This window comes from Pholcus phalangioides, unplaced genomic scaffold, assembly GCF_987345545.1.
Source record: "Pholcus phalangioides strain wild (caught in Gottingen) unplaced genomic scaffold, Ppha-v1.0 ptg000009l_1, whole genome shotgun sequence".
Taxonomy (NCBI): Eukaryota; Metazoa; Arthropoda; class Arachnida; order Araneae; family Pholcidae; genus Pholcus; species Pholcus phalangioides.
The window spans coordinates 30,741,843-30,886,021 of NW_028301602.1; the positions used below are offsets into that span (position 1 = coordinate 30,741,843).

Here is a 144,179-nt window from a genome sequence, read left to right on the forward strand (position 1 = left end):
GAAGACATTCGTCTTAAACTGTATGGTCTACTAAATCTTATTTATCCACAAAGTGGATCAACTCTTCTATACTAAATCTTATTCTGCATGGAATCTCGCAATCATCGCAATTGCATCTTTGTTGCCAACTGCACGACCATCCTTTAAAGAGGGAATTTTTTCACTTATATGAACTTACATTTTATCCATTTTTTCGTCCATTTTTACCTTAAAAGGATTAATATTTTGTCGTCAACAGTACATTAAGAAAAATAAAATTACATAATTAAAATGAAATTTCTGAGGGAATTTTTGTCCGCAGGCGTTTTAATGATATTTAGTTTCGGATATTATTTACTTTATACTGATTTTTAATTAACTTCAACTAAAGTTTTTCGAAAAAGAGTCATTACTCATAAGAGTAAATACTTATGAAATTCTTGCATACTTGAAACATGGAAGCCAGAGTTTATTGAATCGTGTTTTTCCTTTTAATTAAAAAAGTCTCATCATGTTCTTAGTAAAAGATGAAAAATGTATTTTTCTATAAAAGTTTCGGGTTTTTGAAATACATCACATATACCGACAAATTTGTGCGAGTTTCCCAAAGACAGGATATCACTTCGAGTAGTTTTTTTTACTAATTCAAGTCATACTAAATTGCGTTATGAAATTCGTTTTCTGTGGATCTATTACAAAATTGTTAAAATGAAACTTCTAGATTTCATGTGAATTCCGAACATTTTCATGTAGGTTGCGTGAAGAAGTGAAGGGGAAAAAAATGAGGAGGAAAAATTCAGAGTTCACTTCAGTTCTTCAAGTTCTAAAAAAAGCTAATCCGAGTCATCTCGATTTATCACATTTTTTCATTATTTTTTTACCTGCCCTCGTCAGATACTTTCCCGACACAGGTGTACAACAGAAACGGCGACATGACCGGAGAAAAAATTGGTACTGCAGGGACTCGCCCGTCGAGGGTTTATCGCACCAACCACTCGATGAGTATAGAAAACAAGCCTGCCGTTCGGAATCGACAATAAATTGTAGGTCCCGGTCTAATTAGCCACCCGTGTGCAGAAAATGACGGTGGTGCGACAAAAATGATCAAATAATCTCGCCAAATTATTTCTAATTTAAGAGCGAAAACGACAAAACCTGCATCAACTCAGTTGAAATATTCTAGGTATAGGCTAAACATTGTTATTTTTTCATTAAGTTATTATTATTTTATTTTATGATTACGCATTGCAAACCATGTGTAACATTGGCGTGATTTTCAATCTATATTGGAGTAATTTTGAATTCAATTTTAAATTGCTTCGAAATAATATTGTTTCCTCTGGGAAACACAAAACACTGCTCTAAAGAAGATGCTGGGACAGGTCCTTGAAACCGGGACATCAGGTCATCCTTAGGAGAGTATGGATCTAAACATCATGTTGAAAAAATAGGACAAGAACTTAGCATGTTTTATTTTCACAATTGCTGCGAGTTTTAATTAATTAATAGCTTTAATTGAAATAATAAGTAATTATAATTACGGAAAGTTTCATGCACCATGGGACAAAAACAAATATAAAGAAACTAATGATTTGCTATGGATGGAGAACGGGAAAAATGGACGTTGTAGTGTCATTATTATTATTTTGTGATTATTATTTATTCCACTCATTCATCTACACACACGAACACTTAAATACTCCCTATTCGAATATGTGGCCCACACGTAAAAACAAACACTATAAGGTCATTAATTACTCGAGCATTATTATTTATTATGTTTCAGAGAGGCTGAAAATTGTTGTATTTTTTTAATATTTTGCAATTGACAATTCACACCTACATACACAATTTCCTCAGCATATGATGTAAACCCACGCGTAAACACGCCACATAATCATTAACATAACACAATAACATAATTATAATATAACATAATAATAATCATAAACATAAACACGCATCATCATCATTTATTATTTTTATATGATATTCAAGGAAAGTGATGAAAAATATCATTTTTATTTCATTCTAACATATTCCCCCAAGTCACAATGTCTTTGTTTCCTCATCATCCTGTATGTAAATCCCACCTGATAACACCTCCCACTCAGTGCCGTCTTAACGCATGGGCCCACCCAGGCACTGCCCGGGGCCTCACAAAAATGAGATCCAGTTGAAATTTTCTAGGATTTACCAGGTAGGGCCTCCGAAAAACCACTTGGCCCAGGGGCCCGTGATACTCTTAAGACGGCCCTGCTCCCACGCTAATTAAAACCTTAATTAGTGCCGGGTATTGTATATAACCACGTGCGAAAATGAAATCCCTCATTTGACCCACTTAGCTCTGTTCGTCGACGCTGCGATTAGTCTCGTTCGACGGGACATAAATTGCTGGATGTAAATTCATTCAAAATTTCGGGCATTTCGAACCAGAATTTCAGCTGGAATTCAAATTTCAATGTAAATTCCGGATCTTAGCGGGATCATGTTCGACACGCTTTTTTTTTTCTCCGCTTGCTCTCCCTTTCCCCAGTCCCCCCCCCACATCTTCCCCTAAGGGGTGAGCCACCTTTTTTCGCGCGGTTTCTTCGAGAGGGCATGACGGGGCCCCTTCGCCTCCGATCGGAAGGCCGGAAAGTTGAAGGTCCGGAGAAAAGTTGACGAAAACGGGGCTTATTTTGCTCTGAAAGACGTTTGAAGTAGGACAGGGTTGGACTCCTCAAGCTGCGTGGCCCCCCTCGCCACCTACTCCCCCGTAAAGCGCGTGTCCCACGATTCTTGGTCGGCGACGCAGGGTAAGATAATTAAAGTAAAAGAGATAATAAAAAGTCTTTGTTGGACATAAAACCGCAAAAACCACAGCCGGCGTGAAGGAAATCCCGTTCTTGCATATAACCCGGCTGTGGTTTTTGCGGTTTTATGTCCAACACAAAAAAAAAAGACAGACTTTTTATTATCTTTTACTTCAATTATCTTATCCTGCGTCGCGGACCAAGAATCGTGGGACACGCGCTTAAGGCTACGGACACTCGGGCGTGAAGCTTGAGAGGGAACAAACTGCAGAAAAATAGACAATAGAGAATTAATTGTACATGGACCGGTCACACGCAACACGCGTTCCCCACACAATAGGCGCGTTCTCAAGGTCGCACGCACAAAAACGCAACTGGTTCCAATTTTTCCCGTGTTTTTCGTCAGTCGGAGTGGACACACGAGAATTTTATCACGCTACGGTTCTGTTTTTTTTATCCCCTCCATTTTTCTTCCATTTCCCACTAATGGAGCATTTGAATAGCGAGTTGATTATTATAAGTAGAGCCCGGATTATACCCAAATGCATATTCACATATACTGACGTATGTACATATATTTTGGCCTTTTTTAGTATTAATACATATAAATGCATAAAATAAGAGAATTTTCAGATTTTTTTTTTTTTCGGAGGTAGGATTTAATGAATTAATAGAGATGTAGCAATACTGTACAAAAATATCAACCGTTTTATTGTGTCGTATTTTCCTGCGTATAATCCACAGGATTTAAAAAAATAATAATAATAACTTATACCTTGCGTTTCAATGATCAATCCATTGATAAGCTAGTTAATGAAATATATTTACGTAACAATAGCCCTATTTATAGTTCAATCAAAACCTTCAAATTCAGACTCGTGAGAATACTCATTAGTAGAGCCCGGATTATATGCACTAAAACGTGGCGAAAAATGCTATAAAAATACGGAAATATGCACTTAAAAAATGCCAAGATAGGCATTAAAACCCAACATATGCACTAAAATATCTTGGAAAACTCGCCGAAAAATTCCGAAATACAGTATGTACCAAAATGAGAAAATACCCATAAAAAAGCTGCTCAGTAACAAAATACCAATAACGAAATAATTTCGACGCTATTTCTAAAAAAAATTGAACATTTATGACATCTCTAGAAAAAACGTTACAATAAAATATTTTGGAAAATTACTGTATCACGAGCATCTCTATTGATTCACTAAATCCCACCTCCGAAAAAAAAAGATGTTATGAAAATATTATGAGAGAGAAATATTTACTTGAAACATTATTTTTAAAAAAAAGTGGTTGAGCTTAAACAAACCTTTAAAAATATGCACTTATTATGAAAATTCTTTGATTTTATGCATTTATACGCATTAATGTTAAAAATTCCAAAATATGCAAATGTATATGCATTTGCATATAATCCGGGCCAGGGTATGTGATAATTTTTTTTTCTTTTTAAATCAATAAAATCGGGTGCTTTTTATTAAAATTAACTGACTGCTTATTAATTAAAGCAAATAAAATGAATTAATTAATTATAAAAAATTAATTAAATAAATAAATTAAAACAAACTAATTATAAATGGCCATAATTATCAGAAAAAATACGCCATCGCGTCGGTGACCCCGAATCATAGGAATCGATATAGGGATATGTAAGGATCGATATATATAGGGGCCGGTGAAAGCTCGAATTTCTGACATTGACCGGGTCAACTGGGCTGGTCTCCTCCAGAAGGGGTAGCGTCTGCCTGTCGTAATAATGTCGTAATGGTCATAAGGCACTCATGACAGACAACCAATTAGGAGCTGGCACTGTGATGTCACAGAACTTGCGTTCGTGTCCGAAATATGCTCTCGTGTGACCAGGGGGTAAAAGCTGCTCGAAAACAGGTTTGCGTCCAGTGGGAAAACCTTCCCGTGTGTCCGTAGCCCAAGTTCCTTTTAATCCACGAGTCCACAATTAAAGAAAAGCTCTCCTCCCTCAACCGTCCGGAAGGAAATTGCGAATGCTGGTATCGCCATGTGTCAGCGACACGGCCGCGGTCTTGCTGCCTGTCAAGATGCCGGAGGCCCTGTTTCCAGATATCACCAGTGAACGACCTAAAAATCGGCACCTCACCAACGAGCGACCTCTGTCAGCCATCACCTTGGGTCTGCCCGTACAGCACCAGTGAGTGGCCCAGTACTTCGACTTCCCTGCACAATATTCAAAACACCTGAGAAAGAATTATGGTCATCTTTCCATCGAAACATCAGCATGGGTCAGCGACAGGTGCCGTGTTCATTCTGCCTGTGCAGGTATCGAGCTCCAGCTTCCAGATGTCACCAGTGAACGACCAAAAAATCGGTACCTCACCAACGAGCGACCCCAGCCAGCTACCACCTTCTGTCCGTACAGCACCGGTGAGTGACACCAGCCATCTGTCTTCCTGGACGATTCACACCCTCCAGTAAATGAGCTGTCTTCATCCTCCGAGGGACAGTTCGGGTAACGTAAATCAAATTTACCTATCTATGGGATACCCCTTTTTTTTGTTTACTCCACCACTTAAGTCTTTTGTTGATAACAAAAGACTGGTTCCTTGTTTTCGGAGAACTAACTTTGATGTTTTGAGAAGAAGGTTAGCGGAAGTTTTCAAAGACCGGTTGGAATCAGTAGGGGTGGTAAGTCAATGGGAAGAATTTAGTACGAAGCTGTCCTCTGTTTTGCACGACGTCATACCCTTTGTTCGAAAAAAGCGTGTTTGTACATCACACCCTCTATGGTTCACGGATAGCGTACGGAACCTTTATCTTGAAAAGAAAAGAGCATTCAGAGAGTATAAAAGTGGATGTGGTGACCTATCATTGTTTACTGATAAAAGAAGACTGTTGAAGAAAGCGATAAGGGATAGTAAAAAGGATGTTGAATCTAGGTTGGCAGATAACATTGGCTCTGACCCAAAATCATTTTTTCGATACGTCAATAATAGATGTAAGGGGACAGTTGGCCCCCTCTCGATAGGAGGCTCTAAGGTAGAGAGCAATGTAGGCATGTGTAGTGCTTTCAATGACTTTTTCGCGTCGGTTTTTAATGGAGATAATGATATTCGATATACGGGTGTTGCATGGGGTAATAAAACCCTCAACGATATTCAAGTAGAAGACGTGGAGGTCCTAAATCTTCTAAGAAATGTATGTGCAAGCAAAGCACCAGGACCAGATGATATCTATCCCAGGGTTCTCAGGGAAGGTGCTAATGAATTGTTGGGGCCAGTCGCACAGATATACAGGAGTAGTGTTGCTGAGGGTATCGTCCCGAGAGATTGAAAACTTCCGTTGTTCCGATATTTAAGAAGGGTAGTAGAGAAGTGGTGTCTAATTATCGTCCAGTGAGTTTGACGAGTTCCCTCTCGAAAATTTTGGAAATTATCATCAAAAGGCAGTTTGTGAAGTGGATAGACGAGAATAATGTATTGTCGGATAATCAGCATGGGTTCAGGAAGGGGAAGTCATGTGTAACTAACCTCCTTTGCTTCTATGATTACGTGACTAAGGCTTTGGGTAAGAGCAAAAATGTCGACGTTGTTTACCTTGATTTCCAGAAGGCATTCGATCGGGTCCAACATGGCAAACTCTTGAAGCGTTTACACGAGATTGGAATAGGGGGCAACTTGCTGAATTGGATAGAATCGTGGTTAAGAGATAGGTCGCAACGAGTTATGGTGAACGGGGAATTCTCTGGTTGGACAGACGTCACAAGTGGAGTTCCTCAGGGAAGTGTCCTTGGCCCCATACTTTTTTCACTTTTTATCGATGGAATTACTAGCAAATTCGCAGATGATGTGAAGCTAATGGGGGTAATCGGGAATGAAAGCGATAGGGAGTTGCTCCAGACCAACTTAAACAAGATTTCAGCATGGGCAAATGAATGGAGCATGACGTTTAGCGTAGATAAGTGCATGGTCGTTCATTTTGGTTCGAACAACCCACGGTTCTCTTACGAGTTGAATGGTGTCACTATCCCGGATGCAACTAGAGTCACCGATTTGGGAATTCTCATTGACGAGCGACTTAGGATTTCTGAACATTGTTCAGCGGTGGTCAAAGAAGCGAATAGAATGCTTGGTCTCATTTTGAAAAAGGTCTCTTCGCGTTCTCCTAAAGTCATTCTTCCGCTTTTTCGAGGCTTAGTTCGCCTGGACTGGAGTATGCGGTGAGGTTTTGGAGACCATACCTACAGAGGGACATAGACTTGATTGAAGGGGTGCAGAGAAGAGCTACGCGTGTCCTTATTGGCACACAGGGCTTGAGTTATGAAGAGAGACTTCATTTTTTGAATATGTTTACATTGGATGAACGCAGGTGTCGAGGAGATATGATCGAAGTGTTCAAAATTTTCAATGGAATGGATAGGATGGACCATGAACTTTTAGTACACCGCCAATCAACTGCTTTTACAAGGGGACACCAGTATTGATTGGTGAGGGACAATGCAAGGTTATGGTGTCGCAGGGAATTTTTCTCTAATAGGGTTGTTAATAAATGGAATAGCTTACCCCCGGAGGAAGTAAATTGTAACACAATTGACACGTTTAAAAAGAAATACGATAAACATGTTGGGGTAAATCGAGAAGCTATCCATTCTTAGAATAAGACAACCATAAGTATTCTTTATGGGCATTGTATAATATTTTATCATGTGTATATATTGTTTATAATTTGTGTTAATTGCATTTTTAATGGGGTTGCTGTATTTTTGAAACATATGACATCCATATTTTTATGGGCATCTTTTTATCAGCCACCTCGTTGGGCATTTTGCCTGTTGTGGCGTTGTATTTGTATATTTGTATAACGATAATGCCTGAAAAACCCTGAACCTTCGCGCAGGGATGCCGCCGTTCGTTCTATGGCCCCGTATATGACAATTAATACCTCATTGTAATATTCTCAGTTCTATAGGGGCTCCTAGAACCAATGCTTTCATTTTGTAATTAAATACTTAATGTTTGAAATGTTGTCTTGCTTGATTCACTGCATCTTGTCATTTGTTGAGATGGTGTTTCTTTTCAATTTTTGTTAATGATAATATTTCAGAAACTGTAAAAGAACCTGGGTGGCTATACACCCCCCCCCCCCATCTAAGTTCTTAAATTTGCAATGGTGAAATTAATCAATACCCTCTAAAAAGAAATTAATCTAAATAAACTACATAACAATTTTTAGTTTAAATAGTCCATATCAAAAATCATATTAAAATTGCTGGAAAAATTCAATTTTTGAAAAATCATAAAATTTTTTGTAAACATATTAAGAAAAAAAAAAGTACCGTAGCACTCGTTGTTTTCCAGTCAATTCCTAAAAATGATAGTTTTTACGGAAATTTATACGAAAACCACTGAAAAAACATTTGAACAAAGCGTTGCCATCTAGACAAATCCAATAATGAGGACATTTGTGAAAAAAAAAAAAAAATCTGTTTTTTTCTGAAAATGTCAAATTTTCGGCTTTCATTATTCCCTTGATTGTGTGTGACATGGAAAATAAATCCCTATCTCCCCGACAAACAGGCCAACATCTAGGCCGTTTTTTTAACAGTATCTGGAAAATGATAGTCTGACCCCCACGTGACCTCCTAGAAGACACGAAACGCAGAACCTTTCGCATGAAAGAAAGCTTCCATCTCAATCAACGACACGTGCTAGCCTTAAAATCCCTACCCTCATGGAGCAATCGGATAGGCAAACTGTCTTGAGACTTGTCAACACTTTCTTTAAGTTTATGTCTTGGAATTATCCTTTTAAAAGCTCACAGGCCTCTTACCTCCCGGTTTTTAGCTTTTCTTCCTTTTTTTTTCATATATACGTAAACATCGGACAAAAGAACGTTTAAATACCGTTTTTCGCCCCCGAATCGATTAAATCTGTCTTCGTTTAACGCGTAAACAGTTTACGTTTCCTGCAGACGGAGAAGAGATTCAGCTGATTAGGGCAGTCTAGCGTTGGCATCGTATCCTGGAGTCAGGGTGCCCGTCACTGGGAACTTGCGAAAAGGTGATTCAGACCAATGTACTGACAAATAACGTAGACCGTGAGTTTTGCTGGGACTTTTTTTCCCCCTTGGCTATATGTTCAAAGATGGTTGCTTGCCATTATCTTATCCATGAGCGTGTGTGTGCATTGCTTGTATCATTTGTCCAGATGGTGTACCAGACATCGCCGTTCTAAATTGTTCTTATTCAAGATAATTTAAAAAATTAGAGAGATAATTTTTACAAGAATTCGCTTCATCACCTCATTTTAATATGTAAAAAAAATGAATTACTAAAAATAATTATTTGCAGGGTTACTATTTGAACAACAGTAAGGAGTATTAAAAACATTTAATGACTTGAAATATTTTTAAAAAAATTAATCACAGAAATTAAAAAATTGAAGGAATGAAAATATCAAAAAATTTAGGGAATAAAATCATCAAAAAATTTTATGAACTAAAGATATAAAAAAAACTTGATGATTATACACAGTCGAATCCCGTTATAACGAACACCAAGAGACCGGAGAAATCACTTTGTTACAATGAAATTTCATTACAAAGGAATTCCAGGTTTTTTTTGCATTGTTCCTGTATAAACTTATCTGGGGGATTAGAAAAGTGGTCGTTAAAACGAGATTTTCGCTATAACGGTATTCGTTAAAATGGGATTCGACTGTATACGCAAAAGTGCAAAAAAACTTAAGTGGCTAAAAATATAGAAAAAATAATGTAACAAAACACTTAAAATTGGAGCTATAGCTGTAGAAAAATTAACTGACTAGAAATATAAAAAAAAACTTATGACTGAAAATATCAAAAAATTTGAGGAATAAAATCATCAAAGAATTTTTAAAGTAACGAAAAAAAACTTAATTGACAAAGTGTAAAAAAAAAAACTTGATTGACTGAAAATATAGAAAAGTATCTGACTAGAAATATAAAAACTAATGAGACTGAAAATATAAAAAAATAATTGATGAATAAAATATTTTGAAAGAATTAATTACTAAAATATTAAAAAGAATTAATGACTAAACACACCCAAAAAATTTAAGACTAAAAATATCGAAAAAATTGAGTACTAAAAATGTGAAAAAATATTGAGGGCTGAAAATCTAAAAAAAATTTAAGGACTATAAATATGAAAAAAATTACAATCCTTAATTACTATTATTATTTTTTTGTAGGATCTAAATTAGACTTTTCTATCAAGAACTTTCAAATGAAAATATAGTCTTATCTTCGTATCATGAAGTCACCTCGTTCTATCAGAAATATTGTTATGGGGTAAAAATTCGTTACCGATGAATTATTTTCAATATATAGTAAACTGTAACGAAAGCTGCACTCTATTCGGAATGATCTAAAGCAGTGGTTCTCAACCGGGGGCCATATGCCCCCCCCCCCCCAGTGGTTCTGGGATACTCCAAGGGGGCCACGGAAGAAAATGGAGAAAGGGGGCCATGACAGGTGGTTTGGAGGGCTGCAGAGAGCAGAGAAGAAAAATTAAGGTATGAAGAAATAAAGCTTTTATATTAGTGACCAAAACCACCCATAAAATCAGGGCCGTCTAACTCACCCGGACTCCTCATGGACTCACCCGGGCCCCACCGCCTACATTTTGCAACAAGTTCCCCAGGATGCGTTTTTTAGCAGGTCCCCGGCTAGATTTTTCACACAGACCCCTTCTCTATATTAAATTTATAGTATTCCCACTCTCTAGTGAGGGGTCATGCCCGGGAGTCTCGTGTCCATAAATGACCTCACTTTATGATATTTTGTATAGTACAGTTAATTTTGAAAATAAGAAGGAAATATATAGGCTGTCCCAGCTAAGTATGGGACTACCATAGCATCACTTTCCCTGGGGGGGAGAGGGGGGTTTCATGATGTTCAGACGGTCCTGATAAAACTCGGACTAGCGGGGAGATCAATAAATTTTTTGCCAGTGGTCTGTGGAGGCCAATTTTCCACGATCTTTAGGGGATCGTGGAAAATCGATCTTTTAGGATTTTAATTGTTGGTTCTTTTTTTATCGAAATTTAACTCCAACAACATGCAACTTTTCGAAAATGATCAAAATTTTCCCATATTTTGTGCCATAAAATTTTTTTAAATAATTTTAATAAAAAATCCTCGTGTTAAAGTGTGTAACACTACAGTGTTGAAACACACAAAGTCTCATGATATTTGAATGAGCGGTGTTCGAAAACATGTTCCTTATCTAACAATAAACGCAGTTTTGAGAAAAACGCATTTTAATGAAAAACATTAGCATGTGTAATTGGAAAATGTGTTTTTTGGAAAATTTGCGTGCACCAACCCCCTTAACACAACAGCCATCAGAGATGTAGTATATTTCCTTCTTTTTCCTCATTATAACAGCATCAATCTACGTTTTTTTCCCCCCGACATTTTCATTTCGTTTTTCAGATTGTTTTTGCCAACCCTTCTAATCGGTCACGGAGCTCGTCAGGGCATTTCTATGTCCTTTTCTTCGTGGTTCGACTGTACATGTTCAGTTTTTTTCTGTTATATTACTCAATGTTCTCACCTGTATCAATAATCATACATGTTCTATAATGCACTGTAATATTTTCATGTACAGAAAAATAAGTTGAAAATTAATTTAAAATTAAAAAAATATTCTGTATTTGATATATTGAACTTCAAATATTTCCTTATTATATTTTATTCCATAAATTACGATTTTTTTTTAAACAGAAATTTAAGAAAAAACTTGAAAGAAAAATGTTAGAGAACATTTTTTTCCAATCACTTTAAAGACAATGTTTTTATTCTGATTTTTTTTTGTAAAGGGGAAAAAAATTTGAAAGTATAAACTTTTCTAGCGTGAAGATGATCTACGACTTAATTTTGATCGATTAACACTAACTCTATACTGATAAACTAAGAATAATAAAGCATTTTTTCTTATGTCTCAAAAATGAGATCTATTCTTATAAAAACGGAAATATCGCTACATATATATACATACAGGGTGTCCTGTAAGTGCTGATGCGGCCTTTATCTCATCAACCGTCCATCGTAGAGCTATGATTCCAACTTAAAAAATGCTCAAAAGACGTTCAAAAACTACCCTGTACCAGTTTTGGGAGTGAAAATGAGCACTGTCACAAGTTTTGCACGATATATAATAATAAATAAAACATTCCATGTTTCTAAGTACAATATTCACCAAGATATTTGGATTAAAAAATTGGAGAAAAGTTATGAAAGAACAGAAAAAAATGAACGTACAACGTTCCTTTCCCTTAATTTATGCTGTCATTCCCACGTTTTCTCTGGATTTAATTCAAATATCTCAGAGAATATTGCATTCAGAAACATGGGACACATTTTGTTGGCCTCAGGAGAGACAAGGCAACAACTTTCTAGTTGGAGTTAGAGAGCAGGAGGGCAGTATAAAAATTTAGTTTTTTTTTACTTTTTTACATGCTGTATTTTCACTCTCAAAACTGGTACAGGGTAATTTTTTAACATTTTTTGAGCATTTTTCATATTGGAACTGCACCTCGGTTGATGCGATAAAGACCGCATTAGCACCTACAGAACACCTTGAATACGCATCAGAAATCAGTAATCATTTTACGAAGAATGTGCAAGTGTATCATGGATAATATTTCACACAATTCCACTACTTTAAAAGAAAATTGATTTGCTTGTGTGTGTGATAATGTTAAATATAAAAGAGACTCGATACCAGGAATTTATTTTCTGCCCATGATTTATCGGGATATTATCAGGCCCGTCATTTAGGGGGCGGGGGCCCCTGGCTTTTGAAAATACACTACAAACACAACGCCACAACTGGCAAAATGCCCAACGAGGTGGCTGAAAGGAATATACAAATATATATATATATATGCGTACCTTTAGTACATGCTCTTTGCCCCCCACCCCCCGGAAATAGTTGAAATGACGGTCCTGGATATTATGATCAAACAGGAAAGTGTTTCATGTGGTTTTCAATACAAAAAACATTACAACTGCGTTACTTTGATATGTGAAACAAAAGAATATGCCAAAGAATAAAGACTCGATACAATTAACTAACTCACAATTGAAACGATTGATTTTGTATGCGAAAAAAAATGATGGTGGATGTGAAATCGCACTGAAACAGTACAGTATGCAAAAAAATAAATTAGTACTGGAAATACGAGAATATATGAACCCATGCAAAAGCTGATGTACATGCTGAAAGTTGAGCATAATTTGCAAGTTGTATACAGGGTGTTCTGTTAATGGACCGACAAACACAGAGGGTTGTGTTGTTAGTAGCCATCAAGAGGAACAAAAATTGCAATGGAACATGGTGTCAAAAACCACGTTGAGAGGGTGAAAATCGCGAAAAACGCATGCAGGCTCTGAGTCCAGAGAAGACGAAAGGTGGATGTCAGTAGATTGCTGAATGCGTTCGTGGGTTCACTTACCATGTCTGACGTAAGCAGCGTCCCTTACGTCAACGAGGGATCTCATTGCGCGGATTCTCGTCGCTGCGACAGACATCAAAAGCATAATACCTGGAATCTTCGAGCGTGCCCGGGAATCGTTCTTACGTGTTGTAGACTGTGCAATGACGTCAGCGGCCGACACCTCCACACAACAACTCTTGTAATAATTAATAAAATAAATATTTTTTGTAGTTATTGTTGTACTTTTTGTCGTTCCAGCGTGACGTCGAAACCTACATGCGTTTTTCATGATTTTCACCCTTTCAACGTGGTTTGCGACACCATGTTCCATTGCAATTTTCGTTCCTCTCTTGATGCCTACTAACCTAACAACCCTCTGAGTTTGTCGGTCCATTAAACAAGGAGTGCGGGGAGGGCTCTATTTTAGGGTGCGTAGACGTCTATAGAACCCTCTGACAATATATATTGATATTCAAATATAAGATTCACTTATACAAACTCAGGAGCCACAACAGGCAAATTGACCAACGAGGTAGGTGAAAATTATATCATTACTTATTATTATTTTATAACAGGAAAGATTATAACAGTTTTTATAAGAAACGTCTCTGTTTCTTATAAAACCAAGTTTAAATAAAATTTTCAATACACAAAGGCATTTTGAATAATTGTTTTTATAGACTTGAATAAATATTTAGTAAAGAAAGATTTTACTTGATAAATGTATGATCGTTGTATAAAAAAGCAATTAGGTTCTTAAAATCTCAGCTTCGGATCAGAGCCTTTGGGGATTTAAGCACTAGGGGAAGGGAATTATTAATAACGTTATTTAATTCCTTTATCGAGAAAAGCTAAAACAAGAGACTGTCAATAATCCGACGGAAAATTAATTGCGCTGTCATTGAAATTTCAATATTAATTTTTACATGAGTTTGACATCCGTATTGATTCGGAAGGAAATTATTCAACATTTAATACATTTAAAAGCCTTCACTGTTAGTACATAATTTGTTTATTATGGTTATTAGTTACAGTTTAGAGTTTTTCATTTCGAAATTTTTCTAGATCATTATTAAAAAACAAAGGTTGTATGCAGTTAACTGCTCGTTATAACGAACCCACGTCATAGCGACCACTCCATTACAACGACTGGTCGGATGTATCCCAAATGTTTTCATGTAAGGACTCCTATATGTTTTCTTTTCAATATAACGATTCCCAATATAGCGTCCGTTTCCCATGGAGCGATGGAGGGGGGGGGGGGAGGTCGTTAAGACACGCGTAGACTGTACTATGCGGCACGATTTTGTCCTTGATTTAGCAGACGATTTTTGTCTTTGGTGAAAAGACTGAACATTTTAAAGATAGTTTTAAAGACTCAAAGTTTAAAGCATAATTTTATGCTTTAAACTTGGCTTTTGCGATTAAAAGAGCGAATATTTTGTATACATATAATCTTGGGGGGGGGGGGGAATACCTGAAAAGCAGGACTATGATTTCTAAGGCAATATAGAATATATATATAAATAAATAAATAAATAAATATATATATATGAGTTTTTTCCCCGAATTGCCACTTATTTAGTTATTTACTTCAAAAATCATGCATACCCAGTTGTGACCATATTTCATTGATACTATAGCGGGACATGCGGCCAATCGTTGATAATCAATGATCAAAAAGGCCAAATTGCTGAAACAAAAAAAAAACTGATTTAAGAGCCAAAACTGTGGATATATATATATATAATTAAATGCTATAATTTCAGAATTACGGCTTCTCTTTATTCGGCATTGTGTCACTATGCGTGTTTATATATCACTATTGTTATATTAAAATTTTTCACAAAATACGCTTAACACTGCTCATTTCACATGACTGATTTTCAAAAAGTATTAACGCCATCATTATACATACAAATTGGTCACATTAAATAGTTTGTGCTTGTCCTAGATAAAAAAAAATCAGCGGTATTAAGCCACCCCTAAAACAAATTCCCTACGTTTTTTGTGAGTGAATGTGTCGGAATTACACTATAAAATTTTGATAAAAGATCTTTTATAAAACTTGAAAAAAACAGCAACAAATAAGCCTGTTGCTCCCATTTGCTCCAATGTAATAGATGCGCTAATTGGTAGAATTTTTCAAGCTTTATAAAATAACTTTTATCAAACTTTTATCAAAGCATTATAAAATAACTTTTATCAAACTTTTATCAAAGCATTATAAAATAACTTTTATCAAACTTTTATCAAAGCATTATAAAAGAACTTTTCTTTTTGGCCAGGGCTACATTTTATTGTGTAGCCCTGGCCAAAGATAAAGAAGCTTGGAATATATCTGTTTGATGCTTAAATTGTTCTTGTTATTTACGTGTCCCCCCTCCCCATGCTTAATGTGTTAACCGCTGGACCAAAAATCTCACCTCTGGAGCTGTGGGAAGACAAAAATCTACACAAAAATAGAAAATAGAAAGCCCAAAATGCCTTTCCAAGTGACGCAGTGTGTCAATTCTGTGTCCAAGTGACACTCCCCACAGCTCATCTAGAAAATTTCAAAGAAAGCATGTGTGCTTTGGTCGATATTACACCACAAAAGTTTTATTTAACTTCTTTTATAAAACATGACGAATGAAACCAATAAATATATATGTCCCATTTGCTCGAATGTGACCAAGTTTTATAAAACGTTTATAGCGTAATCGCTCCCTTACCTGAAAGAGCCCCTACACCAGAGGATTATTCTAGACTTGGAGTATCTATGTATATAATGGAGAACATCGGAAATATGGCACTCAGTTTTGGGAGCGAAAACGGGAAGATGAATTATATACCCACTAACGGCCACGAGGACCCAGCACTTCGTCCTTCCCATGCAGGTAGTTCCCCGGGGTGGTTGGCTTGCCAGGAGCTCGAGCTATGGGTCACGACCGGGTGTTTTAATGTTTAATCCAATAACGGGCAGGAGCTCGAGCTATGTGTCAAGCCGGTCGTTTTAATCCACTAACGGCCAGGAGCTCGAGCAATGGATCACGACCCAAACTCGATTCGCAGGGACTTGGTCGTACAAATTCAGTTACAGTTAGGGATTCTAGGGTCACACCTAAAACTTTATTAGCAGGGCTTCCAAGATGGGTCGTACAAAACCACTTAAAGCCAGCGATTCTCGAGCCATGAGTCAAGACACAAAGTTGACTCCCAGGAGCTTCCAAGACGGGTCGTATAAATATTCTCACAGTCCTGTTATAAATGCACTTATTGAATCACTTTTTTCACTAATTTCGAAAACAAACATTTTCCATGAGGGCGAAGTTTTTTGTTGTTGCTGATTTTAGGTCGCAGCGGAAATAGGTTAAGAACCCCTGCCTTACATCAAAAGTAAAGCTTGAGGGTGAATAATCATCTTTTTTTTTTTCATGATTATTCAGGAAAAGCAAACGCAGAAATAACAAATTTTATCAAAGGAAGAAGAAAAAGGGTTTTTTTTTTTTTTTGGTTTGTTACATAGCGTAATCGATAAGGGACCATTCAAGTATTACGTCAGCATCGATAGGGTGGGAGGGTGTTTCGGGTTTGCACATTTTTAATGGCAAAGGGGAGGGGGTTTGAATGATGCTTACGTCATCAGCCACCCTTTATAAAAAAATATGAAATGTTTTTAATGCCATCTTAGTCGGTGGGTCAAAAACGAGAAAAAACTTTCGCTAGTTTGTGTGGGTACCTGAACTAACATTCTCCCTATTGAAAAGTCCTCTACAGGACCACTTTAGCGATCTCCAAATGTTTCGCGTATCCTTCTAGTGATCGGGAAATGTGTCGCTGGCCACTTAAGTGCTCTATAAATGCATCGCGCGCCGTTAAAGTGCCCTGAAACTGTGCCACGCGTAACTCGAATGATCCGTAGTTATGCCGCGGATCAGTTAAGTAATCTGGGAATGTGCCGCGGGTAACTTGAGTGATTTAGAACTGCACTGGGGGCCGCTTAAGTGCTCTAAAACGGTGCCACATGTCACTTAAGGGATCTCTAAATGTGTCATCGACCGCTTAAGTGTTCTGGGACTGTGCCACTGGTAACTTAAGTCTGTAAATGTACCTCTTAGTTTAGTTTCACAAAATTAAGTTTGAGTTGGCTGGCCGTATCAGATTACTCTTGAGGGCCACATTTGGTCTGCGGGTCATGGGTTTAGCATACATGTCTTAGAGGGAAGATCGCAATGAATTTTTTAAAAGGAAGTTTTGAGTTATTAGCCTTCAAATAGCACTGAAATTAACATAAATTAATTATAATAAGATATAAAGGTATTTTCTTCCGAAAAAATTTAGTTTTCTTTAAATATATTTTGCATCAAAAAATAATTTTTTGATCCTATGCGCCGCCCCCCCCCCATCCGCGTACGTCTCTGATCCTACCAATATGTGTTGGGGGCAGAGTTGACGAAATTTTACTGACAAAACGGGGAGATTATCGTGAAAAAATCCAATCACTTTTAGTCTTTTGGAATTTACTTTTATAAATATTTAATATTCGGTAAACAAATTCCGTATGACTGTAATGTTGGTTTCTCAAATCTCCCGTTCCGTTCGCAGCCGAGTGTTCATCAAGTAATGGACCGAGGAACAGCAAGATCAACACGATGTAACAACTAGCATCTGGAAAACGTCGCCAACGTTGGCACGATATTTTAACACAGGGAATCGCCGAAAATCTCCTGTGACTCCCACACAATATAATATCTTTTAAAAAGCGAAAAGTCGCGCTGAAATCATCTTCAATACAGTTTGTGTGTATGGTAACGTCAAAGCGGAAATAATATTCAAACTCGTGAAAGTTTTTCCTTTGATGCAATTTTCATGCTGTGTGGATTTCCCTCGCAATGTTCTCCGCAAAAATGGATTAATTCTCTTTTGAAATTATTAACCTTCGAAGTGAAGTGCCGTAAATTTTGAATATTGGAATATTCCAAACTTGATTGATATTTATATATATATGTATCTGGAACAAAAATAATAATGGAGGTTCACTTTCAGTTACTTTTTTGCATTGTGATATCTTGTGCTGGAGTATATGGTCAAGGTAAGAATGTTATTGGATATATTTAACATTGGGGGCTGTAAAATAACACGAAACATTTAGAAATCTTGAAATCTAGTAATGAATGAATAGTTAGTTTCAAAATATAAATTTGCTGAACGTTGAATATATTACTCTCACATGATAAATATTACAATATATATGGGAAAAATCGTATTTTTCGTGTATACTGTATTAACAAATGCTTCTTTCTCTACATATATGTGATAAATATTGGAGAATATTGTGACGGTTTTTCAGATATTTTAATTTATACATATATATCATTATCATACATTCCATTTTATTTTTGTGATAATTTTTATCCGGTTTTCCTCTAGAAATATATTTTATCAACATTTGAATTTTCCACTCATATACCCATGAATACATGTTGTATCTTACCCTACATTCCTTCTTCCATGCGTTTCGAATTCAAATAGTTATAGTGATGGTTAATTTATTGTATATGATTGCAATTATGAAATTCTCCATTGCTAGATGGTATTCGTGAGAAGTTTCTGAATACAGAAGAACCTCCCCTAACGGACACTCACCGTTAACCAACACTTTTCTGATCCCCGGTCCCGTGGAATAGGGCTTTAATGTATTTCAATCCCCGTTAACGGGAATTGAAATACATTAAAATGTACTCTTGATAGAGGACTGTAAAATCAGGCAATTTTTTTTCAATCTCTAATTTATTCATTTTTGAAATGATCATAAACAAAGAATTAATCATTAATAACTAGGATTATGTTTAATCCCAAGCTCGTGAGTAAATATGATAAATCGTATTGATAAATATAGTAAATACATAATAAATCGTATTGATAAATATAGTAAATACATGATAAATCGTATTGATAAATATAGAAAATACATGATAAATCGTATTTTTTTTTTTTGATACATATAGTGAATATGATAAATCGTCAATAAATTACTTAATTAACTGACCATAACTATGGTCCAGGATGACGAATTCGAATGGCATTGTTGGTTTTGTTTGCTGATATGTGTGAAGAAAGCCAAGCCAACATTACAAGGCTGATGATGTTGGATGTTGTTAAGAATATTTTTTACACTTATTTTAATTTAATTTTATTGTAAAGTACGTGTAGTGTACATATAATGTACGGGTAAAAATCATTAATTGATTTGAAGAGAAGAGAGGCTATAAGTTTTTCTATATTTATCAGACATCCCAACCTTATTTGTGAATTATGCATTATCATCGGTAAAAGTGTTAAATATAGTGAAATTTTAATGAACTTTCTTCACACATTGAGACAACTGGTGATTATGCATAACTACCGGTGTATCAATTTCAGATTGAGAAACAAATGCATTTTAACATTAAAATTAGGGCTGGTTCGATTAATCGGATCGGTTAATCGATAAATTGTTAATCACCGTTAAAAATTTTAGTTGAGGTAATAGACTTGATCAATTCGATTAAAGTTTGCAGAAAAAGTTTATAATTTAGATTGGTTTATTTGACGAAACGAATTTTTGATGTCTTAAATTATGTTTCTATTCATAACTTTTTTCCCACACACAACACTTACACTCATACACTTTTTCACCTCACATACAACACAAACTTCCCTTAGCCAAAATTTCCAAATAGAGATCCCAGCTTGTACGGAGCCGTACCCTTTACAGAAAGAACAATGACACATTTATCAGACTCCGTTACCTCCTACAATGTCCCATTTCAGTCAGTCAGACATAACATTTTAGCTGAGTGACCATATTCAAAAATATTTGAATAAATGCATTAATCAAGCTTTTCGGCATTGGGGAATACAAGTATATTTAATGAAAATTGGTGATACAGAACTTCCTGTTTCAAATTGAGTTTGAGGGATGATTCAGAAGACGAGACCCAAGTTTATTGTCTCCACTGTGAAAACAACAGTTTTCGTGTACTACGTATACATTTTTGACATCCATATTTTTGCATACTTTTCTTTTGGAGCCAGTTCGTTGGGCAGTTTACCTGCTGTGGTCTTTGCATTTGTATTTGGGAAGCATCAACAAGTACTATCCGGCTAGAGTTTCTAGGAAAACAAGCAAAACTGGAGATTGAAACAAGCTTAAAATATATAGGAACCAATTATGACCTAAGCCAAATGTAGTATAAATGTGAAAGTCGTATAAACGAGATTCCGCTGTATATTATACCTCCCCATTAGAGGACAATCCCCGTTAACGGGCAAAATATTTGGTCCCATGTTTGTCCGTTATCGAGAGGTTCTACTCTACAGTATTCAGTTATTCTTTTTATGAATTCTCATATTTTGCATTGAGATCGAAGTCCAATTTTTTTTATATCCAGATATTTTATTGTTATATCAATAAAAAAAATATGGGAAAGACGAAAAACAAAGATTTAAGAAAGAGTCAAGTGGAAAATATGCCCCTTGTAGGTAAATGCTAATAAAATAAGTAAGAGCAACAAAATATAATGAACGGATAAAATACATCATACTGTACAACAGAGAAGCGCGATTTATATAAAAATTCAGATATTGCATTAAATACAATTTCTAACGTTTTTTTTGTTGAGAAGAAAAGATCAGCAACACGCAAAATTTAAATAAATCCAACTATTAAGTTATTTAGAAATTACATTAGCAATACAGAAACTTTGAAACAAATTAGGTGTACTATCAACTGATGTTATGTAGTTTGATACGTTTTTAGTGTGCGTTCAACACATCTACTAAGCCATTCGGAGAAATAGTGAAATTGACTGAATCCAAAGGGTGAGTTTTTAAGTTTTCTATGAGAAGCTTCTCATTTGCTATCACAATACAGCCGTAAAACATCCCCAAAATCATTTCTCAATTTAATAACTATGGGCGGAGATACGGGGGGCATTACCCCCCCCCCCCCCCAGCGTCAAAGGTGACAGCCAGTCTAATGTATTTATATGTGTCTAATAAAATGAAGTCGACTAGTCGAATGTATATGTGTATATATAAATTGACATCATCATCTCCCCCCCCCCAGCAATAATGACCGTGCTCTCCCCCAGACTTCCAAGTCTATCTCCACCTATGTGTGTAACTGTGCTTTTAACGCTGTATCAATATTTTTAATATATTCCCGTCTCTCTCTCTCTCTCTATGTATATATTTTCAATTTGAATAGCTACTAGAGTAATGGTTTCCAAACTTTATGGCTCAATGTAAACTTTTTTACAATCAATTTCTATGGTGGAGCCTATTTAGTTTCTTATTGTTTATTTGTTTACTAAATTTTCTGGTGTTTTCTATTCTTGAAGTGTCCATAAAGCCTCTGGGAAATGTAAATGAACCCCCAGAAAGTATCTGCAGATCACAGATTGGGAATCCCGAGATAGAGGATACTCCAATTTTCTCAGATAGGCTGTATCATATAAACTTTCAAATTATAAATTACATGGGAATGAAATAATTGATAAAAAACCATGTGAAAAATTAATTAAAAGAAAATTTTATAAATTAAATGCTCACATATTCGTGTTTGAACACTGATGGCCGGTTGTTTTTATCCGATGTCTGGACCAAGAATTTTAATGGGCTCCCCTCCCCCGCTCCCCTGGAAGGGCTGTCTAAAGATCATCATAGGCCCTCCAGCCATTTGATTTTTCTGATGGCTTCCTCGGTAAATTTACATGTGCTCACTCTCAAAAATTTCAACCATATCTGAATTTTTGCGTGACACCCCTCTCTTCTCTTGAGGCTCCCTGGACCATGCCCGGTAGGGCCCACGCGTTAAGACGGCACTCTTAAGCGGCAACACCCCGGGTCATGATGTTTGGGAAGAACCCTAGGTCAGGACTTCTAAAAAATTAACGTCAATTTTTAGAATCCTGGTCCGGACCCCTATCCGCCTTATGTTGTAGGGGGACCCTGAATGTATCGATAGATTTTTAGTAAATACGAGAAATTTACTTTTCGTCGAGTATAATAAATTACAAAAATCGTACACACTAACTTCGATCTTCTCGCGTGGTATGAACTTTCTTCTGAATTTTACTGTTTATCAATACTTTTTCCACAAAAAGGTATTTCGAAGAGGAGGAACCATTTATATGATTTCATGTTAATAAAGTGAGAGCGTTCAAATATCTGTGCATTAGGATGTAAATTATGAGCATTCCGGAATTGAAGCATGATTCTGAATTGCTCCAGGAAACACGCAGACACAAAATCCACTCCAATTAGTGCGCATTATATGAGTACATACTCATAGCATATGCACAAATTAGCCGGCATGGATCCCATTACTCATATTGTCACATTTACTATTTGCGAACTAATTATTATTAGTAAGAAGCATTCTCGAAGTGATGGATAGTATGTAGTTCCGCTGATCACATGATCGATCACGTAAACACCTGATATCACGGATCCTGCAACATTATAGTCTTGTTTTGCTCGTGACAAAACGTCTCACCTGATAGCTGGACAATTACTGTGTGAATTGAAAAGCTAATAAGTGAAATGACTAGTGCACGTATTCCCTAACGAGAATGATATATGACGTATATTCACTGTGATTGGAAAAGCTTACGTCATAAACATAGTAAAGTGCGTATTAACGAGAACTGCTTATAAAACAAGAATCAAGTTGCAACTAATGTTTTGCAAGTGATTGTGAAATAGCTAATGTTAAAGGTGCAAAATATATTCGATAAATCGGGTTTAAAATTAGGAAACATTCCATATAACGTCAATATAATTCTTAAAAGTATCTTTCTCTTCAAGAATTGAAGATGATGACTCTTATCATGACACATGCTGCTAGTAAAAATTACACTAGGGTACTTCAAACGAAGAATGGACGTAGAAAAATGTCTTATTATTTACGTTTTTTTACTATTTTTGGGCTTCCCCACTATATACATGTGGTATGTGATGTTTTTTCATTAGACTTTTGTCTCTCCCAGTGACTGAGAGATCACCAGCACTTGCAGTTTAACCCTTAAATGCTCATCTTTTAGATCTGATGATTGTTTTCATAGTTGAGGACATGTAAAGCCCTGAAAAAAATCATTAAAAAGAACTATCTCAATTTGTATCAGTTATACAAGGCATTAAAGAAGCCGGACATAGCCTCAAAAATCATCCATAAAATAAATGTAATGAAGTAAAATTACATTCGAAAATATAACTAGCTTCTTTGTGATCCAAACTATATTAAGAAAAAAAATCGGGTTGCAAATTTCAGGGTGAAAACACCGGCTTGTGTGGTGCTGTTATCTAGTGTTGATAAAGAAGGTTCAAAGTAATCCTCTAAACTAATTTTCATTTTATTTATCGCTCATTTTCAATGTTTGAAAAAGGAATTTTTTGGTGTGCCCAGACTAGATACACGGAGTCGGAGAAAGGGTTAAGGGTTGAAGTCATTTCCAAATGACTGGGAAATTTGTGATTAAAAAACTACGATTATCGGGAAAATGCTGACGATTCCATGTAGTTATGAAAGTGAGCAGCACTATGATAACTGATACTTTTAATTGTTCAGTTGCACAACTATGACAATGCGAATTTCTCGGCAAAAATATCTTAGAGAATCAACTCATGTGACTCCAAAAATCAATTTCATGTCTAAAGTTCTGTTCATTCAATAGTATATCAGAAAGAAACAATCTGAAAGCCGTTTTAATGCATATTAAAGTAACATCTTTCTACTATTCTATAACCTGACTAAAAATGAAAATTCGCCTATAACGAGAAGTCCGTTATAACGAAAATTTTTTCTAGTGTTCGTAAACTGTCGTGATAACGGACTTTTATTGTAATTAACCAAGTCAAGACCCATTCATTAATTTTTGAATTCTCATACTATAAAATTAAATGTTTTCATTGACCAGCTACTACGGAAATTTAATTAGACTTCAGTTACAAAATTGTATTAAAACTATATAAATAATTCGTAAAATGCATGTTAGTTATCGTATTTTGAAATTATATCGAATTCATTGCACTCAACTATGTAGAATAAAATGTGTATATTTTTGGTTGAGTATTTGCGAATGGTGCATTTTTTTTATCATTCGCGCGTGTCCATCTAGTATCAGTGGCGTAGAGTCTTTGAATACTCCACTGATGTGAGAATAGATTTGCCTCCATTCATTTGAGGAATGTATCCGCATCCCGAATATAGGATTCCGATAAAGAATAACAGAAAGGAAACACCGAGAGCTCTGTTTGCTTCATCAGTTTATTTGTGCTCTCTCCTATGTGCCTTTTTTTTCGCTTTATCTTATACAGAAAATGCATTATACTTTTCTGCTTTAGTCCATTTCTTGTCCATCATAATATCGATCCATGTTCAATCCCTGATCTTCTCAGCGTAGAAAACATTACTTGAGTTTTTGTTTGGTCTCCGGGTGAATTAATGATATGAAAAATGCCAGAAGAATCTTTTCTCGTGTACAGGCAATATGGTTTGATTATTTATTGAATATGACAATTCCTCCTTTTAATGTCAACAGTAATTTTTTTTTGTTGGGGAGGTAAATGTATTAGCCCTCCATAGTTCTGTGTATATTTGGATGTATGTTACGTAAATGTGATTAATCAGGTTATTATGCATAATCACCAACCATTATAGTAAGTTTGATAAATTTCCCCACTTTTGCCGGTGATTATACATAATACACAAACGTCGTTGGTAAATATGACGAATCTCGTACTAAATTCAGAAACTTTACCAGTTATAATGCATAATAATCATTTCGTATTAGTAAATATGATAAATCGGCCCCATTGCAGTGATAAGATTTGTAATTTAGATGATCTTATTTGCGAACCAGAGTCTGAACCGGGTATAATGAACTTTGATTGTTCCAAACACCACCGAAATAACTCCTATAATCTACTCCTGTTAGGAGAATTCTGAAATCGGACCACGCAAAACAAACAAATATTAAAACAATTTTTACTTACACCGATATAATGAACTCTTATACAACAAATTTTGCAATTTTATCCTAACGTAAGAACTTCCTTTTAACAAATTGTTTGATTACATTATTTTCTCCAAGTTTGATTGCACCCCGATGTGAATTTTTGAGCCTTCCCCCCCCCCCCCATCTACTTTAAGATAATCGAAATTTCCTGTTTTTCACAATATTCAAATGAAATTTCTGTGTGCTCCACATAGAGTTGGCAAAGAAATTATACAAAGTCAAAACTATCGTGCATGCGTAGTTAAAATTTATTTGTTTTAAATACTCAAATCTCAAGGAACATTTGTTTTCAGTTCGGATTTCAATGTAATGTGCTTTTCATAAGCAATAAAATATACCACTACACCGTACCTGCACCTCGTAAACATTCCTCCAGAGAACTTCTAGCTAAGTCGCGTCTGTCGGAAAGTCTTGTGCGTCCGTAGTATATGAGGCCCGAGCGAATTCACGATGTCAGAGTCCCTTGTTACAGTGTTCCGCTGGTTATGTAAAATTTCGTTGAAAGCTCCTCATGTAAAAATCCAAAAATATGTGAAAGAAATTGAAATTTTTAAAAGAAACGTCTGTATCTTGGTTAGTAGGCGTGGCAGTTTTTACAAATACAGTCGGCTCCACTTTTAATCGGATATCAACAATTTCAGCACAAAATATCCGATTATGCGGTAAAATTGCCATTTCACAACGTTAGTACAGTTTGTATATTGAAACTGATGAAGTATCAATATCAATAATTCTTTTCGAATAAATAGAACAAAGAAATAAAATGAAAATTACATTCAATTACGATGATCGCACAATACCTAAGATCTTTACTTTTCATTACGAAAGTTAGCGTCCTCTATTGGATGAACGGAGAACAAAAATAAAATAATTAAATGTCCGTATTAAAGACAACTAGGCCAGCAACTACTCTCAAATGCATTTATCTTAACTTAATAACATATTTACTATTAATTCCAAATGTTTCATTCAGTAAAAACATCATGTGTAATGTGGTTGATGTATAGTAACAGTTGACATGTGAAGCGTAATGTTCGATTAAGCTGGGAAAAGTCGTTGATATTATGATATGAATCGGGGAACTTTAACATTGTCTTAATGCGAGAAATTTTGATATGCCGGAGGATCCGTTATCCGCTTTCTGAATAAGCGGGGCTGACTGTGTCTGGACTATGTATAAAAACATCAAATATAATAATGATAAAACATAAAAAATAATAAATTTCATAGCCAGTAAATACAAGTATTGCGTGAACGTTTAACATATAATTTGCAGTTCTGTGATCAAAAATATCATTATTTAATATTTCCTATTGATCGTCTAAATGACATTTGTGACTGCGTATTCATTGTTACAATGGATAGCTAAAATATTTCTTTACAATTTATTTACAAAGTATTTCTATCTCTCTTTAAAAAAAAACCCCTAAATAATGTATAAAATATAGATTCATATTGAAAGAATCTTTGTTTCCAACATTCATTTCGATACTCCTAAATAATACCAAATAATAATCTCGTCGGTAAGTACAATAACGGTATGTTTAATGTAAACATCCAATAAGGAAAGTAACAAATAAGCTCAAGATAATCCAAAAGCTCACAAAACGATTGTGTACATGAGAAAGTTCATTATTAATCTTTTTCCTAATGAATCCTATCCGTGAACCTATAGCAGATGTTCTAGTTAGAAAACACGAGAGCTAGACACTACTCAAACAGTGCAAGTAAATTATTTCTCCTCAGAAAATACGGATAATTTCGAAACGAAATCGGAATTTCTTTTATATTTCCATAGTAGAAAATTTAAACCCGAATAAATCGCGACAATAAACTGGAGAAAATGGTAAAACAATAGCAATATACATGCAAATTTACACGCATTCATAACAGAACATTCCTTATTATAAAAAGCAATGATTCGCAGGAAATTTCTGGAATTTTTGAACAAAATTTACCTTTTAAAAATACGAATTTAATACAAAAGGTATACGGAATGTTTTACCAAAAAACTCCCGAAAAGAAAGAAACTTTTACGGTTTATTTTGAAATTTGAGTAGGAAAAATGCTCAGCAAAGAGAGTAAGTAGAATTGTTTTGTGGTATTGGAACAATACAGAAATTATTATTAGGGAAAATACAAGAATTATTATTAGGGAAAATACAAGAATTATTATTAGGGAAAATACAAAACATAAAATTTTTATACGGCCTCTATTAAAAAAAATTCAAACACTGAAATTTAAGCATTTCTCTTTTGTACCGAAAAAATATATTATCCCGTAACAATCCAACGGAAGCTAAACATACAGGGTGATTCCATAATTCCCCTTTCTGCATTCTACTGCCAAACTAGAAGCAAACTTTCAATTACAAATATTATCCAAATATATTGGATGTGTTGCGCTCACAGATACGGCATTCATATTGCACAAGGCGTTATATAGTTATTAAAATATAAATGTTGACTCTCCTGAGGCCAATGAAACAAACATTCCACGATTCTGAGTGCAATATTCGTTGAGATATAAATTGGATGATTTGAATTGAAATGTGGGACAAAAGGTGGGGGGAAAAAACGGACTTATGGCTGCTGTGGCGGTTGAATGGTCAGAGTTAGTGAGCCCCGCATCGCGAAGGCTCAGGTTCGAACCTACACCTTTTCCATATTGGCAGCCGGCTTAAATTGGTTTTTTGTGGTTACCAACTTAAAGGCACGAATGCGAGCCGAACTGCCGGTTAAACATTCTTGCCACAGAGCGTAACATTCCTACAGGGTACAAACATTCAATCACTACACTTCATCACAATTTGAAATATAGATGGCAGCACAAAAAACTCACACACGACATCATACAGGGTGGGGGGCAAAAAGTCCGTAGCAACTTTAAAAATGAATAAAAACCGGAAAAATAACCGACATAAAAAACGGTTTGCAGGGTTAGCATCGTTAGGTCACGGGAAATTTTTTAAGACAGGAAAAAAAACACAAAAAAACTGTCAATAGGTGCTGCTGGTACGAGTGACTTCGGTGGAAACATGCCAATGAGACGGTTATAAGAACTTGCGCTCCTAATCCACAATCAGTTCACCGTTGTAATTCGTGTATCTGAACAGGGATGCTGAATGCCGTTGCTGGATTCGTGACTCGCCTGCAATGTGTTATCCCCTGTGGTGGTGGTGGTGGTGGTCATGTGGAACACGTACTGCTGTCATAACGATTTGGAGGTATTATTTTCGTTATTTGCGTACATTTTCTTTGACTTGTGTACGTAAGCACCACCTATCGGCTGTTTTTGCGTTATTTTCCCCTATAAAAACATCCCCGTGACTTTAGCGATGCTAACCCTGCAAACCGTTTTTTATTTCGGTTATTTTAACGGATTTTATGAATTTTTAAAGTTTCTACGGACTTTTTGCCCACCCTGTTGAATATTCTATTATTCTGTTACTTCTTTTGCATGTTAGATTTTTTTTTATTATTATTATTTTCTCATTAATGCATTATGTAACATTTTAGTGAATTGTACATAAGTGATTTCATTTTTGTATCCATTAGAATACTTGTATTTATCACATAATACGCATTTTCTGACTATTGATTTTGCTGATCAACTCTATTGCATGGAGTAGCGTTTTGATGAAGTATGCATAGAAGATCTTTGTATGTTGTAGTAATCTGATGGTAGCATTTATCGGACTGTATATGTTTGTGTTTTTTTCTTTAAATTAACTTACAGGCACTTCACATCTACACAAACATGCACAAACTTGTCTATAACCCCCTTCATAGCTAGCAAATGCAGTCTGTAAGTCACCAGGCTAGGTCTTCCGGGCTAGGCAGCGACGAGAAAATTTAAATTCTGTCTGTGTTTTTGTTCTCTGTAGAGTCAATAGGAAGAGGGGGGGGGGGGCTAACATTTTTCAATGGAAGTGAAATCTCAAAAAATCAAATGCCGTATCATCATAAAATATCTTGAAATTAGAAAAATGATCGCGAAAAGAAAGGATTTCTCTTAGTGAAACTAATTGAAAATTTTGGTATAAAGTTTGGTAAAACTTTGATGCAATAGAAAGAAACCCCTCCTTCACGTGCATCGTGTACGCCTTTCAATCCCGTATATACGGGACGTCCGACATTCATAGCCCTACCATAGCCCTACTTATTGTGGCACCTCTGCGTAGAAGCAGTGTGATAACATTTTCGTAATGCACTGCAAGTTTGCAATTTTATATTGTAATGTCCCTTGAGAAAGAGGTTCTAAAATGTTCCGGTTTTTATTAATGGATTCCGCGTTTTGTCTTAGTTTTAAATTAGGAAATTCCAGGATGTGTCCCGGTTTCTCTGATACCTCATCTGATCACCCTACCCAAAGATCAACGCCAGTGAAATGCACCAGTGGGGAATTATGGAATCACCCCTCTCTGTATATTTGAAAAAAAAAATGTTTTGAACATAGCGGCTGTTTGGAATAGCTCTAAAAATGTTTCTTATGCGTTATTTTATCGCTTATGTCATCTTATCCCTATAGTATATTATATGTACTCCTCTATTCTACATGATATTGTACGTATAAAATATCTGCAGCCACAGCACTTGCACGAAACATTAACTTTAGTGGGTTGAGTACCCACGATCTCTGAACTCCAGTGTACACAAATCCCATTCGCACACAAGTATTTTTCATCATTCTGAAATATATATGTATAGTATTTATTTTTCCTTTTTACAAAATATAACTCGCTAGTGTCATCCGTACTTTATCTTGTTGATACATTACCGTAGAAAATGAATTGTTGTTTTCCAAGGGGTCGTTGATTTTGCTTCTGCTTCTTTCTTTTTGTGTGTTGTTCTTTTGTTTGCAGCTGGCGTTGTTTTTCTTTGGAGGTTGCGCCTCATCTTTTGTATCTTGGACAAATGCCATTTTGAGAGGTTCAAAAACTCTGGTAATTTGTTTGTTGTGAAAGAGCTATATAATGACGATAATAATGATAATAATAATAATGGAAGGAGATCGGTATTCATCTGCACAGATCGGTTTTATGAGGATATTATACGTGCCAAATACGCTGATATTTCGTGTGAATTGACACGCGTGTGTGAAAATGCGAGAAAAAGTTTTTACGACATTGTGAAATTTAAATTGAGAGATTATTCGCGCAAATATAATTCTGAGAATATTTTCACTATATGAGGAAGGATTAATTAATATTCCGAATAATCATTTTATACCGATATCATCTCTCTTAATGTTTTTTTATTAGATAAACTGTGATTATTTTCGGAAGCTGGTCAATTGCCACAAATTATTTATTCATCCAATTTACATAAGAAATGCGATGTGTTATTATTTTTCGTGAAAATAATTTTTCAATTATATAAGCTTCGAATAGAATTTATATAATGTTACTTAAAAACTTATTATGATTTACAATTTCTTATTGAACATGTCCAGAGAGAAAATTGGTAGTTACATTCAAGTGCTATTTTATAATGACTGAGAGTTCTTGAGTACGTATTTGAATTTACTCCAATGTTTTTTTCAAAATACTCGCTAAATAAACCTGAGTTTCGAAATAGTAAATTTAAAATTTTAATAATTAAGTAGGATCTCCCAAATCGGGATTTCTCGGGATCTAGGTGATACCGAATCGTGGGGTCTTCCGCATTATGGATCAACTTTTGTTTGTTTCCTCAAGTTATCATATTTAAACAGTAATATACCCATTTGAGCTCTTTAATTAAAATTTTCCTTTGAAAAAAAATCAAGAAAGCAATAAATATAAATACGTATAGTAACAGATAACGCAATTGAAACCATAATTTCTAATTTACATACAGTAACTAATTACGTTGTTTGTAATTATTTCTCGGAGAGATAAAATATATATATATATATTTATTTATTTATCTCTGAAGATCTTGAATGTGTTAGATTTATCCGATTCCATGTGTTTTCCACGTATTACTCGTACCGGTGTTCCGCGTTCCAACTTGTTTTCGAAAAGCTTAACTTTCTCGTGTATTAGACAGAAGCATCATGTGTTTCCAGATGCAGCTTATATCTGTCACATCAATTGACGTTTTCGACATGCTCGGAAATTCACCTAGATATTAATTACAAGGAAAAAAAAAAACAAAAAAACGAGCGTTTGACAAAACGCCAGTTTTTAAAACACGAAGGAGTCAACTTTATAGAACCGAATGAAATGAAGAGGTTTTTTTTTTTGATTAAAGCTGACTTTCTGACTTATCACATTCATTGAGACACATCACTGTTTCCCAGAAGCCCGAAAACCGCAGTGAACACCGTCAATAAGTGATTATAGAAAGACTGATGCACATTGAAAAAAAACCACACACACACACACACAAAATTTATTTAAAGAAAGGCATCAAAAGTCCCCGATTGAAAAAAAAAATTATCCGATGTGACAGGATTACGGATCCCTCGGGATTATGGATGTCTGCATTTGGGATAGATCTTAATATATACAGTAAAACCTCGGTAAGTCATGTTATCGAAAAATTGTGACGACTTAAGCGAAGAGCCAGCAGGTTCAATGTGTAATATTGTGAAAATCGCATGAATTTTAAGTAATATAGCATTTATTAAAATATGAGTTAGAATTGCAATATTACGAAAATTTATACATTTCAAAAGAAAAGAATTGACATTTTTACTTTTTTTAGAGCTCTTATTACTTAACTTATTGGGTTAAAATATACTGGGTACACTTTTATTTATACTGGCAATTTTTAATTTAGACGAATCAGAGCAACTGTTACAATAGTTAGCTTTCCTTCACAACAGAACTATTGCACATTAATTTTACATATACATGAAATTTAATTTCAGTGTTTTAAATCTTTATCGGTAGTCCATCATGGAACAACTACAAGGTAATCTTGGTAAAATTTACCAAGGTAATCTTTCACATACTAACTACAAGGCAATCTCGAACACAGAGTCCACTTTGAGGGACTTATGGAGGGCCCGGGGGTAGGGAAAAGCACACATTAGAAGACGTCAACTTTGGAAAAGCCCTAAATATAACAATAATATAAGCTATAATTCCCCATGAAGGAATCGGGTCTAGTTCGAACAGTCCCAAACCTTAGTCGGCAAAAATGAACTTCCTCAGCGAAACTTTCTTTACTTGAACTGTTCCGTTTTGGTGCATAAGGCTTTTATGGTGACTTTTAAGCACATGACAATGCTGTTATTTTTTTAAAGGAATCCATAGAAGTTATCTGTTCTCAAACTTTTTCATGGTAACGAGTTGACCGAAATTAGCGACGAGTAAACGAGGGTTTAATAAAATTGCTGTCTATGAAAGCTGGACAGGCTTGAAGAAAAACGACGACTTAACGAGCTTTTACTGTAACTGTGATAAACTGATTATTATACATAATCGGTTATTACACGTACAGTGAAACTCCTCTAAGACGGCCACTCGGCGTTCCGCAAAAATACGGGTTGTATGACAGGAAAAGCACATATAAACGGGGGGGGGGGGGGACGGTGTCAAAATAACGGTTTCCGATGTTACAAAAAAAATTGGTCTGCTCAATTTACTTACAATGCCCACAAAACAGATACATATAGAGTGAAAGTTCGCTACAACGATACTCGATATAACGATAAATCCCTCTACAACGGGTTTTTTTTCAAATATTGTTTGGAACAGCCTGTAATGTTAAACTTCTCTCGATACAACGATACCTGTATCATAAAGCCCTCTATAACAATATTTTTTAAGAGGAATTTGAAAAAAATTGCTACATCTTTCACTATTTTTATTCATTTTTTGCTCGGATTATCCTTTAGTATATTTTTTTAACTCATGTCACGTGTTTCAGTTTTTCCGAGGACGTCTAATCATAATATCGGTGACGGGCATCAACTAATCACCGGAAGGGTTCGGTATTGCTACTTTTTGTGCAATATACCGTAATGTATTGCAATAAACCGCTTTGCAGGAGCAATACACATCTAACTGAATTTCTTTTATCAGCTAATCAATTAAAATATTTTGCAGCGAATAAATACTCAAAAGCGCATTTTTTTTTTGTGATACTGAAAACGCCAATTTAGAAAAGTTGCCAACAACAGCATAAATTTGATTTCAAGTGATGATAATTTTCAATTTTGACTGTCGATTTAAAGATAATTCCTCTACGAAAATATTTTTTCTGGGTCCGGTATGGTTATGTATATCGAAGTTTCACTGTATTATATCCAGAACTTGAGATATTAGATCATGTGATTACAATTCCTTAATCTGTATTATCCGGGATCTGTTCTTTCTTTATATAACAAGTACTATACATGCTCTTTCATTACATTTCTTTTACTCCCTCACTGTTATTCTACTGAATCCCTGAAGAAAGTATCCTCAAAGTCAAAATTTCCACATCCTTTAACACTATTCAGTACAGATCATAGACTATATTTGTCTGGTTTACCCTGTCACCCCGGGAGAAAAATTTTGAACTGTCTTACCAGCTAGTAGCAACCGTAGAGCATTAGCCTTTGTCATCTCCATTTACAAATGTTTTCAACCTGATAGTATCACACATGAACAGAAAATCCGATTGATCCGAGAAGGTATTTATGCTGATGTATATAAAGATTATAAGGTTATATAAAAAGAACTACCAGCTCTGAATGCACTAGGAAGAAAAAAAAAACTTTTTAAAACTCTTATCTACAAGGAAGTGGCCACTGACCGCATACAGAGGTGGTCGCGGAATGGGGGATTTTTGTATTATGTCTATGGAGCCTATTGTCCGTTCCGAGAAAAACTGGCCGCGAAGGGGGCGGGAATAGGGGTGGCCGCCTAGGGGAGTTTCACTGTATTTACCAATCGTCCTGGTAAGTTTGATAAATTTATTGCTTTCCCCGGCGAATATGAATAATGCCCAAGTTTCGTTGGTAAATTTAATAAATTCTTGAAATTTAGCACCTTTATATCTGTGATTACCTTTAATACCCTGGTATAATTGGTGGATGTGATAAATATTAATAAAATTCCAAATGAGTCTAATATGTGTGATGGATATAGTTGAACGCCGATATAATTATAAAAATTTTTTTGATCGTAACCCGATATAATGTTACAATGCATGTATGAATTATCATGTATAGTATATAATACAGTACGATTTTTCATGTTTACCAACGACGCTACGTTTGGGTATTATGTATGATCGCAGGGAAAAACGATAATATTTTTAGTACTTATTAAATTTGCCAACGCCACTTGGGTACTATGCATAATCACCAGTAAAAATGATTAATTTAAGGAAATTTATGAAACCAAAATGCTCGGCAGTTATGTATAACAACCGGTTTATTATGTAAAATAACGGGATTTATCAGCTTTACCGTAACAGTTATATTCAACTGCTATTCTACGATACCTGAGATTTCTTGGGTACATATTTCGATTTACGAGTGTCTTCCAGGACTTTCTTTCAAACCGAGTTGGCACAACTGGATGTCTATCACAACGGGCAACTTACTAGTATTAAACCACACATAAACCTCGCTTATATTCCACTTAGGAACTTCTAACGAATTGATGCATGTTGGAATGTGAGTGTACAAGTGAACCTAACGTGAATTTTGTTTCTTAAGTATGCTTATTACGCGTTCAAACACGGGCAATTTGCTATCGAATGAATCGTGCCCTAAATGTGTGTTTGTGTGCCTGGTGTATGTTGTGTACTGTTTGCGTATCTGGTATTGTGCGTGCATTTTTAGTGTTGTCATCTATTTATACAACTATGAGTGAAGTGTAATGATTGAATATTTGAACTGTTGTAGGTTTACATTTCTAGGACTCAAATTTTGATAGTCGGTGCAACGATGGTACTGAAAATAGTCGACGTTCGTAACGAAAACCGCTACCCGCCATATTCTTCGGAAAACGTACGTTGTATTGGGAGAGCGTTATTAAAACAAATATCTTCTTAAATGAAATTCATTATTTTTGAACGGGAATTTTTTTAAAATAATGGAGGCTTAAATAATTTGAAATTATACAGTGAAAATGTACACCAGGTTGAAAAATATCAATAAAATTGCAATAATTAATTACATGGAAGAGTCCTATGTATCGAATTCTTCAATATAAAGGGTAAACGTGAAACACAATTTTGACAAACAAAAAACTAATTTTGCACATTTTTTTTGCAAATTGAGCCGAAAGTAGAATTGAGTTCGGACGTTGCATTGGATTGAATGGCAGTGCCGGATAAATCTATTGCCCGACAAGCCTGGGACATGTAAAAATTTAGACTGGGAATGCATTTTTTTAAGATAGCATGCCCAAATGCGGACATATGAAAAAAAAAAAAAAACACGAGAAAAATGGAAAATGTTCATATTTTTTAATTTCTTCATCCACGAGGATGCAAGCGTTGCTACAAACGTGCGTGAAATTTCACAGAAATGTTTTCTTTGGTAGCCATGATGCAATTGTGTTTTCAAAGTATTGTTGACGAAAGACGTCACTCTCCCTTGGTAATACGACAGTTACAGGAAAGTGGCTAAGTGACGAGATATCGGTGTTTCAGGAAAAAGGAAAATTCATCTCTGTCATGTCATTTGCGAGCTATGTATTAGTTGAATGTTGCCCCCGTCCATTGCACGGAGCCAATCAGCATATACATACGCTCCAAGCAGAGGAAATTCTGTCTTCATAGCTTAGTTGGCACAGTACTCGTCCGGCAAACGCGAGACTAGGGGCCGTGTCCCCGTGAGGGCAGAGATGAATTTTCCTTTCCTGAAACATCGATATCTGCTCACTTAGCCAGTTTCCTGTATCTGTCAAAGTATAGTTCTATATTTTCACGACATTTTTTATTTAGCATTAATTTATTTCCGTTTATTTATAAGGATGTATGAAACGATGTACACAGCAGAAGAAAAAACAGACTTATTAGTTTGCACAAAAACATATTTTCCAAAAAAAAAACATAAGTCGACGGTCTAGTTCAAAACGGCAAAAACTCAAATGGCATTTTTGAGTTAGGGGCCGTTCAAGTATTACGTCATCATCGATGGGGGGAGGGGGTTTCCGAGTTGCTGACTTTTGATGACAAGGGGGGAGGGGGGGTTTGGATAATGCTTACGTCATCAACCACCCTTTATGAAAGCATGAGTTGCGATGCAGAGCTGATGACGAAATTTTGCTGACAAGGGGGTGGGGGGTCAAATATGGCTAAAATTTTTCTTACGTAATACTTGAACGGCCCCTTATGCACACGATGAGAACGGCGAAAAATGCGTCTACATATCCCTCCGACAACTCCCAACTCTTCTTACACACTCCCTAGTTAATCTACACTGAAGTGCCAAAAGGCGTGGGTTACCTTTTAATATTGCTGCAATTCTCCGGGTAAAAGGAGGTCCCACACGATATTAAGATGTATCGCATGCGTTTTGGCACTTCAGCACTGAAGTCATAATATCGCGTGGAACCTCGTTTTACCCGGCGGAGTGAGGAATCCCATGACTTTTGGCGCTTCAGTGTACTGTATTTAATCCCACTAAATCCCATACAAAGTGAATCTTTAATGCGCAGGTATCTCAAAGCAGGGAATTTTGAGTTTCCGTTTAACCATGCCGTGTCGATGTTATATGGCCCTATTCAATAATGGCCTAATCAATCGCAAAATTTTTCTCCCTTTTGGACACTTAACACAATATAATAATATTGTGTTAAGTGTCCAAAAGTGAGAAAAATTTTGCGATTGATTCCAAAATTTCATACAGTATTAAATGCCGAATTTCTCTCCTACACAAAAATAACGAAGAAATATTGATCACAAAAATATGGTGATACTGCTGCCACCTATTGAATTAAAACTAAACTATGTGACATAATACTTTTTTCCGGTTTGAAACCAAATTGATTATGCTGCATATATTATTAACTTTTGTGCTGCATTCCACCTGGTCCACCCACTACCATGCAATCCATAAGTGAATTCAATTACTGATTTTTCATTACCGTACCATATATTATGAACTTCCCTCTCACGTGCATTTCGCGAATTCTGTCCGTCTTTTTGTTAAAATCAGTAATTCCCAACGTGGGCGTTAATGCTCCCTTGGGGGCGGTAGAAGCTTCGGGTAATACATAGGATCCTATGGGTAGATTGTGTTGGGTAGCGATGGGAGAAAAAAATTTCTGAAGAAACGGGCGAGGGGACAAAAAAGGTTGAGAAACTGGTTCAAATGTTTACCTTTCGTTATCGAAATTTCAAGTTGGAATTTTTAATGTTGGTATTATTCTAATGGAGCTCCCATTTTTTTTTTTTTTGTTCTAAATATCTTTCTTTCGTTAAAAGTGTCATGAACCTAATTCAATCTTTGATTGATGTGACTCATTGTGTCTAGATGTTTGCTTCATCCTATTTGATTAATGATAAATAATTTTTTTTTCATTAAGATGACCCTAGGTGTATGTGTGTGTATTTCAAACCCCTCCCTTCACGCCCTTCCCCCGAACTTGAATTAATGAACTCTAAATTTAATTGATAATTTAACTTGGTGTAATTCAAATAACCATGTAACAACGGAAATTTTTGTGTCAATAATGGAGCCTTCAAACCATCTACATAGACTTTCGGATTGACAACGATAACTTAAAAAGGAAATGGGAGTCCGCTTCAAACTTTGGCTTCAGAATATGCAAAACGAAAAAAAAAAAAGATAACATAAACCAAAGCCCTGACAACAAATGATATAGGTCCGTTCTGTACTTCGTGGAAGTAATAACACACAAAACACCCGAATGATAACATTATCCCTGGTTCTAATAAATGGCGTCTAATGTCTCAGAAGGGGGGGGGGCATGGGCTTTGACAAGACTTTATAGCATTTGATATTATTGAAATTTAATATAAAGGTAAAATCACCAAAAATTGGGTTCGAAAACTTTTTGCAGATGGTCTATATTGAGTCACGCATGAAATGCATGTTGACTTGAATGGCAGCTTATAAAAGTAAATATGAGAATATTGTTCGTGAAATTTTCGATCGGAAACATACTACAGGGTGTTTCAAAAAGAATCACCCGATTGGAAATGCGTATATTACAATAAATATTGAACATAGACATTTAATGACATGGATGTCGCTCTCCACTTGTTAATACAAGATATACGGAAGACTGGATGTTGTGAAGATATTTATTATTTCAGATGTTTATTTTTTAAGGAAGGAAAAAACTCATCTCTACCTCTACCGGGAGTCGAACCCGGGTCCCTCGATTGCCGGACGAGTGCTCTGACCACTAAGCTACAGAGGAGATAGAGATTATTTCCTTCCTTAAAAAATAAACATCTGAAATAATAACTATCTTCACAACATCCAGTCTTCCGTATATCTTGTATTAACAAGTGGAGAGCGACATTCATGTCATATATATAGCCCTCTGGTGGCTCGTCGTCCATGAGCTATTAGCTGATCGGTTTCACCGTCCATTGCACGGTTCCGTTCGGCATATATACGCTCTAGCGAAGGGAAATCTCTATCTCCTCTGTAGCTTAGTGGTCAGAGCACTCGTCCGGCAATCGAGGGACCCGGGTTCGACTCCCGGTAGAGGCAGAGATGAGTTTTTTCCTTCCTTAAAAAATAAACATCTGAAATAATAAATATCTTCACAACATCCAGTCTTCCGTATATCTTGTATAGACATTTAAGATTACGTTTATATTACATGGTTAATCATATTAAGTTTTTTTACAAACCAAATCAAAAGTGCTCAATATGTCCACCTTGGGATGCACAGCATATGTCTATGCGGTAGTCAAATTCGTCCCAAACTTTTGCGAGCATGTTTGCATCCACTGCGAGTGGATTTCTGTAAACTACGTGCGAAACTCTGTCGAATGCGCTCCACATTTTCGTCTAAAATGAGGGGCGGCCAAGGAATTTCCCTTTACACAGACAACCCGTGTGTCGGAATTGTTTTTACCATCGCCCAATGCTCTGAGCGGTAGGAAGTTCAACACCAGGGTATTGTCGACGAAAAGCACGATGAACAGATGTTGTTAGGGACTCACACTTCGCGAAGCTTATAGCACAAAACGATTTCTGTTGTGCAGTCGCCATCTTGACAAACACTAGAGTGGCGGCAAGGAAGAGCGTTAGCGCTACCTGTCGGCAACTGCTCAAAACTCAAGATTTCCCTCTTTCTATCTATATGTTATTCGATCAAAACGGATTAAAAGCTGAATAGTTATGATTTTTTTAAATCGGATGATTCTTTTTGAAACACCCTGTATTTCCGTGGAAAAATAACGTGAAGATTGAGTTTTGTAGTATTGACACGCATCTTAGTTTATTCTTAGAGATTGAAACAGGAAATTCTTCACACTAGGTGATGATCATCTTCAGCATCTTCTCTTACGTCTTTCATCTCAGGAAAAATTAAACCACGTTTGTTTTTTTCTGTTCTTATGTTAACCCAAATGCTGACATCTTTTTCCATTCGATGTTTGCGTCACGTAATCGGAAATGTACGTTCCATTGATTTCCTAGTGAAAGTCTTCTGGCCGAGGAACTCTGAATGTGGTCAGTTGAAAGAAACTGACCTTGAAGTGAAGAGAGGGACTTTTTTTTTTACCTTACACATGCCTTCACTGTGGGGAAGTAATTGCAAGCGCTAGTCGTACATAGATCATAGCGGCTGTTACGGCCCGATGAAACCGAACACAGAAATTTTTGTCAAAATAAAGTAAATGAGCCTTCTGATCTCCTACATAGTCTTTTAGATTGATGACTATAATCTATATGAAAAAAATGAGTCAGGTTCAATATTATCTTCAGAATATGCAAAAAGAAAAATAAACTTTCTACATAAACCGAAGTCCTGATAACTACAGTATAAACGAATTTTTCGCCCATCATATGATATAGGCCCATTCGTACTTAATGAAGATGATAACAATATACCGGAATGAAAACATTTCTCTCGATTCTAATAAGTGGCGTCTTCTGTATCAGAAACGGAAGGGGGAACCTTCAACAAGATTTTATGGTATTTGATATTATTGATATTTAATAGATCGCGGAAAAAAATAAAATCACAAAAAATTGAGTTTGCAGATGGGGTACATTCAGTCACGCATAAAATGCATGTTGAGTTGAATGGCAGCTTATAAAAGTAAATACGAGAAAATATTGTTCGTGAAATTTCCCATCAAAAATATATTATTTCTATGGAGAAATAACGTGAAGATGGAGTCTTGTAGTGTTGACACGCATCTTAGTTTATTCTTAGAGATTGAAAGAGAAAATTCTTCACACTAGGTGATGATGATCATCTTCAGCATCTTCTCTTACGTCTTTCTATCTCAGGTAAAAAGAAATCATGTTTTGTTTTGTTTTTTCTCCTATATATATACCTAAATGCTAACATCTTTTTCTATTCGATGTCTGCGTCACGTAATCGGAAATGTTTCTGATATACGGCATCTTTCGAAAGACGTGCTGCTTCTCCTAAAACTTATAGGGATTTTTTTCCCCTTATTTTTATATATTTTCCCTTTTTTATATCCCTGTTGCATTGGGGGGAGGGGGGGAATAGAAATATGAAAAAGATAAAAGCAATAGAAATTTTTTAGGGTGGAAAATGTATGAGCAATATGGTTGATTTTCACGTACCTATGAGACTTTCGAATACATGTTTCTTTGTAAATGCATTTTTGTACTGAGATATTTTGGGAAAATAGGAACAGGTATATGTATTGTGGGATAGCCTTATTCGTAGAATTTTAGTGGATATTATTTTTTGGGTGCACTCATTTTTGAATATCGATATCGTAGCTGTGTTGTTATGGGTTCAGTTGTGTCTATGGTGTTTTGTTTCTTTTTTTATAATGAATTCGTGGGTGGTTCGTGGATATGATCAATACTGATGATTATTTATTCATTTATCTCATGCGTATTTATTAATGTCACATTTGATAAATAATCTACATTATCACAGAGCTGGTTATAACACTTATGTAATGTGAATGTTTTTCTTTTAATTACATCTACTTTTGGTGATGATATTACTCACAACTAGATCGTGAGGGTTGCTGTCATGGTCCCGGATTCGAACCCAAGGGAGGATATAGATAAGGTATTTATCCTAACGAGCTTGAGGCGACCATCCACAGACAGCATCTTCATTTCCAACTCAGCAATATAGCGATATGGCCATAGTTGGTGTTTGGTGAGGTAGAAGTCTATGTGGGCCGAGCCAAAATGATTGTCTTGTTCAAGGTATTTCAAAATTCGCGGACATCATAGTTTATGACATTATCTTTAAAGTTTAAAACAACTTTGAGTTTACTATTAGGGCTGATGCGATTCATCGATTAATTGGTTCGGTTATTATATCAATTGTTAATCGAAGTTAAAAAGTTTAATTCAGTTAATCCGACTCGATCAATCGAATTGAAATTCGATTTTATTTTAAAATTCATGATTTATTTTGATTTTTTTTACGAAATCGATTGGATGTCTTTAAATTATATCCCTAGATGTAACATTTCAGAAAAGTGACCATATTTAAAAAATATTTGAATCGATATCTTGATAAAACTTTTTGACATGGGGTGGAAATAGAAGTCGATTCAACGAAAACTGTTGATGACTTCGGTTTTAAACAGGTTCAGTTTGATGTGTTTTAGAAGACACAACACAAAAGTTTGTTGTTCCCAATGCCAACAGCAGTTTTCGTGTTCGGGAAACATCAGTAACCCCCTGTATCATTTGGAACAGCTTCTAGTGGAAAAAGTAACATTATAATGATCGAAAGTAGTTTCGAAATCAGTTACTTATCGCCTAAAATAGCTGATTTTCTAAACGCAACAACAACGCTCTAGTGAAGAAATTCCACGATTTGACGTTACTTCAAGAGCGTGCAGCCATAATTTGTTAATCAATTTCAATATGTGTTTGCATATAACGAATAGGTTTAATCGAATTTTAATCAGTCGACCAGAACGATTAATGAGTCGATTAATCGATAAAAAATTTTCGATTGACCAGTTAACAATTTTAATTGATTCCCAGCTCTATTTACTGTAGATGTTGAAAATATTGACCTTCTTCACGGACACATACACACATTTATTTTACCCGATTATTCGTGACTTCACAAAGTCTGCGAGTCTGAATTACATTGATGACATTATTCTTGAGTTGATCAATCATAAGTGGATTACCGTAGTATGCTATATTTTTCGGTATTGGTTCCCCTATAAAACCTTATATTGTTCATGAACAACCCTTACATGATAAGAAAAAAATTGTGTTTGGTGCACAATATCACGTAGTCGGATTGTGCGGCCTATTTTTTTTATTTTTTTCTGTTCCGCTGTTGATGCTAGAGTCTACAGAGAGAATGTTACTCAATTAATTTCACTGATGAACAGGGATGAATGACACTCCTGGTTTCAACAGGATAGTGGTATACGTCAACACGGACCGGCAAAAAATAAATAGATTGGCTGTAGGAATAATTTGCAGACCGGGTGGAAGATAATAAATTAAAGTGAGAATTTGCGGACTCGCAAAAAATAAATAAGAAAAATAATTTGGTAACCGAGAGAAGAGACATATAAATTAGACGAATGTTTCGCAGTCCGGCAAATAATGAATATAGGTGAAATAATTTCCAGAAAAAAATAAATAGATTGGAGAGATATAATGTATGGACGGCGAAAGATAAATAGGAGAAACAATTTGCTGTCCACACAGAAGAAGATAAATAAGTTGCGGAAATAATTTGTATGCCGGCGAAAAATACGTGGGGTAATTTGCACCCGTATAAAAAAAGTAAATAGATGGGGAAAATAACTTGCAGACCCAGCTGGCGGCAAGAACAGAAGAATATAAACAAATTTAGAGACGGTATTTACTTTTAAAATCTGAAATTATGTTGCAGTTGCACAGATTGAGCGAAACATTTCCCGGACCGGCACCGGTCCTGGGACAAGCGGTTGAAGGAGCCTATGATGCGGAGCTAGCCATTCCTGTGCCCTGTGTAAGAATTTGAATTTAGGCCCTTGCTGTGTGCGGGTGCATCTGTTGCACCTGTATTCCTCATCATATTTGAATGGTATTTCTTTCTCAATTGTAAGCGTATAATGATGACGAAACTCAGACTAATTAATCCATTGTGTAATTGATAATTTAAAAAAAAATATTTTCTGGCTTTAATTAGAATTAAAGTGACCTACCAAAAAATTTACATAATAATTATTCCATTTTTTCATAATGTAGTAGTGAATGGGTTAAAAATCTAAATGAAAACATTCTTAACCTTTTATAAGGATTTCTCACCGTTCTTTGGCGTATTTTCATATTTACATATAATATGCCTAGAGATAAAAGTACACTTCAAATCCGAAGCACAACTACAATTGATTTATCCTTTTTCGCCTTTAACCAAATTACATTAATTAATTTCAATTTTTTTCAGTGAAACAAATAATTCAGCCAACAATTAAACATAAGACAAATAACAGGATGTCGCTACAGAAAAATAAATTAGAAATTTCATCAAACACATCGTCCTGAAAACGCAATTCAATATAAGCTCGAAATTTACTTTTGATACTTAAGGAAAGAATAACGAGAAAAAAACCTTACAAGCGCAAAAATGCATTTTTATCTAAGAAATTCCTCTTCAATTAATTTATAGAATTGAATACGCAAGAAAAATTACATTGTATTCAATGGAATATAAATCCAAAAACCTCATCTCATACACACCGGAATTCTTATTCAAGAACTAACGGAGGAAACTTCAGAGTGCGTTATTGTTGTTATTGTTTGATATATAAGAAGTATAAGTGCTTTATTTCTTTGTAAGACTAATCTCCTGTAATCGCTTTATTTCCTCGCCATGAGGCATCGTGGGAAAAAAAGAAACGGAAAAGATATAAATTCCGTTCTCCTTTCGATATTTATGTGTTTTTCCTAATTTCTTGTTTCTCTCTCTCTACCTCCGGAGCATTTCTTAAGTAAATCCCCAGCTTTTGCGGTTGAATTGTTTCTTTTGTTTTCTCAGTGAGATTACATTCCGGTAAAGTAAATGTAGTATTTATTTTTAACCATAGAAATCGATTGAAATGTGTTATATATGAAGATACTTCATAGTTGGAAAGGAAATTGATATCAATCTTTTATATAACCGGATATTTGATCTTACAAAAATGGTGGGAGTATTTTTTTTTGTCGATGAGGGAGAATTTGTTTCAGTGCAACGTATTTAATGTTTTTATGGGGTTTTTTTTTCACGATACCGATTGATTTGAAATATAAATTAAAAGCAGAAGGACGGTGGAACATTCGATTGTATAAAGCAACACATTTCATTGAACCTTGTCTACTCATCCTGCAATTTTTTGGCTCCAGTGAAGACAAAAGTGCTATGGGATACCGCAAATGATATTTCGACTTGGATATTGTAAATGAAATAGTATATCGGATTTCCCCGTATTTTGTGCAATAGGGACGTTCAAGTATTACGTCAGCAACTTTTTTGCGAGTTTTGATGCCCTCTCCCCCCTTGTCAACAAAAGTCAGCAGCAAAACTCTGACCCCTTTCTTGTCGGAAAAAGTTCGTCATCTCGGCCCCCCTAGCTCCTTCACATATTAGTGGGATCAGAAACTACACACGGGGAGGGGGACATGCCACCCCAGACAATCAAAAAAATCATTTTTTTAATGCAAACAAATATTTAAAAAAAATCGAAATTTAGGAATAAACTTTGTGTTATTATAATCAATATCTGTCGATTCCAATGCTATTCGAATTCTAAGAACTCAAAATTTCGGAATTTTCAAGAAATTCATTGTGACCCACCCTCTAAGCTTCCGGACTCACGATGCGAGGATCCGGGTTCGAACCCCACAGTGGTGGTCGGCTGAAGTTGGTATTCTGTGGTTCCCAACTTCAAGGCGCAAATGCGAGCCGATCTCCCCGTTAAAAAGTCTCGCCACAGAGAGCAACAGGCCTACAACGTTAGAAATATTCAATCATTGCACTTCACTCACAATTTGAAGTATAGATGGCAGCACTGAAATATCATACACAACACTAGCTACTCACTCAGACTGTTAGGTGCACTCACTTTATTCCAGACTCTGCCACGAAGCTGGGCTGGAAGAGATCTCGGCAACGGGATAAGTCCGGTGGCAGAGACCCTGGCGTTCATTCATACCCTCTAAGCTATATAATGATAAATCCTTGGCCCGTGGACCAAATGTGGCCCGGGGGGGGGGTTATCTATGTGGCCTGCCCCCTCAAACCTAATTTTGTAAAAATGAACTAAGCGGCACAGTTACGCAAGTTGGCCTGTGGCACATTCACAGATCATTTAAGTGACCCGCGACACAGTTCCAGAACACTTAAGCGATCCGTAGCACATTAAGAAATCCCTTGAGTGACAGTTGGCACAGTTTTAGAGTACTTAAGTGACCCCCCAGTGCGGATCTACATCACTAAAGTTACCCCTGGCACATTCTCGGATAACTTAAGTGATCCGCGGCATAATTACGGATCACTTGAATGATATGTGGTACAGTTCAAGAGTGCTTAAAACCCAAACCAGCACCTCTTAGAGATAGAAGGCCTCTGCAGTCTACTTGTGACGTCAGTAAGTAGTCCACTCTCCCTTAGAATATGGATATGGAGCTCAACTTTCTCTTTTATACTTTGTCACTTAGTTCAGTAAAATTATCGAACTCTTATATTGCAAAACTCTGAAGACAAACTCACGCCCATAACACGCAAACAAAAACACGTTTCTACTACTATTTCTTTATTCTTCAAATATGCTTTTTAGGTGTCGATTTTTCCCCTGAGTTGATTTTACCAACTCTCTTTCTGAGGTTGGTTTTTCATAAATTTTAACACTTATGCGCCTGAATGACAGAATCTTCTTTCCAACACAGAATAATGTTTAAGCCAATCGCTCACTCATTCCTGATTAGACAAACAGATGGCACCATGAAATCGAATAATATAAAAACAATAGTTATGCAAATTCATAACATCACTCTTTCCGGGTATGGGGGTCTATAGTAGATTGCTATCTTGTGATATAGACTGGAGTTGTGTGAGAGTTATTACTACTACTTAACAGCATATACATCTCGTAAACATTCCTCCGTGTAATTTCTAACGAACTGGTCCACGCTGGAAAGCGTGCTCTGAGTGATGTGGTCTTATAACCTGCATTTATGTTGTAAAAGCTATGCTTGTTTCATATCATACTGGTGCTGTCATCGGTCTTGCATATTTTGGAACGAGAATGACAAATTAATGGATTTGAATGCCTGAATTTACGCGTTACTGAAAGAGACGTTGAATAATTAGATTGGAAAATCTTATCTCGATAGCCGAAATCTGTCTCTCTAGATTGGAAAATCTTTAAATCTCGATAAGCCAGATTATACTTATACTTATTATAAGGGGGAAAAGATGTCGACCAGTTTAAACCCATTTGAATAAATAAATAACTACGTATATCCCAAGAGCAGAAATGTAAGCATTATAATTAAGTACGTATCATGTCGATTCCTGTACGTCACCATTACTTTCGATCTGAAAGAATTCATTTTCTTAGAAGTCTTGCCATATGTTCCCTTATAAACAAATTTTCCTATAAATATTTATGGTTTTGGGAATTCTCTATTTTTTTCTTTCCTGATTTCAGTTTTCGTTCCACGTGTTCGTGCCCCGCTACATAATTTTCCATTTCTTTGCACTTTTCAGAAAATATTACGTATTTCTTTTTCTTAAAATTCAACAACAACAATATTTCTTCAAAAAAAAATTTTTTTTTCGTTTCTTCTGAAGTCAATTATAGTTTGCAAATGTGAAGGAGGACACATCAGAAAAATGTAAAATAATATTTTTTGAAATGTATTGTATGTAGAAAAATAAGCGGTGCCAGCAAAAATATGCTCTAAAATATTCTTTAGTTCCGGGGCGGCTTAAGCGAGGGTGCAAGGGGTGCGGCGCAAACGGGGGGGGGGAGGATGTTATAAGAGCGATAGCGTAGACTTTAGTTAAGACATCAAAATTTAACACAGTAAAAGTTCATATGACATCACGCTTTTGAGTCATACCCTGACAAAGGAAACGTTGAGAAAATAGACAGGGCCTTTGACTGTAATACCTGAAACAAGAATTTAATCTACCGGGTCGGCTCGAGACAAAATCTGTACCCGTGCGGGACTCATTTTTTTGCGCCTCCTACCTATTTCCCCCCATAACCCTCCTACATCCTCCGTCAGGGCCTCTAGGCTGGAATCTTTCGCGAGACCTAAACCCAAATTTTCCATGGGGGCCCTTTCTACAGAAAAAAAAAGAAAAATTAGAAGGATTTAGTCCCGGGACACCAAGCGAGATCCCTGTCAGTCCTTCTCCCTTGGGCGTCATGTATCCACTTCACGACTAATCCAAACAATTCGTAACAAAAAACTCTCTTGTCACCCTTTCATCTCGGATTTTGTGCCCCTCCAGAGCAGACAGAAAAAATTTTCTTTTATTTTTTTCGGTCAATGGAACTTTTTTTTTATCTATTAACCTCAGATTTAGCTCACCTCGTGAACAGCGCCCTGTGCGGCCACAATGGGTCACATGGCCAAACGACGCCCCTGTACTCTATCACAAGGTGCAAGTGCGCATTTTGGTTCCCTCGCCCAGAATTTGTTCCCGAATAGTCAAAAACGAAAGCTAAGAAAAAATTCGGCTTCTCACTTCTCGTCCCTGGAGTAACAAAAACACCTTTGAAAAAAAATTTCTCATAGAAATAACATAATCTTTACAGGATAAGTGATGATGCCTCACAAAAGTAAGTGCTGTTTCAAAGGATTAAGTTTTGTGGTATTATTATGAATGGTAAAATAGTTCTGGAACAGAACAAAACCAGAAAAATCTACTTCAAAAACGGGAATGTATGGTCACTAGCAGTTTGAACGGTAAACTGACGTGTGAGGGTCGCCATTAGGGGCGGCATATGAGGCTTCTCACCCGGGCGACAGGTAAGCTCTAGCGGCCCCTGCTTTAGATTTAAAAACAAATATTGTCTGAACAAGGAATAAGTCCGCGAACAACAAAATAAATGGATAAAGTAATTTCACTGATTAAATCAATGAAAAAAAAGACTCAATTTTTATTTTATTTCTCCTAACAGATATCTGGATTTAATCGCTTCCAAGCTCTCGTGAGCGGAAATCAATTACTCGGCATTTTATCGATATTAAAGTGGCTCGATGGTTTTGTTCGGCAGATATCAATTTCCGATAGTACGATACGTAATGATACGATTTAAAGACGAGTGCGATTCGTGGAAGTAGAAGATTAATATCGTTCGATGGCTTAATACTGGTTCTGAGGTCAAGGATTGATCTCTAGGTCAAGATGAAGCTATTGGCAATCATTTATTAATTTTGTGTATTATTGGAATTTACTAAAATATGTTTCAAAATAATATTACAAAATTATTAATAATATTACAAAATTATTAATAATATTACAATTATAATATTAGAATATAGCAATTCAAAGTAATAGAATTATCACGAAAAAAATGAATGATCACATGATAAAATATAATACATTGCCCATAAAAGTTGTGGTTGTCCTCGTAATTATGGGTAGCTTCTCAATTTATCCTCATATTTGAGGATGAATAAATTTCAGCCTTGAGTCCGGCTGAGTATAAGCAAAGGGAACGGAAAATAACTAAAAAAAAAGATTCAATTGATTCACAACCCTGTGAGAGAAAATTTCCATTCTGCATCACGACCTGCACTCTGTACTAATAAATATCCATGTTCCCTTATCGAAGCACTCGATTGATGGCGTATTAACCCTTACAGCGGCAATGACGAGATATCTCGTCTGACTTGATCCGCTTTGTTTTCTGGGATCAGCTACTGCTTTGAAGTTGTTTTTACAGTCAAACATGTTTCCTTTCCCTCCTTCGAAATTTCGACTTGTCAACTGTCAGTGGGCGGAGTCACTTTTTGTTCAAAGTCTGACAGCAGAAGGCGAGAGAGAGAGAATTTCTTACTTTCTGTTCGAGGTAGATTATGCATATGGCATAAATTACAGAAACGATAGATGCCCTTCTTCTTGTTTATTATTATTTTCGGTGAAAGAGAGGGAAGCGTTCATTAGCTCCTAAAAGTCTCTCTTCGGAAAAAATCGATTTTTCTATCACTTTGAGCTGATATTTTTTGGTAATGTTTCCCATGTGAATATGGCTCATTTTAATATGTCCTTCATCTCCATCAAAGTTTTTACGCACAGTTTTGAACGAATCTGTACATCTGTAAATTGAAGGAAAAAATGTAGTCTTCAAATATTTTTACATTAGTACAAGTGCCTTCAATGGGAAAAAAATTATAGTTATCAACTAAATTACTAAATACAATTTTTAAATTTGGCAAAAAATAGTTGATTCGCTTAAAAGCAAATAATTATCACGTATATAATTGTTTTGCGTGTTTCTCTCTTTATGAATAACCGGATGACTACCATGAAAAATATTACGAAAACGTGTTCTTTGTTCTAACTCTGACTGTGTAAACAAAAGGAAGTTCCAGAATTTTTCCTCTACTATAGGTCATTGATTCTGAAGAGAACACGAAGCACTTTGTGATTTATTTATTGTTTTGTGTTTTCGGGAACGATTATCGTCACGTACACGTGTTATATAAAACAAAAAAAAACAAAAAAATAACCAGAAAGAGGTTCTGAAGTATCACTTGAGAGCGTTCATAATCATATCGCATCATTTTATTACACCAAGAAGTAATTTGAGGATTTATTTATCGCTGGTGAGTGTTGAAAAATCATTGGGAGAGTTGAATGAAAAATATGATGCGGGATCTTCTGGCGATAATTACTAGAACCCAGGTTATATCCACTGAAAAAGTGGGAAGATATGCACTTAAAAATATAAAAATATGCATTTCAAAATGCCAAAATATGCACTTAAAAATGTAAAAATATGCTTTTAAAACCCAAAATATGCACTTAATAATGTAAAAATATGCATTAAAACCCCATAATATACAAAAGTACCGAAAATATTTACTAAAAATCCTAAAAAATTAAAATTGCGAAATATGCATCAAAAATGAGAAAATATGCATAAAAAAATCACCATGCAAAAAAAGAGCAGATATGCTTTTAAAATGCATGTTCATTTACAAAAAAATACCCCACGTATGCATATGCTGCACATGTAAATGGCTTATAAATATTTTTATTCTCTCTATCTCTCAGCCATTTTTTATTTCTAATTCTTTGTAACTACTCGGTAACGAAATACCAGAAAAAAGAATTTCAACACTATTTCTATAACAATCTTTTGGCATTTTTCTAGAAATAGCCTTACAATGAAACGGTTGATATTTTAGGAAATACGGTATTATAAACATCTCTATAATTCACTAAATCCTACACTCGGAGAAAAATATCAATGTTATGAAAATATTTATTTTAAAAATTATATTAAAAATTGGTTGAGTTTAAAAATAATTCTTCAATAAACTTATTATAAAACTCTTTCATTTTATACATTTATATGCATTAATTCTATAAAAGGCCAAAATATGCAAATGCATATGTTATGTATATGCAAATGCCTGATGCAGGGCTTCGTTAATTGCACTATTCAGGACAAAATCCAAAAGCATTTTTGCATCGTATTCAGTTCTTGGACTGAACTAGAAAGTTTTCGTAAAAGATACTTTCCAGAGAATCACACAAATCTCAAACTGACTATGAGTCAACTACGCGGAAATGAAATCATGTCACAAGTAATGACAGGAAAAATTTAAAAATTTTAGATAGAAAAATAGAATAGAATGTATATATATATATATATATATATACACTGCTCAAAACAATTAGGGGAGCAAGCAAAAAAGTGAAGAAAACAGTGCGCGACAGCCACGTATTGGCATACAATGGATAGTACACGCGTATCAATGCGCAATACAGAAAAAAGACGTAAAAAAATTTGGAATTAAGCTTTAATTCTTTGAAAATATGGAAAAAACATGAAAAGATGATTTAGGGCAACAATTTGGTTACATGTAAACGATAAAAAAAAGTACTGTTTAGACATGATACATGAGTTGTAATAGGGCGTGTGGTCTCCTCGAACAGCTAAGACTGCTGCACACCTGTTTGCCATGGATGCGATGAGGTTATCGATCAGGCTTTGGGGAATACTGTTCCACTCCTCAAAAAGTGCAATCTGCAAGTCTCGGACAGTAACAGGCGGCCTTGGTCGCGCAGCAATGCGTGGTCCGAGCATGTGGCTGGCCATTCCATACGCTGTATTGTTTCAGCTTCAAGCATGTTCTCCACCAGACGAGCTCTATGCGGTCGGGCATTATCATCCTGGAAAACAAAGGAATCTCCAATGGCTCCAGCGTAAGGGATGACATGAGGTCGCAGTATCTCGTCTGCATACCTTCGGGCCGTCAAAGTGCCATTCCGAATGATATGCAGGTCCGTACGTCCGCCTATGCTGATTCCACCCCATACCATCCAACCAGCTCGTCTGTATTGTGACCTTTCATGAACGAATGCGGGGTTATTTCGAGTGCCCCTGTCCCTCCATACCAGTACACGTCGGGTGTCACACTCCATACTGAATCGGGACTCGTCTGTAAACAGCACTTGGCTCCAATCATGTTGCTCCCGATCTCGATGTTCAACAGCCCATCTTCTTCGGGCCGCACGGTGGCGTGGGGTCAACGGAATGCAGACCATTGGCCTACGTGCATAGAGCCCTTCCTCATGAAGCTAAGTACGTACTGTTTGGCTGGACACCCTTCGTCCTGTTGCCAAGAGCAACCGTCTTTGCAGCTGCGTAGCATTCTCTGTTCTGTTTCGACGGGCTGTTAACCATATATACCGGCCATCAGTTGCTGTAGTGGCGCGTGGCCGACCTTGCCCTGGTCGACGTCTAACATTTCCTGTTTCTTGGAATCGATTCCACAGCCTTGCAACAACACTTCTGGCGACTCCAACAGCGTCCGCGACACTACGTTGTGTTTGCCTGGATTCCAGTCTGCCTATAACACGCCATGCCATGGATTCCGGTAAATCACGTTGTTGAGACATCCTCAAGTCACCTTGTCTCAAAAAACAATACTGCGCAATCGAATTTCACAGTTACGGCAGTAAAACAGACGTTTCTGCAACATCCCTATTTCTGCCCTTATCTCCTTTTTCTGGTTTTTGACGTCATGAACTTTGATTTGCATATGAAGTTTTATTCTTCCGTTTCCTGCTAGGCTTTAAATTATGGGTGATTCATTTTATGTTACTTATCGGTATACATCTTTGCGTAATTTTGTTAAAACCATGTGCTCCCCTAATTGTTTTGAGCAGTGTATATATAGAATTTTAATAGAAAAATTCTTGCCAAAAAAAAAAATATATTCTTCACTGTGTAATACATTTCCAAGATAAATTTGAATATTTTTATTCATCTCTTGGCAAGCACTAAAATATACTGAGGCGGAAATTTTAGACACGTTATATTAAGCCAGTGTTTCCCAAAGTAGCGAATATCGCCCGTGAGGGCGATCGAAAGATCCGGGTGGGGCGGGGGGTGTTGGTAGAAGCTCAGAGTTTTGTAGAGGATCCTACGGGTTGACTACTTGAGTTGGGGGGGGGGCGATGAGAAGAAGAAAGTTTTGAAGAGGGGGGGGGCCCATTTGAACGAAAAGTTTGGGAAACAAGGTATTAAGCAAATGAAGTAGGACGCCCTGAATTCTATTACATGAAAAAAAAAGGTATATTGCCAATATTATAAAAAATGCAGCATACTGTTGCACTTCAATGTATTTATATGATTTATATAAATATGAATATATGGGAAATGTTATTTATTGTTTGCCAACTTACTCTTCTGTCACTGTGGAAAATATATATCTCGTCTAAGCATGGTACTTCCCTACAAAATGCAAGGGTAAAAAATCGATTTTGTTTTTCCTGATACGTGTACCTTTAAGCCATTATGCTGGTAATAGTTATAGAAATTTCATAAACAGTTTTTACACATGTAAAAAATCGAATGTTTAGTTGTTAGAACCATTAATGCCGTAACGTGACCTTCATTTGAAAAATATAAGAAACTCGTGTTTCTTGAGAGCAACACGGCTGAATAAAGGGTTTAAAAAAATTTTGAATTTACATACAATTTCTATTTCATTACCTACGACCGTTTTAATCGTGAAATGTTTTCTCAAGCTTGTGACAGCTATTTAATTATATTAAAAATCAATGATCATATCATTATGAAGCAAAATCTATATTCAAATAAAATACCCTTAACCTCCCTTCAATGCCTATGTTGCCCCCCACATGCCAGATTCACGAATAAGCCAATTTCCACTTTTTGCGTTTATAAGCTGGTTGGATCCCTTATTTTGTTATCTAAAGCCTCGTTTACATGTACAATATTGCCGTAGCAGTGGGAGTTCTGGCACCCGCTTGGCAACTTTTTTCTCTCGTAAGGGACAGTGGAGTAACGAAAGAGGAGAAAAAATATTTGCACCCTCTTCTATATGGATTTTTTTACGGTGCATACTCCCTTTCTCATAATCCTCTACGATTATTTCCTTTTGCGGAGTGAAGAAAACTGGATTTTTCATTTCCCATGTAAACGGTCTTTTGATGGAAACACGTATGTCTAACCGCTATTGAAACGCTTATTATCAAAAATTTTAGGTAAATGACACTAATAGAGTGGCATGGGTAGAGTAAACATCCTAACGTCCTTTCCCATGCTTTGAAAACTGGAAATGTAAGATGGACGACCCTTGTCCAAAAATCTGTTGGTATAAAATACATACATTTTTTAGATTAGGAGTCATTCAAGTATTACGTCATTATCGATGGGGGGGGTTTCCGATTTGCTGACTTTTGATGACAAGGGGGGAGGGGGGGTGGGTAATGCTTACGTCATCGACCACCCTTTATGAAAATATGAGTTAGGATTCAGAGGGGCAGAGCTGATGACGAAATTTTGCTGTCAAGAGGGGGGAGGGGGGTGAGCGTTGTGCTGACTTTTGCTGACAAGGGAGGGGGGGGTCAAAAATGGCTACAAATTTGCTTGCGTAATACTTGAACGGCCTCTTATGAAATTAAAATCATTCTGTGTGTGTGTGGGTGAGTGAAAAAAATAAGCTGAATTCTTGGTAATAGATATTAAATAAGTTTTGGATCGACATGTTATAATCCAATAAAAATTTTAGTGAATGATGAGAATTTTTTTTCTTTGAGGAAAATCAAGTAATTTTCATTTCAGATCGATGGTATTGGTATCAGCAGGCTAAGAGTCAGCTCATGAGGAATTTGAGAGACGACCGAAACTATAACGTGGCCAAGAACCTCATTCTTTTCGTCGGAGATGGAATGGGTTTGACGACTGTGACCACGGCCAGGATACTCGGTGGTCAAAGAAAAGGCCACACGGGTGAAGAGAACGAGCTTGCTTTCGAAAAATTCCAGCATGTCGCTTTGGCGAAAGTAAATTTTCAAATTTAATTCGATTAATTTTACATTAAGCAAAAAACTCTATTTTTTTTTCAGAATTGAGCAAAATATAAAATTTTCAAGCAAAATAGAAAATTTATTCGTGTATCGGAATATCCAATTAGTACTCGATTTGATATAATGGTAAGAAAAAAAAGCAAGTGTATTAAATTTTCATTGGATGTATTTAGCGTCCGAAAAATATTTTATAAATAAAATTTTGAATCTTCGAAGGAAAAACTTCAAAAGATATCTCTTCATAAAATTCAGTTCTGGAGGCTTATATCTCTCAAACCATCATATGTATATCTTTCCCAAGGAAATGAGCAATTTTCCTACGTACCAGTCATTCAGTTGCGTAAGTAATGCATCGATAGGTCGTAAGATAACGTCGCCCAATTAAGAAGGTGGTTCAGACGTCTTTTAAAAACTTATACATGTACATTATCTATCTGAAACGTTTTAATGGAAATACTTGAATCAACGAATCCACTAAGGGTTTGATCAAAAAAAAAAAAAAATTCTCGAAAGATTCGTGACTTCAACAAACGATGTAGTTTTGGTCAATTATTTAGTTCCTGACATGGCCAATAAGAATTTAAATGCGTTTCATATAATAAATCTGAGAAAAATATATGTATATTACTATGTATAAGATATTGCATAAATTTTTAAATAGATGTGTAGACCCAAAATTGCAAAAAGGAACCACGGCTAAACGCGTTTCAGAACTATATGAAGTTCCTTCATCAGTAGCAAAGGAACAATAGTGAAAATACTCCGTATAGCGGGAGTTACTCGCTGTTGTAGACAAATTCAGAGTCGAATTCAAAATTAACCGGCAACAAGAGCAAAGGAGGAGGCGGAAAGAAAAGAAAAATGGCGGAGCCAATTCACGAACGAGATCGTGATGCTGATGGAGAAAAAATAATTAATGTAGGAAAAAGGCTTTCGTAAACATTCGTGTAAATTAGAACCAAATTTCAAAGTTTTCGGCCCCCACCCCGGCCGACGCGAAGTATAGTTTCAACCCCCCTATGCCCCGCCCGCACGAGCGGTGAACACCCTCAAGAACAACGCAACGGCGGGCAAAAAGCTACCCACCCACGCCCTCTCCCCGCCGGGACCGGTCTGCGGAGCCAGACCCACCTTTGGCCTAAGCCGTTCGCAAGGGATCCGGAGAATGCCTGGGCCCCCAATCCCATGACTTCCAAAATGGGAAACCAAGCACTGCTGATCATCCCATCCTCCCCCTCCCCTTTGACGAATCAGTCCCTACACTCCCGAATCCCGATCGTCCCTCCAAAATTACGTGGAAAACATCTCATGTCGTCGGACAGCACCCGGGCGCTCGAGAGGAGAACCCTGCGATCCTCGGCCAGGGCAGTCTCCACCATGGCTGAACCGCCAACCGTACCCATTCGACAATTTCGCCCGTGCTCGACCAATCCGATCGACATCCATCCCTCTGCAATACCCACGTACACCCCTCCACAACTGCACGGAACATGGCAAACCCCGGCCGTTTCCAGTCTGTCCCGTCGATCCCCAGCCGACCCGAGGCACTCACCTTGGCTCCTGGTTAGCTCGAAGATGGCCTTGATGCGAAACCCCTCTCCCCAGGTGCCATCCAACTCCGTCCGCAACTTGAGAAATGCAAGGGAGAAACGCCCCTCCGGTCGCTGGCTCCTCCACCTCCCGCGAAGCGTCCCCCTGGATGCATGGCTCTCACCACATCCCCGCAGAGCATCCATCGGCCCGGAAGGTCCCAATCAGGTGCAAACCCTCCCCATCAAAACGTTCCGGCTCACAGATTCCCCCCAGAGCCCCGACCACAAATTGCCCCAGGGCAGGATGGCGACCAGACTCCCGACGCAGGCATCCGTTCGTGTACCGCATGGCCCAGTCAATTACACCTCCTCGCGACCAGAGCACCCAAAAATGGAAGGGTTCTCGCCCTTCTTTCGGTAATAACGTTTCGGACACAGATTGAAAATAAGGTTCTGGACCGCTCCTCTACGACTAAAATTTGAACTAAATGTTTCTCTTCACCGAAAAAGAAAATCCCCTTCGTGAAAATAAATTTTCGTTAACACCCCATTCAAATATACAAATTCCTTTGATTTTTATGAATTTTCAAACAATTTAAGAATTTACGAGACACCCTGTGTATGAATATAGTGCCATACTTTCTTATAGACATACAACACCGATAGCCAAGTTGGTGATTCTGGGGCATGCGCAACTGCTCTCATGTGTGGCGTGAAAGGAAGATTCGAAACGGTTGGATTGGACGACAGCGGAAGGTTCAACAACTGTCAGAGCAGCTTCGAATCTAGAATCCCTTCATTGGCTGATTGGGCTCAGGCTGAAGGTGAGTACGTGTATATAATATATGGTTGTTTCAAAGAGAATTATCCGATTTAAAATGCTTATATTACGAAAAATATTGAACATAGACACTTTAGATTAATTTTATATTACAAGGCTAATCATTTCTTTTTGCAAACCAAATTAAAGGTGCTCAATATGTCCACCTTGGGAGACAGGGCATGTGTGTCTATACGGTAGTCAAATTCGTCCCAAACTTTTGCGAGCATGTTTGCACCCACTGCTTCCACGGCTGCTGTTATGCGTATCTTCAGTTCGGCTAATGTAGCTGGAAGAGGAGGCACATATACTTAGTCGTTTAAAAATCCCCCACGAGAAGAAATCGCACACTGTGAGGTCAAGCGATCTTGGAGGCCAGTGATTTAACTGAATCGTTAGGTCCCGTACGGCCGATCCATCGTTTAGGAATGCGATTGTTCAAAAATTCTCGAACGTCTAAGCTCCAGTGTGGTGGTGCTCCGTCCTGCTGGAAAATTAAGTCATCCGAATAGGTTTCTAACTTTAGGAAAAGCCAATCTTGACAAACACTGAAGTGGCGGCCGAAGAAAAAGCGTTAGCGCTACCTGTCGGCAACTGCGTGAAACTCGAGATTTTCCTCTTTCTTTCTATACATTATTCGTTCAAAACGAATTAAAAGCTGAGTAGTTATGACTTTTTTAAATCGGATGATTCTTTTTGGAACACCCTGTGCAGTGCGAGTACAGATTATACAGGATGTAAAGTCATGTCATTATGCATGCATCCTTAATCATTTGAACCGTTGATGATAGAAACATATTTTAAGTTAATTTACTGAAATACCAAATTTTATTTTTCACGCATCATGACAGTAAATATTGCGAAATTAATATAAATTAAAATTATAAGCGTTAAATTTGTGAAATGAGGTGTATTTGGTTTAATTTAATTTATCAGTGAAAATAACTCTATTAAAAAAAAATCCTGTTTTTAAATTTAAGAGCATTATTTTAGGTGTATTTTCACTCTTCAAAAAAATTTGCAGGAGCAAAATCGAATTTTGATGTCTTTAATCACGCATCTAGATGCGTTTTGGCGGACGCTAGAGGGTACTAAAAATTTAATTGTCTTATATATGTCTTATATTATGAACCACTAGGATACTCAAGCTTCTACAAACACTGAAACCCAGCTATAACGATATTCGATATAACGATAAATCCCTCTGCAACGATATTTTTTTTCTCAAATTTTGTTTGGAATTGTCTAAAATCTAACTCCCCTCACAAATCACCTTCAATATATTTTGAAATTCCTTTCACCAGTTTTTGTCCTCAATAGGACGAAAAATAATATCAATATTTCGCATCACCTGATCACGGAAAGTGTTAATGAAACTGCCAGTGTTACTTCTTTCGATGTAAAAAGTATTGTACCATAAATTAATTTACTGGATAAAACAACTAACAATTACATTTATCCAACTAAACCATCAAAACTATATATGCTGCGAATAAATTACTTATATAAGGGTGGGCCAAATGAAAACATAACAGTTGTTATAATTTGGCTTATTTTTGTATGAGTGTGGCGAAACTTTGTGTAGAGTTAGAGCTGGTGGTAAGGAAGGCACCCTCTTCTTCGGTATAGGCATGCTCTATGTAGTCGCGCGGAATCATGTGATATGTACTGGCGGTCGGCAGGGCACGTAGTATCGCTTAACACGCAATCGGTTTTTTTCCATCCGTGTGTGTGGAATATTTGTATGCGAGTAAAGAAGAGCAACGTGGTGTAATTTTTTTTTTTTAATGGCAGAAGGAGTTGAGGTCCCCGGAGTGCATCGGCGAGTGGAGGTAGTGTACGGTGAACATGCACTGCCACTTGCTCGTATGCAGGGCTGGCACAAGCGTTTCCGCGAAGGACGGGAATTTGAGAATTATGATACACGACCTTTTCGAAGTCATCTTATCATCACGGTCACTTTTTGAAAGAAGTCGACCAGATAACACTAGTCTACAAAGTTTCTCTGACTTTTTGGGTGTTGGATCTAGATTTGACCTTAAAAATGGAATCAAGTCTAGTTTTCTTTTTTTTGTTATATGGTATTTAATTTTGAATACAAAAATTTCACGTTTATGCTATATATACGTGTGAAATTATACTAGAAATCATGTTTCTATTTTTTGCCATCTAAATGGGGAATGGCAACACTGATTTTATCTCTAATTGCAACCGGATTCTCCGCTTTTTTTTTAAATTTAAAGAGAAACACGCTCTGTACGTTTATGTACAACCCTTTGGTAAAAAAATGGAGGCAAAAGTCGCAGGTAAGTCTCAAATTCCACATTTTTTTTTCTTGTCACATGAAGCTAATCCAATACAACTGCTATATATAGACATGTATTACACGTTGGGGGGTCATTAAAGTATTACGTCACCATCGAGGGGAGGAGGGGGTTTGGCTTTGCTGACTTTTGATGACAAGGCGGGAGGGGGTTTGAAGGTTGCTTACGTCATCGACCACCCCTTTTTCAAGATATGAAATAATCTAAGCTGCTGACGAAATTTTGCTAACGGGGGAGTCAGTGTTTTGCTGACTTTTTCTGACGGGGGGGGGGGGGGTCAAAAATGGCTGAAAATCTGCTTACGTAATACTTGAATGGCCCTTGGCGATTAAAAAAATGGATTCGGCTCCTGCCGGGCCGTCTTGGACATCGAGCTTTGGCCAGGAATCTCATGTTATGAAAAGTTAAAAATTGTTTACCAGTGTAATCAACCCAAACAGACGATGCACAATAAGGGAACATCAGCAAGGCGGTAGGAGCGCCTTTCGGTTCCGTTCATGCTCATCATTACCGAGGAACCCGACTACAGGAAAGTGAGTGCACAGTGGAAACGTTTGTGCTAGTAACGAATAAAACCACATTTCCTTTCTTAACTCGAAAACATTCCGCAACCGCAGATGAAGGAATAGCCGATTGCCTGTTGTGCGATACTGTCGGCTGTCCACCAGCACATATCACGTGATTCCGAGCGTTCACATAGGACTAGTCAATTCCGCAGTAGGACGTGCCTTCCTTACCGCTCTACCTCTACTACTAAAGTTTCGCGACACTCATACAAAAGTAAACAAAATTATGGCAACTGTTCCGTTTTCATTTGATCCATCGTCATACGTAAATGCATTTTATAGTGACATTAACAACGCCAATGTGCAGAAGATATGATGAAAACAGCATAAATTTGGCGGCACCTGATGATACGTGTAATGCTACCTCTCGATATAACGGTGAACCTCTCTAGAACGATATTTGCTCTTGGTCCGTAGAGTATCGTTATACCGAAATTTTTCTGTAACATATTTTTTGAAATAATGAATTTTCTGCTTGCATATGCATTCTATCAAAAATTCAACGAATTTCTTGATGGAACGAAATCAATTCGTTGTATGATTATTAGAAATACATATATAAAAGTCAATGTGAAGATTGAATATACGTATACCTGATCGTTATAATAGTGTGTGTGTGTGTACTCTATTCTTAAAAGGTAAATCTTCGGGGCTGGTGACGACGACGAGAGTGACCCACGCGACGCCTGCAGCCATGTTCGGTCATTCAGCGAGCCGATATTGGGAAAGTGATGACAAGATTCCCGATGACGGACGTCAATTGTGCAAAGATCTCGCCAGACAGCTCATCGAAAACGATCCCGGAAGGAACATGAACGTTAGTTCAACTAATTTGAGTAAATTTATTGGCATTATCACGTGATCTTTCTTTAAAACACTTTTTCAGTTTAAATCGTGCCAATGTGAATATAGAAGGCTGGATATCGATCAATAATCAAACCTTTTCTAAGACAACAAATCTAGATTTACTTCAAATCGATCGAGTTTGCTTCATGCTGCAGGGCGTCCCGTAAAGTCGTTAATATTGTAGTTCGAAAATTCATAAAAGCTGAAGCAATTGGTATTCTCGAATGCACTGCTGTGGTGGTCGAGGGGTCATAGTAAACGACTCACATTGCGAAGTCCCGAGTTTCGAACGCCACAGCGGTGGTCGGGTACATATTCGAACATGAAACTTCCCTCGTAATTTGTAATATAGATGGCAACACTTACAATGCATACAAAACTATAAACGCTGTTAGGTATACACACACACACTTCCGGTACAACTCAGAAGGTGGTAAATTGCCCATGGCGATAGATCCAAGTTATGCTTGGTTTGAGAGAATGAAAGTATTCAAACCCGGTTTGCGAAAAAGTTATTTTCACGAAGAGAGGGGGGGGGGGGGAATTTATTTTGAATCAATTTTTATTCAATCATACTAATGTCCCATGGTATTGTACATTCGTGCAAGATGTTTTTAATGCATTTTTTTTTTGAAAATCTTAAAAAAAGAAGTAGTATAGTGATATGCAAAATATTTTACACTGGCATAGGCAGTGTTAAAGAGTAGAATCAAATATATGTGTAAAAAATTAAAATAAATCAATGGTTAAATGTTATTTTTAATGATATTTCTACTAGAAAGTATAGTTTTTCACCGTGTTAAAAGGTACGTTGCCCCTTAACTCATCATAAATTCAACGACGCATTTTACAAGTACAAAAACAAACTGAAGGGTGCGGTAGCCCTGTCGATAAGATACTCACCTAAAGTACCAAAGGATGTTTAAAGGTGTCGGGAGTTCGATACCCGGTTCGTTCTTGCCAGAATACTTTCTTGACACAGGGGTAGAACAAAAACGGCGACATGACCGCAAAAAAAATTGCTTCCCCGCTTCCCATCTCAAGGCGATATCGAAGCGTTCCCGAAAGTTGGGTGCATCCGGCATTTTATTAAATGAGTTAGCTGAAATACTGCAACCCAATATAAAAGAAATTCCATATATCTGGAAAATTATTATTGATATACTGTATATAGTAAAAGATTATGGTTGTCTTACTCTAGTAATGTATAGCTTCTTGATTGCTCCCAATATGTTTATCGCACTTCTTTTTAAACGTATCAATTGTGTTAGAATTCACGACCCCCGGAGGTAAGCTATTTCATTTATTAAAACTCCGATTAGAGAAAAAACTCCCTGCGACACAGCACCCTGAAATACCGTGGAATTATCCCTTATTGAACGATGCTGGCGTCCCCCTTGTTGAAGCAGATGATTGACGGTTCATTAATAACTCGTGGGAAAATCCTCAACTTCTTTTGGCACATTAAAGAAGCAAAATGATGGGAGAAGATATAATGTGGAATTCCTTGGAAAATTACAAATATACTTTGTGCACACCCGAAGAATAGTTGGTGCTAAAACAGGTTTTTTTTTAACATTACCATCCCCATATGGAAGATTCGTTCACTGAAAAGTTTTGGCGCCAAGAGAGGGGTTGGCGTTATAGCGGTGTTCAACTGTATATTCTTTATATTTCGTTGTGAAGAAATTTGTATATTAAGTTATATAAAAACGAAATAAAAAAAAAAAACTGAAACTCACCTATCCACTTTACTAACTTTAACACAAACCCAAACTGTAAAAGTGTCTGTAATCCTGCTTTTTTTTTATTGCTTAAAAATTGCTAGACAGCAAACTTTACAGCATTTTTAAGTGTTCGTTTTTCTCGGTATAACACAGTACTTCTACAACAAAGACAACTTTAAGGTTTTTTTTAGAGTTTTTCGATGATATGTTAAGGCACTTGTCATATAAATCGGTTTTTATTCGTACCGGTTTTCGCATGTCGATTATTGGGTTCCGTTCACAATCCCGACAGACGAAATCCCGACAGGTCAAAATCCCGACAGGGTCGAAATCCCGACAAGTCAAAATCCCGACACGGTCAGAATCCCGACACTGTCGAATTTAAAAATTCAATTTCGCCGTATAAGCCGCACTTCGCGATTTCTGTCGGGATTTAAATTTCTCGCGGCGAGGAGCGTTGGGGCGACGATGAGAATGATAAATTGCGATCAAATAAATTTTCAAATTTCAATTTAAAAACCGGGACGTCTGGCCACCCTTTATAAAACTAGCAAAAAACTTGTGTTTTGCACTGGATGATCATTTAAGAGGTACGCAGTACATTTACAGATAACTAAAATGACCCGAAGCACATTTACAGATCACTTAAATGAGTCAAAGCACATTTACAGATCACTTGAATGACGCAGAGAACATTTACAGATCAGTGATTGACCATATCAGTGACAGAGTAACTGAATGTACGAGTAATCTAAGTGATAGTGATTGAATAATTTACCGTATGAGTGACCAAGTGAGTGATTGAGTGCATGAGTGGAAGACTGATTGACCATATGAGTGGCGAAAGGATTGACCATATGAGTGCCGAAAGGATTGACCATATGAGTGGCGAAAGGATTGACCATATGAGTGGAAGACTGATTGACCATATCTGTGGCGAAACGATTGACCATATGAGTGGCGAAACGATTGACCGTATGAGTGACCGAGTGACTGACCATATGAGTGATCAAGTAAATGAGTGAGTGGTTGACGGTATGAGTGACCGAGTGACTGACCATGTGAGTGATCAAGTAAATGAGTGAGTGGTTGACGGTATGAGTGACCAAGTAAGTGATCAAGCGAATGACCAAGTGATTGACCGTATGAGTGAACAAGTAAGTAAATGAGAGCGAGTGAGTGATGACATATTTACAGATCACGTGAGTGACCTGGACAAAGTTCCAGAACACTTAGAATACAATTACAAGAAATATTACTCAAATTCCGTCCCGAAATATTATCAAATTTGGAATCCGATTTCACAGAGATGTTGGTATTACTCGAATCCCCCCCCCCCAAACTACATTCATTTAGGGTGTGGGTCATAATCCCGACAGACGAAATCCCGACAAGTCACAATCCCGACAGACGAAATCCCGACAGGTCAAAATCCCGACAGGGTCGAAATCCCGACAAGTCAAAATCCCGACACGGTCAGAATCCCGACAGGTCAAAATCCCGACAAGTCGCAATCCCGACAGGGTCAAATTCCCGACACGGTCAAAATCCCGACACGGTCAAAATCCCGACACGGTCGAATTTAAAAATTCAATTCCGCCGTATAAGCCGCACTTCGCGATTTCTGTCGGGATTTGAATTTCTCGCGGTGAGGGGCGTGGGGGCGCCGGTCAGAATGATGAATTGCGATCAAATAAAATTTTTAAATTTTAATTTTGCCGTATAAGCCGCACTTCGCGATTTCTGTCGGGATTTGACTTTCTCGCGATTAAGGGCGTTGGGGCGACGATGAGAATGATGAATTGCGATCAAATAAAATTTCCAAATTTTAATTTCGCCGTATAAGCCGCACTTCGCGATTTCTGTCGGGATTTCCGTTTGTCGCTGCAAGTGGTTTGTGGCGCATACCATGATCAATGGAGATCAATAATTTGGAAATTCATTTACTTTTCCAACTTGGCGAAAAGCAAAGGATTCAGGGTTGCCTTTTCTGGCATTTATCGATTTTTCTATCCTCCACAAATACTGCTATTCCTTATTATTTTCTTTGAGAATTTTTCGAAATTCTTTCTCGCTCAAGTTTCAAATAGACTTGAAATGTCAAATTATATTGCACAAAGTTAGACCGTATCATGAAGATCTTAATTTAAAATTGTCAAGGTTTTAGAAAGCAATGTAATAGTAGAGAAATATTTTTATTCATATGTATAAAATTACATGTCTTGACAGCTTAATTCACTGATTCATCGCCGAGCCGCAACCACTGAAGGTCAGGCCCGTATCTAGAAATTCCCTTCCTTGGGGGGGGGGGGTGGACAAGGTGGTCAAATAATATATTTGGCCATGTTTTACCTTATTTCAATCATTTTCTCTCATTTCGAAGGGACCGGATCCCCAATTCTCCCCTTCTCACTACGAAGCTATAAACATAAAATTCTGTCAGTAGTTTTATTTTATACTGTTGAGACTCCCAAAAAAATTTCTTAAAATTCTATCTCCAAGTTGGTCTTAAGGCTTTGAAGAGAGTATGCAAATTGTGTGGTAGTGTAGTTGCATACAGGGTGTCCTTTAAGAGTTAGTACGGCCATACGGCCATTGTCTTCTCAACCATCCGTGGTAGAGATGATTTCAGTTTGAAAAAATGCTCAAAAGGCGTTCAAAAATTACCCTGTACCAGTTTTGAGAGTGAAAACACAGTGTGTAACAAAATAAAATAATATAAATTTTTAAAACTTCTAATTATAAAGTGACTGCACCGTATCTCCTGAGACCAACAAAAAAAATCGAAGTTGACAAGTACAATGTTCGCTGAGATATTTGAATTCAAAATTCGAAGGAAAGATGGAAAGGACAGCATAAATTTGGGGAAGGAGCGTTGTCGATTAGTTTTTGCTGTCTTTTCATAACTTTTCTCCAGTTTTCGAATTCAAATTTCTTAGCGAATATTGCACTGAGAAACATGCAATTTTTCTGTTGGCATCAGGAGAGACAATGCAACAACTTTCAAATTGGAAGTTAAAGGACAGGAAATCGAAGAAAAATTTAGATTTTTTTTGTTTTGAGCCACACACACTGTATTTTCCGAGGATGATATCACTTTCCGCTATCCATACGAAGGTTTCAATGGTTGGCTGATGCGAGATGAAGTTAGGAAGGAAAAATTCAGCTGTGCTCTTGCTAGGAATCAAACCCACGTTCTCGAGCTTTCTGGATGAGCCCACTAGACTACAAAGGCAAAGAATATCAATTTTTCCTTGGAACTTGTATGCGATGAACGGTCGGACCTAACTCAGGCCTCTGGAATCACGAAGTGCGGCTAATACGGCGAAATTAAAATTTGAAAATTTATTTGATCGCAATTTATCATTCTCATCGGCGCCCCCACGCCCCTCACCGCGAGAAATTCAAATCCCGAAGCGCGGCTTATACGGCAAAATTAAAATTTGAAAAATTTATTTGATCGCAATTTATCATTCTCATCGTCACCTTAACGCCCCTTGCCGCAAGAAATTCAAATCCCGACAGAAATCGCGAAGTGCGGCTTATACGGCAAAATTAAAATTTGAAAATTTTATTTGATCGCAATTCATCATTCTCATCGTCGCCCCAACGCCCTTAATCGCGAGAAAGTCAAATCCCGACAGAAATCGCGAAGTGCGGCTTATACGGCGGAATTGAATTTTTAAATTCGACCGTGTCGGGATTTTGACCGTGTCGGGAATTTGACCCTGTCGGGATTTCGACTTGTCGGGATTTTGACCCTGTCGGGATTTCGACTTGTCGGGATTTTGACCCTGTCGGGATTCTGACCGTGTCGGGATTTTGACTTGTCGGGATTTCGACCCTGTCGGGATTTCGTCTGTCGGGATTATGACCCACACCCTCGATTATTATGCATACTCACCAATCGTCTTGGTAAGTGTGATAAATTCATCACTTTTATACCGGCGAATATGCATAATATCCATGCATCGTGTGTAAATTTGATAAAAACTTGAAAGTTTATCGCCTTTATCTGTGATTATGCATAATACCCTAGTCCCTTAGTGTAATTGGTGAATTTTATAAATATGAAAAAAAAATTCCGAATGGGTGAACTATGTGTGATGAATATAGTATGAATACCCCGATATAATGATAACTAATTTTACGATCGCACCCAGATCCCGTGCAGAATAATCATGTACTGTGTACCAAAAGAGCGATTTATCATGTTTACCACCACCGTGACGCTTGGGTACCATGCATAATCACCGGTAAAAGTTATAATTCTTTTAGTACTCATTTAATTTGCTAGCGACGCTTGGGTAATAGCATACTCGCCGGTAAATTATTTATTATTTTAGGGAACTTATTGCTTTGAATCTATCAAATTATCAAAATGCTCTGCATTTGTGCATAATAACCGTTATTTATCACATATACTAACCGGTCTGTGAAGAATGGAGAATACCGTTTTCCAAATAACCATCATTTTAACATACGCTAGCATGTTAACAGCCGTCGGTGAATACGGCCGATATCGTGACAAATACATTAGCTGGATATTCATTCCTTCTATACGATTCTATGTAGGAACTTCGACCAATGAGAAGTCCATGACACATTGCAGAAAAATCGCTAGATATAGGAATTATCTTTCGTAGTATGGAGAGTAAACAGCATGTAAATATCGTTCAAAGTCAAGTTTATGTAGGAAACTTCGTTAAATGGAAACTCGACTGTACGTACTGAGCACATTCCAAGATTGAATCATTATTAAGTTGGTTGCATGTCCCTCCACCAAAAAAATTCTTGCAGTAAAATCGGCCCTCAAATTCCCAGATAATTAACCTGGTAAAAACAACCTCTAGATTTACTCGTATATGCGTTCATTTTACGATAAAGACTTTTTTCCCATTATATATAAGATAAAAACCATTATTAATGAAACATACACGAAGCAATCATCATTTCTAGTACATACTGAAGTTAATAAAAGTTATCCAATCAAGTTAATCAGTTCATAAAAACTCATGATCTCCAGAGCTATAATCATAATAGCTCTAATAAAATGCATGCTATATCCCTAAATGAAGTGCAGGATATATATATATTTCCCCTTTATCTCTATAGTTGAGGTTGATACGACTAATAACAGCGTTTGATAGCTCAATTACGTAACTATTTGCTTTTACATGAAGTATATTGTATATTACATGGGTATTTCGCTGGAAATTCGTACCGTGAAAGACGCGAATTTATGCCAAGCGCCCTTTGAAAGTTCGAGAGGAAACATTTCCTCAGTGGAAATATATTAGTAACTTCAAGCTGTATGTTAGGAATAAATCTTTGGAAATTTATGCGGTTTTTTGTAAATTGTGTGTACGAGGAGGTCGTTTTTCGTGCTGGAAATCGCCATTTTTAATAGCCAACATCCGTTACTTTTCTTCTCGCGATAACATTGCTAGCTCAGATGATAAAATCCGAGCAAATCCTACGCGTGTAATAGATCTTCCTTGGAAATCTCTTGGAAGCCGTTGGATAATTACTGGCTTTCCTCCCTCCCTCCTACCGATAATCCCTGGAATCCATCAAGAGACCAACATCGTCTCAAATGAGATCTCTTCGTCAGCTCCCGAAATTCCAGGATTTACTTTGAATTATTTAAATGAGCTTCACAGTCGTATTGTTCAAGTTCTTGTCTACACAAGCAGCTGCAGTTAAATCTCAATCCATCCTCTGTCTTCATGAATGTTTCATTATTTTAGATCCAGAAAATAAGCAACTCAAGCAGCTTCTTTGATATACTAAACGTTTATTCATCAACCCGTTGCTCGGGAGTACAGCAGTGCTCGGTGAAGCATTCAAGAGTGCTTGTGCACGATTCCGATGACGACTTCGTTTATCGTTCCATTCAAGGCTTTAACAAACTGCTGACTTGAGCACGTGTCAATTTTGACATATGTATGCTCTTATGATGGTGATTATGATGAGCATAAGTTGACAAACATACTCATAACATGATCCTCTATCCGATCATATGAACATGGAGCGTAAATCATCACGCGTATTCAGGGATGAGTATCAGGTGAGTATCCTTCAAGTCCTGCTGTAGAAGGCTCAGAATGATTCGAATGCATAAATTTTTGTATAAATGGTACCAGAGAGTGTAGTATGCTCTTATGGTGGTAAGTTAGGCAGGAATCAAGGACGGTCAAATTTTTAGATTCTAGCACCGTTTGTAGCCAGTAGGTAAAGAACATTGTCTCATCATTCGGGAGCACCGCTTATGACCAATTATGTCAAAAGAAGAAGGATAGTATCTCTATATAGAAAGTCTGATACATGCTTAATGTTAAGCCAACAACAGAGTATAAATACCTGAATGTGTCTGTCGCCGGGCACTGTAGCCCAGGCCGATAAGATGCTCGCTTAAAGTACCAAAGGATGTTTAGTGGGTTTAGTGGTGTCGTGAGCTCGATACGTGTAATCGGCAATAAATTGTAGATCCCGGTCTAATTAGTCCTCGTGTGCAGAAAATGACCATGGTGCGACAAAATGACTGAATTCCTGTCGCTTCAGACCTTGCCAGTACGAAATTCGGTGACAACTATCGAAAACTCTCTTGGATACTTAAGTTAGCATAGAAGTGCTCTCGCGAGCACCTGATTAATGTCTGACATAGATGTCACTCACGCCTCAAAAAATGTCGAAGACCCCCCCCCCCCCCCTGCTATCCACAACAGGGATACCACAGATGGTAACCCTGTTGTGTTCTGCTTTTTACCAATCACTTGTGTCTGTAACTATTGAGCAATATTTATGATTGGACTGATATTTTTGTGACGAGAAAAATTGGTGTTCCCTTTCGCATAATCACTGAATTGAGTTCATTCGTCATTTTTATCGATATAGGGGTGCGTAGGAAAGTTCCTTTATCCTAGAATAGCTGGCGCGAACCGCTCATCCTATAAGCATACTTCCAATTAGAAAGAAAATCCCAAATAAAACGTGCCGACCTCAGATCCGTCATTCATATTGCAAGGGGTTGGTTGCATAGTTATTAAAAAACTATCTTTTTTTATTTGGTCTTAAAACCCAATTAGAAAGTTAGTTAACCCCCTTGTAATATTAATGACCTGAGGTTTAAAAGTTATTTTTACTTTTTACGCAACTGCGATTCCAGCACAAAATATCCGATTATGCTGGGAACAATTAAGTTGTTATTTTACAACGTTAGTATAGCTAGTACATTGATAACTTTATAAAGGATCAATATTAATAAAAATTCTCGAATATCAAGAAATAGAAATTGTTTTCTCGAATATCCAAAAAAAGCAATTCGATTAACGGGGAAAAAGTTAAAATTATCATATTAAGCGGGGAACCTTAACATCGTCTCTACGGAAGAAATTTTTTAGTCCGTAAATACGCTTAATCCGTTTAAGCGTGGTATCCGTTTTCCGATTAAACGGAACTGATTGTATGCTTCTAGGATCAACGGTTCGTTGGATATTCCATGATAAAGTGACTTCCCTACGCACCCTGTATACAGTCAATGCAAAAAACTGAGTAGAGACAAAAAAGATTTAAATTTTTAATGCGTTTTTTGAAACAATTTTTTTTTTCAAAAGTAAAGCGGATAATTTTTTCAATTACTAAAACGTGTTACGTCTTGTGATTCAAAGGTTATACTTGGAGGAGGGCGGAGGCACTTCTTGCCAAAGAAAGCGTTCGATTCGCACATATCCAATGACCTCGGACGACGAGAGGACGGTCGCAACTTGATTGAAGAATGGCAGTACGACAAAAAAATGCGAGATCTCGATTACCAATACGTTTGGAAGAAGAAAGATTTTGATTACGTGGATCCTGCGAAAACCGATTACTTACTAGGTGAGTTGAGATACTATGAAATACTACTCGGTCATATGCGGCATTAAAGAACATTTATTACCGGTCTGAGAACACTTTACTTGATAGTATTTTTACTCCGTTTTTTCTTTTTACCTCTGAGTGTATAGACCGATCTCTTTATCGAGAGACCGCCTGTACCTCTCTGTCTCTGGATGTGCAGCCAATCTCTTAGAGAGATGGGCTTCTCGGGGAGCAAGAGAGATCCCTTAGTCAATTAGCAATGAATAACGATTTCGAACTCTGTACAACCAAAACTCTCACGGGGTGCACGAAAATCGAATGATTTGTTTCGTTTCTGGTCCACATGTATCATCTTACGATGGGGTAGACGGTGGACTCTCTTGGGAGACAGAATTAAGCCCAGTATCCTGAAAAGGAAGGTGAGTCAGTTGACTTAGGAAGAAAGTTAGATCTTAGAATTTATCTATTCAGTGAAATTCTGCTTAATGATACAAACTGTGGAGATCAGCTCCAGCGAATCGGATGGCTACTTTTTTGGCCAATAAGCTTCAAGTCTCTACCCGGTTGAAAAATTCAACAGAATTTATCAGAAACTTGAAAATATAATTTGGGACTGAAATCTCTTCAATAACAATTCCACCAATAGAAAGATAAGGAGTCATAGATACCGTAAGTTCGATTATTTTTGAGATTGTGTCTAAGGCCGGGATTACACTTTAAAAGTTTGATAAAATCCCTCTAATAAAACTTAAAAAATCCAACCAATAAAACTCATAGGTTACATTCGAGCAAATGCAACCGATAGGCTTATTGGTTGAATTTTCCATGTTTTATAAAAGGACTTTTATAAAGCTTGAAAAATGCAACCAATACGATTATTGGTTACATTCGAACAAATGCATTCGATAACGTTATTGTTTGGTTTTGTGAAGTCTTATGAAACAACTATTATTAAACTTTTATAGTGCAATCCCGACCTTAAAGATCATTATGTAATTTTCAGGATTATTCAATTATGGTCATATGGCATACGAGGTAGACAGAGATCCGGGACCAGATGGTGAACCTTCCCTAGCGGAAATGACGAAGAAAGCGATTGAAATATTACGGAAAAATCCGAGAGGATATTTCCTAATGGTTGAAGGTATAATTCTTCTTAATTCATTATACAGGGTGGGTCGTAAAATCACTTTATCTTGGAATAACTGGTGAACCGTTGATTCTAGAAGTATACTCCCAATTAGTAAATGTGCCCAAATAAAGTGTAAACCTCAGATTCTTCATTCCTATTGCAAAAGGTTGTAAAATTATTGGAATTAAAAAAATCTTTATTTCGCCAACCTGTGCTAAAAACCCAATAAGAATGAAAAAAATGTTGTCCTGTGTCTCTCTTGAGGCCAACAAAGAAATTCCATGTTTTTAAGTGCAATATTTCGTTTAGATATTTGAATTCAAAAATCACTGAGAGAGAAAATTAAGGAAAGAACCATATACACACACACACTAACGGACAAGTGCATTCCACGCTTCGTGTGCTGTTCTTTTCTCTCATTCTCAGTAATTTTCGAATTCAAAAATATCTAAGCGAATATTGCACTTAAAAACATGGAAATTTTGTTTGCCGGGCTAAAGAGTGACTGGGCAAAGTCTTGCCCTTATTGGGGGTTTTTTGGGATAGGGTGACTGAGTAAAAAGGTGTTATATATATATTTTTAAAGTTTGATACTATACAACCCTTTTGCAATATGAATGAAGATCTATACGTTATTTGAATGCTCTATTCTAATTAAATGTATGCTTCTAGGATCAATGGTTCCCGAGTTATTTCAGGATAAAGGAACTTTCCTATGCGCTCTGTATATCAAGATAGCGTTACATGTATTTATTATGTAGCGTTGATATTGATGTGATATCGATTTCAATAGGAGGTCGGATCGACCATTCTCATCATTTCAACAACGCACACAGAGCTCTGGTGGACACGTTGGCTCTCGAAGAAGCTGTCGGCGTCGCTCTCGAGATGACAAGGCCCGAAGATACTTTGATCGTTGTCACTTCTGACCACTCCCATGTTTTCTCGTTTGGCGGTTATCCTAAGAGAGGAAATCCAATTTTAGGTAAGTCCTTAATTATAAAATGATATACTGTACATTTGAATGGTGTCATATAACTCTTGAATATATGCAATGTTTTTACTATCTCTATTTTCATTTTTTAGGTCTTGATAATAAGCCTTCAGATGTAGACAATATGCCATACACAACGCTGCTATACGCTAATGGGCCGGGAAACCTCAATTTGCCTACAGGGAGGGAGAATCTAACCGGCTTGAATACAGGTATGCAAAATATTATAATGTAAACAGAACTGTGATTCTAAAGACAAAAAATATTCGACTTAACTTTTGCAAGATTGATATAGCCGGTATTGTCACGACCATTACGATCTTTCCATATTTGTATTCCAGTGATTGCGAGATATCTCGCCTTGTTAAAACCCTCCTATTTCAGCAATGATGAGCTCAAATAGTTTCATTGCTGGCTTCATCTCCCAGTTTTCTCCTCTATTTTTCCCAATCTGTCAATCAACATCTAGTTGAGCGGAGTAATCTATTTTTTCTTCTTCTAATAACAGAAGGAGAGCGACAAACAGGAACAAAAAGATAACTTTACTTTCCCCTTCTTTTGGAGAAGAACAGGAATATGCGTAGAGTATAAATAATAGAAAAAATTAAGACTATTTCTCTCCCCTCTTTGGCTTTATTATTATTTTTCTGAGTTGGGGGGTGGAAGCACTATATCAAATGTGTACAAAATCTAAAGAAAGTCTTTCTCTTGAAAGGCATTTTGCAGGATTTTTTATTATTTCCAATGCGGCCATTATAACGCGGACCAGTGAAATTTTTAAAGCCACTTAAAAACTAATTCAATAGGCATTTAAGCCTATTGAATTAGTTGATTTTGGGTTGGATTAATTGTTGCTGAAATTTGACCATTTTTAAGCGGCTTTATAAATTTCACTGATCAAGACAATTAGAGAATAATTTTCATATCAAACAAAAATAAATGTGTCACTCGAAACGTTACTACTCATCCACCTCCTGCCCAAGGGCTTTTTTTGTGATATGGGATATAATTTTACATTTTATACATTTCACAATAATTTTATTATCAAAGAAAGATTAAGCATTAAGGGACAACTATTCTTAACACATGGATACAGTTCACACCACTACCAGACCAACCGTGACCCCGCTTTGTCCCCCCCCCCTAAGGGATATAATCTACTTCACCAAACACCAACTCTGACCATATCGCTATTTACTGCCATTAATGAGATGGGTTTGAAATGAAGGCGCCGTCTATTTTCTTTCAAACCGATCACAACTCAGGTCTATCACCATCTATGGGCGATTTACTACCTAGTGAGTTGTGCCGGAAGGGTAACTGTGTGCGTACCTAACAGTCTGAGTGCGTATGTAGCGCTGTTTGATTTTTCAGTTCTGAACGCAGCCTCAAGTTCGTTAGGGAAAATATCTTATTCATATCCTTCCTCGGGTTCGAACCCAGGACCGCGACAGCAACTTTCATTGTGATAGACGAGCATTTTACCACCACACCACTCGGGAGCCAGGGATATAAGCTGGTCCGTTTCAGGAAACGTGTTTCACAGTGAAAAAATCCAACGACACCACAGAGTGACGTTATCAAGAACTCCACTTAAAGATATTTTCTATTCGGGGATGCTTATTGGCGAAATATGATCACATGGTGGCTCTTCTAGGAACCCGACTTGGCGTAACAGAGAAACATTTCGTTGTGACTACAGTCACACCCGGGAAAACAAAACAGTTTGATATAGAGGTCTTCAAAAGGCTTTCGTCGAAGCATAGCCACCCTTAGGGGTTTGCGATTCGTTGATTCTAGAATTTTCATCTCAATTCTGGAATTAGTTCTCTCATCAATTCTAAATTTCAGTAAATTATGGAATTATTTTTCTCATAAATTCATTTTTATCAATTCTGGAATTTTTTTTTCATCGATTTCGAATTTCAATGAATTCTGGAATTAATTCGGAATTTTTATCAATTCTGGGATTTTTTTCTTGCGTGAGTTCGGAATTTTCATTGGTGAGTAGATTTTTTTCAGCATTCCTGAATTTAAAAAAAATTCTTTCCGCAGACAGTCCTGCAACACGGTACTAACATAGCATGAACATTCAGGCATTTACCATCTTTTTTCAAAATATGGAACACAGATGGCAGCACTTGCAAGTACACGAAACAAGCTAAAAGCGAACAACATACATATGATAGGGCCATGCACATAAATACGCTCATACAACAGGTTCCGGAGTGTGCCGATTCGCTAGACGTTCCGCGGAGGAATGTGTGTGAGGTACATGTTCTGTTTAGTAGTGGTAGCATTCCTGCATTCTCTGTTATAATGCATAAATACTTGGGAGATGCCCAATTGTCCTACTACACAAAATATATAAAATCGAGGTTAAGGAGCCCAGGAAACATTTTCCCACAGGGCCCCGCGTCTGATAAGGCGACCTTGCGCCAAAGATAAGAAGTCAAGACACGCCGTGGAAAAAGGGCCAGAGAAAAGAAAAGCGAGTTTATGATTCAGTAGGGTGACCATACGTCCCATATTTCCCAGGAAGGTCCCGGCTTTTTCTGTTTTTTTGACTGTCTGGGTTTTTTTTAACCCAGGCAGAATAATGATTTTTAATCACTTTTGGGCAAAAATGTGCCGGTTTTTCACGTATTTTCAACAAAGCTAACTTGACTTTACGTTACAATAATTACGATTGCAAATATTTCATATTTGTCAAGTTTTTTTTCGATTCATTGCAATTTGAAGAGACGCTTCATTTCCCGCGATTTGCGACTTATCTGCAATTTTGACACGAGTTGACAAATTTGCTTACTTTTGGCATCATTTTTGGCGATAATTGGCATTGTCCCGTATTTCGAAGTCCAATTTCCCGTATTTTTCACGAGTAAATATGGTCAGTCCATGATTCAGTACAAAGGAAATAAAAATACTTGTAGGCGGGTGTAGACTTCCACGAGGCAAGTATTTCCCGGAGAGAGCAAAACTATCATGTGGTTGATTCTAAAATTAAAATGAAATATTAAAAAAATATCAGCAGAAAGAGGAAAATATATATAGGTGATACAGTTCCAAATCCTGTAAAATTATAATTACAAAAACTAAGGAATTACAATTTTTAGACCATTTGAAAAAAGAAAAATTTCTTTCAATTTTCTACCCCTTTCTATTTTACTGAAAAAAAATTTTTTAGGTGAAATTTCATTGAGATATATCATGATTGGAATTATTTTTACTACTTTTTATGTGCTAAAATTACCGTCTCAAAGGAAATGCACAAGTAGTTGCAAAAAAATAGCAAAAAATTTAAATTATGGATGTCTCGTCAGATTTTTTTTTTGTCTTCGTGATTGGAAAAGAAAAAATTGCTATTTGATTTTTTTTTTTAATTTACGGAAGTCTATTTTTATTTTTTTGTAAAAAATTTCAATATTTTACTTTAAATTCACCGTAGAATTAACGGTAAAATTTTTTACTTCTTTCGAAAACGCTTCATAAAACACCCTGTATCAGCGATAAAGCAACATGATGGAAACCTTATGCTAATCTAGAAATCAGCCTTAATTTCTTAGTCTATCCCTATACTTCTTTAGATCTATCGAATAAGAGCGTGAAATTAATAAATTACATTTTTTTATAGCCATCATTAAGTATTATATACTTACGAAAAATATTCGATTAATCGATTAAAATTATTTGATTAACTATTTAAAAATTTTAATCGATTCACAGCCCTAATATTAACTAGTTCATTACAAGAAGAAAATTTGAGTGTTTCAGTACCAATCCAGTAAAATGATAATTACAGTGAAATATAAAATCATAATTTTTATACCGTCCCTATGAAAAATTTCTCTTGATTTTCGCCCCTTTTGATTGAACTGAAAAAAACAATCTCTTAAATTTTAGGTGAAAATTTTCTTAGATATAAATGAAATTCTCTATTTTTGCCACTTTTTACGTGATAAAATTACCAAGTCTCAAAGGAAATGTACAAATAGTTGCAAAAAATAGCGAAAAATTTAATTATCGATACCTCGAAAAATTCTTTTTTGCTTTCGGGATACGAAAAATAAGTGAAAGATTTGACATTAGATTTTTTTTTAACATACAGAAGTCTATTTCTCTTCTTTTGGTAAAATTTTTCAATATTTTATTTCAAATTCAGAATTAACCGTAAAATATTTAACCCCCCCCTTTCCCGTGGATCTCTCTTTACGGTTTTACTTCTTTGGAAAACGCTTCATAAAACACCCTGTATAAGCGATGAAGAAACATGATGGCAGCCTAATGCCGATGTACAAATCATTGCAACCTTCCACACACGCAGCACTTATTGCTAAATTGTTCGGCATTGAATAGCTGCTATTACTACACTTGAATCGGCTACTTGAACGTATATATTCTTTAAAAAAAAAACAGAATGATGTACGTTATCAGCGTTTTTTTTCCCATACCGCGCTTTAAAGCGTATCTTAAATCACGATGATAATACACATCCGCTACAAATTAAAAATTTAGCAAAGAAAATAAATAATTAATGATATAATTATTGTGTTTAAGAATCGCTCATCTTCACGATATTTATTTATTTATTTTTTCTCTTCTTGTTTGTGATACCATAATAACTAGTCAATTATGAAAGAGAGGATTATGTTCGAAAAATATGTAGTAATTTGGTGTAGATCCAAAAGAGAGCGAAAAAAATGGATATAATTGCTGGTTATGAACGGACATTTACGAGAAATACCTCAAATTATCACCGATGCGAAACATCAGAGAGAATTTATTTTTAATAATATAACATTTAAGTTATTATCTAGCAGCAATCGCAATGAAAAAAGTGAAATTTTAAATAAAATAGAGACCTAGAGATTATGATGCATCATACTTTTATATCTTTCCAGAATATTCTTAAAAAAATGGGTTTTTTCTTTAAAATAACAGAAATGATATGTATGAACATTCACAAAATTTCGACAAACGTTTGTTTTTCGTTCTACATATAAAACCATTTAAAGTTAATTCTTAAGCTCTTAATGCTTGTAGTATATAATGCTTTTTCAACATTTTTGTTATCTTTGATCTTATTCTCGATGGAATAAGAGATTTTTCCCCCAATATCTTTCGGATAAAAGAAAAAATTCCGGTAAAAACTTCTTGTTTTTAATCTCAGTTCTTTGTATAACAACAAAAATATCGCGAGATAAGCTCTGATAATTTTATTTGTTTCTTCTTTTAGATCTTTAAGCTCTTTAATTTGAAAAAAAGTATATATATTTGAGAAGATTTATTCTGGACTAAATTTATATTTCATTTGTTTCGATGAATGAACAAAAAAGCTAGCGTTGTATTATTTTCGATGTTACTTGTTTGATATACAGTGATTTTATACAAAATATTCTGTTTTATGCATTAATATGGTATCTGTTTGGAACGTTATGATTTTTAAAATGCATCCTTTGTGTTGCACAGGTTTAGAAATAAATACTTTTCAAAATTTTTTTGAGTTTTGTTAACTGATTTTTATATTATTTTCAGTGCTGATACAAAAAATAAAATCCATTTTTTTTCTATCACGTACGGTTTTCTCACAAAACGATTTCATATAGTGATGGAAATTACTCAAAACCGAAATATTTTTGATATTTTTATTTTATCCACTTCATACAAATACATACTTTACATTCATATCCTAACATCTGTCATTATAATGATAAGGATTAAAACCAATCTTAAATTACTGAAATATACCTATATCAATGATATAATATAGTTGTATTTATTTTTAACGCACAGTTTCAGTTCGATTTGTTAGCTGGTTATGATATTACCACTGGAATTTTATTTTACTTTATCTCAAAAATTGGAGCCTATCTGAGAAAACCAGATTCGGAATCACAGACCCACAAATTCATTTAAAATCACTGGAATATCTTCGGTGCGGTAAAATCAATGTTGAAAAATTCATGATTTTCATAGCACTCTTTTAAATGAACTGAATGCCTAGCAGGCATACTTATTTTCATTATGTGATAGCACTGGTTCCAGACATTTTTTGACGAACAATAATTATTATTGTTATTTAAAATCTATAAACATGTTTAATAAGTTTATAAAAATAATATTACGTTGTCTTAAATATAGAAAATCTGGCACGCCCCTTAAAAGTCCTGTATATTTGTGGCTCGGAGACAGGAGCAGTATTCTTAGGTGTCACATACTAATACGTTAGCAAAAATCGGCATTTTTAGAGATTTTTGAAACCCCAGCCTTACTTATCCATTTTTGAATACAGTATGGCAACAGTATTATCGTTTTTTATAGCCAATCGTTGTTCCCTATATAGCTTTAAAAAACAGATTAGACTTTACTTTGAACAGAAAACTTGTTTTGCCGCCTCAAGATGGATGACAATGGACCTGCGCACTTTCCTCGAGGTGCCTTCGTATTTTCTCACTTATGGTTTTGCTATACGTTTCACTCTATATATTATTTGGCTCGATCTACATGCTAATCTTATGAGATACCAAAATAGCGCCGAAGTCGCCAGATGAAAAGGTTTTGCTGCTTATTCTCAATTCATTCGATATCTCAGAGATGTATAGTGGATTGAGCCTGTTCCTTCAATATTCAATTAAGTTAAAGCGTTAAAAGCAGTTAAAGCGTTTCGTAAGAAATCGTTCTAAGACAAAATCGCATAAAACGAAATAAATAATTTTCACCCTGAACGTGAGCAATTGGTCGTTCCATCGGAAAGTATGAAATTTGATTATGCAAACAATTTTTGTTTTTTGAATTTTCGTCTTAAATGAGATTGGACTGTATTTTTAGCAGCTATAAAAACTTCGTGATAATGTATCTGAGTTCATTCTCAATTTTTGAATGCAATCGAACCCTGCTATAGCGCCCCTGATGTAGCGTCAACCCCGCTCAACGTCGGAAATTTTCGGTGAACAAATTTTCCATTTTTAAGGATTATATACGTGTTCAGCGCGATTCGATATAACGCCAATCTTTTAAGTTTGATCATTATGAAATGTTTTTTTTTACTTTACAGAGGATAAGAACTACATGCAGCAGAGTGCTGTCCCGAGGAGGTGGGACACCCACGGCGGAGAAGACGTTCCCGTTTACGCACACGGACCCATGGCCCATCTCTTCAGGGGTGTCCTCGAACAGACCTACATCCCTCACGCGATGGCCTACGCGGCTTGCATCGGACCACAGAGAGACGATTGTGAAAGGCGGCGGCACGCGCGTATTCAGAAGCAAGTGGTCGGGTGCCCTTCAGCATTAGTCGGATCCACTTCTACGCCGCAGGCAACGTGGACGCTAGTGACTATAGCGTTAGTGACGGCCATTATCACGTGATCAATAAATTCGAACTTGTAGTGGGTTGTGCAGAATAGCGCTGAAACTCTTAAACCAGCAAGTTTGCCTTATGGACAGATTATATACATATATATTATACAGTGTATACTGACGTGGAGAAAAACAAACAAAAAAAAATTGGTATGTGATAGTCATATCTATTCGTCTTCGAAACATGGATTCTGTAGCTGAACATATCTGTCGGAATATTATCGTCAGACCGACACTTCGGATGTGTTTACGACTGAAAACAGAATTGTTTTTTCCTTGGAAAACCTTACAGAGGAAACATGCAAGTACAAGATGTCCCGATATGGATTTCGTTGGATTTGTGCAGATTCCAATAGAGCAGCGTTTCTCAACCTATGGCCCGCGTCTCCACGACGATGGTATAGGTGGTCCGCAGGCAGATTTCATTCCAACTGAATGAAAAATTATTCAGTTGTTGTAATTGAAACTAGTTATATCCATCTGTGTGTGGGTTGAGATAAAAATCATACCCATCATACTAAGTCATCATTTACTTCATTGGGAAAAACGCAGGAAATTGCGGTCCTAGATACGGGATATTCAAAATACACGATTTACGACAAATGTGATAAATACTGCTAAAATTATGTAGGTATGAAAGTTGGAGGGGGGGGGGGAGAATGAAGAGCTGCTGCAAACCTCGTACCCCACAAATAACTTCTCAAAAAAAACATTCAAAAGACTGGGGGGGGGGCATATTTATTTAGAAAAATACATGGGGCTGGAATCTTAAATACGGTAATATACAAGACAAAACGTTGCCAAAGTCAGAAAAATCATCAATTGTGGAAATTCCTGGAAAATTACCGACGGAAGGCATGGCTATATATACGCGTGTTATTCTTTCCTTCGTGAATGTAAGAGGGAAACGAAGGGCTACTGGAAACTGCAGTGAAGTAAAATGTCGTGTACGGAAAAACCATTGAACTTGACTAAAATGCGAGATGAATATTTATATTTATAGCCGTTATTATCATAATACAATCTATATATAAGTTAGGAAAACTCTACATTCACTATTTTAGTCAACATTACTATTCAAACAGCCGTCGTTGAAAAAACGGGACAATTTTATAAAAACAAAAATCACAACCAAAAATACATCGAGTTGATTCAGACATTTTACTGGTCCCTGGGTTCAAAAAGGTTGAGAAACGTTGCAATAGAGTATCTCGAAGTGAAAATTATATACGTTCATCATATGTAACATCAATGGTGGAGTCCCTGAATATAGCGCCATAATTCAGTTATGACTATGATAATTTATAGAGTACAAACCAGGGGACGACGGACATCTTGGGAGTCTTTGGAGAAGCAGGGGGAAGGGAGGAATTAATCACATGCTGAGTACTATTATTTTAGGTATCAGTGCCCATCATCTTATTGGCAAAGGATGTTCTTGGCCCTCGTCTTATTGGTCTAAAGGGTAGTTTAGACAAAAAAGGTTAAGAATCCCTGTTATAGACTATAACGCTATATATCAGAGATTCCTTCCCTCACATGTTACATATAAAATGCTTACCGTTACCTCGATGTTCTCTATCGGGATCAGCAGGAATCTAACGCTCCGTACCCATGGGGGCACTGCATTTTAATATGTAATCTTGGTTTAACTATGAATTATTGCAGCTTTATTACAGTTTAAACATGAAGTAATGTTATAACAATGCATCAATTTGTTATTTTTTTTTTCCTTTCGCATTGCGCGAATTATCGCCAGATATATCATAAGACGTTAGAAAAACATATACTATGTATTTTGAGGTTATATATGCATGTTCTGAAATGATTTTTCATATATGTTTTCACCTGAAAAAATCAATGTTCTGAAGAATATTTACCATTCAAATTCCGAACTAATGTACAGGTGATCATGTTTCACAAAACTAAAGCCTGACACACTTTATTTATTGAATATATCAATGAAAATTTCTACACACAATAATTTCCTGTGTTTTCGAGGCATTTTCTTCATTATGATTCGGGTTTTTTCTAAAATGAGTTTCTCAAGGCAATGAGGGCTGTTGTCGTTGATAGAATAGGGCAACTGAGACACCTCCTGATGGTGACAAACATTAGCGTTGGGGGGAAACGTTGAAAAGAAAATGAAGGAAATGGGCTGTCGCCGTTGCGACGACAGCCCATTTCTTCAAGAAACTATATTTCAACATTGTTTCACATCGACGAATGATAGAATTGTGATAGAAGGTTGTTAGACGACTGGTGTCTCCCAGTGTCCTGTGAAAAAATTTTCGGGACACCCGTATTTTGATTTTTTTGGGGAATATAACCCTAGAACTTACCACTACCAACACAAATTTGTCCTCGGCTGTTCTAAGTTATTTTATTTGCCGTCAGAGGCAAGTAGAGAACAATCTCTAGCCTCTAGCACACACAATATTCCAGTACTAAATATTATGGAATGTCCAGTTATTTCAATGGCATCATCTTTTGCCAGACAGAGCAAGTAACTTTCTATGAGCATTGGGGTACGCAAAAGGGAGGGAGGTTGGGGTTCTAACCCCCCCCCCCCCGAGCAAAAATTATAGTGTTATTTTGCATGAAAAAAGGTAAACCCCCCCCCTCAGAAGGAAAACAAATCTGAAACCCCCCTGAAAAAATTCTGCGTACGCCTATGTCTATGAGTATGATTGCAAATATGATGAGCACTCATGAGTATGACTGTTAGTAGGGGCTGATCATGAAGAGAAAACAACAGTCCCACATTTTAATTTTAGGAGATCATGCAACGCTTTCTTTCAAGCCGAGAACGATTCCGGTCTGTCACCATAAGCAATTTACTACAAAATGATTAGTGCCCCGGAAGTGTGCATGTATATCACTAATAGTCTGAATACGTATATATCGTGTTAAGCGTGGATTTTGTGCTGTCGTCTATTTTTTAAACTATGAGGGAAGTACAACGATTGAAGATTTGTACAGTGGTAGGCAGACCCACACAAAACCAACTTAAGCTGACCACCCACTGTACTGCCGGTGGGGTTCGAACCCGGGTCCTCATGGCGTGAGTCCGTCACCATGACCACACGATCGAACAATAGCAAGTCTAATCACTTAATAATAATCTTGCAACCCTAATTATTACACATGAATACAATCGCTCAGACTCGTTAGACAAATTCAACCTATCATTTTAACACTTTGGCTGCGGAAATGGTCCCAGATATACCTCTGTCTCAGCGAAAAGTTGTTCTTTTTTCAGTTTCATTTTGTGAAAAACATTGCAATCAAACTCAAACGTTCCACAAGTACAAGCAAATCTGTCAGAGAATAAGAAAATAATGGAGGGACGAACTTGAACATATATTTGTACACGCCATCTATACTTCATTTTAATAATTTCATCCGTAAAAGAACAAATCATCGGAGGATGATTAAGCAGTCTACTACGCTTATCATCTATAGACGATGGGATTAGTTTAAGGGTTGAAAATAAGTCAACACAATCTGGAATCCATAGCTTCCATCTGGATACTTGAACACAATTTGAAAATCAACAACCTATTACAATATAAGTAATAGTTATTAACAATATTTACCAAAGTCAATATTCCTAATCTAAATGATTCACGTGCTGGGGGATGGATACGAGGGAAGAGAACATCAGGAAACCGATGTAATGTTCAGTATAGCAAACGGAGCCCATCAGAGCGTTGGCAAATCCATCGATATCTAGTAATGATAGGAAACGGGAATTAACGGCGAAAAAGGAAATGATTCCATCTCTCTCACTTTCTCCATCTCCTTCCAACAGGAAATGTTGCTCCCTATTGCAAACTCGTATATGCTAAGGTAAGCATCGCTGTCCATCTAAGCCGACTTACCAAAAACTGGCGAATCCCTCCGAGATTACTTCCGATTCCCTGCACTTAGCCCCACTCAGGACGGCCCTGAGTCGATAAATATCTTCGAACAAGTGTCATTACCTGAGTACAGATATATATGTCTACTGTTTCCTTCTTAGTAGGTGTTAATTCTTCAGACATTAACGAAAACTGTTCAATTTCCTTGGCATTTTGAAAATCGTGATTTTTTGCAAAACGCACTAAATTCATTTTTTAAACAAATGTGTGTAACAGAGGCTTAGAGAGAATCGGCATTTTAAGGGAAAACACAAAAAAGGAGGTAAGGCACACACGCAAGGATATTTCTACACAAGAGAAATTTTGTATTACTACCCTTCAAAAAGCATATAAATTAAAAGAAAATACATTTAAAAACATTTGTTTAACGAAAAGCATTTTAAATGAAAATAACATATAAAGGTATTTTAACTCGAAATTTAATTTTTTTAGCAAAAATAGTCAACATTTTTTTTATCGTTGTGGGGGAGAAAGCATAAGCCCCCCCCCCCCATTGCACATGCCTTTAGTGCATGAAAGGGACTGATCAAATCTCATGGAAATTTATCAGCTTACATCTCTGTACAAAACGTTCCTAAACTCATAATTATTGAACACATTTTTTTTTTTTTGGTTGTGTTATTTGTTGCGCCATCTATCAATAATTGGAGACGCTAGATAGTATGGAATATCAAAGTACCCGAATATTTGCATCGTATTGTTGGCATTCCGTGATAACTTATAGCCGTTTACTCTTGAGCTTTTTTGTCTAGTTACTTCTTTGGTACTAGCACAGACGGAAAAAGTGCCAGCAAATGGCTTCAAAACAGTGAATTTTGTAAGGAAAACGTGTTTCTAAGCTTTATTATGGTACTCATCTGCCAGTCTACATGATACCGGTCAGGTCATACACCTCAGGCTTGTATTCAGCTCTTATGCTGATTTGCTGTCAAATATTTTATTCTTAGTTCTCCTGTTTAACCCAATTTCAGATTGGTTCACGTTATAGCAGATCTCAACTTGTTTTGAGTCTAAAATTTTCCATCAGCTACACATGTTGGTCATTCCTAGACATGGCCATGCATAGGCTGCATTATTTTTACTGGTCAAATCATTGCCTGCGTTGCATTGCAAGTTTTCTTTACCACCATCAAGATTTTGACGAGGCAAACAATCTCAAGACGTATATACGGATATAACTCATCAAAGAATGCAAATAACCCAACGAAAAAAAAAAATCATGGACTTAGATTACATAGCATCTGGTGACAGTTAAATAGATGGCGCAGCCATTATAAGACCAAAAAAATATGTCCGGGAATTTTATGTACAGATGCTACCCCTTGATTAAGTAAGTCATTTAAGTTCACACCCGAGTCAGGAAAATAATATATACGTCGAAGTTATATATATCAAAGCTATATATTCAAATGTTAAGCTTCAGATTTAGATGTTTATAATTATATATAAATAACATTTATATTACTACAATATTCATAATTGTGAGATGTAATTATCAAACGAGACCACACGATGCTCATTATGATGATACGAAAGACATTTTATACGAAAAAAATTATGTATTTGAATAAGAAGCGATCAGAATTGTAATTTCATACTGAAGTAATTCGAAGATTAAAACGTCGCATGTATTTGACATTTCTTTTTTGTAAATATCTAGTAAAATAAATGATGTTTTGTGACTCATGTATTCAGTAGCTCTCAGTTTCTCCTTTCTGTTGAATCGATTTGCTTACGGGTGTCAATATCAAACATGCGTGCCATTTCTCTCTATAATCGTTTTACGTGTATTGGGACAGTCATGCGATCGATCAAATTATGACTCGAAATCCAAGCTGATTCCATAGAAGCCTTGATGATATGCCAAATAAGATCACAGTTTTCAATGGTCGGTATTTCGAGACGTTCTACTAATTGGATGAGGTGGAAATCAGGACGTGGAGTCAGCAGCTCTCGTAGCTGTCGCCGCGGTAGTCATTTATCATGAATAGATGGAATTCTAGCTATTTAGGGGTGGTACTCTCATAGAAACTAATCAGTTCAATGGAACAGCTCAGCTCGGATGAAACATGATTCTAGGTTCAAATTAAAGTTTGAAATTCTAACTTGATATTTTTATTAATTTAGGTAATTTCATAATTAATAAACTGGGTTTGCGGGCATTAATTATATCCATTAGATTCTCACTAGAAATATATATTTTTTTGCAAAATCCATTGAGGATTTTCCCAAATTCTTTTTAACGATCTGAAAGATAGATGGAAACACCTCACCATAACAAAGAAAAACGTTTATACGTCAGTGTTTACCAAGTTAACACATTCCAGTACGTTTCATTATCAGTCAGACGTTCCTCAGATGTTTACGATAAACATGGGGAGTGTGGTAATAGTAGCAACGTGTTTTTTAGACTTATATCTTAATTGTTTTTTCATTGTTATGAACAAGAATTTTGTCGCAATGCAACACAAAACATGACGTTGAGAAAAAAGTTGGAAAAGTGACCTTTGACCCAAAACTTCTTGAGACACCATTCAGAAACGTGACGCTGAGACACCACTCAAAAAGTAGATACTAAGACTACTCAAGAACGACTTGAAGGCGCAACTAAAAATCACATAACATTAAAAATGAAAAACTTGACGCTATAATCAAAGTTTCATAATCAAAAATGTAATTTAAAAAAAGCAACTTGACGTTAAGACACTACTCAAACATTGAGGTCTAATTGAAAAATATGACGTGAAAAGTAAAAACTTCAAAACTTTAGAACATAAAATTCAAATTTTAAAAAACCCCCAAAAACTAAAACAAAACTCAAAACCTAGTAATACAGTATAATAAGGAATTATAGTGTAAACGTATACAAGAAAAAACACTTTGAACGCGATTTTCTCAGCATGCAAATTCTGAGCTCACCCGCAAGACTAAAAAAAAACTACTGCTCCGAAAATTCTGAAATTTTGTAGAAATGTTTATTCGTGTTAGTAAAATGAACCTCGAACTTGAATATCAGACGTTTCGTTAGAATTTCATGAATTTTTAAAGTTTGAGAAAATATATAAATTTCAAAAATCTAAATTCAACATTTTTTAAAAAATACTTTCCACCAGTCAAATGCTAAATCCGAGGTTCATTTTACTAACGCATGTTAAATAAACATTTCTGCAAAATTTCAGAATTTTCGGAGCAGTAGTTTTTTTTTAGTCTTGCGGGTGAGCTCAGAAACTGCATTCTAAGAAAATCGCGTTCAAAGTGTTTTTTCTTGTATACGTTTTTACACTATAATTCCTTATTTCTTTCTTATATTATGAAAGAACAAATTAATTGATTGACACGAAATTTTTAGTATTTTATTTGCGATTGAATCAAGTATTTTTTGAAGTCATTTTTGAAAATTCGACTTCGGGGGTCGTGACACCCCTTAAAACTCGAAAATCTCGAGAACAATGTAGCTTGCCAAATCTAAAATCTTGTCATTAAGATCAATAGTCAGTTGAAACTGTGGATTGGTTACGATCTCCAACGTTCGAGAAAGCTTTGGGGTGTCTCCAACGTCGAAGCCAAACCAACGATGACTGCAATTCACCACATAAAACAGAAACAATATTGAAGTAGCAATTAACACCTCCACGTGCAAGCATTTTACAACATATTTGGATGATCTCTATTTGACGAATCGGTGATAAATCTGGTAACCTTGTGTTAAAACCTAATCGCACGTTAGAAAAAGGAAGCATGGGGTAATAAAAAACAATTAGAAGAAAAGGAAAGGTAAAATAAATAGAAAAAGAAAAACAGTGTAATAAATAAGTAGATAATACGGTATAACACTGTATATATATATATTTTTAGCTCTCACCCTACGTGTTCTCTTTCGCTCTTACAGGCATTTCGTAGAAAGATACATTATATGTAGGAAAAAATCATTAACAGGGGAATAGAAAAAAAAAGGAGTAAAAAAAAAACAACCTCGGTTCATGATAGCGAGGAAAGAAAACACGGAGAACTTGATTGAATTTATTTCACTAGCGTTTGGACGAAATATTTCGTCCGTGATCGTAAAGGGATTAATAAGAAATACACACTGATGACCAGTTTTTGGTAGAGTAATCTACCGAAAGAAAAAATTCAATTAGGGTCCATGCAAAAATTTCACATAGACCATATACGCTGTGTGTACAATCTCTTTCTTATGATAACACACTTCAAAGTCAAGCGATAATCCAAGTAGCAGAGTCATCAAAAAATAACTAAATAAATAAATTGATACAAGACACGCTTTTTGTACGTGCCCAAATACTCTACAATATATTTTTTGTTGCAAAACATCTCCCCCCGCCCCACCCCATGCTCTCATTCAAAGGAGGGCGGGAGGATGATTAATGTGAGAATATACGCGTTTTGAAAACTACATATTTTATATTTGAAGATTCGGGACACGTGAACCCGGATTTAGCTGTGGCACTTTTCCACGAATGTGTGTGTGTAGCCAGGATTCTTTCCTTTCTTTTCGATAGCAGTCATCTTCAAAGAGAAAAGAGCATTGGTTCGAGAGAACAAGAAAAGAAGAAGATAAGTTTTTAATAAAACGAGACAGTTCATCGGTTGGAGGGTGGATGAATGAAGTTAAGTTCGTACAAGCGAAGCTTAACTTTTCATCCACAGAGAATAGATGGGAAGCGTTTTTGTTCTCTCTCTTCCCGGGCACGAAGCCTCAAGAAAGGCACCCTCTCGTCTACAAATTGTTTAAAATTAGTAACGCTAAGAAGAAAGCCTGTCTGTGTCTGCATCTTTCTTTAATAACTGGAACAGAGAATATCAGAAATGTCTATTTTAAAACACATCTCCCACCTAGCATCTGAAATCCGCAATGTTCTCATTCATAGATATATTACATTTCCCTTTATTATATTGTTCCGGCTCTTAATTAAACCCACCTGGGAGATCGTAATCAGAAACCTAGCCATGATTATCTCTATATTTCAAGGGAGTTCTGATGAGAAAGATGGTATTAAAGTCATGAATAGTGTCTTGTGTGTTTGTTATTTATGGACTTATGGAATATTGAGGGAACGGATCACAGAAATGTTTGATGAAAGAACGAATTCCTCAAGTTTTTGACGTGGGGGAGAGAGACCTTGGCACATTATATATTCTTAAAACTTTTTTTTTCCAGTCAATTTTTACCGTAAAATTTCACTAAATTTGTTTTTGGTAACACTGTATACTGTAGGAAACATCATATATAAATTTTATAAACTATCCTTCTTTCTTACTGTAATCATGAAATATTGGATTGATTTTGGAAAAGCAAAAATGTTCGAAGGTATAACAAGGGGTCTTGTATCTTGAAGCATGCACTGTTGTACCTCGAAACGGGGTAAAATTACAAAGACAAAGAATGAAAATATTTCCGGAAAAATAGTATATAGCGAGTATTTTTTTAAATATAAATCATATACAGGGAAAAAAAGTATCAAAATAATTGCACGAATATGGTTATTGCTACGTATACACAAAATTGACAATAATGGGTGTAGGAAGATATTTATATAAATGAAATGCACATAAAATTATTCTACATTATGCTTGTTAGAAAGAAAAATGGAATATTTTACATCCTTAGTTCGGTTAGAGAGTTGCCTTGGTACTAGATGATCGAAGCAGAGATACAACATCCGTGAAGTCAACATTTGCTATATCTGGCATTGATGAACAATAAAGTATTTTCACACCTCTGTCAATGTCATGAAAAAAGAGCTGAAACCACTTTCTACACCACCACTACACCTCGCGGTCTTCTACTGTATTTGGTATCAGGGTTATAGGTGAAAATTGTTTAAGCTATTACATTTGAGGCACCAACAAATAAAGATGATGCATCGAGTGACATGTTATTTGAGTATACCAGGGATTTCCTGGGGGTACACCCAGGGCTAAATTCCCGCTTCTACAACATGAGCACAAGTGTCAAAATTCGACAGATTCGAGCTTTGATTGAAAAAAAATATACAGGGTGCACATAGGTAACAGGGCATGTTGTACTTCATTGGCGAACCGTTGATCCTAGAGGCATACTTCCAATTAGAAAAAGTATCCAAATAACTCATACTTCATTCATGTTGCTAGGGGTTGTATAGTTATTAAAATAAAAAAGTTAGCTTCTTATAAGGGCATCCTATGCTCAAGAATCCAATTACAAATTTTTCTTGTCTCCCCTGATGTCAACAAAAAAAATTCATGTTCTTATGTGCAATAAAAAACCACAGCGTTAAATGCGGGTTAACAGGTTTAACGTTGCTTTTTTTGAACCGGTGTTTTTATTTAGCGCTCTTTTAACCAACTTTCTCTCGTTTTTCGAATTAAAATATCTCAGTGAAGTATTTCACTTGGAAACGTGAATTTTTTTGGCAACAGGAGAGATAGAGCAAAAACTTTTTAATTGAGCTTTTGAACACAGGGTGTCCGTATAAAAGGTTGAAATTTTTGTTATAATTTTTATAACTATTCAACTCGGTCGTGTACAATATGAATGACATATATCTGAGTATCACACGTTATTTGGATAACTTTCCAATTAGAAGTATACCTACCTACAGGATCAACGATTCGCCAGTAAAGCACCATACGCGCCCTGTTAACTATGCACCCTGTATACTGCAGAGCCATAGTTTGATTTCAACTTTTTCAACTTGAAGCTCGTTGTAGCTAGTTTAAGTATGGATGCGTAAAATATTTGACTGCATAATAAAAGACTGTAAATACTGGGCTAGGTGCACCCACGATGTATGGTAATAGCCATAGGATATAAAATTCGGTTATATAAGCCACGGAACTAGAATAATGGATCGCATTGAAATTATATATATAGACTCATAAGAACATCAATCCATGTGACTCATATAAAACGATTATTATTTTTCTATTTTGCAAAAACGAGACACCATCCAGCCACGAAAGAACGCGTTCTCAGCAATATCAATAGGAGGTATCTATCCTTTTTCCTCTTACACGAGAGTAGCATTATATGTATAGAAGGAGAGAGAGAGAGAGCGAAGATTCTATGGGTGAAGCCATTGAAGACGCAATCTTCCATAAAATGAGAGCTAAAAATCTCGTCCGCAGAAGAAAAAGTTATAGAGATTGAGTGAGAAAAGGATGCAAAGGGATAGAAGAGAGTGAGATAGAGATTCAACGGGTTTCGCCAATGGGTGACAATAAGTCCCAATTTTTCACGCTGGTTTGGAAAGGCGTCACAAATAACAGAAAAAAAGAGAGAACGGGGAAAAAAAAATTCTGGAAAAGAGGAATGTCTCGTTTATCATTCTCTGGAAATATAAAAAAAAAGTAAAAAGAAATGGTCTCGTTTCCTGCAGTCATGTGTATGTGTGGCTGTCTGAATGTGGCAAATGGCTATAACGGAATCTTTCTGTAAAAGCCAATGAGGGATTAGATATCTTGACAGAATCGAGAGAAGAATATATATATATACTGGAATTTTTTGGGTTTTCATCGCTGTAAATGGTACCTATTTCGATACACACCCCTATATCCATCTGTTAAATGTCATAGACTATTACAGTTACTTCTTTTTTTACCCCCCAAAACCGTTCTTTTTTCCTCCAATTCTATATTTTTCTACGATTTATTTACAGTCACTCGATACAAATAGCGAGACAAATTGTATCGAAAAAGGTTTGTAATTTGTTGAAATAATATTTTATGTATGATACTTTTTATAGTTGACTCGGAAGAAGAGAAGAAACATCTCTCCGATGAGTTCACCAATCTCTTTGATATTATTTTGTATTATTTTGGTACTAAATATTAATGGAGTTGAGTTTCAAAACTTAAATATCTCAGAAGATATTTAAATTGAATTCATGGAATTTTTTTGTCTCATAAAAATCCAGATCGAGAACATCCTCAATAGACGATAATATTGTGAAAAACTCTACGAACGATAAATTTTCTATATTCTAATGTATATACAAATTAAATAAAATTCCAAACACTAAGGACTTGATGAAAAATATTATTTATAGCTATGAACACATGTGATACATATACAGTAAAACCTCCCCTTCCAGCCACCTCGAAACAACGGCCACATTTTGTTGGAATCTAACGCGTCCCATAGCCTTAAAATTGCTGGTAACCTCCGAACAACGGCCACTTTGGATATGGAATCGGGGAAAAAAAAATACGCATATCGATATGAGGAAATTTTAGCTATAAGCTCAAAATTAAAACTCCCTTGAAAATCAGCATAATAAAATTAAGCTTATTTTCAAGGGAGTTTCCATCCGGCCCCCGAACTCTATAGGGGGATTAACGTAAGGTTATTTCCCCCCCCCCCCCCGAATACCAATACAGTAAAAAGGGCCACTTATGTGATTTATAAATGTGATGCGGGTCACTGAAGTGATCTGAGAATGTGCCGTTTTAGTTCATTCTTACAATATTAGGTTTGAGATCGCCGGCCACATCAGATGATTCCGAGGACCACATTTTGCCCAAGCGTCATGGGTTGAGCATGTATGATCTAGTTCAGTGGTTCTCAACCTGGTTCCACATGGCCCTCTTGCGGTCCTGGGATATTCTAGGGGACCACGGGAGAAAATCAGAAGAACGACAGGTGGTGAAGGGAGTCAGAGAGCTGTGAAGAGAAAAGCTTTAAAAGTGAAACATGGTTGAAGAATATTACTACTTTCGGAATCCATCAGATCCGTCCATAGAACCAGGGGCATCTTAACCCTTGGGTCTATGTGGGCATAACCCGAGTCTTCATGTCTATAATGGAGAGAGGGGACTGCACTATATGGGATCTGGTACTATGGTTTTCGTATGTAAGTTGTTGCTACCAGCTAAGTATGGAGGGCCGCCAGAAAATGGATTTTCGAAAAAATCCATATATATGTCACAGAGGATAGGCGAGAGTGGGTTGCCCATGGCAAGACCCTCTGTTTGGCGGTAACAAAACTTTTTCGAAACAAAACTTTTGGAAACCCACCACTTCAAACTTTGGATCAGGTATGTTGATGACACATTCACTTTAGTTGATGAGACTGATGTTAATGTCACTGAGTTATTCAATTTTATGAATTCTATTGACCCACATATTGAATTCACCTATGAAATGGAAAAAAATAATATGCTGCCTTTTCTCGACGTGCTCATTAAAAAGACAGACACTGAATTTCATACATCTGTGTACCGTAAGCCATTCGCTATCTCCATGCCACCTCATGCAAAATCCTTTCATCCTCCCAATCAGAAACTTTCGGCATTTTCTTCTTTTGTTCATCGAGCACTAAAACTTTGCAGTGATTCAGCCTCCCTCCAGAATGAACTCAATATCCTTCGTGACATCGCTTCTAATCGGGGTTTTTCACCTTTTATCATCGACAAGGTCCTCAGAAAAATGACCCAGACATGCACCACGAACCTGCTCCCAGCTGACTCAAAACAGTTTTCTAATACAAATACAAATACAACGCCACAACAGGCAAATTGCCCAACGAGGTGGCTGACTTAAGAACATCATGGATCCCCGAGCCCCTACCTACTACTGCTACACCACACATGCACCCCCCCCCCCCGCGGAACGCCCCAACGACTCGGTACATGCGGGAATGTGCGTGTACGTGTAGTGCAACCTGACGTAAAGTTTGTTTCTGTGTAATGCTTGTTATGTGTAGTGCTGTCATCTGCCCCCAGTTTTACTAACTATGAGTGAAGTGTTATGGTTGAATGATTTACCGTTGTAGGACTGTTGCTCTCTGTGGCGAGACTTTTTAACGGGGAGATCGGCTCGCATTTGCGCCTTGAAGTTGGGAACCACAGAAAACCAACTTCAGCCGACCACCACTGTGGGGTTCGAACGCGGATCCTCGCATCACGAGTCCGGCACTATACCACTCGACCACCACAGCGGCGTAATAACTAATACCGTTGTTCTTCCATTCGTTTCTTCAAGTTTCATGATCTCTTCTATCTTCAAGAAATTTGACTTCCATATAATATTCCAGCCAACAAATATACTCACCTTTTCCCATCTGAAAGATCCTATCTCACCCTCCAAAGAATCTGGTATCTACTTCATCCCATGCAAGAATTGTGAAAATGGATATATTGGCCAAACTAGAAGAAATCTAAATATTCGAGTTCTCGAACACCGAAAGCATGTTGAGAAGGGACGGACGGATAATTCGGCTATTGCCCAACACTGTTGGCAACGTTCACATTATTTTGATTTTGATAAAGCGTTTGTTTTTAAAAAAGCAACACACAATTCTGAATTGAATTTTCTCGAGGGATACTTCATCAGAACATGCCAGAACTTCCTCGTTAACGATGGAAGAAACACACCACCTATTTCGTCAGCTTGGACAGGCTTTATTAACCTCAGTCGTGAAAAAACTTTCAACACTTTACAACAGATGGCTCCCCAATTCGCATCCAAAGACCACTCGGACGCAGCAAATACAAAGGCGAACTCTTCGGACGACCAGACGTAAACATCACTCTTCCACGACTCATTCGTGTGAATTCTCACCACGAAGTCCTGATGACGGCTCTCCATTGAAGAGCCGAAACGCGTCGACCATTCGACCAATTAAATTTATTTGTCTTAAAAACGTGGCAATTTTTGTATAAAAAGAAAAATATTTGCTCTTATTGTCTATAATTCATGAAAAAATATAATAAATTACAAAATAAAATTTGAAAAATGTTATGCTCTCATAGAACTTGCGTTCGTTGAGTGGCTAATAAACACCTCGCGTTTCCTCCGACCCAAAGAAATACCCGGTGAAAAGTCTCATAATCCCTTTCGGAAATGTTTCTATGTATTATTTTCCTTTCCTGCGATATTTTCCACTAGCGAACAATAACGGAATAAAAGACTTTCTTTTTTAAACTAGTTCACGTATCTTTCGCGTGAACTAACAACATTGAGCACTAAAGGGTTTTTCCTGCCCCCTCTCAAACATGTCATACAGTCGCGACGTGGTTTTTTTTTTTGGACTTTTTCCTTCGATATGATCTGTATGGAGAGGAAGAGGAATTCTTGTCAGTCAAGGATGCCAAGACCAGAGATTCAACCAAAAGGTCGCACGTTGAATTCCCGATCGTTTTCTCCTCCGCCAGTTTTTATATTCCCAGACACTCGAACGACCATCGACAACACACGGGAATAGAATTTCAAACAGCCTTGGAATTTATGTCCTATGCGACCGACTTGACTTTTGCTCGAAGGACTTTTTTCTTTTCGGTCATTTATATTTCTTTGGTCGACGTGATGGTGGCCTTCAGAAAAATTAATATGTGCTTATTTTTTTGTATTGATGGTTATAGATGTGATGTTATTGTTTGATGATATGTAGTATGATGTTAGTGTTTTGCGACATCAGCAGATTGGCAACGACGAAAAACGAGAGCTCGGAAATGCACACGGTGTTCGGTTTGATTGTTGAGATTCCGTTCTGGCGACCATTGTGGTCGGTTCCATTTCTCTATGGCTAAGGTGTTAATAAAGGTGCAGAATAAAGAACTATTTATGCTCTTGTGTGAATATGAATGCACCTTCAGTCTGACCTGCATAAATGTCTAGAGAGATATTTCAATTGACTTTCACAGATTTCTTGGACATCAATTGCATCACAAATAGTTGCAGGCAAACTTGGTTGCAATTGCTTGGTTGAGCTCGGCTCTAACGTCAATAATTTACGGTCTGAGACGATTTCAATAGATAATAATGTTAATCAACTTTGTTTATAATGTCGTCAAAACGTAACGACATCATATAAAACCACAGTTTTACTTCAGTTTATACGGCATTTTCCCTAAAAATGCCCAGAACTAGAGCTAATAAAAACCGTTCAAGTATTACGTCAGCAAAGTTTTAGCTATTTTGACGCCCCCGGTCGGCAAAAGTCAGCGAAACTCTGACACTCCTCCCTTGTCAGCAAATTTTCAACAGTTCTGCCCCCCCCCCTACCTCCTATCGCATATTGGAGGGATCAGAGACGTACGCGCAAGACGCGTGCCCCCCCCCCCCCGACCCCACAATCAAAAAAATATTTTTTAATGCAAAAATATTTTTTCTAAATTTAAATTTTGAAAGAAAATATCTTTATATGTTATTAGCTGTTACCCGCGGCTTCGCTTGGCGATGATTCCTTCCAATAACATTTGAATCCCTCATGATCCCCTTGGGCGTTGCATTTCCAGAAATCCCGTCTTCGCGAGTCTGTATATTATAAAATATATCTGGCTAATCTGTGGTGGTGTTAATTATTGAGCATTGCTTGAAGAATGACAATCAAAAGTTGAATAATATTACTATTTTGTTCTTCAGGGATGCCCATGCTGCCTAGAACTGGTGTCAAAGTGTTCACCAAGTTATCCATAGGCAAAGCATTATTTACATGATTCACTGGACGAACTCCAATTTTGGGTTTTGGTGTTAATGTTCCTATTTCTTCTTCAATTATATACGTGTAACCATATATCTCCGTATTGTCAATAATTAGAGACGGTTTCAACAGTTGAATCTCAACTACGTTGGTAAATTCATCTTGCACATTTTCGGTCTCTGCTAGTTGCATCTGATGTTCGTAAATTTCTCGGATGGCCGTTATATTTCCTTCCCACATCACTATTTTGGAATTTAGTACGTTTGATTATTTCGGCTTCACAGTTGAGTCTTTAGTTTGTATAATAATTCATGCTTGGAGAGCTGTACTTTTTCTCTGCCCAGTATATGTAGTCCTTCTTTAACTTTCTCAACTGGTGTATCTTGTTCATTGTCGTAGGCATTATTAGTTTTACAGGCTGTAATGGGCTGAGATGAAATTACTTGTGTAGTCGTAGTTACTCTGTCGGTAGAAGGTCCGAATGTAAGTATATCCGTGAAATTTTCTTCAGTGTCTACGTTAAAAGCTGGAAAGTCCCGTAAGTCCGGAGGGACCTTCGGAAGAAATGTCCTTCGGTAGAGGTCGTTACGGACAACGAGTAAATGTGCCCGTGTGGGGACCACCACACAGTATGCACTTAATTTTCGCTTTGTTACCTTTGTCCTTGCAAACTCTAGCACTATTTCCTAGAGAGCAGATTGCACATGTTGGGGAGTGATAACAGTAATCGGACGAATGTCCAAAGGAGACAGTTCCGGCATTGCAGCGGGGATCTATTCCCCTTGTAGCGCTGAATATCTATTGGAGATCACCAATGTCAACAATATTTGCTATTTCCTTACAACGAATGGGTACCTGGATGAGAAAGAGTGGAAGTATTGTTCCTGTCATATAACTTTTCATATTACAAATTTTGATATCCTCGGACCCTTTTTTTCCAGATCTTGAGTGATTTCATCAATATTGACATTAGCTGATAGGCCACGGATGACAAATTTTAAAGTCCTTTCCGACTCAAGTTGATAGGTGTGGTACTCCATATCCTATTAAGAAATTTAGTTGTAGTACGATGGTCGTTTACTGTAAAAAAACTTTTATATTTACAAGTAATATATTTGTGTTGCTGAGTTTCGATATAGGAACGAATTCAAACAGTTGTCTTATTTTCTCATAACTTGACATACAATCATCTTCCCCCCCCCCTATCTAGTAAGTACTATTGGAGATCATTACATCTCCGTTGATAGATGAGTCACTTTCATAACTTAGGATATTATTAACTCCAGATTAGATGATATAAAAATTTTAATATTTATATACCATTTATTTTCAAATAAAATTGAACTGTTAAATTACCTCAGTCTAATGAATATTTAATATTAAAATAAATAAATATGGAGAGTTTTGTGAGTTCATCACTATGTATTTGTGAAAAACTCTCCAGAAATAAGACAAACAAAAAATCTCTTCTGAATTAATAGATGGCGATTGTGCTTGGTACATTTTTTTTTTTTTTTTGCTCTATTCAAGAAAATCCCAGCTCAATCTTGAATCGGTATTAAACTGATATAAATTGATTTATTTATAAAGAGATAGCAATCGGGAAAATGGATGTGTTGAAATGTCAGAAGTTGGTAAATTTTTTGCCAAGACTGAAATTAATACAATCGACAAAAAATCATCAGGTGGTTCCGAAGCCGTCGGAAATATTCTTCATCGGTAAATGATAACGTGTTCAATGAATAACCATCACGATTGGTACTATAAACAGCGTTAATTATCACATCATTATCGAAATCAAGGAGACACCAAAGTAAATTCTAATGGTATATTTTTATTGAAATGCGGGGTGTATTTCAAAAAGGATTCTCTAACTTTAAAATATGAACACACAATTGGTACGTTTGATGGACAGGCCTGGAATTATAAATACACCGAACTGCAAAATTAATCACAATTTTAAGTATTACACGGCAGCACGGTCGTTTAATTCCATTGCGTCTACGGTTACCATCCATAACCCTTTTTGGTGTCATTTCAAGCGTCCTCCGATGTTTCGTCCTTTGGTCCCCCTTTTTCAGGTTACCGGAATCTTTGCCTTTTTTCTTCTATAAGGTTTTTTTTTTGCTCTCCGAAACATAATGACATGAGTGTTTGCGTGTGTTTTTTTCCACACTTTTCTACACGGTTTGACCAACGCCCTCAAAATTCCTAGACAAATCTAAAAGCCTCCAATCAGGGCAGATGCTGTTCTAACCATGGCCTAGCTTACCACAAGATAACATGAAAAACGAGATAACAGAAAAGCAATGTTGCCCGAGTGGTGTGGTGGTAAGATGCTCGACTACCACCGTGAAGGTTGCTGTCACGGTCCAGGTTCGAACCCGATGGAGGATATAGATGAGATAATTTCCCTAACGAACTTGAGGCGACCACCGCATAGACCGCGTCTTCGCTTCCGACTCATCTCATTAATGTGAATAAATAGCGATATAGCCAGAGTTTGGTGAAGTAGTCGAAAAAGCAGCTATAGGAAACCGCCATTAACTTCTTTATTTCATTCAGAAATAAAGAAATTTTGATGCAAACAACACACACACACACTCAATGCTGATTTCTCTGGCAAAAACAACACTCTCTTAAGATTAAGAAAAAAAAACTTCTGGAGGGTGCAGAAAAAAAGAAAACCCTCTCCTTACTTCAGGACAAGTAATGAAACTGACCAGAAGCTGGGCACAATTCATTAAAAAGGAGATGGATCTCCGTTTAATGAATTTTTGTTTTTGCTCCAAGTCATAATATCTCTGCTAGACATATGTCAAAATGTCGAGATGTTTCAAGTTGAGGACTATTGTATAGCTTTTTGGCCGTCATCATACTACTCCCCCGTTTCCTCCTGGTCTGAGATTCTGAAGGGGAAAAAAAACCAATGTACGGTAACATTAAATAAGCTCAATTATGCATAACCACCAATAATTTCGGCAAGTTTGATACCTTTCTCTACATTTGTCACTTTTACCTTTTACCGGTAATTATTTATGCATAATTCCCGATCGAAGTAGGTAATTATAAAGTATTATTATAAATATATGAATATATGTAATTTTTGCCATAATTACCATAATATAATTTATAATATGAAAACGCTGTGTATGTGTATTCACTTCAGTAAATATTAAGAATCGTTGAAGAAATGGGACAAATGTATAAAAAAAAATCGGAACAACGAAAATAATTGCAGGAATGTCTCGTAATACGGGACACAAATGGTCCGTCGAATTCAGACATTTCACTGGTCCATGTTTTCAGAAAGGTTGAGGAAACACTGTCTTATACCAGCCATGATCCCAATACACTATACATTTAACTGGCAGAGCGATGATTAACGTTTTATCTACGGCACCCCGATATACGAGTGAAGGCTCAAGGTAACGGCAGACGTATTTCCGACTATACAAATATTGCACTGATTAATAAAAATGAGAATAATAAAAAAAATGAGTAAGTAAAAGAGAACAATGGACTCTTTCCTTTCAAAAATATCGGCATTTATTATTATATTAAACGTCGGGATCAATACTATTCTCCTATTATTGTCATTATTCCTTTTCGAGACAGCAGTTTTTTTTTTTTTTGGGGGGGGGGGAATAACTTGATTTTTCGAATCATTTACGATAAAATTTCAAAACTGTACAGTAATTTGTTTTCGTTTCTACGACAAATAAAAAAGTCAAAGACGTGATCGAAATTTTCTATAGAATTCTTCATTTTTTCAAATAAACGAATTTTATGAAAGGATTTGAAAATCTTGCTTTAGAGAGTCTTGCTTTTTCCCTGTAATAAAAATAATTGAGCTGAAATTAAAAATTTTACACCGATAAATACTGAGGATAACTCTGTAAAATATGTTATTACTTCATTATCTTTTATCGGTATTCTGATCAGGGGGAAATACGCAACTAACGAAAAAATTGGAATTGAATGACCTAATGGGGTTGTTACCGGGATTTTCTTCAATTCAAATACAATGCACGCAGCTTAATGCGATCGTCATTCGGGGTTTCTGATGACAATAAATTGATAACTATATCCGAAAAATCCTGGCTGTGAGTATGTGCAATCACCATATGTTTCGTTCAGTCGAATGGGACGTATGGGAACAGAACAGCTCCGTTCTTCCATTTTGCATAATTGGTTTTAAAATGTTAAATCCTGCATTTTGTTTTTCGTTTGCCGTAAAACAGCATTTTTTTTCCTCTTTAAGCAATTTTTTTTTGTGTTTGGAAATTGTGAGAAGTTATGGACGAGATGCCTAATGCAGGGGTGCACAACCTCTGGTCCACGGACCAGATGTGGTCCACCAAGCGGTTCCACCGGCCTGCGAAAGGTGTTCCGGTAGAAAAGTATCAATGCACACAACACGGTCATCAATGACTAGGCTGACGAAATGCCCTTCACAAAAATACAGGAAATCGATATTCATACAAGATATAGTCCGTTATCGGCAAAAAATTATCAAATGCAAGAAAAGTTGTCAATTACAGCCAAGAAAAATTGCGAAAGGCAAGTATTTCACCCGATTATAATTAATTATAATATAGTCATAATTATATCATAATATAATTCATAACTCAAGAAAACAATACTAATGCTTGATTTCAAAAACTCAAGTAAGCCTCATTGAAAATAATAATGGAGAAAATAAAAATTGGAAACTCATTGGAAATAATCATTAAAAAAAATGAAGATTTTATAAGAATGTTGGGAAAGCCAAAATTACGGGAATGCACGGTAAAATACGGGTCATATGGTTACCCTATTTATATAGAAACGCCGCATATCTGACCCGGGGGCTATAAATAAAATGGGCACCCCTGACCTTATAGGCGTTCCCAGATGTTTCTCTGGGAGGCGGTGGGAAGGGTTTAAATTTTTTATTTTTCTGAAAGGGTAGAATTACATCTTTGTTCCTGATAAATAACACTATAATCTAGGCTTTGGGATACTTTTGTTTCCACCTTAAACATGCCTTCACTTTCGGAAAGAGATTTCGTACGAAGCGTTTTTTTTTTGCACGTACATCAAGGGTACTCAGTGAGCACCCTAGCGCTGATCCTTTAGGAGAGTGCAGGCCAATTCATTGTTTTGAAAACGTGTCGCGGGCCACTTCAGTGATGTGGAACAGTAGGTGATGTGGAACACAGGTCACTTACATGATTTGTAAAAGCAAAAAAAATGATTTTTAAATTATCTTGAAATGTGCCATAGACCGCTTAAAAGATATGGAACTATTGCGCAAGTAATATAGCTGATCTGCAACTGTGCCGCGAGTGACATAAGTGATCTGTAAATATGTCACGGATTACAAATAAATGTGTCGCCAGCTGCAATTATCTGTAACTGTATCGCGGATAACTCATGTGACCTGTGAATATGCCGCTGGTCTCTTAATTTATGTGGAACTATGTGGAACTACACTGTGGATCACTCAAGTCATCTATAAATGTGCCGCTTAGTTTATTTTCACAAAATAATGTTTGAGGTCACGGGCCACACAAGTGAATCCGAGGGCCACATTTGCCCCGTTGGCCATGGGTTGAGCTTTTATGACATACATGGATCATAGTGTCTATTACGGCCCTATTGTGAGCTAACTGGATGTGGAAATTTTTGTCAATAAGGGATGGCCCAGCCGTAAGGTAGCATGCTTATGTCCCCGTAAAGAACAGAGCGGGGGCCATGTTTGGTGTCAATGAGGGAAATTTCTGACCTCCTAAATAGTCTAACAGATTGATGACCTTAAATTTATAAGGGGGGGGGGGATTAGTCCGGTTCAACCTTAGCTTCAAAATATGCAAAAAAAAAAACTGTGCGGAAAAAAATAACAATAAACCGAAGTCCCGATAAGTATAAGCCAATTTTTTCCCACGTTATGATATTAATCCGTTCCGTACTTAAAGAAAGTGATAGCATCCGTGATTTTAATAAGTGGCATCCACTGTGGATATTTATTAATCAAATTATCACGTTATAATCCAGTTCAACTTGGGTGTTCTGAATTCTCCTAAATTGAATAAAATTATTGTTAAAATACTTATTTAGAAATTATTTACTGCAACGTTTTGTATACTTATGTGATTTAATTTCATCGTTAATCTTTTTGGACTATAAATTTTCAACTTTTTCTTTTGAATAATGTAGAAAATATATTGCGGAATAGGTTTCTTGTGGCTTGTAGGCATTATAATTACAGGGGGAATTTCCAACGCGATGAATACTTGTCACCTGTTATTGACACATGCATTAATGCCTTTGGAAAAACTGGAATTCCCCCTTTTACGCTGTCAACGGAGTATAAAAATTGTTTTATCTCTAAATATATATAATTTTTTTTCACAGATTCCTTTAGAAAATTTTTCCAACATTCAAGTTGCTCGCCATGATGGTGGATAAGAAATAATAATAAAAAAAACAATGGTTCTCTCTCAGTAAGTAACGGGACCCGATATTATATAAGTATACGAGTTTTCGATATATTAATATCTCTATAAATCCTGTATAATTTTATTTATGTTTTCATTTACCCATCCTATTAAAGTCATACATTGATCTTATGGAAGACTGTTCCATATTCTTGCCACACGGCATCTATATCCGTGGAAAAAGCAATCCCTTCTAGCCGTTGGTATTCTTATTTGGAAGCGATGCCTACGTAGGTTAACTCGCCTGTCTATGATCTCAAAGAAAGGCTCTCTCGATGGTAGATAAACAATTTGGTGGACTAGTTTGTAGCACATCTTCAGATCTGCAGCGATTCTACGCCGTTCCAGTGAGTGCAAACCCAGAAATTGAAGTCTCTGACAATAAGATAGACCGCTCATGCCAGGTATTCGTTTAGTAAACGACCTCTGTGGCTTTTCGAGGAGCTGTATGTCCTTGATTTTGTAAGGGCTCCATACTTGCGAACAGAACTCCAGAGTCGAGTGAACGTACACACATTGCAAAGGTGCATTCAATGATATTACTCTGATTTCAATACCACTTCCCGTCTGGGCACCAGGCCTGCTGCCCTAATTCGTGACAAATAGTTTCTCGCTATGTCTCGAGAAGTTCGCTACGAAAATAGACGACGTTGATATTGTTTGTTAGCTATTCCAAAGAAAAAGCAGGTGATAATCAGCTATGACGCAAATCATTTTCAAAAAACATATTCACGTCAAAACTTGCGGCCGTGTCTATGAAAAACAGCCTACTCCAATTGTTTTTCTACGTAAAATATTTTGCAGCACACAATTATTAGTTGTATTATTTTCTCTCATGATAATTATATTGATGAAAATTCAGTCAGTCGATTGATTCTCTAGCAGAAATGAACAAAAATATAAAATAAAAAAAAATCCAAAAAAAATCTCTCTTCACAGGGTGATTCAAATTGTTTGCCCATAGGACTATCTCTGCAATCGTTGTCTTTAGAAGTGTATTTGCAGTTTTAAAACGATTTCAATTGGCACGACAGTTCTTAAAATGCGGTATCTGCTCCCAAAAGTCATTTTCGAAAAAAATTAGTATTTTTAAATATCAAGTTGTTAAAGAGGAAATATCACTATGTGTTAGCAACTTATTGGTTAATATTTGCTTGGAAATTTCATTTTCGATTGTTAATTATAAGAATGCTCCCATCATCCACAGATGATGAGCGAAGTAGCCTGCTCAATCAATCATCCTGTGATAATCTGATTTTTTTTTTCTTTTTAACATGAAATTCTTAAAACGACGTATAGATGGCGTACGCATATACATTCTTGTTTTGTTTTTTTCATTATTATTATTTTGGTACTTTCTACCAGACCAGACCAGAATAGAATTTAGAGCCGATTCCCATCCTTTTAGGGACGACTGTCGGCTTACGGACTGGCCAATACTTTCTAACAGATTTGTTTGTACTATATATGATAGGTGAATGTTGATGAGTAATGGTTCCTGTTCCTGCCAACCATGGGTAAGATATTTTCTTTAAAGAGCTTGAGGCGGCCACCGATAGATAGCGCCTTCATTTCCAACCCATCTCATTAAGGGCAGTAAATTGCAATGTAGTGATATGGCCTAAGTAGTGTTTGGTGAAGTAGATTCTCTGTATCACACTTTTTTTTTTGGTTGTATTATACATTGCAACCTGTGCGAAAAGGGTCGTCAAGAGACTAAAATAATGTTCAATTTTAGACACGTTTCCATTTTATGAAGTTGCACACAAAAGCATTAATCAATAAAGGGACTATTTTTTTGATTCCGTCGGAAACAGGTTTCCCCGTCATACACTTTTCATCCATAGGATGCTACTCATTACTCTGACGTGACGTAGTCCCATGTCATGTCAGTGACATGGTGAATTCTGTGACGTGGGAATATCATTTCAAGTGTCAGAGTAGTGTGTAGCGGCCTTTAGATAAATACAGCTGTTAGTGTGAGTTTGAGTTTCATACATCTTTCACAAAAGACAACTCAAAAAAGGGCAATTGTTCTAAGCTGCTTTTTTAGGGAAAACGTTTGTCCGACTATTCCCTCAACTTAATGGTTAAGGACTGTACTCAAATGGGAAGAAGATTGCTTTCATAGATTACTGTGTCAGATATTTCTCATTCCTAATGGACAAATTTATTTTAAAATAATCATTATATTCAATCTTTAACACTCTCAGAGGGAATGACGAGATATCTCGCCCAACTCCATGATTTGTATTTTGGAAATTATGAGATATATTACCTCCTTAAAACGGTCTTAATTCAGTAATGTCGAGTCCACCTATCTCTGTAAGGTACACATATGTAAAATCCTTCCCAATCTGTCAGATGAACTGGCAGTGGGCGAAGTTAGTTTTTCTTCAAAGTCTGATAACACAAGGAGAGAGAGAGACGGTATTTTTTCCCCTTTTCTCTTTCGGGGTACTATAGAAATGAGCGTGTAGTATAAATAATATATTTATAGAGAAACCAGAGTATTTCTCTTCTTCGGGTGTTTTTCTCTATTATTTTCGGAGATAGGGGTGGGGAAATAACATCACATGGACAAAATCGAAAAAATATATTTTTTCGAAAATAAGGTGTGACATTTTACTAAGGGTTTAGTGGTTTCCACTGTGGCAGTTATATAATGCGGATTATCGAAATTTCAAAAAACCGCGTAAAGAGTTAAGGACCAAGAAAGGAAATTGAAAAAATATATATATATATAACGTGTAATAAATGTCTCTCCTCTCCAGAATATGCAAAGAACGTTGGTGGTTCCAACATTTCACCATTTTTCACACGAGAAACGCAAAGGGAGAAGGTGGTAAAGTTGTGGAAACATTTGACTGAAAAGGAATTATCGAAATTATCAAATACTGAAACTACTTAACTTTTTTAGACACAATGACATTTACAATTTTTACACTTTGAATATAATTTACGTTTTAGCAACTCATGAATTATTAGCAAGAAATTCTTATAGCTTAAAAGTCAAATATCTCCATAAATACTACATTTAAAAATGTGGAGTTTTTTCAAATGACTTTTCGAAACTAATTGGAAGCTTTAGCACACGTAGATTTTATAAAATGTTATGTTTTTTATTTATACGGCCCCTCAAAATTACGATCTTTTGAGAGAATGTATGTATTTGAAAACTCTCTATTGTCTGTTTTTGTAACTGCAAGTATACTTCTAAAGTCAACGGTTTCGGAGATATCCCTGAGGACAAACAATTTGAATCAGAAAATAGAGTAAAAATGATCATTTCCAACATCATTTTCGTATACACTGTATAAACATTTTATATACGGTACCACTTTGTTTTCCTAAGCATAGTTATCCATAACGGCTAATAACCGACGCGCTAAGCGATTTGTTACATGTTGAGACGCGTCACATAAATGTGTACTGAAGTGTATTAGTTCCTTTAATCAACTTTTTTTTTCCCTTCAGCACTTTTATCAACATGCTGCTTTTTTTCCCCCCGTTAATCTATACTCATTAATAGCGAGTGAAACGTACGTAAACATTGTGTTCGAGAGGAGTACATTAATCACGACACTTCCGAGAAATTTCATGAAAAGAAGCTAATTACGGTTTACTTAATTGTCTAATGTGTATAAGTCCGCACATTTCGCTTCAAAGGACACGTTCCACTTTTTTTCCCCTACATTTTTTTTTTCACTTCTTATATTAAGAATTTATATTTCTTGCGAGGGAGAAAAAGTGTAAATAAGATAACCATAAAATTAAAGAGTATTTCACGGGGGTTTTTTCACCGCACTATGCTTTCAACAAATTACTTTTTCTCCATTAATATCTGCTCTTTTTTTCCTCTCTCTTAACCTATAGAGTTTATTATTAATTCCCTAACCAGTAAGTGCAATACGAGCCCACTTCTCGAGATACAGACACGATTTCATTATAAGTTAATTAATTTCTACACGTTCTATATAGAATTAATTATCATAACTATTTGTTATATCGTTTGCGAACTCGTTTTTAATATAGATTCCCCTAATTGTGTCGTTAATTCGAAATTTGCACAGTTTTTGAACTTAGTGAAAAAATTTGGTGCCGATTACATATTTAATTAACATTTCTTCTGCCTAATTAACCGACGTATTTCAATTTCTTCATTATGGAATGATTATTCTAGTGATGAATAATTTCATGATCATGGGTTAGGAATATCCCAACTATCCTGTAGTTTTAAAACGTTGTCTTCAGTCTTATCAGAGTATTTCATTTTAATGGAAAACTGTCATTTTGTACGCAAGAGGTTTTCTCAGGGACCGTCGTAGAACGGTCAATGGTTGCAGAGATATCTGCTGTGCAAACAGTTTGGGACTGCCCGTAAAAATACGGCCAAATCTCGATAAGTCGAATGTGCAGCGGCCGACGAAAAACTTCGAGTTATCTCGTTAGTTCGACTTACCAGAGCATCCAGTTTCAGACAGAGGAAATGAAATATTTATTAAAATAACTGCGCTATTCATGAATACCGTATTAGTAAAACATGTCAAACTACTAGAGACGGATGGATTCGGGGAAAATATTCTAATTCAATCATGTTTAGTTATTGAATGAGAATACAGTAGCAAGAAAGAAACTAGACATACATAGTGTGTGGAAACGGACGCATATATGACATTCGTATAAATTAAAGAATTATAAATAAAGTTGATACAATATATTATTTTGCCGTCAGAAAATGCAGTGATTTTCTGTCTTTTTTGTTCTTCATTCGTGATAAAGTCATTATATTTTTGCAAGCAGAAAAGTGAATTGATTTTGCTAAATCCTGAACTGTATTCCTAATGCTAAACTGTACTAATAAATGCAGAATTAAATTGCTAAACGCTAAACTCTGTTCCTACATGATGAATTCTATTGCTAAATGATAAATTCTATTGCTAAATGCTAAACTCTACTTCTAAAAGCTATTTTTTAAATTTCTCTCATGCCCGAAATCTTCGACTTAAAAAGAAGAAAAACTTCGAGATGAGGGAAAATGTCGACTCTAAAATATACGAAAAAAGTTCTGGGACCGAGTAAAAACTTCGACTTGAACATATATTCGAGTTATCTGAGTTCGACTTATCGTGAACTAACTGTAGTGATTACTTACGGATTAATTACGCATTAACGGACCACGTGGACTCAGAAGAAGTACTATTTCACCGAATTCTCGTCCAAATATATGTTTCCTCCACAATAAAATGAAAATCCTTTAAAAGTGTTTTTCCGATCCAGTTTCATTTTTTTTTTCCCAGTGAAAACTAAAAGGGAAAAACTCCAGAGAAAACGACGTTGTGCTTGACCGAGTCTTTTACTCTTGACCAAAGTTGTTATCATCCCCATGGCTTAAACTTTTTTTCCTGCTCCTCGCTTTTTCTGGTGGTGAATTCTCGTGTGAGGAAAAAAAAACATCAACAACAACCACTGACCATCAACCAGCTGGTAGAGTTCTTTTTTCCCCCCCTAGGATTTTCTTCTACCTTTCTACACTTACAACAAATTACTCGAGGGTGAGCGGCGTATGTGAGTCTTTTCTGTCCTCCTGTGGCTTCGGTTCCGTTGTTATCTCGTTTCTCAGCGGCACCATCATTAGTTTCATCGGTTCCAAAGATGCCGAATCTAAGCAACACATGGATGTATTGTTGTTTTACCCATGTGTGAAGAAGAAAAATAGTCTCGTGATGGCGCTGAATTGAAGATCCTGCGATTTATAAGAATTGGTTCGGGAAAATAGGTAGTGGAATGGGATTGATTTCACACGATGGAACAAAAAGACGGGACGAACGTTGCAGTGTGGTGAGCATTTCGATGAATTAAACCATTCACGCTCAATCTATGGCCAGTGGGCCAAATGTGGCCCGAGGAGCTATCTGATGTGTGGCCGTGATATCAAACCAAATTTTGTGCAATGAATTAGGTGGCATATTTACAAATCAATTAAGTTGCATGCGGCACTGATGCAGATCATTCAAGTGACTCACGGCACAGTTGCACGTCACTTAAGTTACCCGCAGCGCATTCCCAGATCAAAAATCACTGGGGCATATCCGCAGATCACTCGTGCGACCGCGGCACAGTTCTAGAGCACTCAGCGGCCCCGTGGCATATTCGCAGATCACTAACGTTATCCGCGGCACATTCTCAGTGCACTAAAGTGGCCCGTGATGCAGTTCCAAATCACGTCACAGCCCATGACTAAAAAGTGATCACATGGCTGATGATCAGGGAGCATCCGTGGCACATTCCTATACCACTTAAGGGAATAGCGGCAGCTTGAGTTACTTGTGCCTCATTTATATATCACTGGAGTGACGCACTGCACATTCCTGTTTAACTTAAGTGACTCGCGGCAAATTCCAGCCCCTCCTAGTGATAAAAGACCTCTGCACTGTTTGCCATAAACGACATTTAGACTACCTAGCAAGTTTGCTACATTTTGAAACACAGCATCCTAAGTAGTATATACATGATCATATCTGGGCCCGAGGGGGGGGGGAGCAGATATGATCATGTAATAGAGGGACTTCGGATATGATAATGATCATATTTATGCTCTCGCTTCATTAATTATCTTAACTGGACCTTCATTTGTTCATTATTATCCCTTTTAGATGTACTACTATCCTATTTCGTTTCTTCTTATTTTGGCGTAGAATCTTCCTGATTGGCTCACAAATACCGCATAGTGATTGGATGTGGGGCGTAAAAATCGCCAATTCTGAGCCCGATCATTTCTTTTCCTCACAACGATGATACTGGCACGAGCAGGGAATTTTTTCCCCTGAATATTCTGAGGGAAAATGGACTACTTACTACGCCACAAGCAGACTGCGGAGGCCTTCTATCTCTAGGAGGTGCTGCGAATTCCCAGATCACTTGAGCGCAACTCATTCACAGATCACTGAAGCTAATATTACTCAAACCGATCGCAATGATCCACAGCGCATTTGAAGATCAGTTAAGTGGCCGAAAGTAGTTTTTAATCAAGTAAAGTGGCCCACACTCTTGAGCACCCTTGCATTAAACGATATCGATATTATTTATTGCTTTTTTTGAAAAAGTAAAATTTTCATATTAATCGTGTGTGCGCGTGAATTTCTTCATTTTCTTCTATCCGAGCATCGAATAAATGCGTGAGGAATTCATCACGATGCATTCAGTCGTTATCGCATTTAGAAGCATTATTCACCAACATCCGAGTTTAACTGATAGAAAAAGGTAAAAGAAAACAAGTACGTTTTTGAGAGAGAATTTATGGCCGGGATGCGAATAAAAGTGATTTACGATACCTGCGTCTGGATAGAAACGCCTGAAAGTGATGATATCTCGTATTTACGTACACGCAAATGTTCAGTTATATGAATAGTAATGTCTCGAACAGATAAGACAATTTGTTATTCGATTCGTAATTTATCATTTTTCTGTGCGTTTATTTGTTTGGTCTGTATTTTGCGAGTGAAAACAAAACTTATGGATATTTCCTGGAGATATAATCAATTACATCTCGATGGAATTCGTTTATTTTTTTAAATAGTAGTGTTCTCTAGACTTCATTCCTCTAAATTTCCGTTCGTGTTCACTTCTATAGTGTGCCTGATGTAGACTTCCCGATCTGTTTTTAACAATGATTTACCTACTGTAATTGGGATTGTTTAATAGCCATGAGAGAGAGAGGGAGAGAGAGAGAGAGAGAGAGAGAGAGAGAGAGAGAGAGAGGATGAGTCTGGAATTTGGAAATTTCTAAATAGGATGATTGGTATAAGCTAGGAGTTTTTAACCTATGGGTCGCGACTCAAACTTGGGTCACCGGTGCTCACGTGATGAGTCTCGTGAATCCCCTCACAATCCGGCTATAAATTCATTTGTTACTTCACTGGTTTCAGTGGCGTCTTTATGATTTCGGTGGACTGGGCTACAACTCAGTCATTTTCGTTGGCCTTCTATGAGAGCCATCATTTTACACATAGTACTTCTGGGGAGAAATTGGTATCGAAAAGAGCATAATGTCATTACAGAATGCACAGATTGAAATGATGAAAATTATGTGTGTTAAAATATGAATACATCAAACTAAAAACCGTTAACGAAAATTCAGACATGATGAGAATTTGAAATTAATGAAAGAATATAGTTCTCCAAAATCGTAAGGAACATAATTCCAGAATTAATGGGAAGTGATCCAACTATTCATGAAAAATAATTCTAAAATGAACGCAAAATAAACGGAAATTAGTGATAGAAATGATTCCAGAATTAATAAACCCTTAACTGGCGTGGTGGGGTCATTTTGACTCCACGCCGCCTTCATCTTTCCACCCCTTGAGAAAGAAATGCATCTAGATCATTTTAATTTTCAGTACCTTTCAAGCTAGTTGGTTCACGTGATGTGTTTCACAAACTTATGGGACGTTATTCTATTTTTTCTTCCCTCTATATCGTTGATAAACGTTTCCGTGGAGTCAAAATGACCCCACCACACCACTTGCGTGTTTTTTTCCCTGATGGTAGGAGTGTTCAGATCGAAATGGCGTATCGGAAGAACGCTAGTTTTCTCGATAACAGTTTCAAATTAGTCGTGAAACATCGTATATCCGAGGTTGGCATAAGGATAGTGTTGTAAGTGAATTGTACGCAAGATCTGTGTGATCAACATGTCACGGTGTTGCTTGCAAAAAAGTAGTATTACCGACTTAGAATAAGAGTAATTTTAGTGCTTGTGAAAATATAGCAAATAACGTTTTTTTTAAAAACGTGATCCTCACGTATTCCCAAGGGATCTTTCCCAAGATCCCTTGGGATTTAAATATTACTTTAATTTATAAATTTTATTTTCTGAGTACATTTCAATCATATCTGTTCATTTTTCAATCATGAAAGTTGTGTTCAAAAATTTAATAAATAATTAAAATAAAATTTCAAAAGTCATGTATTCCACCATTTTTCTCGAATGTGAGTTTTAATGAAAGAAAATTTTGGGAAAAATAATTAAAAGAAATTTTAAAAATTATTTAGTGAATTATTTGACAGATGAATGAAGTCATGTAAAAAACCCATTGCTTTTTGAAGACTGTTTTGATTGATTTTTCAAATACATTAATACTGGCTGGGGTCAAAATGGCCCCACGACGCCAATTACGCACAGAATTTTCACAACGCCACACACACACACACACACACACACACACACACACACACACACAGAGTTAAAGGTTGAAATTCAGACACTGTGAACGATATAATTTCAGGAGTAGTGAAACCTTCCATCAAGTAGGAGGCCGCTGTGTGATTCGGGGCTCTAGCCCTGTTGGCCTGTTCAACAGTTAAAACACCATGGACTAGTTATACGAATTTCGGAAGATAAACATTTTGTTAATCAGAAATAATTATTACATTCTTGAACGAAAAAAAAATGGGTCGCAAAGTTGATCGTGTTGTTGATTTTGGATCGTGGCTGTGAAAAAAGGTTAAGAAGCCCTGGTATATAACCGATAATCTGCTTTTTTCTTGTTTATATCTTTTGAATTTTCGGCGTAGTTTAGAACAGCGGTTTCCATTCGGGGTTCACTGCCTTTAGTGGGTTCCCACGGCCCAATCGTAGAATTATAAATAGCATATTGACTGACATTGAGTAAAATTGCATTATCTCAGGAAAAGTACCAAAGCATTTTAAACTTATTTAGGTCCCCCAGATATCAGAGGCCCTGTGCGGACTGGGTGAAGGAAAGTTTGTGTAATGTGTAATTTGATACAGTGCGTGATTGTAAGGGAGAAAATAGAATTTAAAATTTACATAAAACCTAATTTCAGCACCGAGGTCAATTCTCAAGCCATTTCAATTTCGCTTTTAATCGGCGGATAGGGGAACTGGAAAAATCTCGAAACCACAATATGTCTGGACGAGATTGTTAGTTACTTCATTTTGGGGAAAAGAGAATATCTCCAAGTACGGAAACTTAAAGAAATTCAAATTCAGTAATTTTCCTCAAGAATTTAGTGTCAAAAGATATGAAATTTATTAAGTAGCAGACAACATATCACGTAAAGTTGAGAAAAATGTGAGGTAAAATAAAAGCTATTAAAGACTATTAACAATTATAAAAAAACTAAAAGAGCCGTAGAGCATTGCAACATTGGAAGACTGCAATAGGGATATTGTTATTATTTGATAGATTGTTGTTCTTTTGGTGACATCTCTTGACAGAAAACCAAACGTTTTACTTTTTTCCAAGTCCAGTAGATGGCATTGCTATCGCATCGCTTTAACTTGTACCGGATAGAATGTCCTCCATTGTTCGAGAGCACTCTCGGAGTTAGATAGCTGTAGTTTCTGCTGCTTTAAATGGAAGTCCATGGCAGACAACGATGTTTTCGGGGTCCACGATTAAAAAAGAGGGAGTCCATGGTAGTGACATGACATGGTAGTGAATCCATATGACCACCTCCTCGTCTTCCTAACCAGATCATGGCCCGCCACTCTGTCTGAATGCAAATATTTTAGAAGACTCGGGTCATGCTGGAGATCGTGCATGTATATGTTGTGAACCTAACGTGAAGTTTGTTTTTGTGTAATGCGTGTTATCGTGCTGCCATCTGCCATAAATTTTCCTATGCGTGAAGAGCAACTATTGAATAACTGTGCCGTTGTAGGCCTGTTGCACTCTGTGGCGAGACTTTTTCAACAGGGAAGATCGGCTTTCATTTACACCTCTAAGTTGGGAACCATAGAGCACTAACTTCAGCCGACCACCACTGTGGCGACACATGGTTGGGCCGCATCTACTATCCCTCCCCCCCAACTTTAAAATTCGACAATTTTGTAACGGTGTTCTTTGTTACCACCTAAAACTGCCGTCCCTTTAAATTACGGCGCCCGGGGCAGTTGCCCCACGTCTCCCCTCCATTTCCGGCCCTAGACAGTGGGATTTAAACCCGGGTCCTCGTGTTGCGCATCTGTCACTAGGAATACTCGACCACCACAGCGGCACCACGTCAGATACAAAGATTTCCGGGGGTTGAGAAACGACTAAAAGTATTTGGGAGCCTCTGGTTTAGAGGTATGTAGCAGCCATTTCCGAAATGAGACAGCGTGCGAAAATAGCTTCTCTTACGTACCTATATTTCTTTTTGGCCAGGAAAACGTCTCGGACTATTTTACACGGAACCCTCTACTGACTGTTCACCTCAAGTCCCATTCAGCACATACGCTCTACGGACAGATAGCATCAATGCAGGTTAATAGGGGGGAGAGTGACGTCATAGACGTCTATGTTACGCGCTAAATGTGATAAATCCGGTAGTTATACATAATAACCGCTTATTATGCGTAATAGTCGACCAAGGGAAGAAAGAATCTGACTAAAACAGCGCAAAAGACGACAATGGAAAATACCAACCTACTCCTTTTCCCTGCGAGCTTTTTACCGAAAGAAGATAAATGTAACCGCCCATCGTGACGTTTCATGACGTAGCCAGAGGCCAACTCAGCGCGGGTGTACAATAAATCCTAATTCGGCCTATGAGGGTAAGAAACATTGTCCGCTAGTATATGCTGTTCATTCTCAAATAAAAATGATTTCATTATCATGGGTCATTATGCATATATGGGCTATTATGTATAATAACCCATTTACCGTAATATCTACATGTGAATGCGTTTCTTTTCCATGTTCTCCACCTTTCTTGGAAGTTTTAACAACCTTGTAGAATGTTTTAGTAATAAAATTCTTGTATCACATTTCAAACTCTGTTTATGATCTTTTGCCCGTTAAAGACGAACAGTAAAGAATGTTTTAAATTTTTGTTTCCCCCATAAGGTTCAAACTACACTCTAATATTTCAATGGGAAACCTGACTCCATCCTTATATATATATATATAAGGATACTTATATATATATATATAAGGATATATACGTACAGAAATATATATATATTTCACGGGTCGAGATCAAAGCAAAGGTTGACATAACTTGCGCCCTCAAGCTCCGTTTTTGCTGTCTTTAAACGTCTAAACCACCTGCCGCTTCACGTAGTTTTCTTTGACATCTTTGTTGGTATATATACGATGTCTGTGTGTGTGTGTGTGCGTGAGTATTTCAGAGAGAAAATGCCAGAAGCAAGAGAAATATGTGGGGAAAGGGGTATACATAAGGGGAAAAAACTGGAAAAAAAGACGATTTAGGATGCGGAGAAATCGAATGAAATATGCGACAAGAAAAAAAATATATATATAAAATAGGATTTTTTTTTTCCCTACCGAACTTTCTCTCACCAAACATTTCCGACGTCACTTCGGTGACTTTCAGTGATAAGTCATATAAAAGTTTTCCTCTTATTTTTTCTCTATTTACCTATCTTAGACAAAAAAAAAGTGTCAGAAGCATAAAAGTCCACGCAAGATTATTTAAGTTTATTTGTATGTGATCTCTTTTGGTCCGGAAGAGTCAGTCGGTGTAAGGGCTGGACGAATCGATTGCCCCGAGTGTGTATTTTTTCCGATCATATACCCGACGCGGACATTAAATATGTTACTGTCAATTTCGTTAAATATTGACTCAGTCAAACTGGCCAGTTCGCGGAGTGGGTGGCCGGTGATCCCTGTCCAAAGTCCGATAACAAAAAACATGATTCGGGACCATCGTCAACTTGGCGTATATTTTTTCGTAATAATTATGTCTACGTTAGTTATGGCAACCCATGAAGCCGCAGTCGCGATGCGTTTTTCCCTCAAAATTTAACAGAAACACTATGTTTATACAGTTATTGTAGTTTTTCTCTCGGATTTCTCTTTTTCTTTCTGTCGTTTTACATGGAGTTAATCCAATACAGCTGCTATGCATAGGCATGTATCACACGTCGGTGATTTAAAAATATGGATTTGGCTCCTACTGGACTGTCTTACATCAGCATATCGAGCTTTGGCCAGAGATCTCCGGCCACTTCGCGAAATGGCTGGTCAAAATCCGAATCATTTCTGCAATTCAGACTTTAGACAAAAGTATGTTACTGCCAAGAGGTAGACGACCCAGGCTCGGACTCCGACTTCCAATAAAGACGAGGCGAAGTAGGAGGGAGGCAGGAAGTCAAGCAACAAAATAAGGGCAAAAGCTGTTCCGTATAGGCAACCGTCGCGAGGCAGCTCCCTTAAAACGATGCCAATTGGGCAACTGCTCGCGAGGCGGCTGAACTTTTAGGGCTGGGCTGCAACATGTCAAATCTCGTGAGGCAGTTGAGTGTATTTTGTGTAATAGACACTTTGTATACAATCGCTGTCGGATTTGAGGGGACACGCACTTATACTTCCGACACAACTTAGACCGAAGTTTTGCTCGATTTGAATGAATGCCAAAGCCCTAATGGCAGCCCATTCCCGACGGGGGCCAGCCACTCCGCGAATTGGTCAAGATTTTTTGGCGAAAGCCGGAATTGCAGAAATGATTCAGACTTTGGCCGGCCTTTTCGCGAAGCAACCGAAAATCTCTGATTAATGCCCGATGTGCTGACGTAAGACGGGGGGGGGGGGGGGGGTAGAAGTGAAATCCAATTTTTTTAATCGCCAACGTGTGATACATGGCTATACATAGCAGCTGTATTGGATTATCTCCATGTGACGAGAGAAGAAAAGGTGAAAAATTTGAGAGAAAAACTATAAAAATAATATATATACAATATATACATAATAATATATATATATATATATATATATATATATGTAGTAGTTTGATGGGTTGCCATAACTAACATGTACATAATTATCATGAAAAAATACTCCAACTTGACGATGATCCCGAATCATATCTTTTGTCATCGGACTTTAGCCAGAGACCACTTGCCACTTCGCGAACTGGCGAATTTCGGGCTTTGGCAATGACATATATATAAATTTAAACACTTTCTGTGTTTTGATCACACCTGTACTTTTTGAAAATTGTTTTAGTTTTTTCATAACTGATTTCTGTTATTTTCAGTGCTTATTCCAAAAGCAAGATCCATTTTTTCTCCAACTTAAGGTTTTTTCACAAAACGATTTCATATTTTCGGGGAAATAACTCATACTAAAATATTTTGACATTTTTGTTTTTATTATCTCATAAATACATACTTCACATTCATATCCTAGCTCTGTCATTATAATGACAATACTCTGAAATCACTGACTATCGATGGCAATGATTTAATATATATATATTTATTTATAACGTACAGTTTCAATGTGATTTGTATGCTGCTTATGTATTGCTACTGAAGTTTAATTTTGGATTTATCTCAAAAAATAAGAGCCAATTTGACAAACCAATGCCATATTCAGAATCAGCGCCCTAAAGTCACCCTAAAAACGCTGAAATATCTTTAGCAATAAATTCAATGTTGATAATCCAGGATTTTCATACACTCTTTTAAATGAGCTGAATGCCTGAGAGGGACAAATGCATGCTTATTTCCATTACATAATTGCTCTGCTTTTAGTCATTTTTCGACGAACAAATTATGAATAATATTTATTAATTTAATAGTAATTATCAATTTTAGTCATTACTATTCAAAATCTATAAACAATGTCTATAAACTGTTGTCAGTCTGACAAGGCCAATGCAGATTTGGAATCAGCGCTCCAAAATCATTCTAAAATCACTGGAATATCTTCAACAATAATTTACTTTAATTACAACGCACAATTTGAATGTTAATTGTATGCTGCTTATGTATTTTACAATTGGAATTTAATTTTTCCCTTCAAAATCTGAAGCCAATCTAACGAAACCAAAACCAGATTCGGAACCACAGTGTCCCAAAATCATCCAAAAATCACTGCACTGGAATATCCTGGGAGATAAAAATCAATGTTGAGCAACTCACAATTTTCTCATAGCACTCTTTTAAATGAACTGAATACCTATAACAGGTACGAAAGCATACTTATTTCCATATTATGTGATGGTACCTGCTTTTACACATTTTTTGACGAATATTAATTATTAATTTAATAATTATTATTGTTATTTGAAATCTATAAGCATGTTTAATAAGTTTATACAAATAATATACGTTGCTCTTAAATATACAAAATTCATACAAATTAGACCAGTGAATTGTGACAAAACTGAACGTGATGGGATTTTTTAATTACCTTCACAGTAATTAGCATCCATAAAACAATGAAAAAAGCACTAATTACATTTTAAGACAATTTTTTCATCGCAGATGGGGATGTAAGCGTTTCTTCAGCATATGTTCCTTGTGAAATTTTAAATAAAGACTTTTTTCCGATTTTTCATCGACAATAATTTAATTGTTCCTATGCACGAGTGCGTGAAATTCCACAGAAATGTTTCCTTTAGCAGCCATGATGCAAATGCGTAACCCACTCATTTTTCATATATTTTCACGATCTTAATATTTATTGTCCTGGTGCGGTCACGGACCCTCATAAACTGCACTTGGTCTCAAAATGGAATCATATACTGCAACTGGGCTGTTTTTAAAAATGGAAAACCGCACTCCCAGCAAAATGATATATTTTAATGGATATGGAAGGAAATAAAAGACAAATGAAATTTGCATAAATGTAAAGATATATTTTTCCGTAAAAATTTGTTTGTATTATATATATATATATAGCCTTATATATAAATCCATTATTTTTTAAATTCAAAATTTTATTGCACTAAGGCAAAAAAACTACTTAATCGAAAAAATATATCTTACAAAGAAATAATCGTAGACAATTATAGTGACAAGCAAAGATTAGAGTTGCAAGCTAAAGCTAATGGACAACAACTTGCTAACAGCTCTATAAGGCTCAGAAGAACAACTTTTACTAACGTTTCTATTCGCTTTAATAGGGGCATAATAATAAAAATTATTTTAAAACTATTATCAGCGCGAAAAGTTCTTTTCCATAATAATTTTCATGTCCCAGTCATCCATTGAATCAATGGTAAATGACCAAATCGCAAATATCGATCCCTTCATCCCAAAAACAAATGTTTAAACCATAAAATTTCTGTATTCAGTTTTTTCTTTTTGTCGTAAGTCATTGGGAAGTGTGGACTGATAACCAAGGATACAAATCGTGTTAAAGTGTATTATTAGAGTCTAGGTAGGTATTTAACAATTTTCTTGAATCTGTGACTCAAATTTCCCCACATGCTCGCCTCCTTCGCAGTTCCCGTAACATGTCGGAATTGCAAGGAATGCGGTACTATTTTTTTTCCTCCTCATAATTTTTTGGTGTTTGGTGGGAACATGATATCTCCAAAATATTGCTTTTTGATCTAGTAGTAAGTCTTGCTAATTATAACTAATTAGAAGTGAGATAAATGCACAAATATACGTGCGCATGGCTAAACAACATGCTGACGTATGATATTTTCATTTGCATTTGTGTGTTTGCTTTATTTCTGGTTTTTAAATGACAATGAAAATTCTTATATTTCAAAAATGTGATTTTGGAGATACCATGTTCTGACCAAACACCACAGAATTATCCCTTCGACGAACAAGTCCGTATATATATGCGGTCAAGAAAATATTTTTATGCTATCACTGACACGCTTAGACATCTAATAAATCTGATTTCTCTCAATGGAGTACATTTTCTCATCCCCTCTACTTAGCACCTGCTGAAAATCTTAAGAAAGCCTACATATTGAAAAAATATGGCTGTATATTTAAAGAGGAGGGGATTTAGTGATTTCTGCTGTGCCCATCAAAGGGTTATAAAAATACATCATGAGAGAAATTAAATTAAAATATCTATTATGCATAGAAAGATGAATATGGGGATCAGATGTTAATAAAAAATTTCAGCATCCATGGTTTACAATGTTATTCTCCATAGGAATTCGATGCTCTAACAACAGCTTATCATGGGTTTAAAAAGCCGTCTTTCATTATGTCGAAGGATACATCACTCACTTTGAATGCATTATCCGAAAGCCCGTCTGAAGAAACTAAAAGAAAGCAGCAGCATCCCTTTAGAGAGAGATGCCCACTTTTCTAGAAATATTTTTTTTCTTTTGTACCTCAACTAGGGCTCGAGAGCTAACAAATAATGTATGTTCTTGTCGTTGTACGTTTTTGTCGTTGGTATATTGGATAAATGCTAGAGAGATTATACGTAATGATGATTTGATAAAATGATGCGTAATATGTATAAGGTTGCAATCGTAAAATTTCTTAAATATGAGTTTGTTATATCGAGGTTCGATTTCAGAATTATGAAGGAAAAATTTGAAAAATCAGAGTTTATTATAGTTGGTTCAGACGCTGGCTGACAAGTACGGTAATCTAATAATATATATTATGACGGCAATGGCACCAATTTATCATATTCATCAATACGAAATGGCTATTGTGCATAATAACCGGCAAATGTGATGAATTTACTATAATTGATCACGTTCACTAACGATGATTGGGTGTTACGCATAATCGCCGTTAAAAGTGATAAATTTAGGGAAATTCATCAAACGCACCAAACGTTTGTATGCCTTATGGGCATTCTATAATATATTTTATCATTATATATATTGTTTGTATTTGCATTTTTAATTGGGTTGCTGTATTTATTACATCTATATTTGTTATGGTCATCTTTTTCTCAGCCACCTCGTTGGGCATTTTGCCTGTTGTGGCGTTGTATTTGTATTTGTATAAAATGGTCGGCGATTACGCATAATTACCGGATTTTTTACTTACCCGTTATTTATATATTTACTGGCAATCATTAATTAATTGTTCCTGTTTGAACGCTATTGTAGAAGATACAGTGGTGAGTAATTTGATATTAAATATACTCTGAAAAAATATTATATGACTTAATCATTTCGTGTCAATCTCTTTGAATTATTGTTCCGTAATCTGTCTTTAGAGAAAATCAGAAATGCTGTAAACTGTGTTCATGGTACAGTCGTTGTATAAACACATAGTTTCTAATTATAATTTCTTCTCAAATACATAGTAAAAACATTTTTCTCCTCATAATTATAAAACACATCGCGAGAGAAATTAAATTAAAATATATATTATGCATAGCAAGATGAATATAGGGATCCGATTTTAATATAAAATTTCAGCATCCTCTATTTGCAATGTTATTCTCCATAGAAATTCAATGCTCTAACAACAGCTTCATCATCGGTTTAAGAAGCCGTCCTTCATTGTGTCGAAGGATACATCACTCACTTTAAATGCATTATTCGAAAGCCCGGCCTGAAGAAACGAGAAGAAAGCGGCATCCCTTAAGAAAGATGCCACTTTTCTGGGAATATTTTTTTCTTTTGTATCCCGAAAACTAAGTCTCGTGACGTAATAAAGAATGATATCCTGTACGGGAATGATGAGTATCCATTCCCGAGTAATGACTTTGGCTGTTGAGCGACTTTCGGAAGAAACAAGGAAACGTGATGCATTTTCTCTCCGTCATGTTATTTTTCCGTTGTTTTAGACATATAAGAAGGCAACACAAATTATTCTTTTTTTTTTTTCCTAAAAAGAAGACAATTTTTTACCGTGACGTGGCTGAATTTCATTTCCAGGGATTAAAGAAATAAATAATAATAATAATAATAAGAGCTTCGAGAAGATAAGTTTGTGATCACGTCGCAGAATTACCGAGGAAAAGACAATGATATCGAAGTTTCCGAACCATCCATCCTAGAAAATACGATTCTTCCATATAAATCAACGTCGGTGAGATAACATTCTGTAAAAACCCAACTCCAGATAAATGATCGAGTATTCTGAACATCATCGCTTTTAAATATAGGTTTTGCGGCATTCAATTTGTACTTAGACAAATCGTGGTAATTTATTCTCGCACCGTCGGTATATTGTGATGAGATAACGAGGATTTACGGATTGGGATTTGGATTGTCGATTTGTAACAATTTCAACAATGGGATGTATCTGGAAATTGAGGTTGAAACCTAATTGAATACAGTTCATCGTGTTTACCAGAATTACTTTGGTGTAGTGGGTCTTATATGTAAAATGTTTGTACAAATGAATGCTCAAATACTTGACTATTTCTTCTTTAGTCGGACTCTAAAGAATGGTACTTCATATTAGTTACCATTGCAGGGTAACTTATTGCCATATAATTCTAAAGCAAGGTCTTGGATCGAAATTTTATAATAAAGTTATAGTTTACTATGAAAAATTTTCCAGCTCCATTTTGTACCGGAGGGTGTAAAAAAAAAGTATAAGTAATATATTTATATGCGCAGGCAAACTAACGCTGCAAATTCCAAATTTTGTAGGTAGATGATGGTACTTGAACACAAAGCCTACATTTTTCAGATATAAGTATTACGTTTGGTACAGTGCACATTTCCGTCACTTACCGATTGGGTCGAGCTTCCTCAAAAATAGTTTTTACGAGGTGCACGTGCGATTTAGTGAGAGTAAGCACAGTTTTGTACTGGGATTTCAGCAGTCCAGTGATTGAAAATTCTGTCTGAGGACAGACACACACTTACACAAACGTACTTCCTGAGTTTTATCATTTACATCTGCAGTTGGCAGGTGCAAATGAAGTCATTCAAGATTCGGTGAAACTCCAGCTGCAGTTGGAAGACAAAAATCATTGTGTGTCTTAGAACTCAAACAAAAATGTTAAAATTTTTTGTATAATGGTTTTTTTTTAATGTTCAAAAATATATGATACATATTATATTAAGGAAAACGTCCCGAAATGACGAAATAAAGAAAAGAATGACTAAGAGTTAGTAAAAAATTCGGAGAAAAAGACATTTTACACATTTAGACAGACAGAATAAACCAATCAGTAGGGGGAAGAAATCGAATTAAACACGTAATTTCAACATTGTAATAAATAGGAAACTCAAGGGAATTACTAATTTCGAATTTTCCGAAAATCCGAATTGACCAAGTTCGAATAAGCCAAGTTTGCTTGTAGATGGATTTGCATAAGACTTTTTAGTGCTTAAAGACAGATCTCGTCTATACTAATCTAACAACTCAGTTAATCTGTTGAGATATGCTTCATGTATTGTGTTCTATTCGTCTTGACTTATGGGTATTCAAAGAGACACATTCATTACTCTGAAATTTTTGGAAATTAAGCCGACTCGTGCAGATAGGCAATTTGGAAGATCAAATTTTAATCCTTAATGTATTCCTTATCACACAATGTACCACACTGTGATTAAGAAGTTAACAACTTCGTAAGCACTGTCAAATTAGAATAATGAATAGGGAACACACTTAACACATGATATAAAGGTAAATGATTCTGTTGGTTACGTACCCTCCCCTTATTTTTAAACTTTTTTTAGAGCTTTGAACAGCTTATTTGAGCCAGAAAGTCTAAGATATAGCATGTGGACGTCAAGAAAATGATGAATTTTCACACGTTTTCTTTCTTCCAGTGAAATTGTCACGGTACCAGATCGATTTCAAACTGACATTGCTTACGGCAACATGGCAAAATACATCTCGTGATTCTTTTTATGTCAGAAGGAAACACGTAGAATCCTAGCAGAGAGAGAGAGAGAGAGATTTAAATTGCGTTTTCTTCCGTCCGCGAAATAGAGAGCAGCATTCTACGGGATATCGTATGTCTCGACACGATTATTTACACGGAAAAGGAGGTTTCAGCATTTTCTTTTCGAATCCTGGTATATATATCGTCGAGAGAATTTTTCCATCAATCCAACTGATGACGAGAGCGGTGGAATGGCGAGGACTCCGAGGATGCTGCGATGACGTTGAAAAATCGCTTGAAGAATGATTAGGGACATATTTTCTCGGGAGTCCATTGTCATCTGCGGTGAAATATGAAGGCAGGTCCTGTCAGGATCAGGAGCGAGGTCAAGAAATTTTTTCCTCCTCTTTCTTGGGAGGTTAACTTCACTTGGGATATTCATGGCTGACGTAGGCTGTATATTTTTGAAAAAAAAAAGGAATCTTATCGAGTTTTTACGACCTTCGTCTCTCGTAGAAATGCTTGTATGAGTGATGATTGGAAGATAAGAAAACGTTATTGAGTCTGTTACGGGGTTTCTGTGCCTCGAACACTGTCAAACACACATACGTTCGTCTATAAATATACAGTCGGCATCGCTGGAACGGATATCGATGGTTCCGTTGCACAATATCTGATTGAGCGGGTATTCGATTATGCGGCGAGCAATTGACCTGCTGTTTTACACTGTCAGTGAGGTTCGCGTATTGAGAACTAATGAAAAATCAGCATTAATAAGCCTTCTGTAATGTATCAAACATGAAAATGAAATGAATTTTTTTCCCACATTTTATTTGGATAAGCCAAGGATTGTACTATAAAAGTTCTATAAAAGATATTGGTCGCATTTTTTTTAAGTTTTGTTAAAACTTTCATGAAAATTTTATAGTGCAAAACACACGTCTTAAGCCATTTCATGGAGCAATAACGTTGTGCAGATTTTCTTTCATCGCGAAACGGCAGCGTCCTCTATGGGCAAAAGAGAGAACAAAAACAAAATAAAATAATTAAGTGTTATTTTCTCTTACCCATAAATGCGATTCACCTACTAAATGACAAAGCATAAGCAAGCATAAACAGGATTTTCTTAACTCGAGAAACTGCTGGTCACTGCCCGGGGCCCATAGATCATGACATCCTACAGTGATATCGAATAGTGATGAATATCAATTGCAGGGGAAGCTTTTAAAACTGGCGGTGGTTCATGTCGTTTAAGATGGGCTTGCGCATGGATTGGATCTTCTAGTCTTTTTTTCTCTTTATTTGTTCGGATATTTGGAGTTAGAGAAATAGCGAATTTTCAATTCGAAAATTATTCTTCCGTTGCCCTTTTTAATCATTTTTGTAGTTTCACGAGGAATTTGAAATAGTTTTTAGGAAATATAAATGTCAAAGCCTTTTCCTTATTCTCTTATATTATTTGCCACTCTTACAATATTGGAAAGAGTTAGAGGATATGAGATTTTTTTCAACGTAAATTGGGATTTTAAGAGAAACTTTTAACTTCTAAAATATTGACTTTGCACATCTTATGGCGCGCAGAAAGAAAAAGATAACTTACCAAGTCATTAATCAAATTTTAGTCCATTTTTAGGTAGAAAACTGTGCATTTTTATACTTATAAAAAAAACAAGAGAAAATCGAATTCATCGACAGGAAAACGTTTTTGTTATGGCAAATTATTTCCATTGGACCCCAGTTATTATGATGACTGTGTTACGTAATTTGTGAAATGCACACATATACGGGGTGTCCTGTAAGTCCTAATTCCGCTTTTATCTCGTCAACCGTTCGTCGTAGAGGTATGGTTCTAATTAAACAAAATGCTCAAAACGGTCTTTTCTGACTGACCTATCCTAGGTTTCAACAGTAATATTCGCTGAGATATTCGAATTCAAACATCGGAAAAAAGTTAGCAAAGGACAGCATATATGATGATAATAAACGTTTTCCCTTACGTTTTGCTGGTTTTTTTCAACTTTTCTCAGTTTTGAATTAAAATATCTCAGTGAATATTGTAGGTCAAAGCATGAGATATTTTTGTGGGGCTCAGAAAAGACAGGGCAACAACTTTTCTATTGGAAAAGGAGACCACATAAAAATCTTGATTTTTTTTATTTTTGGACAGTATTCTCACTCTTACAACTGGTTCTGGGTAGTTTTTTAACGTCTTTTGAGCATTTTTTTTTTCAAATTGGAATCATACCTCTACGACAGGCGGTTGATGAGATAAAGACCGCATTTAGCTCTTACAGGACACCCTGTATAACTGGATAAGATCATTATAACTTAAATATGCAACTCAACCAGTTTGTTTAATGCACTCGATCAATCAAACCAAACGAAAAAAAAAAAAAAAAAGGTTTCAAACCAAATCCTCTGTTCGAAAAGTTTCCCCAGAAAAGGAGGGGAAAGAACAACATTTTCCGTTTTAGGGATAATACTCGAAAACATTTATCCCTTCAACAATTTTCAACAGTTCGCTATAATTCATCGCTTCTCAAAATTGGCAGCCGCCAAAACCTTGAGGAATAAAAAAATTGAGAGAGAGAAAATTTTTGTGGAAAGTTTTAACGAAGGAAATTCGTTACACACAGAAAACAGACATCTTTTGTTTTATATAACAACTTCTCCTTCTAAACTTTTAATACATACAGTATATAAACGAGGAGCGGGGGTTTTACACATCACTTAAACGTGCCAAAATATTTTTCCACGAAGAAGAAGAAGAAGATGCACATCAAAATTAACTCCGGGGCTGGGTTTTAAAAGTGTGCAAAATTCAGTTTGGCAATCAATGATCTCGTTTCATTCCGTGGCACGGTGGGAAACTTGCCACCTGACGCCAACTAAAAGAATTTTTAAACAACGAACGGGTGGAAAAGATCAAATATTTGATCGCGTAATAAATTCTCAATGCGGCTGAACCCGATGAATATTCTCTTCAAAGTAGTACATCAAACATTCATTTTCCTTCTGGAATCCGTTCGATTCCGAATCGAAATTTCGAACTCATTCGTATACGTTCTAAAAATACCGATTCGTTTCTACTTTTCGGCCGTGGATATTATTGTATATGTCGGTCCTTAGGGATAGATACCCGAGCAAAATCCTTGTCAAATCTTAGTATAAAGAAATGGGATTTTTACCTAAGCTAGAATAACATTAATGTAGGGGAGGGCGTGGATGTTATGTTTGAATCAGGGTTATGTCTGTGTGTTTTTTTGTAGTTGTATTGGATTTTATTCGGAATAAGAATGAGATTTTTCGGTGAACTTTTTTATAAAGAATATTTCTATTTTATATCAGGGATTTTGAGTGATAGGAAAGAACGAAAACAATTTTTTTTGTGTGCGTCTGTAACCGTGAGATTGCTGATGGATTCATTAGGGGCCGTTCAAATATTACGTAAGCAAATTTTTATCCATTTTTGACCCCCTCCTCGGCTGGTCAGCAAGAGCCAGCAAAACTCTGATCCCCCCCCCCTGTCAGCGAAATTTCGTCATCAACTCTGCCCCTCCGCATCCTAACGCATATTGGTGGGATCAGAGACGTAATAGGGGGAGGGGGCATAGGGGGGCTCGTGCCCCCTCCCACGATCAAAACTTTCGGAAGAAAATACCTTTATATGTTATTATAATCAATTTCTGTTAACTTCAATGTTATTTGAAGGCTATGTGAACGCAAAATTTATCTTTAATAAAGTCATTGCGACCCACCCTCTAAGCCATATAATGATAAATCGCATGAGTGCCCTTGGCCCGCGGACCAAATATGGCCCCGGGGGGGGGGGGGTTATCTAATACGGCCTGCCCTCCTCAAAACTAATTTTGTAAAAATAATGAACTAAGCGGCACATCTACAGATCGCTTAAGTGTCCCGTGGTACAATTCCAGAACATTTAATCGGCCCGTGGCACATTCTCAGATTATTTAAGTGATGCGTGGCACAGTTCCAAAGCAATTAAGCAACCCGGACACATTTCCAGATCACTTGGATCCACGAAACATTTAGAGATCCCCTAAGTGTCTCTGTATGGCATTTACCAATAGAGGGGGGGTGTTACTTCAAGTGCCCACAAACTATCGAAAGGTTTTTCTTGTTTTTGGCGCGCCGAGTATGATACCAATAAATATATTTCTTATTTTCATAAAGGGTGGTTGATGACGTAAGCAAAATGCAACCCACCCCCCCCCCCACTATCGATGATGACGAAATACTTGAACGGCTCCTTATGGGAATAGTTCGGCCGTGTTTATAGGATATTTTTTCATTCATCAAGAAAACAACCCTGGTTTTTTTTTTTGCTTTGCAGTTGCATGTCACGCACAGTGGTGGCCTTCTAAAGTTGGTTTTCTTGCGGATTTCCAAGTACGAGACGGGAATGCGAGCCCCGGTATCCCATTTAAAAAAAAATCTCTCCGCAGAGCAGGCAGACCTATAACACGATAATGACATAACAGGGAAATTCAAGCATTCAGGATCTTCACTTCTAAATATGGAAGACAGATTTCAGCACCAGCAAGAACACGAAGAAAACCCAACCCTGACAACATAAATATGTTAAAGTCACATATACACTCAGAACACACGTGCCGGGATGCATAAATTCGTTAGAAATCCCGTAGAGGAATGTGTACAAGATGCATGTATGGTCAAGTAGTAGTTGCAGGTGACAGATTCGCACTATTCAAAAGCTGCACATTCAGTCTACATTAATGTCGATTTCTACTTTAGCCCGTAAATCGATTCTCATAACGTTAATCAGCTTAGAATGAAGTCTGGTACTTTATGCTAATATATGAGGATGAGAATTTATTTTAATTAATTTGGCACAGCCAATTTTAAAGGCAAGAATATACAATTAGATTTTAACACCCACAACAACGAATAATTATGCTAAAGAAAATAATAATGAAATCCTTTACACAAGATTGGATTATTCAAAGCTGTGATAAGTTGGTTCTGAGTAATTGGTTTTAATTGGATCGGCATAGAGTAGACGATGCCTTAAACACACGTAAGAAAAAATAAATTCGTTTAATGTGGAGCTGTTCACAATTTATGGGCATCTTTTTATCAGCCACCTCGTTGGGCATTTTGTTTGTTGTGGCGTTGTATTTGTATTATTTGTATTAATAATATTCGGTTGAAATTAGAAATACCATTGAGCAATTAATTATCCCGAAAAGTTCTGTAAGTGTATGCTTATAGACTGGACAGTAATATAATAGATTTTTTAAAATACTAAAATAATCAATATATATATATATATATATATATATATATAATTATGAGAAATATGAAAATACACTGCTGGAAACCCAAATTGCAACACCAAGAAAGACAATAGATATCGCAACAATATTTATTTTGTAGATAACATGTTGACCAAGCATCAAATGATTAAATTTATAGACTTCTGTGAAGTGTGGTTCCTGCCAAAATCAGTAGCCAGAGTAGCCGCCATTGTTGGAGATCACCGCTGCCACACGCCTCGGCATTGATTCAAAGAGACTTTGGATGTGTTCTTGGGGTACAGCAGACCAAGCAGCTTCCACGCGTTGCCAAAGTTGATCTGGTGTGGCAGCTGGGGATGTAATCTGGGTCAATCGTTGAGCAACCATGGACCACATGTTTTCTATCGGCGAAAGATCCGGAGAGCGAGCTGGCCAGGGAAGCAATTCAATCTGGCGATTGACGAAGAACCTTTGGACAATGCGTGCCACGTGTGGTCGCGCATTATCCTGTTGAAATATGGCTGTGGGCAAGCCCTGAAGGTAAGGAAGGACAACTGGCTCCAACACCTCGGAGATGTAGCGCTGGCTTTTTAAAGTACCGGCAATGCGTACTAGAGGAGTGCGAGAGTGATATCCAATACCGCCCCATACCATAATACCCGGTGCAGGACCAGTGTGGCGGTGCATAACGCAACTGTTCAGCATCCTCTCTCCACGGTGTCTCCAGACTCGAACCCGACAATCGTGGTGTTGCAGACAGAAGCGTGACTCGTCAGTAAAGACAATTTCATTCCATTGTGCCATCCAGATCCTTCTTTCATCGCACCATTGGTGGCGGAGACGTCTTTGGTTCTGCGTCAAGGGTAGACGAAGCAATGGACGTCTTGCGGACAGACCACTCTGCTGTAAACGACGTCGAATGGTACGCGCAGACACTGGATGATGCGGTACAGACTGAATGTGCTGTGCTATGGTTCGTGATGTGGCTGAGCGATCCGTCACTGCCATACGCACAATACGCCTGTCATCACGTGAAGTGGTGCACTGAGGTGGATGCGATCGAACACGTCGGTCCGTCGTACCCTCCTGCATCCAACGATCACATATCCGCATTACAGTTGTTTGGTTTCGTCCAACACGACTACCGATTTCCCTGAAAGATAATCCACAATCTCGGTAGGCCACTATCCTTCCTCTGTCGAACTCGGATACTTGATCAAAAGATGATCGCTGTTTTCTACGAGGCATAATTGATCGTTTTTTTGAAAAAACCACAAGAAAAACACAATTGCCGTACTTCAAATCGTCCAAATCTCCAAGCCTTAAATAGCGCTTTGAAATGGCGCCACAGGCGCGCGTGATGTGAGTCTGCGCTGAAATTCTAATCATTTGCATATCTCACCTCCGCTAATGCATGTTGTAAATTTCATATTATTTGCATGCTTCCTTCAGGGTGTTGCATTTACGGTGGCCAGCAGTGTATAATATTTAGTAATAAAAACCGATAAGAACACCGTTTTTTCGACAAATTAAAATTCAAACGATAAGTTAAAGCCTGATCCTTACGATCGTTTCAGAAATAACTATGGGTTTTGTTCTCGGATGGAAAAGGCCATTTAATTTTTATCTTTCAAGAAAGAAACTCATAGTTCAAACCCTGAAACGATCGTGAGGATCAGGGTTTAACTTATCGTTTGGATTTTAATTTGTCGAAAAAGCGTTGTTTTTATCGGTTTTTATTCATATTGTGGCAAAGTATTTGCTTTTTGTGTAGTTCAATATTTCCTAATTCTACAAAAGGGAATTACCGAAATTACAAATGAGCATTGTCGGAAAACGGTGACATAAAAAGGTGACATTTTAATAGTAAATAGTGAAATTTTTAATATAGATGGTAAATTTTATAAATTACTAAAACAATTGTAAATTTCAACAGTATATAATTTTTTTCCTCCACAATTACACATATGTGTACCTCATTTTTAAAGGTTTTAAATGATGCTTTTTTCAAGTCAAATGTACTTAACTCAAGTTATGTACTTAACTCAAATTGCTCTCGTAAAGGTATCAACCCAAATTAATTAATTAATTAAACACATCTGTTTTTAAAGGCTATTTTGACATACAATAAACACAAATTAATCAAAAAAATTCAATTCGCTCTAAAATTCAAAAAATCATGTCAGCTTTGACTCGGGTGGGGAGAAGATAAAATAAAATTTAATTTTTTTAAAATGTACTAGAAAATCAAGAAGAAGAAGATTTACATACAATCTTCGGTCAGGAAAAAAAATTAAATGCAAATAGAAATTCCAAAATCTAATCACTGTAATGACGTCAGCATTTTAAGAAATATAGCTATAACTCGCAGTGATAGAAAGTGATTTTTCCCCATCGACATATAAAGGATGTTTTGCCTGGATGAAAAATGTCCCAATGACCACATGGGAGCTCACATCACACATTGGTTTTGAGTTTGTTCTTTTCCACTCATAAAATTGCATGGAAATTGTTTCAGCCTCAAATTATACAGTTGCGCTTATTAATCGTGTTTGACCGATGAAATGTTACTTCATCCGAAAAGAAATCACCCTAGAGAAGTAATTCTGGATCTCCGTCGATGAGAAATAACATCTCCACAGAAATATGTATGACTTCTTCTTTAAGGTGACAACCATGTTTTCTGATTGTTTGCTCGTAACAATGACAGCATATGTAATGACGCCTTCAAAAAAATTGCCGACAAACTTGCAGAGTTTTTCTACCATCCGTATCGTACGTGAGTTTACGGGAAAATCATTGCCATGCAATTCACCGACAACAATTCACCGCTAGTAAAAGTCTCCGACTAACAATTCATCGACGGGAAATCCACCGATAGCAGTTGGACACGAATCAGTGAGCTGGTAGGTGAGTGAAGAATGACCGAGCGGGTTAGTCAGTAAATGATACTGTAGTTAGTGAGTGAGCAAACTAGTGAGTGAGCGTGTAACAGAGTAAGTGGGCGACCTAGTATGTGAGTGTCATAGTGAGCGGCTCATGGATAGATTGAGTGTTCCAACGAGCGAGCGATTCACAGAATGAGTGACATAGTGAGAAAGTGCGTGATATGGTGATTGAGTGTGTGGCAGTGAGTGACCTAGTTCATGAGTGAGAGATTGACTTAATTGGGGAGCAACTCACTCAAAGACTCGTTTGTTCAGTTGCTCATTCACTTATCATTCACTCATGTCGAATTTTTTATCTGTGAATTTTCCGTTTGGTGAATTGTTGTCGGTGAATTTTCTGTACATGTATATTTTTCATAAAATAAGGGATACATTTAATCCGGACACACTCTTGAAAAATTACGATTAATTTGAGACGTTTTCACAAACATCCATAGCAGTTCTGAAGCATCACAAACACTTTACATTCAATTGGAGCGTATGAAAATCTTTCAAGAGAGGAAAAGCAGCTTTTTGTAACTCACTCACAGCAGATGCAGTGCATGCATCAGCTGCTACGTAAATATCATTTACTCATTCACAGCTTCCACCGAATTCGATACAGTAAGAAAAAAAAAAAAACAGGAGAAGCGCTACCCCGAAAATGACATACCTGAAAACGATGGGCTTATGTTTTTGGCAGCGACCCATCATTGTGTGTGTGTAAATGCGAAGTGAAAAAGTGAGTGTGTTATTTTTGTTATTATATTATCATTTCCTTCTTTTAAAACTGCCATTTACGTGGCGGCGTCGTCATCATCGTCGTCTTATCATACACGGAACGACAAATACCAAGAAAACATGTTACGGTTTTTAAAAAAAAAAAAAATTATTCTTTTTAGACTGATTTGTCTCGAGACAAAAGCATGCGAGTTATGTGTTGTTCAAATGCCAGATTACTGCTATACATAGGAACGGGACCCTCTGGAAAGACAGTCAGTTCATCTCGCTCATAGTTATGAATAAAACTCTCCAAGAAAGAACACCGACTGCCCTCTTGTATATTTTACTGGGTTTTTTTTTTTCCTTTGAAGATGATCAAAGACGTGATTCCAAACTCATAAAGCATGTTGCCACGAACCGATCCCGACGTTTTATTTTTATATCTATTCTAAAGGGGGGATCACTAATTACACGCGAAAGGAAAGAAAATATTCGTTGTCATCATCAGGACCCCAATTTTGTTGGTTCTTATTCCGTCTTTTTTACTCTTCACTCAGAAATTTAGCAGTTAATCAACCGGTCTGAAAAATAATATGGAAGTTGTTCCAATTGTCTTGTTAAGATTCCTCCGACGGTTATTAAGTTTGAATAGACTGAAATAGACATAGGAAACATCATGTGCTGCCCATAAAAGGATTGAAGTTTTGCTGCGGATATCACTTAAAACAAGGGCGTTGTGGGGGGGGGGGACTTGGGGGGGGTCTGGTCCCCCTCCCAAAATGTGAGAAAATCACCGAAAAAAGGGAAAAAGATGGCCGAATCTATTGTTCCATTACTTTGGTCCCCCCTCCCCGGAATGAAATTTCTGGCTACGCCCCTGACTTGAAATGTCTTTAGATACAAGAAAGATGTTCATCGGTAAAAATTCTCGTTACAGAGGCCAACAGGCCTACAACGGTACGATTACACAATTATTACACTCAACCGACAGTTAGAAAATATGGTGGCAGATGACAGCACTACAACACATAACAAAAATTACGCAGAGACAAACTTCATGTTACGTTCAAAACACTTACATGCACATTCCGAAATGTACCAATTCGTTATGTTGCGTATACGTTAGCGCAAAGATCATGCAATGTAAGCATTCGCAATCGGTTGTTTAGCAAGTTGTACGGCGTCATGAACAATTTGAGCTGTTTGAATAGGACCCACCTGGAATCGGCTTATCAACGAAGACAGAGGAATCAGAGGAATATGGACGAGGTGCATGTGTGGTTTAGTAGTAGTGGTGGTAAGATGCTTGTCTTCCACCATAAAAATTGCAGTCAAGTCCGCGGGTTCGATCCTGGTTAAAACATTAAATAAGTCCTTTTCCCTATGAAGCTTGAGGCGAGCACCGAGAGTTGGCACCTTCATTTCCTACCAAACTCGATCGGTTGTTAATTGCTGTATGGTGATTGACCGCAGTTTGTGTGTGGTACAGTAGTAGTCAAGATGTTTACGTCCGAGTGGCGCAGTGGTAAGATGCTCTTCTGTCCCCATCAAAGCTGCCATCAGGTCCACGGGTTTGATACTGGGAAAGAGCATAAATAGGAAGCTATTTCCTTACCGAACCTGAGGTGACCACTTATAGATGGCGTTTTCATTTCCAAAAATGAATTGACTGTATGGCAGTATGACCGGAGTTTTCCTGTGGTAAAGTAAGTAGCTGAGATGCTTTTTTAGGTCATTAGGAATCGTTTTAAGATTCTGAGTTGAATCTCCATAAAGTTGCACGCACATCGCTACAGATGTTTGCTAACAGAAGGAGAAAGGCGGTGGTTTTTTTATTTCTCTTCTGGGTAGTATATGCATACATATCAAACTTTCAACAAAATCTGACTCCGCCCACTCACAGTTAATCTCGCAACTTGGGGAGGAGAAGCAGGAAAACATATCCACAAACAAAGCCTACACATTACAGAGAATTCTGGTTTGGTATTGCCAAAAAAAGAGGGATGTAAGAAGGCGAGATATCTCGTCATTGCCGCTTGTGTGGGTGAAGGTTTCATTATTTTATCAATGATGGAAAGAACACGTCACCTATTTCGTCAGCTTGGACAGGCTCTATTAACCTCCGTCGAGACAGAATTTCCAACACTTTGCAATAGATGGCACCCCAATTCGCATCCAAAGACCACTCGGACGCAGCAAATACAAAGGCGAACTCTCCGGACGACCAGACATAAACATAGCCCCTCCACGACACATTTGTGTGAATTCTGATGACGGCTCTCCATTGTAGAGCCGAAATGCGTCGAACATTCGACCAATTAAATTTTATTTGTCTTAAAAACGTGTCAATTTTTCTATAAAAGTTTCATTATTTATCAATGGAATTTTCATATGTGGATTGCCAATTGGTTTGATGACCAAAGCAATAAATTTGAATTTGAATAAGTGGATTATAATGTTACATTTGTTTGTACTTTTTTACTCTGAAAAAAATACGATATTTCATCTATGTTGATAAGCTTAGAGCTACTCGTGCTCTTGTTGGCACACAAGGCTTGAGCTATGAAGAAAGACGCTTTCTGCAATATGTTCACATTGGAAGAACACAGTTGTCGGGGGGGGGGGATATGATCGAAGCATATAATATTTTCAATCGGATGAACAGAATGGACCACATGAGTCATTAACACACCGTCAATCAACTGCTTTGGCAAGAGGACATCAGTATCGTAAGGGACAACTCCAGGTTGTGGTGTTGCAGGAAGTTTCTCCTCTAACAGGATTGTTAATAAATGAAACAGCTTAGTCCGAGGGTTGTGAATTCTACCACAACTAACACGTTTATTAAAAGAAGCACGAAGTACGTAGTTGGATAAATCAAGAAGCTATCCATTATTAGAATGGCACAACCGTAACCTTTTTCTTAATGGACAGTGTAGTATATAGTGTTACCTATGATCAGGATTGGATGGAGCACTTTTGGCAAAAACTGTGTGGTTCTGAAGAATCACATGCCATTTTTTCTACTATTCATTTTATCAGCAATAGCTTTTTTCCGCTATTCATAAAATCATTAAAATTCCGGGAATACCTCCAGTCCCCAATTGTTTCGGATAGTTGTTGATGCTCTACTGTAACATTTTTGAACCTAATCGCAACTTGGAGTAACAGAAGGGATAAAAATCCAAAAGAAGAAAAATTACACAAAAAATTTTAAATCACTGAATTAAACCATATAAACAGAAGGACCAGGAAACGGAAGGACCACTTTTGGCAAAAACCGTAATTCAAGAGTCACATGCCATTATGCCGGAAAAGAAAAGTGTTTAACCAGTGCGTGCTACCAGCACTGACTTATGGAGGTGAAACATGGACACTCACAAGCAAGACGATACAAAGGCTAAAGACAACACAAAGGAGCATGGAAAGATGTATGCTTGGCATCACAAGGAGAGACAGAAAACGAATTAGCGGGATAAGGAACCAAATAAAAGTATATGATATCATGGAAAGAATTAAACGTTTAAAATGGAAATGGGCTGGACATATCGTAAGAGGACTGGACAACAGATGGACCACAAGTATTCTAGATTGGTACCCCCGTGGTGTTAAACGTCCGAGGCGGCGTCGCCACGCAAGATGGATCGACGAGATCAGAAAAGTGGCTAGAGTCAACTTGATGACTCAGACAGAGCAACTGTCAACTCAGACAGAGTAAAACGGAAAAATGTGGATACCCTCATCCAACAGTGGATTGAAAATGGTTGTTGTTGATGATGATGATGTTCGAAATACATGTTTTTATATTGGATTGCTGTATTTTAGCTATGCATATCAAATATAACTAAAATGCAGTAACAAAATATAAAAACATATATAGTATATATTTTTACGGGTTTCTTTTTGTTTAGCCATCTCGTTGGGCAATTCGCCAGTTGTTGCCTTTGTGTTTGTATTTATTTAAACAGTTATATCTAAATATGTATATAACTTCAGTGTCTGAGATATACAATCCTCAACAATCTACCTAAATTCCACCGATATTCTGCATAGATTATTCTTGAGATAGAGAAAGATCAAGTAAACTATATTAGACATTCAAACATCTTTTACTTAAAGAATAGGGTGAACTATAAAAAAAGAACGTGGTTCCGGGTAATAAGAGATGAATTTCTATTAAAAGTGAAAAGTTCCTTTTCTCTTACGTAACTGCTAATTGAAATACAAATACAAGACCATAAAAGGCAAAATTCCCAACGAGATGGCTGAGATAAAAATGTTTATAACAGGTATGGTTGTCACATATTTCTAAAATACAGCAACCCAATTGAAAATGCAATTATATAAAAACGATATACACATTTTAAAATAGTATACAATGCCCGTAAAAGTATCACTTACGCTTAGTTGCAGATAGAAAATTTTCGCAACATCTTTGCAGAAATATGTAACATCTTTGAACGCGTTGCTTTTCGTCTAAGTTAATTCATGTTAGTTTCTAAAATAAAAAGAATCATTTTCCAAATAAAATTCGATATTATTTTTCACATCGAGATAAACATTTTACGAGTATTTTTGCTCAATAATAAGGACATAAATAAACATTAGTGACAGTGTTATAAGTGATAAAATGCTTTAGGAAAGATACGCGCGCAAACATAGCCGAAACTGATTAGAGAAGCTAATTAATTGCTGGAAAGTAAATGATAATGAAGAAAAAATATATGTATATATGGCTGTGCTATCTTTCTCTCTGTCTCTCTCTCCTCTCTCTCTCTCTCTCTCTCTCTCTCCCTCCTCTTTCCATGTCGTGATTAATGAATTTCTATCGGAGAAAATATTTGCGTTTGCACGGAAACGTCTCTTTATAACGAACTCAAGGAAGAGAAAAAAAAATGGAGTAAATGCCCGTGAAACCTGAAATACGGAAAAGGTGGAAAAAAACACCTGAATAATTGAGCTAATAAATTCCGACACATTTCCGTGGCATGTTTTGGCTAATTCAAAACAAATAACTTTCTCCCAGAAAATATTTCGGATACTTTTTTGTTAGTCAAACGGGAAAAGAAATGTTCTTCCTCTTATAGATGTTGAAGATTTCGTTATTGCTATAGATTCTATTTTTTTTTTTCCTCTCTCCCTCTAGCTTATCCTGATGGTTTTCTCACAGGAAAATGGCTAAAAGTGTTATTTTGCTCGGAATGTTTTCTCTAAACAACGTCTTTTATTTGTCAGTAACATGTGTTAATTATCTTGATTTATCATGGAATGTTGATAGGGATTAACGTAAAGTCAATACATTGATTCTTTTTTAATGATGATAATGACGCGATGTGGATGGATTAAAATTAAATCCGATTTTCTTAGATGCTATCATTTTGTTGATTTTTGTTTGAATTAAACGTGAAATTGTTTCCACGAGGAAAAAATCCTTCGAGAACGTAATTAAGGAAGATTAAATTCTAATTATTAAAAATCATGAATTTGTGCATAATACAACATTGCATAAATATTTTTATGAGGTATCTTCCGAAGCGTGTTTGATGTTAATAAGAAACAATTAAAGCGAAATTATATATAAAAATGTCCTTTTATAAAATTTGAAAAATACGACCAATAAGTGTATCGGTTACATTCCAGCGAATATTACCAACAGGCTTACTGGTTGTTTATTTTCAAGTTTTGTAAAATATCTTTTATCAAACTTCTACAGGCTTCTAAAATCCCAAGAAAATATTTAAAAAAAATTAGACAGTCCTGAACCGGATAATGCAAATTTGTTAAACTTGTGCCTTACCGTTGACGAAAGGAATTTATCTTATTGAATATCAACAAAAAGTTGCACATATTACTATGATCGAAATAAGTTGCCACTTTTTGTCAGGGGGTTTTCACCATTTTGTGTTTCAAGGACCCTTTGTTCTAATAGAGTGCACGGACCCCTTGGGCCTACTAGAATTAATCGCTTAGACTTCTGTGCCAACAAAATATACCCTAAGGAACTTTTTACAAAATCGCAAAAAAAAAAAAAAAAAAAGTAAAGCAATGAGTTAATTATTTTCTCATCTAAGCTCACGGAAACCACCCATCCCCATCCGAAATCTTCCCAAGGGCCCCCAAGAAATCCGTGGACACCTGGTTAAAAGGGTCCCTGTTTCGAGTTATAAAAGGATAGTTTCCGGTGAAAAGAGTTGAGAAACCAAGAATCTCAATCATCGATATTTTGGCGATATTTAATAAGAATTTTACGAGATGAATTTTGAATGTACATGCGAAATTATAAAGCGAAGCGTAAATACGCCGCTGAATGTGATCACATCGGGTGTCAGGGATTTTGATAATAATAACTGATTGATAAATATATCCGAAATAATGTCCGTTTGTGAATACGATCATTATGTCTCATTTGGTTGAAGGGGATGCTTGAAAACCACAGACAACTCTGTTTATGTATTTATGACATAACAGGTTTCAAAAATGTTAAATCGTGCATTTTTCCCAATTGTTCTAGAGCAGGATTTTTTCCCCTTCGAGTTAAAATCCATTTTTACATTCAGAAAATATGACGAGTTAGAATGAAACTGTCTAATGTGTATTACGAATTACGGTACATTTATAATGATACGGTATATTCCATTGGTTCCTTTAACACTAGAACTACCGCGCCGAGGTATTCTGGCCGAGGAACTGGGAATGTGTTCCGGTGAATGAAACAGACCATGAATTGAAAAAAGCGACTGACTTTTTTTTCCAACTTACACATGCTTTCACTATGGAGAAGGGCAATTGCAAAAGCTGTGCTACACGAACGTAGAATAATAACAGTTATTACGACCCGATTCGTACATTGCGAAATGAGTATGAAAATACTTATGAATGAGGGAGCTCCTTTCTGTTACCTTACATAGTTTTGCCGATTCATAACGATAACTAAAAGAGTAAAAATGAGTCTGTTCAACCCCCTTAGCACCAAGCTCCAAACTATGCAACAAGAAAAAATTTCCAGTGAAAAAAGAATTTGCCATGTTATTTGTCCGTTCCGTACTTCGCGAAATCCGAATACACAAATACAAATGCAAACACCAAGGCCATAACAGACAAATTGCCCGACGAGGTGAAAAAAGATGCCCATAAAATTATGGATGTCACACACACAAATACAACCAAAATACAGCAACCCAATATTAAAACATATACCTCGAAAATAAATAATAATACACTGCCAATAATATGTAATACACTGCCAATAATATGTAATACACTGCCCTAAAAAAAGATTATGATTGTCCTAACCTAATTATGGATATCTCTTCTCGATTTATCCCACTGTCTATCGTACTTCTGTTAGATTCTACAATCCACATATGTAAGTTATTCCGTTTATTAACAACCCTATTTCGAGGAAAAACTCCCTGCGACACCAAAAAAAGTCGTCATCTATCGGTGATCGCCCCAGGCTCGGTGTATAAAGAACTTGTTTCTGATGTTCTAAGCTCGGGTTCGAACCCGTGGACATTGACGGTAACATTCTTAGTGGAAGACGAGAACCATATCACCGCCCCACTCCTGCCCCACCAAACGGTACAGGTGTCCCCTTGTCGAAGCAGTCCATTGACGGTGTATTAATAACTCGTGGTCCATCCTAACCATTCCAATGAAAATCTTAAACACTTCGATCATATCCACCACCGACACCTGCGTTATTTCAATGTAAACATATTCAAGAAATCAAGCCTTTCTTCATAGCTTAAGCCTTGTGTGCCAACAAGAGCACGCGTAGCTTTTCTCTGAACCCCCTAAACCAAATTTATGTTTCTCTGTAGGTATTGTCGTCAAAACCTTACGGCATATTCCAGTTCAGGACGAACTAAAGCCCGGACAAGCTGAAGAATGTCATTAGGAGAACATGAAGAGTCCTTTTTAAGAATGAAACCCCAAGCATTCTATTCACTCGGTGTTGACCACCGCCGAACAATGTTCAGAAACCTGAGCAGCTTGTCAATGAGATTTCCAAATCGATGATCCAAGTTGAATTCGGGATAGTAACACCATTAAAATCGTAAGGGAAACGTGGGTTGTTCGAAAAAGAGTTTAAAACAAAATGAGTTCCAAAATGAGTTTAAAACAAAATGAGTTTAAAACAAAATGAGTTCCAAAATGAGTTTAAAACAAAATGAGTTCCAAAATGAGTTTAAAACAAAATGAGTTCCAAAATGAGTTTAAAACAAAATGAGTTCCAAAATGAGTTTAAAACAAAATGAGTTCCAAAATGAGTGACCATGATGAAATTATCCGTTATTCCAATAAGTGGTGCTTACTGTATCGTGGATTCGAATTTTTATAACCCATCCCCTCCCCCGAAAATTTTTTGTGACGACCCTCCAATGAGAACAGCCCGAAACTGACACGCCAGAATGGTAATGAACACTGTCATTCGAGTGTGTCAGTTTCATGTCACTTTCAGTAGAAGGTCGTCGCAGAAAATAGAAAATTCGGATGAGGGGGAAGAGTATTAAAATTCTAACCCATAATATTATTCTTCAGTAAGAAACAATAATAAATATAATTCGGTTTGCCCCATTTTCATGAATAAGAATCCTCTTATTATTTAGCATTAATACCATCTTTTTCTTCCGAAAGAAAATATGCCAAACAATTCTTTTTCTACCTGTGCCCGTTATTTCATTAAGTTAGGCTGAAGATTGAAAAAAAAAACCTATTGTTTTCCCCTCAGAGCTTTCATTAGTGATTAATGAAACTCTCTTGTTCGGTGTGATATGCTAATGGAGTGCAAATTTAGATAAATGACGTAAAGAAAAGGACGCGAAGAAAGCACGAACTGTCTGATGATCACCAGTGAATAGCAATTTGTCTGTCTGAAAATGCCCGGGGAACGTGTTCTTGCTCTTGACAAACATAAATTCAAATATATAACTCTAAATAATAATCTATATATTTACGTGAATATTCCATTTAATGCGTATATTTCATGGAAAAACAATTTTAAGATTAAAACTTTTTTTGCAGAAACATTTGAAATTCCATACGTTAGGGACTATTATTAGTTTATTTTATTTTATTACTATTAATATTATTGGCTTTCGTTAGAAAAGCTTTTATAATCTTAAAAAAGTACCCATTTGCGGGAATGCATGATGCTCTCTCAACGGTATGGGCAAGTCTGTTGGAAAATAAATTTGCATATATGATAGAGAGCGACCCTCAGAATTCTAAAGATATTTCTTGCCATGTATTTCTTATGTTTTTAAAACATACGAAAATACGTATGGTAGCGGAGAGTGATGTCATCCTTGTATAATTCTTGTTTCCATGAGCGGTGAGAAATTTTTGTTGAATAAATTATTGTATCAATGTTCAAGTTTGTGAAGTTTTCGGTACTATGAAGAAAAAACTAAAAATGTTATTCAGATGAAAATGAGTTCAGATAAGTGATGTCAAGTTAAAGTTTGAAGTAATTAGAACTCAAATTTATTCGCATTCGAAATTATCAAAAATTTTAGGCGTGGTTCTAAAAATAGTGTAAAATGAGGCAAATTACCAGCAATAAGAGAAAAATTAAATTTATCTGTTATAGTGAAAGCTCACTGTGATTTAGAGGGAGGGGAGGAGGATTTTACATGGCCAACTGTCAAAAAAAAAAGTCAATCAGATCAATGAATGACTAGACGAAAATTGACTGAAATATCATTGAAAGAAATTCTTGATTGAGGACTTACATTTGGTGTCTTCGAAGTCCTAAAAATGTAATGGAATGTAAATTTTCGATTTTTATCCTTCGCAAAGTTTCTAAGATCAATGGGTGTTTTTGACTTGTTGATATCTTGAAGAGTTTTTATCAGAATTTAACGAGAAAGAGAGTAAATTTATTTCAATACCATTACGAGAAATGCAATTTTCACCGGTCGCAATATTTTTAACTAGGCCCATAATTTTTTTTTCTATAATTTTCCAATAAATTATTTTATGAATGCACTAGTATCACAGCTGAGAATTTTTATAGTTTTCTCATCTTTAATTTTAGGATCAATCGAAGAAATTTGATTCCTTTTTAATAATTATGTTAACTTCCTCTTGTGGGGGGCTTAACACAGAACTGTCTCAATATTGTGTGCCCCCTGGGCTGAGTGATTATCTGAGACACCTGTAATAACCTGGAAGTAGTAATATGCATATTTAAGTACTTACTCTCGCAAATTATAGTACCATATCTCATTATTTAGGGCTGCCCCTCTATGGGCATGACATCCTCAGACAATCTTCGAATTGGGACTCAAGCGTGAAGATGGTCTTGATTCCATGAACAGTTCTATGGAGATTCTGCAATCACTTTCACTACTCATATTTCAATTAGGAGTGTTATTATTCACCACTGTAATTTTTTTCACAACTGTGTAGCCCCCCTTCACCACTTGTCATAGCTATCCTTCTATTTTGTTTTTTCCTCCTCCGCCCCGGAACATCCCAGGCCCGCATATAGCCACGGGTTCAGATCCCCAGGCCTAATGAACCATAACGTTTTGTTCTTATAAAACGGTTCAAATCTTCTCTTGTGGTGGATAGATAGTGTCACGACATACTGCAATGTTAAAACTACCTCACCCTAATTGCTCACCCAACCAATATCTTCTGTAAAAGATATAGAACCGGGCTCTCCAACGCATAGCCTGCGGGTCACCTTTGGCCCTTGGAGATTTTAGTTGTGGCCCGCTGATCATTTTTAGGAAATGCTTGAAACAATTAAAAAATAATTATTTCTAAAATTAATGAAAGAAATAATTTCGGAATTGATGAAACATTGGAATAATTTCCAATTCTAAAATAAATGAGAAAAATAATTCTACAATCGATGAAAATTCAGAATCACTGAAAGAAATTTTTTTTGAATTTCTGAAACTAATACTTTCTGAAGTAGTGAAACAAATAATTTCATAATAATTGGAAAAATAACTTGCAACTTAATTGGAGAGAAGTAATTTCATAATTTCTGATAGAAATTATGAAATTGGTTGTGAAATAATTTCTGATAGAAATTATTTCACAACCAATAAAACAGTGAGTGCATGATTACTGAAAGAAATGATTTCAAGAATTATATTGAGTAGGAAAATAATTTCAGACTTACCGAAATAAATAATTAGAGAATCATTTAAAGTTATTTCAGTTTAAAATTAATCTCAGAATAAATTAATCTAATCAGTAATTAATCAAATACTTTTTTCCAAATAGTGAAAACAATTTTTTTGGATCCAGTCAGAAAATCGATATTTACTAAAATAAATAATTTCAGAACAAATGAAAGTCTTCAGTTATTTTTGTTCCTGTTCAACTCTGGGCTTCATTGGTCCCTTCTATTAAAATGTCACTAAATTATAAGAGTTAGTGGCCCACGGGCTTCGTGAGAAGTTTCAATTTGGCCCACAGCGTCTGAAAGGTCGAAGACCCCCGATATAGTGGTTCTTCATCTCCTATGCTCTTCAACCGTTGAGTGCGAAATATGGCAAAAAAAAAAACTTCGAAAAATGATCAAACAAGAAAAATAATAAGTGAACCATTTCGACAAAATTTCACAAATGTCAATACTACTACTAGAAATGCAAAATGCATTTATATTGCCTTTTAAACATTCCGTTCCAACCAATCAGTGACGCACGTGTAGCTTCAATATTTACTTCCAACTCTAATGATGAAATGCAGCCTGTGGTGAAATGGTATTTTATAACAAGGCTATTTAAACGAAACACGCGGGATATACGAGTATGTATATTTCTCAATAAAACCCTATATCGATATAAAAAAAAAATAAGAAAAGAAATTGTATCTATTTTTTTCCTTTTTACGGAAG

The 144,179-nt window shown here is 36.5% G+C and overlaps 1 protein-coding gene across 1 annotated transcript; it reads left to right on the plus strand.

The window, feature by feature from the left end:
• Nucleotides 1-17,963: 17,963 nt before the first annotated feature.
• LOC149082798 (alkaline phosphatase-like) lies at nucleotides 17,964-80,205 on the plus strand. The gene is made up of 9 exons (XM_089235956.1): nucleotides 17,964-18,317; nucleotides 54,664-54,884; nucleotides 57,090-57,264; nucleotides 60,789-60,967; nucleotides 70,394-70,601; nucleotides 71,587-71,727; nucleotides 72,509-72,700; nucleotides 72,802-72,921; nucleotides 79,764-80,205. The coding sequence occupies exons 1-9, from the start codon at nucleotides 18,254-18,256 to the stop codon at nucleotides 80,075-80,077; spliced, it is 1,614 nt and encodes a 537-aa protein (XP_089092082.1). The 5' UTR covers nucleotides 17,964-18,253; the 3' UTR covers nucleotides 80,078-80,205.
• The last annotated feature ends 63,974 nt before the right edge of the window (nucleotides 80,206-144,179 follow it).

What these genes read in the sequence shown, in the direction of transcription:
- LOC149082798 (XM_089235956.1), top strand. Translation starts at nt 18,254, where the DNA reads ATGGAGGTTCACTTTCAGTTACTTTTTTGCATTGTGATATCTTGTGCT. An exon ending in TGCTGGAGTATATGGTCAAG is followed by an intron (nt 18,318 to 54,663) that starts GTAAGAATGTTA and finishes TTTTCATTTCAG; the next exon opens with ATCGATGGTATTGGTATCAG. An exon ending in ATCCCGGAAGGAACATGAAC is followed by an intron (nt 60,968 to 70,393) that starts GTTAGTTCAACT and finishes TGTGATTCAAAG; the next exon opens with GTTATACTTGGAGGAGGGCG.